At 36.5% G+C, this 144,179-nt stretch overlaps 2 protein-coding genes across 5 annotated transcripts; one reads left to right on the top strand and one right to left on the bottom strand.

Moving 5' to 3' along the window:
• The first annotated feature begins 38,583 nt into the window (after positions 1-38,583).
• Positions 38,584-40,880, top strand: LOC129741396 (uncharacterized). Its single transcript, XM_055733119.1, has 3 exons — positions 38,584-39,688; positions 39,747-40,070; positions 40,854-40,880. The coding sequence occupies exons 1-3, from the start codon at positions 38,864-38,866 to the stop codon at positions 40,878-40,880; spliced, it is 1,176 nt and encodes a 391-aa protein (XP_055589094.1). The 5' UTR covers positions 38,584-38,863.
• A 14,922-nt stretch (positions 40,881-55,802) lies between these two features.
• On the bottom strand, positions 55,803-137,912 carry LOC129740950 (uncharacterized). Of its 4 annotated transcripts, XM_055732609.1 has the most exons (9): positions 137,566-137,890; positions 130,821-131,428; positions 130,123-130,406; positions 66,970-67,217; positions 60,510-60,685; positions 59,519-59,768; positions 59,308-59,454; positions 56,843-58,148; positions 55,803-56,775 (listed from the first exon to the last, which is right to left on the bottom strand). In XM_055732609.1, exons 3-9 carry the CDS (start codon positions 130,185-130,187, stop codon positions 56,004-56,006), a joined length of 2,964 nt encoding a protein of 987 aa, XP_055588584.1. In that variant the 5' UTR covers positions 130,188-130,406; positions 130,821-131,428; positions 137,566-137,890; the 3' UTR covers positions 55,803-56,003. The 4 variants fall into 4 exon arrangements, with proteins under 4 accessions (XP_055588584.1, XP_055588583.1, XP_055588585.1 ...); XM_055732608.1 differs by lacking the exon at positions 130,821-131,428 and having other exon boundaries at positions 137,844-137,912; XM_055732610.1 differs by lacking the exon at positions 130,821-131,428.
• Between the last annotated feature and the right edge of the window lie 6,267 nt (positions 137,913-144,179).

Below are 144,179 nucleotides of genomic sequence, written 5' to 3'. Positions count from 1 at the left end.
GAAGTTGAAAATCCACAATTAAAGTTATTACTTCCGGTGATACATGGATTTTAAGATAATTAAAACAGAAAATTTTGAAGGTATATTTTCAGTTGAAATACATATATCTTAGCAATTCTTAATTACAAAATCGATTAAAACAGTTCAAAGTAAGAAAAAAATTTTGAAAATTTCGAATTTTGCAAAAGCTATCATTTTGTTTTGGGCTTAGGTATAGGACATTTGATAAAGCAGTTTTGTTTTGAGTCGATGTCCTTCATTTCGAGCCCATTTCGAGCCGCTAATGACACAAAGATGTTCAAACGAATTTAATCGAAATTTTAAACAAGATTTTATCTTTTTGCGTTTTTTCTTGCTAAATTTTAAGATATATGTCAATGAGCTTTATTGCCTTTAGATATTGAATCTCTAATCCTAACATATCGATGAAACATCAAAATTTTTCTTTACTTTCTTCGTTTTAGGTATAACTTAAAGCTCATTAACTTCAACATCCTTGTGTCTGCTCAAAATTGATCTGGAGAAAAAGTTTCCTGCTACTTCAACACTTGAGAAAATTTTCTAACCTGATAACATAAAATATCAAAATCGAATGGGTAAGCTAAAGTTGTAGCAAAGTTTGGAAGCAGGTAACACCAGGTGTGCGAAAAAGGAAAGAACTCATTCATTTAAGGTCGGAATTCCACCTTTCCTTTCGAATTGTACGCTACCGGTACCACCCACGTCAAATGGTTCGAAAACGCCAGTCCATGCGACAGCAGCTTTTACATTATTGACTTCAGAATCGAAAGACAGTTTGTTCTAGGTTTTCGCCGTTACAATCGACGGAACGATTGCGAAACGCGAAAGTAGAAAGGTAGAAGCATTCCGAGGGCTTTACCACATCAAGATTGCTGTCAGATAGAGCAGTCTTGTAGTAAAGGTGGTTTTGAAAAACCGAAAGAATAAGTATAAAAAAGTGGTTTCTTTAACAATGCGTGAATTTTTTAAATAAATAACATTGAAGACGAATTTAATTAAAAACTCCTGTTAGAATAAAGTTTTGCATTCACATTTAAAAGGGCGATGCTTGGTTCATCAAAGGGTTTTCTGATAAAACTGTTAAAACGAGCTTTCCAGTTCACTATCGAGGCAGTTCCAGCTATTGAATGAAAACTTTTCACCATCATCGATAGTTGCCAGCTGCCGAGCATAAGTGTTAAAAATTTAATCAACTTCCGTTTGGCCCCGAAAAAAACATCAGGTTTTACAAGGAAGGACTTCTCGCCGAAGGGCACTTCTTGCTTTTCATTCGACATCCTGCTGCCTTGAAACCAACTCCGGCAGACGAGGGTATGTTTTTCCTTTTTGATTCCGGACATTCCGAGTGACGACGTTTCCGTTGGAAATGTTCGGTGGCCGCCAGTTTGCTACTGGGGGAAAAAAATGAATCACGTAGGGGATACGTGACTTATTGGCTGTTGGCAATCTTGAAGGCAAATTTCCCGGTCCGGAAGATACTGAATCCGTTGGCTCAGCGATCCTTTTTTTCTCTCGATTCTCGTGGACTGATGATACCAATAATGATCTATTTATTTTGAATTCGATGAACGGAGTATGCATTTTAATTATTATTATTACCGGATTAAAATCCCTCTTATTGTTCGTTGACGTTATATAAATTCTTGAGATAAAATGATAACATGCAACAGAAGGCAGGAACAGAACAAAGTTTAACCTCACTAAAATCCACTATTTTGACAGAATTCTCCCCAAAACTGGAATTTTTCGTCTAATTTGAGTTTCTAGATTTTGACAGTTTGTATCTAGATTTACACGATTATCATGTGCAACAGTCTTTAAAAATTTATATTCAACTGTAACTTGAAACATCTCATGAAGTGAACATTTTGCTCTATTTTTAGCTATTTTCTTTGACCATAAGTGTATAAATTTTATTTTTATGGCCATTTCCAAACCTATTTCCAAAGATCTAGCTTTCGACCCTTAGTTTTCAACATTGAAAGGTTCAGTTTTGGACAAGCCTGTTAAAATTCAATATTCCGCTAACAAGAAACCTCACGCATGTTTAGTTTAGGTATGCTTTTATTTTTAAGAGCTGTTTCAAAAAATTAGACATATTTTTGATAAACTACACAAATAAAACATGATTTCGCTTGAATTTTATTTTGATTGATTCGATTGATAACTAACTTTCCCTCAATGTGATAAATAAGAGCTATGGCAAATTTTCAATGCTTCACTCTTTATTTTGCGTAGCCGATCATATATGTTCACCTGATCTTAGAAGTAGCGTTAGCATCTTTAAACATGATAACACACCCAAAAAACTTGTCATTAAATAAAGCTGTATCTACTTAAAGTCTTCGACCGAATACTTGGTTCCTCAAGGCTAAGAGTTACCGAACATCAGCTTCTTTTGAGCCCTAGAACGAAACCCTATTTTTTAGACTTTAATGTTTAAAATATTTCTGGTTTTCTTTCGAGATTTTGATCCACATTTCTGTATTTGCAAACTGTCCATCGTCCATCTGTCCATTGCAACTATCGTCGTGTATCAACTGTTAGCTGCTATTGCAAATTAGATTTCATGTGAACTTTCAGCGCTAATTTTCGACAGCTTTAAAAACAGTTGAAATTTGATTAAAGGTTGACAAATAACGAAAAACAAATTATGAAAATATTTAATTTTAAGCCATTACTACCCATCGATAACTAATTTTTTGCCCTTTTTGAATAACATGTTAGTTTTTCCATGTTTGAAAACCGTTCGTAGTTGAACGATAGTATTTATTGAATTTAAGAGGTTATTTGGACGGTTACTGATAAATCAATTATTTAGTCCTGTAAAACAACTTATTTCAAAAAAAAATTTCATGTTCTACAGGTGCTAGAACGGGAGACAAAAAATAGAAAAATATGCACATTTATAGCTTGCCCAAATTAGTAGAAAAATATTCCTTTCATTCAAAATCTACAGTGAGCGAAATAAGAATAGCACCACTATGTGTTTTGCTTGTTAAAATATGAATAATTGAAAATCACCAAAACTTTGTTCTATAAATTGTTTTGAATTGTTTAACGGATAAATCAAGCATAAGTTTACTTTTTTTGGACGTTGCAATTGGCGTTGAGGACCAAAACTATGGAAAAAGGGTGCGAAATAAGAATAGAACCACTTGTGTTTTTTCTACAAAAACAAGATTATTTCTAAAAAATTACTGTGTAAAAGTGAATAATAATGCTTCTACGAATTATCTGAATAGATAACTGTTTTTTAAGGAGTTTTCTAGAATATCAAAGATTTTCAATGGTTTTAAAAGGGTGTTTTAAGAGATGCTCCTCTAGCGTTTAGGAATTTGATACTTGAGCTATAATACTTTATCAAACTGTTTTATTTCTTCATTATCATTCATAAGTATGATGCAAATTGACGAAACATAGATTTGATGCTGAATTTGAATAAAAAAAAACAGGCTTCAAATTCAAAAATACTTATGTTTTTTTAATAGCCAAGCACTATTTCTCTAGTTTTAAGTCATAGATGGCAGCACTATCTTCCAATTAAACCGAATTGATGCCCATTTTCGAATATCTGGGATTAATTCAGGTGTGTTGGATGATTTTGGTCAAGAAATAAGTACTTCGTACCGTGTGACCGCCTTGGAAATTCTAAGATCACAATATCAAAAAATAAGAATTACATCAAAGACCCATAAAAGTGAATTTCTTGGACCGAAAATCAGAATAATTTTGAACTTTCCGATGGAGCTTGATGAACCAGATAACTAGCAGTATTATTGGTATGATTTGAAATTGAATCGGAAGTTGAGATGAGCAGGAATTTTGGCGGTGTTATACTCTTGTGCTGGTGTTTTTTTAGCAAATCCGGAAAAGATTTCTGCAGCGTGAACTCCAACAAAACTGTGTTGAAAAACTACCTCGAAATGATGAATATGGGCCTATTTAAACCTGAAAAAACAATATTGAGACTTAATTTGGTTTTAACGGCAAGATAGTGCTGCCATCTATGACTTGAAACTGGAAAAAGTGATGTTTATTGAAAAAAAAAATCTAAGTTTATGAATTCCAACCTGTTTTTTTTCTGATTTAAAATAAACCGAAAATGTTTGATTCATCATTTTACGTCATTTTAATGAAGAAAGTAACTAGTTTTGTAAAGAATTACAGCTCAAATATCAAATTCCTTAGTTTTAGAAGAGCATCTCTTAAAACACCCTTTTAAAAACTTTGAAAATCTTTGAATTCTAGAAAACTTCTTAAAATACAGTAAACTATTCAAATAATTCGTAGAAGCACTATTATTCACTTTTACACAGTAAATTTTTAGAAATAATCTTGTTTTTGTTGAAAAAACACAAGTGGTGCTATTCTTATTTCGCACCCTTTTTCCATAGTTTTGGTCCTCAACGCCAATTGCAACGTCCAAAAAAAGTAAACTTATGCTTGATTTATCCGTTAAACAATTCAAAACAATTTATAGAACAAAGTTTTGGTGATTTTCAATTATTCATATTTTAACAAGCAAAACACATAGTGGTGCTATTCTTATTTCGCTCACTGTAGTTCCTGTCGAAATCTAAAGTGTCAAGCCTACTGGCTTCATCTATTCTATATATATATATATATATATATATATATATATATATATATATATATATATATATATATATATATATATATATATATATATATATATATATATATATATATATATATATATATATATATATATATATATATAAAGCAATTTCTGTGGGTTTGTTTGTTTGTTTGTTTGTCCTCTATAAATTCAGCTGTCTTAAGAGCTAGAGAGCTGAAAATTGGCATGGATGCTCATTAGGACCAGGAATGATGAAAAATGTTTTCAGATTTTCGATGACCCCTTCTGAAGGGGGTCGTCCATACAAGACAAATATGGTTTTCACGATATTGACGTCATTTTTCGTCGGATTATGATGAAAATTTGCACATTTAGGTTTTGAGAGATGACCAATTGATTTCAGTTATTCAATTTTGGGTCAAGGGACGGCCAAAGGAGTCGTCCATATCAACTGTTTAATATTTTTGCGATATTGGCGTTATTATACATCGGATTGAGATAAAAATTCGCACATAGGAGTTTTGAGTGACAAACAATCAATTCCAGGTATTAAAAGCGTATTCAGGGGTCAGCCAAAGGGGTCGTCCATATAAATTATACGCTGTTTTCACGATATTGGCATTATTATGCAATGGATTCAGATGAAAATTTGTACACGAGAGTTTTGAGGGACGGGCAATCTATTTTAGGTAACGAATTTAGTAAAAGAGGCCGGATAAAGGGGTCGTCCATATTACTTTTCAATATGTTTATGATATTGACGTTATTATACATCGGATCGAGATAAAAATTTGCACATATGAGTTATTAAGGACAAAAAATTGATACCAATTATCCAAATCTTGGTCAGGGGTCGGCCAAAAGGGTCGTCCATAATAACTGTTAACTGATTTTGCGATATTGACGTTATTATACATTGGATTAAGATGAAAATTGGGACACGGAAGTTTTAAGGGAAGAGCAATAGATTTCAAACATCCAATAATGAGACAAGGGTCGGAAAAGGAGTCGTCCATATTACCTGTTCACTGTTCCAGCGATATTGAAGTTATTCTACACTGGATTGAGATGGAAATTGGCACAAGGGAGTTTTAAGGAACGAAAAATTGATCCCAATCATCCAATTCGGGTCTGGGGTCAGAAAAAGGGGTCGTCCATATTACCTGTTCACTGTTTTTGCGATACTGACGTTATTGTACATTGGGTTGCAACGAAAATTCTCGCATATGTGTTTTAAAAGACGGGCAGTTGATTTCAGGTTTCAAATTTTGAAAAAGGAGTCGGCCAAAGAGGTCTTTCATATTACCTGTCCACAGTTTTAGCGATAATAATGTTTTTATAAATTTGATTAAGATAATTTGCACAAGGAACTTTTCAGGGATGGATCATCGATTTCAAGTACCAAATTTGGTGGACAGGGTCTACCAAAGGGGTTGTCCATATTAATTTGGGGTTTTTAGATGCGGGCGATTATATGGATGTAAAAATTAGTGCACGAAGGTATTTGAGGTAAGACGAATCGATCCTTATCGTGAAATTATGAGTTAAAAGTTAATGCATAAGATCGATGAGGAAAATTTGTGCAAAGTTATTTATCGAGAATTTTGGGTATTCAATTTCGGATAATCATGAAACGAAAAACCGTCATTCTCTTGAACCAGCAACAGTTCTTGCGACATTTGTGGAAATTATACGGGTAAACGATGCTTGTTTGAAACGTTTTAAAAACATAATCTTATTATATCAAAGTTTTATAATTGCTTGCGAAACGAAGTTCGTACGGGATCAGCTAGTCTATACATATAAAAATGAATGTGTGTCTGTCTGTCTGTTCCCTATAGACTCGGAAACTACTGAACAGATCATCGTGAAACTTGGCATCTGAGGGCCGGAGATGGTTTGTATAATAGTTACAAACCGCTCCGACTTAAGGGAGAGGGGGCTCCCATACAACTTTTGTTTTTATTCCCACGAACCAAAACTCATGGCACCCATTTTTTCAAGCAATTTTCGTTTTCTTTAGCGGGGTTATTTTCACCATCCTCATGGGCCGGGCATTAGAAGCAACCATCCAGAGTTCACGTGTACTGGATAGCAAATCAAAGCTTGCTAAGCATTAAAAATTTGAAAGGGGAAATTTTGACGGATGTTGATTATTTTGAGTTTGTTTGCGGAGTAGTAGCGAAAAATTGTTCCGGAGTAAAGGGTGTAAGTAAACCCAATGTGATGGCAGTTCTAGTTTTAGAATGTTTATAGATCCTTTTCTCAAATTGAGTTTTTAATGTAACGGAATATTATTTTCTCAAAAGGGGTTTACCGTTAAGTAGTGCAAATGTTGGCCTATCATGAGGTACTGAAAATGGTTTTTGTTTACTTCTGGAGATAGATCCTTTTCACGTGTTTGTACAAATTTGTAAGAATCGTAAAATCACAACAATGCAATTACGTGGTTTGTAAAATAAGCACAAGTAGCGCATATTTTCAAGGCTGCTTCAACGATTGTTAGTTCATGATTCGGCCACCGGAGAAAAGACTGTTTAGCTGAGGAAGCAAGGATTTTTAAGACTGCTGCTACAAAAAAGGTTTCTGTTTCGACCACCGGTGAAAAGGCGGTTTGGCTCAGAGAGCGCAGATTTTTAAGGGTGCTGCTACTGTTTTGCTGTTGGCTGTTGCTAAGAATGCTTTTTTGGATTGTTCCGGCTGTGGTAAACAAAGACAGAGCGGCAGGCATAGCACAGATTGGAAGACTGTTGCTTAGACTGTTTTCGGATTGTTTCGGCTCTGGTTAACAAGGACAGAGTGCCAGGAAAACCACAGAATGGGAAGGCTGTTGCTAAGAATGTTAAATCAAGTTAGTACATAATTTTAAAATATAAAATGGATATTTCCATATTATTTGAATACCTAAAATGAATAATGTAAAATGAATATTTTATGAAATAGTGACACAAATTCTGTGATAAAATTTGCTCAAAGTTTTGTGAAATTTATTGTTTTTTTTTGTGATTTTGGCAACCTTGTTAATCAGCCGATCGTTTGAGTCATTATCATTATGCGTCATATACACGAAATGTGAGTTTGAAATGAATAAACGTTGACTGACAATGCCCGAAATGGCAATGCTTGGAGTGAGAGTTCAAAGTTGACCGTTTGTTGGTAAATCCCCAATCAAAGAATTCTTTAAATTTTTGCTATATAAATGGTATATTCAATGCCCCTGTAGTAAACAAAACCATTTTAAATCTGTGCCGTGTTTCTAGAAAAGTTTAGAGTTGTAAACATTAGATACCTATAACCTTTGTTTGAGCCATAGTCACCCCCATTTGACATATTTGGACAGTGTTTCACAAAATTTGAATAACTTTTGACATTTTCAACCTAATCTTAAATATAACACTGTACCTTGCTTAGCGAATCAAAGAGCTCTCTCGAAAAATTGGACGTCGGTATTCTGCATGGCAGCAATATAGGGCCTCTCCTTTTCGTACTGTACATAAATGATGTTAGTCGACTTCCCCTGCACGACATACCACGTCTTTTTGCTGATGACACAGCCCTTTTTTATCCCGGCGTATGTCCAAACAACGTGATTATGCATATGGAAGAAGATTAGAAAGTTTTGCATAAATACTTTTCCTCAAATCTTTTGACACCTAACCTTACTAAAAAAAAAGTACATGGATTTTCCGCTCTTTTCGTAAAAAAAATCGAACAACATGTTGATCCAAAACTCTCGGATAAGGCGGCATCCATAAATTACGTAACGCAAAAATGCACTTTTTTTACCTCCTCCCCCTTGTTTACTTTATTTAGTTCAAAGAGCATAACTTGTTACGCAAAATATACTCCACTTAGTAATATTCGTCGGAATAAACAAAGTTGCATTTTTTAAATCAATTTAGAAAAAATAGTAAAATTTCCATCTTAAGGTTGAATTGAGTTCTTGGGGATAAATGTACCGTAAACTGGGGGAACTTTGATCACTTTTTTCATTCATTTTAGAATATTTTGGTAGGGGTTGTTTATTCGTAATACCTGAAAGCTTTAAAACCCTTACTGAGGTGAGGAGTTTTAAACATGATCATGGATTGCAGTAAATTAAAACGACATTTGTGGTCATAATTAAATGTTTGTTACAAAACCAGATTTCGAGTTTCGGGGTAACTTTGATTACTATGGTATATCTTCAAATTTATTGTTTTGATGCCATTAAGCACAGAAGGCTCAAAACATCGATAACAGTAATTTTTTGTTTGGACTCAATTGAATTTTTCAGCGTTTTCTTTCAAAAACAAATATACTCGAATGATGGACAATGTTGCTGCATTCATTTAGGGGCAAAAATTATAAACATTTCTCAATATTTTTTGGCCTCGAAAACAAATAAAATTATACCCTCATGCAATTCCCTAAGTCCTTTTACTGTTCCCACGTTCTTTTTTTCTTCAAACTTTACCATTTGATAGGGTTTTTAGCCATTTTTCCTATACAGGCTTTTTCATGGAAAATTACCGTTTTTTTTCAATATCCAAAAATTATCATCAAATGACCATAAAAATAACACATAAACTTAACTTAAACCAAGAAAAATAGTTGAACTTTCACATTAAACAACACATTTGCCCCTAAATGCTAAAATTTGATCAGGAGAGATGATTGTTTGTTAGCCTTCAAAAAACCAGATATTTTAATATTTTAGAGTTATATTTTAAGTAATATAAAAAATATCCTAATAAAAACCAAATTTAGCTTATTTGTAACTCAATTCATAGGCTTTCAAACGTAGTAAACAGTTTTCAGATATTTTAACTTTATACATAGTTAATGATGATTATCTGCAAAAATTTCATGTTGATCCAAGTTACCCCGCTGATCAAAGTTCCCCCAGTTTACGGTACCCTATATTCGGTTTTCCAACGGTTATTTCACGGATATTCAATACATATTTCAAGGAATCTATCTCAGAATCTTTAAAAGGGAAAGGTTACAATCCAGTTTAATCATATTTAAGCTCACAAATTTTAAGCTGATTTTGGTTTGCATATCATTCGGCTAAAATTGCATGACATCAAAATAGCTGCAATGAAACTGAAATTTTTAAGACAAAAATCGTTACGTAACGATGAGCATAACGATTGCGCTTACTTCCTCCCCTATCCTAGGAGCGTTACGTAATTTATGGAAGCTCCCTAACTTTAAATATTTGGGAATAATTCTTGATGAAACTTTATCATGGAGCAATCACATACATCATTTGCAAAAAAAATCATCTTATAGCGGAATTTTATGGAGGGTCAAAGCATTTGTTCCACGTCATGTCTTGGTCAAGTTTTATTTTGCCTTCATACATTCTCATCTATATTACCTAATTGCTATATGGGGAAGGGCATCATTGTCCCTTTATGTTTGCTTTGAGCTTAATATATTTTCCATAAAGATTAAATATAAAAATTAACATTTTGTCATGGTGCTAAGAGTTTTTGAGCTGATTTTAAACCTCCTCGGAAATGTTGAAATATAATCCTAATAGTTTTTCTCTAGGAGGTCTCGTTTTGGAGATCCAAGTGTTTATTGTTAAAAAAGGGGGTTAAATCCATGAAATGGTTTTTGAAACCCCGAAGAAAACATCCAATAAACTGAATAATGTTATAAATCAATAATTAACTTACTCGAAGACCGCGAGTCATTTTGGTCTATTACGAATAGAAGTAGAACTTTATCAAAGATGCAAGTGAGCTGAACCTTTGTTTATTGTTTTACACGGTGTGTTTCGTAGAAGGACTTAAAGAAAAAAAATACAGTAACGCTAATTTTTGCATGGGTAGAAAGTAGAGCTTCTTCCGGTTCATTTTCACTGGAAATTAAAATATTTTGTCGGTGACCCCCCATACAAAATATTTTTTTGAAAATTTTCTATTTGAAATCTTAAAAAAATAAATGTATTTTTAGTGTTTTATAATTTCAGAGGAGCTAATTTTCTTAGTTTTAACTTTTAATACCTTTAAATTAAACTCAACTATGTCATTGAAAAGTTTGAAAAATTTTCAAATTTTTTTAAACTAGTTACAGAGCTGTTTAACATAAAAAATGCTTAAAAAGTATCTTCGTATCCTAAAAAAAAATTAAAAATTGGCTGGCAAATCCTGTCAGTAGTCTGAGAGGGTCAAATTATCTGAAATTATTAGAATGATCTGAAATAATATGAATCCATTTGAATCCATAATTTTTAGATTTTTTGATTGTGGCAACACTGAAGAAAATTTTATTGAAAAAAAAAGCTCAATGATTAAGAAAATTAGTAAACACTAGGAACCGCTATAACTTTTTTATGATAACTCTTATCGTAATGCGCTCAGGAGTAGAAACGTTTGTCTTAATTTAAGCTTTGAAAAAAATATTACGATAATGAATTTTGGAAAGTGAACGATACGTTAAATGACATCTTTGATGAGAAATCCGTTTTTATACTTCTCCTGAGTTAAATGTCTCAAAATTCCAATCACACTTCAGACTCAATGCAAATCGCTACAGCAGTTCAATCTAGCTTAAATTTTGCTTGTTTCTGTCTTTTGATACAATTATCATTATAATCCTGGAGTTTGCTTTAACCTTTTTATTTTTATTATTTTCTAGCCCAAGTTTTGTAACCCTGCTGCACTCTGTGATTCTTCCATTTTATTCGAATAGCTAGCATTACTGTTAAGATTAAATAATCTTAGCTCCCACGATTTCCAACCCACTATATTATTTAAATCATCTCTTAAATTCATTGTTTTAAATAAAATTTTACAGTTTTTTGGAAATAAATTTATTTAATGGATGAATCTAGTCTAAAACTGTGATAAATTTGGAATTTTTCTAAAAAAATTCATTTCAATGTTTTTGTCGATCTTACATGTACAAAAATTATCAGTATTGTTGGCAAAAGTGAATTGCAGATTATCGATAGCAAACTAGCCTGCAGCGCGTCGAATTCATCATATTTTGTTCATCCCTTACTTATTTTAATTATTCTACTATACACTGAAGGTCTCTTTATTATTAAATAGAACCATAATGAAGCATTTATGTTACAGTAAAACAATCATAACTTCTACAATTGTATACCAATTATGGCAAAAAGTAAAGAAATCATTGATTTGAATAAACCATAGAAATTCATAAAAACAAAAACAAAAATAAAACGCATAAATCAGGTCTAAAACCGTCGATAAAATAGAAGTTTCTCTAGAAAAAAAAATCGTTTATCATCGTTTTGTTGATCATGAATATGAAAACATCAGCAGTACTTCAATACTTAAGCAAAAGTGAAGTTCAAATGATTAATAGAAAATTTATTCACCATCAATATGAGAAAAAGAAATTTAAAATAGATGTTATGTAGCGGAAGATAAGCAGATTTCAGTGCAAGTACTTTAACTTTTAACAAAATTTTATTGAAAACTGGTCTTCTTAGATATGTTTAAATCTAATATTTATCATTAAATTTATTTTAAAAATGCCGTAAATGAGTGACATCATCAAAAATTAAATTTTTGTTTTAAAAAGTGCGTACCCATATGCATCAGAGCCTGCAAATATTGTGGAAATATTGCAAAGAACAATTTAAAAAAAAAATAAAATATTTTTAGTATTTTGTTGGAAACCAATCAAATGGTGTTGGACTGTTCTTATTCATGTATCATAACATTTTTTTAACCAGACTTAGTTCTCCAAGATACACACATATAAATATAAATTCATGTTACATTTGGATAACACCAATAATAACAAGGATATTCCAAATAATAATATTTAAAATAAAATGTTCATATAAAATTAAGTTTTTTAGGAAGTCCAAATCACTTATCTTTCCAGGCGTTGAAATTTTTTATTGTTTCAGAATGACAAAATATTTCAATAAAAATAAAAAAATAAGTTTTCCATGAAAAAGTTACTATTCCATTGCATTGGAATAAATTTACAGGTAATAATTTCTAAATATGGACTACAAATCTTCAAAAAAACAAAACGTATGAAGACTCACCGACCAAATATTTTAATTTTGCCTGAAAATGATTCAGAAAAGGCTAAATTTTCCATTTCTGAAAAAATTAGAGTTACTGTATTTTTTCTTTTAAACATCTTCCATAAAAGCACCGTGTTTAACTTCACTGCATAAACCAAGGAAGAAACAGCATCGTATTTGAGCTTTCATCATGTTCGGTTTAACGTTATTACACCAATTTTAGCAGCTCTACTCTTAAGCACGGGCTGCAGCCCAATTTTGAATTTTTATTAAGATGGAAAATTGGAAATTAACGTTTATGAGCTCTATCTGATTTGGGACTCTACACGATCAAAATATACATGTTTTCAAGCTCTCGGATGCAACAAAATGGCAATCAAGAACCTTTAAAAGTTTTTAAACTATGTACATACACATTTCACTACCCTCTCACCAAATGATCAGAATTTCAAGAATAGAAATAAATGTTGTACATCACCGGGCCTTATTGATTACGGAAGCTAGTTTCTATAAATTTGTTTGAGCATATCAATATTGCAACGTCTTCTGTAAAGTTTCTATCGAGATGAACAAACTTATACTCGATACCTACTCATAATGATAAATTTTATGTTGTTGCATGTTTTTCTTGGTGCTTCACTGTTTATTACAACCGATATTAATCTCAATTGTAAGCTGGTACCTACCTACACAAAATCGAGTTTCATCATCCGACAACAGGCAAAAACATTGCCACCGAGATTGGTTTGCCATTTGGAGAAGCCATGTCTGTACTGTACTCGAAAAAATTGCCATACTGCTTTGTGTGAAAAACATTTTGAATGCATTTATGAAAGCTTACAGTGAAAGTAAATGCGCTGAGTACTGATTTTGTAAAAAAAAATATCCTTAACTTGTTTTTAACGCCGCACATAAGAGAACTCTATGGAAAAAGATGGCCAAAACCTGTTTTTCTCTTTAAAATGATTAAAAATCTTTTTTTCGTTGTTTTCAAGTATACACAACTTATTTTTAACCAAAATTTCAAATTTCTTAATTTTGGTCTTTTTGGGTCACTTGCTACACCCTTATAAAATGTTTGTTTTCAAGTAAATTCGAAGCAAACCAGCCGATCAACTATCAGATATGATGAAAAATACCATTTTTGAACAAACAAATCAAACGCAATAAAAAACGTTTGTATAACACAAAGTAAATGCATGGCATGCTCGCTATCTGAAACAAAATTAGAGATAAAAATCGCTCAAATTTTTAGATTTCAAAATTGAAAATAGCTCGAGTTCACAAGTATGCGCACGATTTTTCTTTTGGAAATGTTTGAGGAAGTAAGAAGCATTCGTGTGTTATGTGAATTTTTTCTCGGCGGAGCCCGGAAGATAAACTTTTACACTAATTTGTAAAAAAAACAATATAGGTTTGTTAAAAAACATTGCACTATTTTGTTTAGCTTCTCTTCTACATGTGTTTATCAAGAAATGAACGCAATTTCAACCACAATTCATTGGTCATATTAAAACTGAAGATTTGTAGAAGAAATTTTGATAATAGTCATATTATCCTGCGTGTTACGCAGTCTGTAATTGTACGTGTTTACACCAAATTTTGGAAGACAAAATTTATAATTTTGATACATCAATGTTTCGAGTTATGCCATCAAGAACGTATAGTGAGTTCTTGGTTTGGTTTAAAATCGACAATACTAATATGCAACAACTATCTAACAACCAAAAAACCTAAAAAAAAATAATTTTTCTCAAATTTTAATTTCGAGGTTTTAGCCAGGATTTTGGGTAAATACTCCTGTGTGCGCCGTCAAAGATGGTTCTTAACACTCGTCGCTCGAATACTCCGAGTGATCGCAGGTCTTCCTCGAGAAATATCCACGTCTCGTGCCCGTAGAGGACAACCGGAAAGTTGTGTACAGGTTACACTTTGTTCTAAGTCTTCTCGACTGCAGTTGCTTGTGGAGTCCACAGTAGGCACTACTTCCACTCATCATTTGCCACCAGATCTCACGGCTGGTGTTATTGTCTGCGGTCACAAGTGAGCCGAGAAAGACAAAGTCTTCGACTATCTCCAGCTCACCGCCGTCGATCGTGACCTCGTTATTACTGGGCAAGCAGGTGTAACCAGAGCGTTAGTTTACCGTTGAGTGTAGTGAGTTTAAATTACGAAACACACCATCAAGATTTAAGTATGGGCTTTGGAGAGGAACGGAGAATGACCACTCCAAGATTCCGAACGCGCATAGAAGAAGGGTGATCAGGTCAACAGAGCGCTAGTCGACACCAGGTGCAGCTGAAGGATTCATTATGGTAACGGTAATGCTAACGCATTAAAGCGTAACAGGACATGATGAGAGGAATTCTTGGACGGACCATTCCACCCAAACCTGCGTGTACCATGAACCACCAGCCGATACCCAGCGTGCCTCGTCCGAGTTCGACATCAAATTCGTCGTCGTTTGGCCTTCGCAACCCGCCAAGAGATCCTTGGATCCCTGTCACCAACCATCGGAAAGCCACTAGAAGGTAGTCGAGCCAAACCCAACTCGCAACACCGTCAAGGCACCGTCGCTGCAACACAAGGTAGGAAAAACTTTTTTCCTTGGGAATAATTACCTGGGGAAAACTGAACCGCCAAAACAAACCCTATTTTCCAGTTTCACGTTTGTCAATACGTTTTTCGGGAAAATAAAGTGGGAGTTCTCTAGACCAATCTAAAGTGTTTCTTTGAGTCTGCGATTTCTTTTTACGAGTGCCAACCCTGAGCCTAAGGGGGGTTCTGCCCCATTGAGCAGCAAGATTAGCCGTTGGTTACCCGGGCTCGGTTAGTCTTGAATCCGCAGGCCAGCATAGACTTTGTCTTGGACATACTAATCATTATTTAACCCTTAACTTCCTGCCCCGCGTTTCAGTTTGAGGTAGATCTCCTCCCAGATAATCTGCCGACTATATCAATGTCATCGTCAAGGCAGATAAGTTGGCTAAATCTGTTGAAAATCGTGCCCATGCAGGAAAAATCATCGCCTTGTCGAAGCCTCGTGATATGGTCCACACATGATCATCAGGATCGGAATCCAGCTTGTTGCCGTCGGAGTGCAGTACCAATTTTCTCCTGGATCCAGTTCAGGATCACTTTGCAGAATACTTTGAGGGTTGTACAGATCAACGTTATCCCATGTCAGATTCTGCACTCTGCCAAGTCACCTTTCTTCAAAACCTTTTCGAGGAACCCTGCATTACGTCGGCCGGGAATGTTGCATTATCCCAAATATCAGTGAATAGCCGATGCAACTTTTGTGCTGACAACGCAGGGTCGGCTTTCCGCAGGGATTCCGTGATTCGGAGGTTTGGGCTGTGCACGTTGATGATGCTGATGTTGAAGAACCGGCCCTTTATTCTCAACCGGCACATTCGTGAATTGATCGGCCATCACCCGATCACGCGCTTTTGCATCTTTCCCATCACTATAAAAGCTGTTCCAGGCTAGTGTGTGTTGCCGCAGCTCTGGTAGATGGCACGACCATCTGGGTACGTTCGTACCGTGGAGCCCTTCCAGCATACCTCCTGCAGCGGTACGATGTCGAATTTGCGGCTCTTCAATTCGTTGGAGAGCACGTGGGTACTGCCCACAAAATTTAGAGATCGGCAGTTCCATGTTCCACCAGGATGCTGTTGCACTCCGCACGCCGCCCCTAACATGGAGAACAGACGCGTACGAAGCCCCCTAACTCAGTTTGCATGCGACCAAAGCATCCACCGGGGTTGGGTACCCGATCTCCGCTAAGGTTGCTCGCACCCCAGCTAGCACCACGGGGAGGTAGAGAATCGGAGTTGCAGACAAGAGATGATATGACCACTGCCCGAAGGTGGGGTGTATGGGGTCTCGAGTTGCACATTGTCTACCGTTCACTAGCCAACCCGAACACTTATTTCTCAACCTTCCCACCTCCATACACTATATGGAAAACACGTTTTTTTAATCAAAATCCTTAAAAAATAGAAATCTCAGCAGTGATTATTCAATTTCCGCAAGTCTACCGCATCGAACAAGCTTTGTCACCATTCAACTAAATTTAATGATAATCGAATTGAGCTTTTTTCACTTTCAGCAATGTTTGCTTGATACTGAAAATGAAGATTGGATAATTTCATGAACCTGCAACAAGCCTGAATGTATACTGAGAATCGATGTTGCCGATTCGTGAATGAGTATGCAGAGTGCTTTCGGGATTGAGATTTCTGTTTATTATCAGATGAATGCAGATGGAAATGAACTGAGCGTACACTGCAGTAAATTCAATTGAATATTGAAAGCTGACACTGATTATTTGCAGCACTGCTCATGGGTATCACTCGAGGAGGACCTGCGTACACTCGGAGTATTCCCAGTGATTTTTGAAGTTCATTTTCCGCTTCGCAGCGAAATAAATCCGGAGGACAACTGCAAAATTGCAATTGAAACAAAATTGTCGCGTTACACGCCGAAGTGAACGCGACCCTCGAGTGAGTGCTTTGTGATTCATTCGGAGCTTTAAAGCTACGAAAGCGGAAGAAATGCCCCTCGGACATCGTACCAAAGTACGATGCCCGAAGTGTGCGAAATCTTTCGTTTTTTCTTTCAAGCAGCGCTGTTACAGTTTTGCATCGGTTTTTTTCCATACTTTTCGATAGTACTGATTGAAAATTATTGTTATAAAGTGAAATTATACTTTAGAGCAAATCGAAAGATCTTAAAAGTTCAAAAATAAAATACTTAGAAATTTTTAAAAAAAGATGTCAAATCTTAAGAAAACTTTTCCCTTCTTGATGCGCAACCGTTACTTTCACTTTACCTACATATCATGTTTAAATAAGAACGATATCAATTCTTTATAGCTCACAGCAAATATTAAGTTAAGGAAGTTATAAAGTATGACCTTTGAACAATGGGAGTAGAAGCAATTTCGGATTCTAGAGAAAATTTAGTGATTCTTTAAATATAAGAAATTTATTCAATATAAATCAAGATAAATTATACTAAAAATGGGTATGATAAGGAGACACACTTTAAGTTCAACACTATACGATATTTTCGAATACACAGCACATACTCAATTTTGAAAGGAATTTCATTAATTTTAAATTCACAGTTCACATTCAAATTTCAGAGTCATTATTTAGATTTTAGAGTTTTTCAGACTACATATGATACATTCAGATTTCAAATTCCAGATTTAGATTTCAGAATCAGATTAACATTCCAGACTCCAGATTCCAGATTCAGATTTCAGATTCAGTTTCAGATTTCAGATTCAGATTTCAGATTTCTGATTGAGATTTCGTATTCAGATTTCAGATTAAGATTTCAGGATCAGATTTCAGATTAAAATTTAAGATTCAGATTCCAGATTCAGATTTCAGATTTCACTTTAAGAATCTGTAATCTGTTATCGAATATTTAGTAATGTATTCAGGTATTAAAATAGATGATAAAAAATACCAAATTCAAAATAGGGCTTTAAATTCAAAAATCATTTAAATTATGTTTGAGTTCCAAATTAAGATTGAATAATTTAGGATTTCGAATATAATTTTTTTTTTAAATAAAGAAAACAAATCTAGAGTACGGAATTCAAACCTTGTTATTTGAAGATCAGAATTTGTGCTTATGGTTGGTGTTTTCATTAGTGTTTTGCTAGAAATCAAATTGCTGATTTGAAACTATTGATAAAATTTTTCTGAAATATGTAATAGTTTTTGGTCATTTAGAGTATAAATTACAAAAATCAGAATTAACACTCCAGATTTAAAAATTAAATCTTAATTGAAACCTCAAAGTGCTTACGTGGGTATCGAAAAACAATTTTTCAGAACTCATAATCAGTGTTTTTAAGAAATTATGAAATCTTTTTTTGATCTTTTTTAAATTAAAATTTGTTATAAATTTTATTATATAATAATTAAGGCTTTGGTTTACTTACATTCAAAATCCACCAGGTGCTATCTATCGTTCTTTTTAAATTCTTAACACTACATTACTTAAGTTTAAGAACACTGTTAGATGATACAAAAGTTAAATTCGCATTCCGCATATGCACCACACTATATAAAATCCACCGCCACGACCGCACAGCATAGAGGCATGGGTGAAACTTAATGTCTTCCAAGCAATATCAACAACACCAGCCGCCACGTAATGCGCCAGCTGAACTAGGGACCATGAGCCAACACATTGAAAAGAAATTGCGTACATTCGAAAGAAACAAGACATTTTAAGCTGTGTGGGTGCGTGAAGTTAGTCCTCGACAGAAAAAAGACCGAAGATATTCTAAGTTCGGAATCTCAAAGCCGGTGCGCCTTCGAAAAATCACCTATTTATTCATTTGGAGGCGGAATGATGAACGGTAGGGGAGAATGAGGATACTTGATCCCTGGGGATACTTGATTCCTTAGCTATATCTCGAAACTGGAATGACTTACGAAGATCAAATGTTCTAGAAAAATGTGCCAAAATGAGCAAAATGACAATGCTTGTAGTTTAAAATTTTTTAACAAAATAATTGTTTGAGTAATTGAACTTTGTTTGAAAAATTTCACAAAATGTAACTTGAAGATCTTTTTTCATCACTTTAAAATGTTCCTTACAGCGGAAAATTATGAAAAAAATGTTTGTTCCAATGTATCAATCGTTCGAGCGTAAAATGAACTTCATAATGCCATATTTTCAAAGCAATGGAAAACTCTCAACTTTTTTCAGAAAAAGTTTTCTAAAATGTTGATTATGGGTACAATTGATCCCCTAGAGTTGGGTACAATTGATCCCCCTTCCAAACGGCATATTCTTCTTCTGAATTGATCGTTATGATTGCTGATTACGAAATTACTAATATTTATGCAAAAACTAATATTTATCAAACAATTATTTTAAGAAAAGAGCGGAAATAATTAAATTTCTCTAAGTTATAAAAAAAGCGCCTTTAAGTATGCAATGTTATTAGCGTTGAGACAAAGTTATAGAATTTTCTTCTTATGTCTGCTATAAATTGTGAAATGAGAACAAACATGACGAAAATAGTTAACTAACATTCTTTCTTGGGGTTTTGTTTGATTTCTATACAAGGATTAGGGCTTCCTGAATAAAAAATCAAGTCTCCTTCAATAGGGGATCAAGTCTCCCCTAACTTCAGAAAAATCGCAATTTTTTTACTCCCACGAAAATACTTCTAGTTCATCAACGGGTTCAAGTATCGTTCTAATTTTTGGAGCATAGAAACTTGAAGTTACAAGCTGTCAGAAAATGTCAAAGACAGCGATTTGCTAAATTTTTCCAAAAAGATATGGTGAAAATAAGAAAAGGGGATCAAGTATCCCCACTCTCCCCTAATGAATTTTTTTCTTGCTGGGAATTTGAGCAACAAGTGTTAAGGCCGATTACATAGTGAGTGCGATGCGATGCGAACCGGCGAATGCGATTCAATGCGGCGAATCACATTTGATGAAAATGTATGTGAATCGCTTAAACCTGACATACTCAACGCGGCGCAACAGATGTCAATTTGTTCCGCCGCTCGAGTTCGCATTGGCCGCGTTCGCCAATTCGCATCGCATCGCTTTTAATATGTCATCGGCCTAAGAACCATCATTTGCGGCGTGCAGGAGAACGAAGTGTGGAGGCGAAGGATGAACCACGAGCTCGGCGAACCCAGTACTCAGAAGGTAGCGAAGGCCGGTCGGATTCACTGGGTAGGACATGTTGCGAAAATGCCGGACGTACTTTCCTGCACAACAGATGTTTGCTGAGGCGCAACGAGCGAGGTGGTTAGACCAAATGGAGCGTGATCTGGCGAATGTGGGATGTCCAAGAAATTGGAGAACGGTTGTGATGGACCGAGTGAATTTTAGAAATTATGTTCGTCACGGAATGCTACGAAAATAAGAATGATTCTTTCGTTGGTCGATTCTTATTTTATAAGGGCCACATGGGCATGCGGGCTTAACAGAAAACCAACTCCTCGTTCCTGAGTAGCGTGTACTCCTCGTATGTCAGAGTAAAACAGTACTTGCTAGTACTGTTTCTTGTGTTCTCTAGTGTTAGGCCAACGGACTTAGTTCAGTCACAAAATTTCAAGCTTGAGGCGGCTAGCTTCTCTAGCATGTTGAACCAGCTTGCCTTGTTGGGCAAAGGTTGAAACGTTCCAATCCGTGTCAGTGTTTAATGCTGAAAGTCGTCGCCAAAGTTCCAGGTCGCTCATTTCTTTCGGATTCTTTTATTTACCATTCAATAAATCGGTAACAGTAGGTTGCTAGCCCATCCCGCGATGAAGCTGCCATCTTGGACTTGGTTTGATGTGACACTTAAAATAAAAGTCTAAAAAAGTTTACCCAACTCTGACAAGCCAAATCCTAAAAACCTTCTCTAGATTTTCTATTTAAACTCGATAAGTAAGCCCCATGACTAGAAATCTCAGAGAAGAAATTTTTATTAGGTTGTAAAAACAAAAAGGTTTACTATCTTGAAGTGATTAAAGAGTAATGCAGTTTACATTAAAAATTCATTAGGAAATATTTCTGAAATTTCATCGAAAATAAAAAAAAATATAATACCATTTTTCCGGTAACGGACTGAAATTTGGAATATACCATTAAATGATCTCGATGCACTTTTTTATTGGAAGGTATCTAAGAAATCACAGATTAACAGATTGTAATCAAACATGTACACATTACATGACTAGGTGGTTTCACTAAAACTATTCACAAAAAAACGGTGTTGAAATATTTTCGAGTACAGTTCTCAAATAAGAACGGCCATCAGCAATGGGACCAAAACTGTTCTCAGCCAACCAGAAAGCAATTCCCAACTGGAAAAGAAGAGTTGGAAAGTTAGTTAATAGTTTTCGCAACGGAAGTCATGCAGGTCAGTCCGTACAATGGATTGTCCGGTTGTTTATGTGCCCTGAAACCAGCAGCTGGTCGGCAGCTCCAGTGCTTCAGTGGATCAAACCTGAGCTGGACTTTATTTCGTAAGTGGTATTGTAAAATATAGTCCTACGGTGTGACTAGCCCATGCCGCCAGCCCAGCTCAACGAAAGCCGGCCGGCCAGGTTCGGAACATTTCTTGAACCTTAAATGGAATCACTGAACCGGACATTTTACTCGTTCCTGGCTCCGAACATTCTTGTATTTCATTCAATGCATCGCTCTCAGCGGGGCTCACTGTTTTCTGGTGACTTCCGGGTGGGGAATTTCAGTCGAAGGATTATTATTTTACTTGAAAGACCAATGTACTGCTCAATGTCAGCAAAATGATCTACTTAAAGGGGACATCCAAAAGCCATCGAACCTTCACATTTAGAATTTTTTTAAATTCTTAACCTTCCGATAAATTAAAAATCCAGTCGGAACCATTCGAAAATAAAACATGGATTTCATTGGGATGCAACAACTTTCCTATTACCCGCTTCGAGCACAATTGCGCGAAGCATTCCGGCAAAGGAAAGCTTTCAAATAGTTTGCGACCATAGTAATATTTCCCAAGTTCATTGCTGCTGCACCACCTCCAATCACAGAACAGCAAAGTGGCGAGAGTAGCAGTAGAAAAACCAACCGCACATTGAAAAACTTTTCCGGAACAAAGATAAGATTGCATCCATGTCCGTCCATCAGAAAGGCATCCGGCTGATGAGGGAAGGAAAATGTCTGGCGGCGGAAATTTCACCGCACTTTCAACAGATCTTGGGTGTGAAATTTTTCTACTGCTCTTTTGGGAACGGGTACCGCGGGGAAGTGAAGTTTAAAATTCTAGATAAGATTCACACAAACAAAATTGAATGAGAACACTTCTTGTGAAAATTCATTTAAAAAAAGTAGTTTTCAGAATTTCATGTTAAAATCGATAACTGAGAAATTAAAAACTAGAGATGTACCGAATATTCGGCGCCGAATACCGTCGAAAAACCGCTAAGCCGAATATTCGGCTCACCGAATAGTTGAGCCCAGTATTCGGCCGAATAGGCCGAATATCAACTACAGCCTTGTAAATTTTTCAAATAATTTTGGATAATTTATAAGATATCCAAAAGTAATGTTATAAAGACTACACAATCATTAAAAACTTATGGTATCAGCAAAACATCTAAGGTGTATCCGCGTATCATTCACTGGAGATCGTACAGGAGAATGCTGAACGATATTGCTTTATACTTTGAATAAAGTTTATTCCAGATTTCTGGATATATTCAGGCTTGCACATAAATCCAGGAAAGAATCCAGATAAGTTAAGTCTGATCGGGATGTCCAGATATTGTTTATAATTACCCGAGTTTACCTCGGGTATATTCAGATTATTTGCTAAATCAAATAGAAGTCTCAAATACCTCTATAAAAAATTTAAAATTTGTGTTCAATAAGAATTTTTCAAAAATTTCAAAATATTCATAAATTTTGACCTTTTTTAATTCCTTTTTCAAAAATCATCTTGAATTCCTGACTGTGTGAAGAAAAGCAATTTCAAACAGCTTGGCACCTGTTTCGACATGTTTTATCCCAGATTTCACAGGAACGCAATCTCTTTGGTGATAAACGCCCTAGAAGCGACTAGTCAGCTGATGTCTTTTCAATTATTGGTGACATTCAAGAATCAGAAAGGCCCCTACTTAAAAAAATATCCTGTTATAAATCATCCGATAATATCATCTGGTTGAAAATAATCGACTAAAAATCATGAGGGGCATCAATATGGAAGAAATAGAAAGGATTGAAATATTCGCTTAAGTTTTTTTTATTGAAAACTCAATAGAATATTCTACCGAATATTTGGCCGAATTACCACTATTCGGTACATCTCTATTAAAAACCTTTAGACCGAAAATTATAAATACTCTTTCTTTCTAAAATAAAAGATACAATATATTTTTAAATTTTATTCAGTCCCATTGAGAGACCCCAAAACAAACGGGAATCAACTATGCGACAAAATTCATGTGGTAAAGCGTTCTAGAAGTCCTATAAGATCAACAGTGGGCTAAAATTTGAATAAAAGTAAGAATGATAAATTCCATGAAGGTTTTGGAAGTGAGAGGTTTTACAAAGCGCCATTTAAATCTTTCAATTGGAAAAGTGGTAAAGCTGGTCAATTTTTCTGTCTGATTCGCCCAACAAACAAAAAAACATACTAAACATCATGTTAAATCGTGCGCAAAATTGTAGACTCATTAGCGTTGTTAAATTTCGAAAAAAAAATCGTGAATAAAATCGATACGAATCATGTAGCGAGAAACTGAGAGATCACTTGTCAGAAAAGGCTAGCCTGAATATTTCGGAGAAGAACAAGCAGGAAAATTAATAAAAAAATATACCTCGTACTAGTGAACCTTCATATAAGAGAAGCGACATCTGATCCCTCTTAAAATAAAATATGTGGCAACATCGCCGAAATCTTGGACAAAAAAATCCTCAGCACTGTTTTCTGGCTCAATGTTCAAGCTCTAAAGTGAACGCTCCTTCAATCCATCAAAACAACATTGAACTCGATACCCGAAGGATCGCGATAAACGGTATGAATGACTTGAATTTCGTTAATAATCAGTTAGTTTTTTAACTACGCTCCACTTGGTCTAACCACCTCGCTCGTTGCGCCCCCGCTCGTCTTGTTCCTACCGGATTCGTAGCGAACACCTGTTTTGCAGGACAGTCATCCGGCATTCTCGCAACATGTCCCGCCCAGCATATCCGGCCAGCCTTAACCACCTTCTGGTTACTGGGTTCGCCGTAAAGTCGCGCGAGCTCGTGGTTCATCCTTCGCCTCCACACTCCGTTCTCCTGTACGCCGCCAAAGATGGTTCTTAACACTCGTTGCTCGAATACTCCGAGTGTACGCAGGTCCTCTTCGAGCATATCCATGTCTCGTGCCCGTAGAGAACAACCGGTCTAATGAGCGTCATATACAGGTTACACTTCGTGCGAGGGCTAAGTCTTCTCGACCGCAGTTGCTTGTGGAGTCCATAGTAGGCACGACTTCCGCTGATAATTCGCCTCCGGATCTCACGGCTGGTGTCATTGTCTGCGGTCACCAGTGAGCCGAAATAGACAAAGTCTTCGACTATCTCCAGCTCGTCGCCGTCGATCGTGACCTTGTTATTACTGGACAAGCGGGTTCGGTCGGTCTCGGATCCGCAGGCCAGCATGTACTTCGTCTTGGACGTATTAATCATCAACCCAATCCTTCCTGCTTCGCGTTTCAGTTTGCCGTAGATCTCCTCCACCGCCGCAGATGATCTGCCGACTATGTCAATGTCATCGGCAAAGCAGATAAGTTGACTGGATCTGTTGAAAATCGTGCCCCGCATTTCGCCCACCGCTCGTCGAATAACACCTTCTAGCGCCACGTTGAACATCATGCAGGATAGACCATTACCTTGTCGAAGCCCCCTGCGCGATTCGAATGAACTCGACAATTCACCCGAGATCCGCACACAGCACTGCGTTCCATCCATCGTCGCCTTGATCAGTCTGATCAGCTTCCCGGAAAAGCCGTTCTCGTCCATGATTTTCCATAGCTCGTTACGGTCGATCGTGTCGTATGCGGCTTTGAAGTCGATGAATAGATGGTGCGTAGGGACTTGGTGTTCCCGGCATTTTTGGAGGATTTGCCGTAATGTGAATATCTGGTCCGTCGTTGACCGTCCCTCCATGAAGCCGGCCTGATGACTTCCCACGAATATGTTTGCTTGTGGCGTTAGGCGGCGGAGTAGGATTCGGGACAACACTTTGTAGGCGGCATTGAGGACAGTGATCGCTCGGTAGTTCTCACAGTCCAATTTGTCGCCCTTCTTGTAGATGGGGCATATTACCCCCTCCTTCCATTCCTCCGGTAGCTGTTCTATGTCCCAGATCCGGACTATCAACCGGTGTAGGCAATCGACCAATCTGTCCGGGCCCATTTTGATGAGTTCAGCTGCGATGCAATCCTTCCCAGCCGACTTGTTTCTATTCAGCTGGCGAATGGCTTCCTTAACTTCACTCATCGTTGGGAGTGGCTCCTCTTCGTCGTTGGCTACGCCGGCGATGTACCTTCCCCCACCGTCTTGATCTTCTGCATGTGCGCCGTTCAGGTGTTCATCGAAGTGCTGCTTCCACCTTTTGATCACCTCACGATTGTCCGTCAGGATACCCCCGTCCTTATCCCGGCACATTTTGGCTTGCGGCACGAAGCCTTTGCGGGATGCGTTGAGTTTCTGATAGAACATTCGTGTTTCTTGGGAACGATGCAGCTGCTCCAGCTCCTCGAGCTCCTCCTCCTCCAGGCGGCGCTTTTTCTCCTGGAAAAGTCGGACTCGCTGCCTCTTCCGCTGTCGGTGATTTTCCACATTTCGACGGGTGCCTTGTGCTTCCGATGGGTCTTAAGTCCAACTCTCTCTTTGGAACGCATAACGTTAGTCAATGAGGTACCTAGTTAGTTTATTAGCCATATCCCGTACTAATGCCGAAGGATGCCGTTTGTAGTAGGTAATCCTTGATTTTCTTATCCATTGTAGTGTCAGCAGGGCCAGGTTTCCTACCGCGTTTTGGGGAATTTGCGAAAGTATACTGTTCTCCATACTTTCTCAACGCGGTTTGAACATGCTCCGAAACTCACACCATCTTGATTGGAAAGTTTTCTGATTGAAGACCATTCACAGTGCCCCATTTGTGCACAGACCGTTTTCTTTGCTCGGGAGTAAGGCCACGCGATTTCAAATTTCTTCTCGAAAAATTACAAAATATGACAACGCTTACTTCACTTGAATGTAAACAACAGAACGCAGCCAAAATTTGCTGACCTAGCTGACCCGGCGTGCTTTGATACACCTTGCAAAATTGTAAAAGTTATTTAAATTTTCTATGTAGGATATTATTTTCATTAATTTCAGCATATGTGAATCATAAACATCCATTTAAAAATGAGAACTGCAGCTGGAGATGATTTCATCTTAGTTAGTGAAACTTGATCTTAAAATGTGTTTTTCAAGATCTAAAATTTCTACTGTGTTTTTAGAAGTCTCATGAGGTATGAATGGTATGGATTCTCCACCCTCTCCCTCTTCCAAGGTGGAGAGTGCTCACGAACTTTCGTTTAAACGTTATTATTATCTAAATAACGTCACCTGCCACCGAGGAAGAATGATCTTAACGGGTTAAACTCCTATCAAAAAGAAAAAAAAAGTCACCTGCCACATTTGACTCTATTTGTTTGATAAGTTTTTGGCCTTGAAAAAATGAGTACGCAAACAACCTTTCTTTTAAAAGATGGTCCCTTATGATTGATATGTGCTTAGTTTCTGCTAAAGAAAAGCTTTATGAAAGCCCCCCTCTCTCTTTATTTTCTTTCTACCCTATACTACTTGTGGGAGGTAGACGTTTCTAATAATCATACCGATTTTTTCGTACCGAAAAACCCTCCTTTTCATAGATAAGATTTCGAGTTGTGCAAAAATTGTATAGGAGCCTCCCTCCTCCCTTCCTATCTTTCTAAGGAAGAAGGGAGTGGTTTTAAAGAATCAAAGAAATATTCCTCGTATTCCATTTTCTTGAATAGTTTTCCAGTTAAGTAAAAAAATTTACAGGAGTCCCTCTCCCGCTCCCTTTCTCCCCACTGGATACCATCCCATGCAAAATTTGGTTCCATTTGCTCGATTTGTTCTTAAGGAATACAAAAATTTGTATGGAAGCCCCTTCCTCTTTTCTGATTTCTCCATTGCAAGGAAAGAGAAGTTCCAAATAATCATTAAAACATTTATCGTTCACAAAAATCCTCCCATGCCAAATTTCAATCTATTTACTCGATTAGTTCTCCAATTATACAAAAAATTGTAAGGGAGCCCCCCTCCCCTCATTCTATCTCCCCATTAGAAGCAGAGATGAGTGCCAAAATTTATTGAACCATTTCTCGTATCCTAATACCATCCCATACAAAATTTGGTTCCATTTGATTAGTTAGTTTTTGAGATTCGTAAAAAACTGCTCCTCCCTCCTTATACCCTACTGGAAAGCGGGAGGGCTCCCAAATAGTCATAGAAATATTTCTCGTACCCCAATACCCTCCCACGCCAAATTTGGTACCATTTTCATCAAGCAACTGATCAACAGTTCCTGATTAATGCAAACATTTGTCTTTTGTTTGGGTTTTACTCAAGATTAAATTCAATATTTGTTCAAAGTTCAATTGCTCTCATATGCAATGGATATTTTACAAAAAAAAAGTCTTCGTCAAGAAGAAAACTTGTCACAAAGTTGAACAGTAATTGAAACAACAAAACAGATCTCGATTCCGTTTTAAACTTCTCCCATTTTGCATCCGCACTATTGCTTTGAGAGTTTAAGACTCAAATTTTGCGGAAAACACGCTCCAATGTCTAATGGGTGCCGTTAGTTTCGCCGACCCAACTCAACCGACTGACACCGGGGCCCCAAATCTCATTAGTGTAAACTAGCCGGAAAGACGAAAACCTCCCCCTTCCCGAAACAAAAAACAGTTTTGGACATTCAAGATAGAAAAAAAATCAACCCCATTTGTGCATCGCCAAGTGATGCACAGCTTGATTGCCGGGACATTTGCATTTCTTCTCGCAGCAGCGATGTGGTATCTGTGGTTTCCATTTCAGAATTTGAGAATAAGTTCTTTGTAGGAAATTGGAAAATTGCAACTCACAGATGACATTGGGACTTGATTCCGTCGGAAGCACACTCTTGAGGCCCTCTTGTTTTGCATATTTTCGTCAGTCATGTTACTTCTCAGAGCTTCAAACAAATTGACAACGCGTTGTCCTCTGCCTAAACTTGTTAGAATTTCCTTTTCCCATAAAAGCCTAAATGTTGATAAATTATCCAATCAATACAACAGAAGGGCACGGTGTCTCTGAGAGAAAACTTTATTTTTCTAAAATTAGCATCGCTAATTTTTGCACCATTCGAAAGCTGGGACTTTCCCCTTTCATATGAGCCCAAATTTGAAATAATCCACCGGGGGGTCTAGAACATTTTATTTTTTTGAAGATTTTTTAACCTTTTTAATGGTTTTTTTCAAAGACAAAATCATACTAATCACTGTAAAAACGCTCATTTTTCCTTTAGCACAAATCCAACGTCATATGTCAATAATATGATTTAATAGGAAATTTCCCTGGCTAGAATTTTGTGGAAGGCATCAAAGTGATACAAATTGAGAGAAAAGAGTTGGAATGTCACGAACAGAGTTATTATTATTTCATTTGTAAAATCTAATAAAACTTCTCACCACTGATTGTACTAAGACCAGAAAAAGTATTCTACGAGCTTTGTTATTGATTGTAGAGTGTATAAATGTTCAAACCGGTTTATTTACATTAAAAAATAAATCTTTTACATGAAATTGAGCCGGATTACCTGAAGTTATGAGCATTTGAAGGGTTTTATTCTAGAAAAATTGTCTCCCGCCTTTCTTGAAAATTTAGTTATTTATATTTTGAGCTAATTTAGTTTGAATAATTTATGAACAAACATCTAGGGCTAAGAAAAAATAAGATAAGCCAAAATTCTAAATAATTCACCTGGATTTCATATTCCAACATCTTTGTTGAAAATCTTTCATCCTTTTTGATGATTTCTGAAGGTTTTCATACTTTTCACTTTAGATTGATTGTAAAACCTTAGACACGGGTATCACAAGCATGATAAAGTGTCATATATAAAATTAAAAAAAAATTTAACCTTTTGTTTATGTTTGACTGCATAAATTAGTGTTTTTGGAGGCACTCGTGTATGTAAAAATGTGGTCTAGATTAAAAAAAAATTCTAGATTGTTCATTTTTCTCAAAAGTACACGAACTGAACCTAATTTTTTTCATTGATTTATTTATAAAAAGAAAAAAAGGAGATTACAATATCTCAACATCAACTTTGTTTTCAACAATTTTAAGAGGTTGATTTGATGTAATACTATTATCCGAAAATATTTTCTCAATTCACTTTGAGTTGTCAGATCTGAAATAATCTTTTTTTATTTCGATTTCTGAAAATTTTTCATTTGTTCATATTGATGATTTTTTTTTCAAATTTCCTAAACAGAAAAAAACATGGGTTTTAAAATAAAAATTAATTCAAATCTCAATACATTGGAAAAAAAATTGAACCAAAGCTGACTTGCAACAAACTTGTATACAATCCACATTGCACGAAATCAAACAATCGAGAAAATTAAGATCAAACATTTGAAAAAAAAATTCTAAATGACAGATAATATTACTCCCATCTTCTACAGTTTGGCTTTCGTTCTTTCAACTGTTTGAATTTTCGAAAAATGTATCAAATCATTATTTAAAATATCTTAAACATTATTTATTCCCCACTTAGGGATTTTTAGAAAAATCGGAGTGACAAAAAAAAAAGAATTTGATATTTGTTCCGGAATAATAAAACCCCAAAAATGCTCATAACTTCAGATAATCTTGATCAATTTTATGTAAAAGATTGATTTTTTTATTTAAATAAATCGTTTGAACATTTATACACTCTACAATCAATAACAAAGCTCGTAGAATACTTTTTTTGGTCTCAGTACAATCAGTGGTGAGAAGTTTTATAATATTTTTCAAATGAAATAATAATAATAACTCTGTTTCTGACATTCCAACTCCTTTCTCTCAATTCGTATCACTTTGATGTCTTCTACAAAATTGTAGCCAGGGAAATTTCCTATTAAATCATATTATTGACATGTGATGTTGGATTTATGCTTAAGGGAAGACGAGCGTTTTCACAGTTAAAAGCATGATTTTGTCTTTGAAATGTACCATTGAAAAGGTTAAAAAATCTTCAAAAAAATAAAATGTTCTAGACCCCCCGGTGGATTATTTCAAATTTGGGCTCAAATGAAAGGGGAAAGTCCCAGCTTTCGAATGGTGCAAAAATTAGCGATGCTAATTTTCGATAAATAAAATCATTCCATCAGAGACACCGTGAAGGGAACTTGATTCAGAACTAAAGTTCGTATAAAACAAAAACTAAAACGAAATTCATAAGAGTTTATAATAAAAAAGATAGACAATAATGACCAAAATGACAAAAATGACAAAAATGACAAAAATGATAAAAGAGACAAGAATAACAAAAATGACAAAAATGACAAAAATGACAAAAATGACAAAAATGACAAAAATGACAAAAATGACAAAAATGACAAAAATGACAAAAATGAAAAAAATGAAAAAAATGAAAAAAATGAAAAAAATGACAAAAATGACAAAAATGACAAAAATGACAAAACTGACAAAAATGACAAAAATGACAAAAATAACAAAAATGACAAAAATTACAAAAATGACGAAAATGACAAAAATGACAAAAATGACAAAAATTACAAAAATTACAAAAATGACAAAAATGGCAAAAATGACAAAAATGACAAAACTGACAAAAATGACAAAACTGACAAAAATGACAAAAATGACAAAAATGACAAAAATGACAAAAATGACAAAAATGACAAAAATGACAAAAATGACAAAAATGACAAAAATGACAAAAATGACAAAAATGACAAAAATGACAAAAATGACAAAAATGACAAAAATGACAAAAATGACAAAAATGACAAAAATGACAAAAATGACAAAAATGACAAAAATGACAAAAATGACAAAAATGACAAAAATCACAAAAATGACAAAAATGACAAAAATGACAAAAATGACAAAAATGACAAAAATGACAAAAATGACAAAAATGACAAAAATGACAAAAATGACAAAAATGACAAAAATGACAAAAATGACAAAAATGACAAAAATGACAAAAATGACAAAAATGAAAAAAATGAAAAAAATGACAAAAATGACAAAAATGACAAAAATGACAAAAATGACAAAAATGACAAAAATGACAAAAATGACAAAAATGACAAAAATGACAAAAATGACAAAAATGACAAAAATGACAAAAATGACAAAAATGACAAAAATGACAAAAATGACAAAAATGACAAAAATGACAAAAATGACAAAAATGACAAAAATGACAAAAATGACAAAAATGACAAAAATGACAAAAATGACAAAAATGACAAAAATGACAAAAATGACAAAAATGACAAAAATGACAAAAATGACAAAAATGACAAAAATGACAAAAATGACAAAAATGACAAAAATGACAAAAATGACAAAAATGACAAAAATGACAAAAATGACAAAAATGACAAAAATGACAAAAATGACAAAAATGACAAAAATGACAAAAATGACAAAAATGACAAAAATGACAAAAATGACAAAAATGACAAAAATGACAAAAATGACAAAAATGACAAAAATGACAAAAATGACAAAAATGACAAAAATGACAAAAATGACAAAAATGACAAAAATGACAAAAATGACAAAAATGACAAAAATGACAAAAATGACAAAAATGACAAAAATGACAAAAATGACAAAAATGACAAAAATGACAAAAATGACAAAAATGACAAAAATGACAAAAATGACAAAAATGACAAAAATGACAAAAATGACAAAAATGACAAAAATGACAAAAATGACAAAAATGACAAAAATGACAAAAATGACAAAAATGACAAAAATTACAAAAATGACAAAAATTACAAAAATGACAAAAATGACAAAAATGACAAAAATGACAAAAATGACAAAAATGACAAAAATGACAAAAATGACAAAAATGACAAAAATGACAAAAATGACAAAAATGACAAAAATGACAAAAATGACAAAAATGACAAAAATGACAAAAATGACAAAAATGACAAAAATGACAAAAATGACAAAAATGACAAAAATGACAAAAATGACAAAAATGACAAAAATGACAAAAATGACAAAAATGACAAAAATGACAAAAATGACAAAAATGACAAAAATGACAAAAATGACAAAAATGACAAAAATGACAAAAATGACAAAAATGACAAAAATGACAAAAATGACAAAAATGACAAAAATGACAAAAATGACAAAAATGACAAAAATGACAAAAATGACAAAAATGACAAAAATGACAAAAATGACAAAAATGACAAAAATGACAAAAATGACAAAAATGACAAAAATGACAAAAATGACAAAAATGACAAAAATGACAAAAATGACAAAAATGACAAAAATGACAAAAATGACAAAAATGACAAAAATGACAAAAATGACAAAAATGACAAAAATGACAAAAATGACAAAAATGACAAAAATGACAAAAATGACAAAAATGACAAAAATGACAAAAATGACAAAAATGACAAAAATGACAAATAAAACAAAAATGACAAATATAACAAAAATGACAAAAATGACAAAAATGACAAAAATGACAAAAATGACAAAAATGACAAAAATGACAAAAATTACAAAAATGACAAAAATGACAAAAATTGCAAATATTACAAAAATTACAAAAATTACAAAAATGACAAAAATTACAAAAATTACCAAAATTACAAAAATAACAAAAATTACAAAAATGACAAAAATAACAAAAATTACAAAAATTACAAAAATTACAAAAATGATAAAAATTACAAAAATTACAAAAATTACAAAAATTACATAAATTACAAAAATTACAAAAATTACAAAAATGACAAAAATTACAAAAATTACAAAAATTACAAAAATTACAAAAATTACAAAAATTACAAAAATGACAAAAATGACAAAAATTACAAAAATTACAAAAATTACAAAAATGACAAAAATTACAAAAATTACAGAAATTACAAAAATTACAAAAATTACAAAACATACAAAAATTATAAAAATTACAAAAATTACAAAAATTACAAAAATTACAAAAATTACAAAAATTACAAAAATTACAAAAATTAAAAAAATAACAAAAATTACAAAAATTACAAAAATTACAAAAATTACAAAAATTACAAAAATTACAAAAATTACAAAAATTACAAAAATTACAAAAATTACAAAAATTACAAAAATTACAAAAATTACAAAAATTACAAAAATTACAAAAATTACAAAAATTACAAAAATTACAAAAATTACAAAAATTACAAAAATTACAAAAATTACAAAAATTACAAAAATTACAAAAAATACAAAAATGACAAAAATGACAAAAATGACAAAAATGACAGAAAAGACAAAAATGACAAAAAAGACAAAAATGACAAAAATGACAAAAATGAAAAAATGACAAAAATGACAAAAATGACAAAAATGATAAAAATGACAAAAATGACAAAAATGACAAAAATGACAAAAATGACAAAAATGACAAAAATGACAAAAATGACAAAAATGACAAAAATGACAAAAATGACAAAAATGACAAAAATGACAAAAATGACAAAAATGACAAAAATGACAAAAATGAAAAAAATGATAAAAATGGCCCAAATGACAAAAATGACACAAATGACAAAAATGACAAAAATGAAATGACAAAAATGACAAAAATGACAAAAATGACTTTTCTTCTCTTCAAGTGATTTTTAAAGGTCACAAAATGAAAAATTGTTTCCGATTGAGCTTAGATGTTCCCATGTTTTTTTTCTGGGAGGCTCTGTAAAACATACGTACTTAGAAAGGTGAAAACTTAATTTTGATTTTTTTTAAATTGATTTTTAAATACTTGTCTTTTCCTTTTGTTATCATTTAAGTTGAAAAACAGAATCTATTTGTATAACGTTCCACATGCGTACTTGGAAATCGTACGCCAGAATGATAACAACTCAGGATGTATAAAAACAAGCAACTTCATAAGTTTTCCTTCCATCTGCAGTCATCAGAGAAAAATGGATTCTAGATAAATATTCGCAATGCATAGCTATTTCTGTCTGTTATGTCAGCTGGACAGATTCGCACTGACTCTGGGCCATGTGAAAGGCAACCAGAAAAAGGTTCCATTCCATTTCCTAAATCTCTTCTTCCAAGAGTACTCCTTCTCCAAAGGAAAACTCGGAGGAAATCTCACATTTTCCTCTCTCACGAAAACGAGTGCCTCAACTGGAAAAGCAAACTTCCAGTGGCACGAGCAACAGCTGAAACCAAGATGTTGGCCACGTGCTTGGCTAAGATAACAACACGACTGAAGACAGACATCTCTTTGGTGATCACAACAGGAGCTTCGAAACTGAATTCAATCAACTTTAACAATCAGCAGCAGCTTTGGGGTATAGGATTTATTGGGAATTTTTAAAGTTTAAAATAATTTTCATTAAATTGTCTTAATGGTTCTCTTTTAATCGGGTGTTTTTATAAAAACTATTCAATACAATGCAATCTATTGAAGTTGCCTTGGGAAAAATACTGAGAAGTAATGAATCATACTATTCAAAACCCAATGGATTTGGTAAATTTTCATACGACCAGAAATACTCAGAAAAGCACTGATGATATTTTTATTGCTCCAAGCATTGAAATAACACTTAAATTACACCCCAATTAACTACAAAATAATAAAGCTTGTTTCAAGGAGGCAAAAATCAACCCCACAATAGAGCAGCAATAATTGATATATGTAAAGTTAGATTTCTGACGTAGATTCCATAAAAGGCTTTTTAAAAACAACCTCCTTGAAGTTCAACTTTCAGAGCGCAACTTGTTTTTTGAAGAAAAAAAAACAACTACCTTTTGTTGGAATTCACTTTTACTCCACTATTTGTGTCTCAATGTTCCCAGTAGGTACATTCATTGTTTTCCGGTCTCGATAAATGACTAGATCACTTTTTTTCTCTGTGCTAAAAAAAATTTAAGTTTACATTGGCCTGACTTTGTCGTTTCCTGTCTATCTCTCTCGGCCTCGGATCTCAGTGTATACATTTTGTAAAATTGATTTTAATTAAAAGTTTTTCAATACGACGAACCAACAATACAATAAATGGGCCGGAGCCTTCTGATTACATTTAGGCCACATAGAGCAGAAGAGCAGCATCACCATCATCAACCCACTCACAACAGGAAACTGCGCGAAGCATCCTATGGGTGGACTTTGCCTGAAGCTGTGTGAAACGGAAGTGAATGGACAGATACAGAGTAGAAAAATTAGAAAACATTCAACCTTCGTGTTTTCAGAGATCCTCCATTAATTGGAAGCCAATGTTGGCCACTCGGTACTGCACTACAAGTGAACAATGAAAATGTTCTTAGTAATTAAAAAACGCAAAACCAGTTTAGTAATTTTTAAAGCCCTTTAGAGATTGTGCTTAGACAAGAATGAGCACTGATATCTAATTGCTAAACCATTTGGGGAATGTCGATAAAGCCAGAAAAAATATCAATTTCGAAATTTTGAAAAATTTATCAAATATCCGAAAGATTAAAAGAGAAAAATACAAATTGTGGAACATGGAATAGGAGCTTTATGATAAGCTGCACATGAGTCTACAATATGAGCTGTATACTGCTCCTCCTTCCCCCATTAATTTCAATATGTATTTAAAAAAGTATGAAACAAGAGATGAATAATGAAAACTTACACATCCTTTTATAAAACAGCCAGCGAATCTATTATATCCACTGCGAAAAAATGTTGATTTTTTTTTCATTTGTAGGTATATCTGGTATTTTAAAATTGTCACTTTAAGAGCTCTTTACAGAATTTCTCGTTATAAATTGTAATTTTTTCAATGAAAATAATACACGGTGTTGAGAGATGTAAATATAAAAAAAAAATTAAGCTATCTTCATTTTTTTCTGAGCTTCTCAATATTAGCGCTCTGATATTTTATAATTTTTTCGGAAGTATTTTTTACTTTTCACCGATAAGGCAAATAAACTAATTAACAGACATAACTAACGGGCATTAAATGCTTCATTGGGGTATTTTACTGAATCGTGATTTGGAAATTTAGTATGTATTATTATTTCCAAATTTAAATACACAATATATAAAATCAACACTTTAAATATAAATTAAGTAGAAAATACGATTATCAAAATCAGTTTCTGAATATGAACCTAATTTTATTTGATTTGCTCTTGAATTCAAAGTTATCATTCAAAATTTTCAATTTTAATTGTACTATGTTATATAAATTATTTTAAAAAAAGTGATTAATCTTTTTTATTGTTCATGTAAGTACCTACACATAATTTCTATTTTTATTAAATAATTTTAAATTATAATTAAAAAATAATTAAATGAAGGGTTAATTCTGATAGTTAATACTTTTCTTTAGTGAAGAGTCTCGATCATTTGCAATTGACATCGCCAAGCTTCCAGATTCAGAATACCAAACTTTAAGCTAAATTTTAACTTATTTTCAATATTATTGTGTAGATGAGCTGAAAGCAGTATCGGTGTCTGTGACATAATTGCTGTAGATCTTGAAATCCAGGAGTGTTAGTTAAAATCACTAAGAGATCTTCTGACTGTTTAGATAGATTGCTTGTTGCCGAAAAAATAGTAGAATGATAAGGGGATCACGGTGCGCCTCTGGACCGTTATTATAAAAAAAATTGTCCATCAAATCCAAGTACGGGGCTCGATTCCTTAGGTCATTCTGCACCTCTGGGTAAATTTTAAAAAAAAATCCCTAGCAGAAAATCCGAGAAATCTTGATTTTAAGGTTTTTGTTGAGAAATTTCAAAATAATTCATATTCAAATTATTCAATATCATCAAAAAACCTCCAAAAACGTCAAAAAAGTGGTCCAAGTCATTTCCAACCAGTATGTATTTGTTGCCGTTGATAAAATTATGATTATTTACAACTGACTTAACTCTCCAAACATGGCTTAAGTGTATTATAAGTATGGTTTATTAGTGGTTTAAGGTTAAATAAATCTTGTAATCATCATTGGCTTGAAACTACCTACAAGCGAATGACCAGCGAAACAGTCGACCGGCACAAAAGCGGGGACACAAGTGGGCTTTGAAAAATCAAAAGGATTCAACTTCAAATTCTCAACGTCAATTTTTGTCCTCAAAATGGATGTTCACGAAAAGAACAGAAATTTGGTTTGCGTACTCTGCCTTTCTAAGACATCGTCGCTTCGACCGATAAGTGCAGGTATAAGAGTTGTTATTCGAAAATTTCTCCAAGATTTTGAATCCAGAGAAAATTTGTATCCGTCGGTCATTTGCGGAACATGTCGCGCGTCGTGTGGAGAGTTCAGCAAGGGAGGTACAAGGGTCCCCAGGATTCGAAGTTACAAGCTCGAAAATTCAATCCTCACGCGATCTCAAGGAATGTGCAAATGTGAGATTTGTGTTGCTGCCGGTATACATGAGGGCAGAAGCAACCTGCCTGGTTTTGAACCCAAGAAACTCAAGCGCGGAAGACCCAGGTCCAGTCCAGACACAGAAGACATTGATGGGTGTAAAGCGGTGGTAATTTGTAAAACTTGCTACAGTGAATACGGAAGAGGAAAAAGGCACCATTGCACTCAATCCACCCGAGCGTCGAATTTGAAAATCATTTTAATTTTGAATAATGGAGAGCCCTCGTCAAGCTCAGCGGATGCGGCAGTAGCTGACTATATGCGTTCAAAGCCAGATTCACCAGGTAAAACTATATTTTAAAATAATCACCTGCAGTGATGGTTTGAATCATTTGACTTATTTTTGAATCATTTGGTTATAACTTCTTTTGAAAACATTTTTCCATGAAATGATGTTCTAAACCTTAGTAGATACAGATCTAAGCTACAACTTTCTTGTATGTCATAAATATGTATCTTCAATGTGGTATGAATTGTAGGATTTAATCCAACCCGCTAATCCAAATGATTGTGATTACGATCATTGCTCAAAAATTTAAACTTTTCGATTTCTCATTCATAAGGCATAAGAGATACAGGTTTGTGTTGGTCACAAAAGTTGCAGCTAAGATCTAGTTCTACTAAAGTTTAGAACATCATTTCTGGGAAAAATGTTTTCAAAAGAAGTTATAAGCAAATGATTCAAAATTAAGTCAAATGATTCAAACCATCACTAATCACCTGATTTAAAAAATCCAAAAAAAAAAAAATATTTTATCCATCAAGATGGAAAATGTGTTCTGCGAAATCTTCGTGGAAGACCGTCTGTATTCGAGAAAGTTTCAACTTGTCCAGAACCTCCCAAAAAACTACGTGCAGATGATTTGTTTAAGGTCAAAGGCGAAAACAATCTAAGCATGAGGAAAACAATGGGTAATTAGTATTTTATTCATAACAATGGTTGTTTTATATAATCTATCTATTATCTAGGTGTGATTAAAAGTATTCGAGCTTCTGGAGTCGATATAGAATCTGGAGTGCGGTTGAAATTGATTGAAATGAACCGGCAGCTTAAAGACTTGTTTGATGTAGTTCAGTTGTCCAGCATCACAGGAAATGTAGCACCTTCGTCAGATCATGTTGTTGCATATTGCACTGATGTACCGGAACTCATTAACCGTATCAAACGTTCAAGACCACCTGTTGATGATTTTGTGGTGAAAATAGGAATTGATGGGGGTAGGAGCTTCTTCAAGATAACGTTATCTGTGATCTCTCCGCAAATGGAACATCTGGCTGGCTTCAAGGATGGCGGCGTGAAGAAGCTTTTCATCATTGCACTTTCACCAAATCTCGCTGAAAAGTATGACAATATTTCCCCCGTTTGGACGAAACTTCTCAAATTACACGAGCTCGAATACTTGGTTGCTGGGGACCTCAAGATTATAAATATTATAATTGGCATAATGGCCCACTCTTCGAAGAATCCATGTCCATACTGTGAGGCTTTAAAGAGCGAGCTCGGTGTAGCAAACGGAACCGCGAGAACCAAAGGAAGTATAAACGAAAATTGCACAAGAAAAAAGAAATTGAATGGAAAGAACTTCGCAAGCTGCGTGAATGCCCCGTTGGTCTCGGGTAGTGATGAAGACAAAATCGTGAACCTTTGCCCGCCTCCACCGTTACATATAACGCTTGGAATTATTAATACAATTTTTAAGTCACTTGAGAAGAAAGCACCAGACTGGGTAGACTTATGGGTGGAACAAGCACAGGTGAGACACCAACAGATGACGTACGGTTTCACCGGAAGAGCTTGCCACGCGCTATTGGATGCTACCAATTGTTTGGCAGACAACCCTGAACTTTCAGATTACGTTACGGTTGGTTGTTCTACTAAATAAACTTTACCAAGTTTTTAATAAATATTACGATTTTCAGGTTCTGAATAACTTCAAAAACGTGTATGCAAAATGCTTTTCCTTTAAACTCGAGCATGGGTTTGAGGAGGCTATTGCAGATTTTGCCAGCAGCTGGGAGAAGCTGAATCTTCCATTCACATCTAAATATCACATTACAAAGTACCATGTGGCGGATTTCTGTCGAGAAGCCGGAAGAGGACTTGGGCTTCACAATGAGCAAGCCTCCGAATCCGTACATGCTGATTTTGATGTGATTTGGCAGCGATATAAAGCTCCCAAATCATCAAAGGTTTATAACGACCGTTTGTTAAACTCTTTGATTGATTACACAGCAACCATATGTGTTAGTTTTGAGTTTTTAATATGTTCCATTCATTATTTTTAGTTGTATTGCTGTTTTATAGTTTACTTTTACTTTTTACTATTTCACTGTTTCCTTTTCCTACTAACCAATAAAAGCACCACTGATTTGAAATTCATTTTCCCCCATAACTTCACGGAAACAATAATTTAAACTAAACTTAAACCCCTAATAAACCATACTTATAATACACTTAAGCCATGTTTGGAGAGTTAAGTCAGTTGTAAATAATCATAATTTTATCAACGGCAACAAATACATACTGGTTGGAAATGACTTGGACCACTTTTTTGACGTTTTTGGAGGTTTTTTGATGATATTGAATAATTTGAATATGAATTATTTTGAAATTTCTCAACAAAAACCTTAAAATCAAGATTTCTCGGATTTTCTGCTAGGGATTTTTTTTAAAATTTACCCAGAGGTGCAGAATGACCTAAGGAATCGAGCCCCGTACTTGGATTTGATGGACAATTTTTTTTTATAATAACGGTCCAGAGGCGCACCGTGGGGATACTTTTAATTCACAAGGGAAAAATTAAAACCAAGGCAAACTGATTTTGGAAGATTTTTGCGTCCCAAAATCGATTTATTTGTCAGATTTTGTCTCTCCGTTCTTACTTTCTGGCATTTAATAATTTTGAAACTAAGCAATTTAGAGTGAAATCGATCAATGATAATTGATGAAGTAACTTAATTACCTACATGAAAAGCAAAAAAATATGTAAAATCTTTTCATTATCCTTTATTCATTCAACGAAACAGAATCAAGGGAAGAATGCCAAAAAGTAACAAGTGACCGGAAATAAGAGCTGATCAAAAAAACACAAATTTGCATTTAGTGCTCCTAAATAAGTCGAAACCAGTTTTCAAATTCTTTGCACCTCGGAAAATTTGAATTTTTTTTCCTCGTATCATAATTTCAAATGCAGATTTTGGGTTCTGGAGATGAATTTGAATCTCTATCGCCAATAGCAATTCCTTCATATTGAAACAGCTTTTATAAATACTTTTTTTTGTTCCTTTTTGGTTCTAAAAACTCATAGGGAACGCAAAGTCATAATACGTAATCTCTTTTTTCGATTTATTGTTGCTGAAATCTCTTGAGAAGATTTTTTTAAATTTAAACTCTTATTATGAATATTTTATATTCGATTTAAGTTTGGCAGTATTTTTATTTTTTTCATGGTCATCCATAAATAATATGAATGTTTGATGTGATACATTTCATATAGAATTAAATTAAATCCGACCTGAAATTTAAATTTTTGTTTTTGTATTGCATTATATAGGTTATTAATTTTAAGTTTATAATTCATATTTGAATAGTGGAAAAGTGAGAGTGAAAAAAACTCACAAAAGAGAATCTTTACTGTGATAAAGAACCTGAATTCTTATTTTGCAATAAGTCATGAAATCCTTGTAAACGCAAGTGAAAATAGCGCCGCTTCAGATTTTAAAATGAGGTTAGCATTAAACATCTGATATGACCTTATAAAGTTCAAAAATTCTCAATAAACCAGCTGTAAACAAAAGAAAAAAAACAGAATTTTAAATTCAAATTTATATTTTAATTTCAAATATATGTATTAGCTTTTTATTCTTAAAGTAAAGTTTTATTAGAATGATTTTTCCTGATTCTGAATTGATAATTTTCCTTCGATTTAATAAATATTTTGAAACACAAAACAAATCATAATGGGAAGCATTTCGCTGCTCAACACTTCTCAAAAATGAATTAAATGCGGCATGAACGCTTATTGTTTATAACGGTTAAATCTATTTAGTGAAATATTGATGACTAAAAGACAAAAAGAAAAATTAGAAAATTAGACGGTCAATTAAAGTCATACGTTTCTTAAATGCCTACTGGAAAAATTGATCACTCGGATGGATTATTTGGCTAAAATTTAAATTTAAAATGTTTTTTTTTACTTCTTAGAACGACCAAGATCTGTTAATCCATTAAACATGGTAGAAATTTATAAAAATAAAGAAATTCGAAAAACACATGGTTCCGTACGTTTATAGTTTAATTATTTTTTTTTTATTGTTTCCTTCTAAATCTGTATTGTAAATCAATGCAATTTGTAAAATCTATAAAAATTAATTTCAATAAAATTCAAAACAGAATCAAGAATTTAGAAGCTTTGAATTTGAAGCAAATATAAAATTTATTACGATTTGCTCGTGTTAATTAGGGCATATGAGGGAAATTGTTAGTGACAATTTAAAAAAAAAAAAGCTGTCCTACATTTCATCAATAGCAAATTCAAAATCAACGCTTTTTGTTGAGTTACTTATCAACAGAAGTTATTTGGTATAATTCAGTCCAAGGAATCGCGAGTTACAGCTGCTTGAGTTTGGTGGATCGACTTTTTTCAATATTGAGCCATTCTGCTAAGAAAAGATCCAACTTTTTATAGAAATTCGAGCTTTTGTGGGTTTTTTATAACGTTTTTTTTGCCGCTTGGGGGGTTTATCGGGGTGATAGAACCGCGCCTGTCCTTTACCAACACTGTTGGTGTAAAAATATTTTTCGAACAGTTACCAAATTTTTACAAATAAATGTTTCTATAATTCGGTTACAAGTCTAGGCTAAAATGCCTCAAAATGTAAAACTACCTTTTTAATCTCGTTTCCATATGCTGAAATATAATTGTTTTGCATCACATGTTTCTTAATTTCAAAATTTCATCCGTCTAAACATTTATTTCTATGGTAGTAGAATTTTATGAGGTTTTTTACCCCTGAATGTATGCAACATCCTTATGCTTTTTCTTTAAAAACATTTTTGACAGCAACAAATTAAAATGCAAACAAAACCAAAAATTACTACAATTGGTGGTTTATGACATGACAAATGATATTTTATGACATCACAAATATATCAAAAACTAAAAAATTTCAACCGTTTTAATTAAAATTTTCAATGAAAAAAATTTTTTTTGGAACTTACCCCATTTTATTAGGGGAAAATCGCATGTTTTTGTAAATTTAAAAATAACTGATGAAACCAATCATTTTTCTGACTACTTCAATATGATTTTCTATCAGCCTTTAAATTTTTGATGCATAAGCGGTTTGATTATCTATGGACATTAAGTTTTTAAAAGCCAATAAGGTTGAAAAGTGATGCATGATGCCCCAGTTGACGGTACCGTAATCCGGGGTAAGATTGAACACTTTTTTTTTCAATATTTTTCGATTATTTTTTCTGTTAAGGGGAATGTGGCATGTTTCATATTTTTAAAACCAGTACTAAACTCCTATGAACGAAAACATTGTTGACTACTTTCAATTTAATTTAAAAATCGATTTCATCTTTGTTTAGAATTTGATGCTTTGGGGTAACATTGATCAGTTTCTATTTTGACGGTTTTATCGAGTTTTCTCGATCATAAAGGATACAAAACACCTTTATAATATTTGCAAATGCTAGTTTATTAATTGCTAAGGCAATGCGGAACCAACTCAAATGATATAAAATTAATCATGAAACTCTACAAAATTGAAGACAACACTTTCGGTAGCTCAAAGATAAGGCTATGATCATTTAGTATCCGGGCACTTTATTTCGGTGATAGCTACGTTAATAGAGCTCGAATATGCAAAACTTTTGTAGCGTTTTGTTGGTTATGAAAAGGACTATTTTTCCTGATTTTTGATTTTTAAGTTAACATGTGTTTAAGATATTTACAATGCAAAAAGACATGATAAAAATAATATTGCACAAATTTCCTCCTTTTACGCATTTTGCGCCTCAAAAATTCTTCATTTTTTGACTTGAAAGCTCATGAACTGTTGATTTTTTCTGATTTTTTTTTCGGACCAAATGGTTAAGAAGTATAAGGAGCACTCTAGAATCCACACGAAGTTCAAACCAACCATCGGAGTGCAACCCTTGATCTTAAATATGGTAAAAAGCCTATGGTTATTGGGGATAACTGAATGCAGACTCCTTAAATAATGCAAAAAATCCATTTCCGGAAGGCAAAAAGTGTTGCCTGACTAGTAGACACCAAGTAAATAACTAATAACGATCAGTTCCAAAGATCGCAATCTGTGCATCCGGTTTTAACGCAATATGACAGATGTGTTCTGATGGACTAAAAAATTTATGTTAAAACCGGATTTAAGAGATCAAATTCTTCGAGATGCCTACTCATGAACAGGTTCCAACCAGATTCCAATTGCTTTTTCCAGGTGAGTTTGTGTAAAATATCATGATTTTGCAAAGGTTTTGCTTCTGTGGTAAAAAAAATAAATCAATGCATGACTGAAAAAAGTGTGCAAAGATAAAAAAGAGATTTTATGAAAAAGTTAGAGCATTTCTTGAAATCATTGATGATTTTTTTTATATTTTTAAATTAAATGTCATATTCACACCTTCATTTCCTCCATAGAAAGATTTTCGATCAAATGAATAGTTTTTAAAATACACACTAGACTGCCCCAAATTTGTATGGGAAATTCAAAACCTGTGAAATGCTATACGCTGCAGGCTAAAATTGATCCTGGGCTTAGTACAAGATATCATGCCAAATTTGGGCCAGATCGGACCACGAGAAGGGGTCGCTCAACGAGCCTGAAGTTTGTATCGGATTTTGAGACATTTTGTTCGAGAGGAACATGAAAACCCAGTTTCCGTCAATAACTTTTGTCTCCTTCGACCGATTTCTTTCAAAAACGGGTTTTCTTAAAGCCTGAACTATGACAAATATTTCATCTGAAAGTTGCATGTCATTTAGAGTTAAGATAAAAAAGTTATTAAGCTTCAAAAATTGGCTAACTTTTTTAAGGATGATATTCATCACTGTTTTAATGAGGCGACTAAATGTCCGACCAGAACACTCAATGTGCACTCAATACCACCGTTAAAAAGTAAGCCCATTTTTGAAGCTTTATTTTTTTTTTTTATCTTAACTCTTATCGAAATGCAGTCTTCGGATGAAATATTTTTCATAGTTTAGGCTTTAAGAAAACCCGTCTTTGAAAGAAATCGGCCGACGGAAACCAAAACTATTGATGAAAAACTGTTTTTTGATAAGCATCACAATTCGTCCAGTCATGTTTTTAAGCCCCTGTGGTTATGCAATTTTTTTAAATTGTCACGCATTTCTCTGCCCAGCTTCTTTCCGAACGAACAAGTGAATATCATCCAAACTCAAATATTAGAAAAACATTAAAAATTGCAATCGAACGCAACAACAATGGTTAAAGTCGGTCATTATTTGACGAAACGGCATGCATTTCACACCGAGTGTTCTGGTCAGACATTTAGTCGCCTCATTAAAACAGTGATGAATATCACCCTTAAAAAAGTTAGCCAATTTTTGAAGCTGAATAACTTTTTTATCTTAACTCTAAATGACATGCAATCTTCAGATGAAATATTTGTCATGACTTAGGCTTTAAGAATACCCATTTTTGAAAGAAATCGGTCGAAGGAGACAAAAGTTATTGACGGAAAACTGGTTATTCATGTTCCTCTCGAACAAAATGTCTCAAAATCCCATACAAACTTCAAACTCGTTGAGCGACCCCTTCCCGTGGTCCGATCTGGCCCAAATTTGGCATGAGATCTTGTACTGAGCCAAGGATCAATTGTAGCCTGCAACGTTTAACTTTTTCAAAAGTCGGGTCATTTGGGGCAGTCTAATACACACGTTTGTAATTTTTTTACCGAAATCCTAACATGTGTAAGTTGTTAAACTGTTCGGTAATTTTTTCGGTAAAAAATAAACGAACATCGGTAAATGAAGAATCGATTTACCGATGTTCGTTTATTTTTTACCGAAAAAATTACCGAACAGTTTAACGATTTACACATGTTAGGATTTCGGCAAAAAAAATTACCGAACTCGGTAATTTTCGTTTACTGTGTAGCCTTATCCAAATTTGTAGCTTTTGTTCCAGTGAATTCTGAGATCTACAATGCTGAATTTCGGTGATTCTGTGTCAGATTTTTTCGCAGTTAAAAAAACCACATCTCGGTCTTTAATGTCGAATAACTATTAAAATTAAAAGATGGGCTATAGTGCTAATTTTAATATTACTTATAAAATTTTAAGTACCGTAAAACGGGGTAACATTGATCACCGGGGTAGCTTTGATCAACATGGAATTGTGCCAAATAATCATCAATAACTAAGTCTATAGTTTGAATTTTTGAAAACTGTCTTCTACGTTTGTAAGCCTATTAATTGAGTATTAAATAAGAAAAATTTGGTTTGTATTTGAAATTTGTTTTCTGTTAGTAAAATTGTTATTTCAAAATTATAAAATATCTATTTTTCCAAGGCTCGCAAATAAACAGCTCTCCTGATGATACCAAAAAGCATTTAGAAGCAAACGGGTTGTTTAATGTGAAAGAACAACTTTTTTTCTTTGTATAGGTATAGTTATAGGGCAAGTTTTATAGTCATTTAATGATAAATTTTTTATGTTTAAAAATAAAGTACGTTTTCCTAGAGTAAGCCCGTATTGGAAAAATGAATAGGAACCCTATCAAATGGTTAACTTTGAAGAAAAAAAGGAAATGGTAATAGTGGGTGGGCCTAGGAGAACGTGTGAAGGTAAAATTTCATTTGTATTTTGTAGCTCAAACTATTTAGCAATTGATTTAACTTTTGCCCCTAAATGTATGCAGCATGATTGATTTTTTTTTTTCGATTATAAATGTTTTGAAAAGAAAACGTTAAAAACAAGGTAAAATTGATGAACAAGCATTTGTAACTATTATGATGATGTTTTGTATCCTTTTTGATCAAGAAAACTCGATAAAACGGTCAAAATAGAGACTGATCAATGTCACCCCCAAAGCATCAAATTCTGAACAGAGGGTAAATCGATTTTTAAATCAAATTTAAAGTAGTCTTATAAATTTCTGCAACCATGTTTTACGTTCATAGGAGCCCAGTACTGGTTTTAAAAATATAAAACATGCCACATTCCCCTTAACAGAAAGAATAATCGAAAAATATTGAAAAAAGTGATCAATATTACCCCGGATTACGGTACACAAATAAATTAAATTTATCTTTTATTCAATTCCCTAGATCTTCGCACAGTTCCCCTTTAATTTTTTCCTTCAATCTTTACCGGGTTTGATGGGGTTTCTAGCCTTTTGTCCAAGACTGGATTTCTCTTGGAAAATGTCTCAATTTTTTAAATATAAAAAAATTACCTCAAAATACAACAAAAACTACACCATAACTTTTAAGGGAGAATGGAGATACTTGATCCCCTTTTCTTATTTTCATCATATCTTTTTGGAAAAAATTTGCATCTCGCTGTCGTTTGCGTTTTCTGACAGCGTGCAATTTCAAGTTTATATACTTCAAAAGTTAGAACGATACATGAATCCGTAAATGAATAAGAAGCATTTCGCGAGACGAAAAAAAAGTGATATTTTTTTAAGTTAAAGGAGACTTGATCCGTAGACTATTTTTTGCCATATTAGTTCTCATTTCACAGTTTATAAATATCATACAAAGATAATTCTAAAATTTTATCTACTACGCTACAGTCATTGTATACTTTAAGGCGCAGTTTATTGTCTTCGAACCACATATTGTAAAAAATTTCAAACAAAGTTCATAACTTGAAAATTTTTTTTTTAATTTATTAACATAATAGCATTGTTCTTTTGTTCTATTTAACACATTTGCCTAGAACATTTGAAATTTTTACGCATGAATTTTGACAAAATGCCAAAAATGACAAAAATGACAAAAATGACAAAAATGCCAAAAATGACAAAAATGACAAAAATGACAAAAATGACAAAAATGACAAAAATGACAAAAATGACAAAAATGACAAAAATGACAAAAATGACAAAAATGACAAAAATGACAAAAATGACAAAAATGACAAAAATGACAAAAATGACAAAAATGACAAAAATGACAAAAATGACAAAAATGACAAAAATGACAAAAATGACAAAAATGACAAAAATGACAAAAATGACAAAAATGACAAAAATGACAAAAATGACAAAAATGACAAAAATGACAAAAATGACAAAAATGACAAAAATGACAAAAATGACAAAAATGACAAAAACGACAAAAATGACAAAAATCACAAAAATGACAAAAATGACAAAAATGACAAAAATGACAAAAATGACAAAAATGACAAAAATGACAAAAATGACAAAAATGACAAAAATGACAAAAATGACAAAAATGACAAAAATGACAAAAATGACAAAAATGACAAAAATGACAAAAATGACAAAAATTACAAAAATTACAAAAATTACAAAAATTACAAAAATTACAAAAATTACAAAAATTACAAAAATGACAAAAATGACAAAAGTGACAAAAATGATAAAAATGATAAAAATGACAAAAGTGACAAAAGTGACAAAAATGACCAAAATGACAAAAATGACAAAAAAAAACATAAATAAATTAAATTTTTTTTTAAAGTTTGACAATTTTGCCTTTTTTAAAGTATTTTTATATCAGAAACGACAAAACTGGAAAATGAGATAAAAAAGGTAAAATAGAGCGAAATTCCAGATCCGTTTAAATTATTGTTTCAAGACAATTCGACTATATTTTTTGCGGTATTGTTTTTTCATTGAAGTTCTACAGGCTTAAGAATATTGTCTTGAAAATGACATATTTACTGTTTGCCGAATGTTTTGGATTTTTCAATCTCAATGATTTCATTCCACTTAACAACTTTGTTGAAGTCCTGAAAATAATTTGATTTATGTTTAAAAGAACTTTTTGTTTACCTTATCGAGCAAGAAAAATATATAAATTCACAGTCATTTTACAATTCTTGTTTTTTATTGAAATTTTGTTATTAATTTGAAAACTTTAAATAATCTATTTTTAAATTTTTAACATGAATCTTAAAAAAGCAGCGCTTTCAAATCAATAAGTGGTAAAGCAATGAATGAGCAAATAGATATAGGTACCATAACTGGGGTATACTGGGGGAACTTTGATCACCGGAGAAACATGAAATACTGTTTTCTACAGGCTGACAACGTGAAAATGATACACTTTTTTATTACATCAAACTCAATCCATTTTTTTTTGTTCTGTTTGGAATCAATTTCAATATCATCTATTAGTAAAATTACAAACTTATACTTGAGTTCAAATTTTTCACCTTGGTGTTTGATAACGCCTTGTTGACACCAGGCTTCGGATTCATTTGAGAGCAAACACCCACGGAGCTAAAATCTGCTCTCACTCTTTAAGCGGCGTGAAGGAATGAGAAGGAGTGACCATTTGCCTCGAAGATGTCATGCTCCTAGGGAGTTCTTTTTACCTCTCGCTCCGCTCTTAAAAGATAAATGAGCGCTCTTCGGGAGCGCTCCCTAGGAGGACGCTTCAAGACAAACGTTATGAGCTGGGAATCTGGCTGGTTCGTGTTCGTTTATTTTGGTTTGCGCCGGCGGTGTCATTTGGAAATGATTTAATATGAATAACGAAAGGTAGGACGTGTCCCCGCTGATTATTTTGTTGAGTAGCGTGGCTCAAATAAGCAGATTGTTGTGTGAAGTTTACATGCAAAATTTAAGTCGAATAGCACAAGAAGGGCCTCTAGTTTGTAAAGAAATTTGAAATATTATCTTCGGGTAGCTTTTATTTCATCAATAACCGTCAAACGGGGCATTATGCAACAGCCGGGTTAGATGCTACATTTGTATACCACATCAAGAGATGTTATTTTTTATTTGAATATAATGTAGTGAAGTTATCGTTTAATGATAACAAAATAATGATGACTTATTTCCTAACATCGTGAGATAGATTTTTAAATATTTTGACTCTCATAGAAAATTTAAAAAAATGTTCCAAAGATATACCTACATTTTTTTATATTTTTCCAATTCCCTTATAACATACCTTGCCTATTTCAACACTGTTGGTGTGATTATTTTTTTTGGAAAATCAGCATTTTTTTAAATAAATATTTAAATAATTCAGTTACCAATCTGGGCTAAAAATTCATCAAAATGCAAATCAAAGATTCACCTTTTAAATCTTGATTCCATTTGCTGTTATGATTGGTTCACTTCACGCGTTTGTTGAATTTAAAATATCATCTATCATAACATGAACTTTTATGATTTAAGCTAGATGATTTTTCACCCCTAAATGTATGCAGCACCTTTATGGTTTTAATGTCATTTTTGACAGAAAAATATAACATGAACTTTTATGATTTAAACAAGATAATTGTTTACCCCTAAATGTATGCAGCACCTTTATGGTTTTAAAATCATTTTTGACAGAAAAACATAGCATAAACTTTTATGATTTAAGCTAGATGATTTTTAACCCCTAAATGTATGCAGCACCTTTAAAGTTTTGAAATCATTTTTGACAGAAAATTGTAAAATTTTATTCGAACGAAACAAAAACATACTGCATTTGGTGCTTTATGCGTTATGACATCAGAAATATATCTTAAACTATAAATTTTCAAACGTTTTCATTTGATTTTCCCATTCATTCTTGCCACTTATCTAGACCTTTTTTAGAAAGGTGAAAATCGTATGTTTTTGCAGATTTGAAAATAGCTGGGGAAGCAATGATTTTTCCGACTACGTAATTTTGATGTCCCATCAACCTTAAGCCTTTTGATTTAAAGGCAGAGTGATTATCTGTGGATGTTAAGTTTTTAAAAGCCATTTAGGTTGATAAGGGTGCAGGATGTTCTTGTTTACAATACTTCTTTCAACACCGGCCGATTTCTTTGTAAAACATATTATCTGAAAGCCTTAACTTCGACAATCGTTTTATATGAACATTGAATGTAAATTAGAGTAATAATGTTAACGTTGTTTAGGTACAAAAATAGTCTAAAATTCGTTTTGCTTACATCGTCGCACAGCCACCCCCAGCAGCCAGCCAGCAGCTGTGAGCTACTTGAAGCAATCAAATACATATGTGCCTAACTCGAAGCAATTCTGAATCGTCACACGCAAAGTTATTTCTCCCAGGGAGGCCTCTTTGGGAGGAGCTCAGAGCCTCCGAGGGAGCAAAGAGTGACTGGCGCTCCTAGCGATTCTGGCAGTAAGAGAAGCGAGAAAGAGTGGTTTTCGACTGCCAGGAGTTTGGGAGTTCCTTCTCAATGAGTGGTACTGCTCTGCCTCTTATGAGTCGCGCCTCAGGATGCGTCCGAAGCCTGGTTGACACCTTTCGGCGTTTTTTTCTAACCGCACGCATAGCTTAGTTCGGGGTTTCGTCTCAAATCTTCGCGAAACGTTTTCAATGTGTTCAACCTCGAATACAATAAACGAAGTGTACCTATAAAGATTCAATTTTTCACAACACCACGTTCTCATCGATTATTGGCAAACTGACTTTGCAGAGGTTCGTTTTCATTACCGATTTAATGTGGAAATTGGCAGTTATGGCTACAATATACTAAAACGCAATCTAATGCTGCACATTTAGATTTTCAATACTGATGGTCACATCCCCAAGGCAAAGCAATTATGATGTTAATATTTCCAGTTATTGCTACTTAGTTTAAAGCGATAAAAATGAATTGTCCAATTGTCCACAATACTTTCGGTAATTAAAGCCATTTTAAATGCCGCTACAAACAAAGCTCCTTCAATTATGCTTACACTAGTGCTTGCAGAGGCAGAATGCTTTCTAACTTCGCCATTAATATAACTAACGAGTAAGGGGTTGAAACGGGGGAGAGAGAAAAAAATATCACAATACCGCCAACACAGCGAGGATATTGCTCCCGGTCGGGGATGTCGACGTCACCAGACGACACGACCCCAAATGGTCATAAATAACGAATTAACGATACTTTGAGAAAGACAAATTGAAGAGTCTCGATGCTCCGAACATAAATGGTTTCCATTACCGAATACTTTCGTCGGCAGGCAGAAAGGATTCAATTCTCAGGGACAGGGGGGAAAGAATCAAAACCCATTGACCTGTGACGATAATGGGTGCAATCATTCTTCCATGGATGCTGATGGAGCCATTTCTTAGAGGCATGGAAATCTTTAAATCAACATGTGACGGCAGCAAAAAGTGAGGAAGAACCCCACTTGATCAGCAAATGCCCAGTTGTTGGCATGGGTATTATTTGCTTGCCTAAGTTAAGTTTGTGTCTATCGAACTATCGAGTTGATAACGATTCTATTTGTCTAATCCTTATTGCACACGAGAAAACGTTAAAAATAAATAACTTATTCAACGACAAGAGGTTTGAAGAAAAAATACATTTTTTCGGACTCACCCTGTAAGTGCGATGAAATTCTTTGCATAATCTAAGGCGATTTACTCAGTGGGTATTCTTAGTATACATGCAGGCGCTTTCTTTTTAGGGCAGTTGGTGTATCGCGTAAACACGTGGAGTTCAGTTTTAGGAAAGTGCTCCTCATTGAATAAAAGTGGAGATGAAAGCGCCGAAAAATTCTTAAATATTATTAAAAGATTAACCAGTTGATACAATCGACACAATCACCTTAACTAAGGACTCACCTTGCCGTGTAGCTTCTGATCAACAGGTTAAGCAGATTAAAATTTTCAATCAAAGCATAACATGATTCGCTCAGCTCGAAGCGGCCTAATTGGATCGTGTTGGGTTGGGACGTTTCGGAAGAAGACTAGCACACAATGCAATAAAACACGTATGACATATTTTTGATTACTTTTTAATTTTATTTGATATAAACGTTTTTTTTTTGAATGCCTTATCTGGCTGATTTCATATTTGCACAGCTTTGCAGATTATATTTTTGCCCATTCGTCAATCGTTGTTTTTTTGTTTTGTTCTCATTTAACGGAAATTGGTATAAAATGAAATTAAATGCGCTCAACTGAACATGCTGATAACAATCACAAATGTAGACGAGTAATTGCTGCCGGTTCTGTTATTTATTTGTTGACATTTCAATCGCGATGTCGATCGCAATCTTCCGCTTCAGCTTCCATATACTGAAACATCTGGTGTGTCATAATTTGAATTGAGTGTTTTATGGTTTTTAGCAACTTTTCGGGCACCCGAATTGGAAAGTCGTGGGCGTGCTGTATGTTCAAGCATAAGGTGCATATGTCGGCTAGTTTGTATTACATGTGTCACAATATGTATAATGATATGAGGGTTTTTTATGAAATGTGTGAATAACGATATTCATGAGTTTGGAAGAGAAAATCAATGTTCATTCATTACTTGTCACTGGTTGCGAATTGATTGGAACTTTACTGCTTTTTTCTCTACTAGACCGCGTGTCTGTGATAAATCGGTTACGTGCGACTGGGCACACAAAATGTAATTTAATAAAATTTGTGTACGCGATGTAAACTCAAATGGCCAAACGCCCTTCCGTTGCTGAAACAACAAATAATTTGGTTGAATGGATTTCAGCCCTTCATAATTATGATAATTTTGAGTAATTTAGCTGCTGATACGAAGTGAACCGGTGGTCATTAATTCAATTTATGGTTGAGGCCAAAAAATGTTGCAAATAAATGTAATAAACACACATTCTCAACAGAAGAAGTTGTTCTAAACTTAAAATGTTTGAGAGCTCAATGCAATCCAGCATACATTTTGAATACGCCTATTGATATGCTGTAAAATCTTTTAGTCGGAATTTTTGTACTAAAATGTCAACGTTGAACTCAAGTTAAGATGGCGCTCCAGGCGCTTGAGAGATTTATGAATTCTCATTACACCCAAAATTTAAAAAAAGGCAAATTTAGCAAAACAGAAAGGTGAAGTCCAAAGGGCAACATTTACCTCTGCGGCCAAGTTTATCTGTACAGAATTGACAGAAAAGATACAACTCACCTAAAAAAAGATAAAAGTTAAACATTAGTGGTATCGATGAAATTTTTTAACTTTAATCTTTAATTTCCAATTCTCCTTCGTTACCTTTTAATTTTCAACTCCACCACCATGGTCCTTGTTTTTCGACCTTCAATGCTTAAATTTCCTACTTTCAATGGTCTCTCTCCCCTCTTCGATTAAAAAGTTGGTGTCCAACAAACTTTTTACAACACAAAGCTCCATAGAAATTGTTTTAATGAATATATTTGAAAAACAACTAACTACCATCTCAGTCATTGGCGATGTTTAATTGACAGAGAAAAAAAACCCAGTAGAACGTACCTATCCCGAAACCAATTCAATTAAAATGCAGTTAAAGAGAAGGTCCTTCTTCCGGTTGCTCCCCATCGAAGGAAAGTCGGCGTGCTCTTCCTGTTGCTTTGAGTAGTATCTAACTGTCGCCCAATCGAGCGAGCGAACGATGGAATAGACCGGCAAAAATAAACTAAATCGAACCACTTCACTATCGTACCATTTGATACTGGCCTTTAGCTTCTTCAATAATACAATTTAATTAAAAGCTAACTAGCTTCCGTCACACAGCAGCGCAGTGTACGACATCGATCCTGTAGAATTCCGTTTTTTAGTTAAAAACGGCCAATACTGACATATAGTATAAGCTAAGTAATCAATTGCCACGGATGGGAAATTGTGTAAGTAACAGGAAGGTAGCATACGACAAAGTAAAACATTTCGCCAAACCGATTGCATTGAACCTTCTTCGCTGATAAACAACTCCCATAAAAATCATTCCGGGTTAATTACATTGTTGGTAGGAAAAATAGATCTTAAATAGATTCTACTAGGTACCTATATATTCTTTAATACCGAGAATGCTAAGTGATTCTTCACAATTTGATACTGCAAGAATTCTCAGCAAAAAATTCACTGAAAAAACAGAAAATTTTCACTTCCGGAATTTTGTTAACCTTTTTTAGGGAATTAGTAAGCCAAAACTTTGCCAAATTCTATATTACGCTATCAGATAATCAACATGATCATCCATGAGTTCTTTTAATACTCAACTTATACTAGATTAACTAATGCAGAGGATGGTTTGAGCGGCAATGTTGAAATGCCACCAATCAAATCAAAGCCCGAAACAAGGTTTTGAACATACAAGAATTTGTGTTTAATGCTTTTCAATGTTAACATCGTAAGATGCTAGGTATAATAAAATTGTTGTTGTTTCGTTTTAAAGATGATATTGTTCAACGGAACCTATTCCTTAAATGTTTTAGATTGTAGTTAAGTTATCGTAACGTGTAAAATTATTCTTAACGATAGCAAATTTTTCTAGCTTATCATATACCTACAACAATTATTATATTTCGATAGGAAATATATTTAAATTTCGTGTAATATCAAAAAACAAAACCCAACAAGCTTCAGAATAAAATAAAAAAGTGATACAATATACAACACCAGTACACAAAATTTAACAAGCTTAATTATTAAGTTTTTGATTTACGGTTTTCGGTTAAGAGTAGCTTTACTTGCAATTGAAGCTTTTTACATTCCGGCTCTTATAATGTGCTTTCAATCGAGGCATGTTTGTACAATTCAAGCAGTTATGAAACTGTTTTTTTAAATATATTAGAATGACGTTTGTTCAATGCAAATTTAATTACCAGGATTTTTAAATACTGACAACAGTAACAGAAAAGCATAAGAAAATCAACTTATTGATACTTACCCGATCGTGGATAAATTATGTTTCGATCAATTTTCAAAAGTGCACCGCAAGCCAACAAGTGTAGAATAAAAGCGTCACCAGCAACAGAACCATGTGCAGACAAAAATAAACTTTCGAAAAGCATTTCACCGCAAGAATTGTCAGCCGAAAGCAAATCAAACGAACCAAAGTATATGGGTAATAGGCTAAAACGCAGGTTTATTTGGAAATGCTTTACATAAATATAAATTGCTTTCTACAAAGTAACGATAATATATTCAATTGTTAAGCAACCGTGCTTGTCTTCTGTTTGTTGCGCTGCCCCGGGTAAGTCCCATAGGTGGGATCTATGGCCGGCCGCAGGCAGAGGATTAAATTAACATCTCGCACTGTTATAAATCCGTCGAGTCGGACGATTTAGGTCGTCCCACCGGCGGAGGCGGTGCTGGGACCTGCGGTCGCTTGATTTTACTCTGATCGGCGCCCCGGGGCGACTGCGGCACCTGTTGGAGACTAGTAGTGCTGTTGCTGACATTGTTGTGATTGGTTGTAGCGTTATCTGATTCGGCTGTCCCAGTTGTTGGTGACTGGAGATCGCTGCCCAGCGAGCCGGTGGATTCCATCATGGCCAGCGGTGGAACACCTTCCGGTACTGTAATCACCGGCAAAGAGCTGGTGCTGTTTGAATTTTTGTCTTTCTTTGCTTTTTCATCGCCTTGTACGTCCACTATTGCAACTTGCTGTTTATCAATGTTATACATTTGGGTTCGCTCGAGAACCGTTAGCCCTTTGCTTTCCTTGTTACTGCTTGTTTCCCCTCGAAAGCTTTGAGCTTTTTTCAGCGAAGTTGCCGAGCTGATCACAGTATTCGTACCTTCACTGACCTTGGATATTTCCGGTATGGATCCCTTAAAGCTCTGAGGCCTCAACAGTATCGCAGGTCTTTCAGGGATTACCGGTTTCTCCCGGATGTTAACCGATGCACCTCCCGTGGGAGTGGCCGGGCTGTGACCACTTTCTTCATCAGCACTGCTACATCCCGTAGGGTAACCAGCTGAAGGGGTAGTCGTTTTAGCCACTACCACTGTTGTTCTTGGTAAAGCTACCGGTTTTACCGGGAGTGGGCAGGAAGGCCGATTGTGGTTTTCCTTATTTTCTTTATTTCTGGAAAACAATAAAGATTATCAGAATTGTATTTTTATCATCAACATAAAAATAAACACAAACATACCCTAAACTGCTACTAGTATCACAATGGGAAGCATTTGGTAGTTTGCTATTGTTGTTTTGGTGATGCTGCTTGTGACTACGGTTTAACGTGTGACTATCGCCAATCTGCACTGCGGCCGGTCGCGGGGGAGGGATTTTGTCCCCAGCGGATTTGGACATTTTCAGCAGGTTGTCATGACTTTCGGCCCGCACCATCATCATCGGTTGCCGATCGTTGCTGTACTCCTGTTGGGCCTGCATGAGGGCCGTGTGCTGTAGCGACTGAAAACTGTCGTCCCCTCGGTCGATGCTGTGGTTCTGATTGTTGTTGAGCTGCTTGAAGAAAGCCGTCGTGTTTGACGATAGCTTTCCTTCACCGCGCGATTCCCTCACATGGTGTCCAGAGGAATTCGTTGAAGCACCCTTGCTGTGACTGTCGGGTGGCGTTGGGGCTGCTTGTTTGTTGTGTTTTCGCCTTACCGTTGGTTTCGGACTGCTCTCGTGCGGGGGACTGGAATGATCAGAAAGAGAACTATTTGACTGACTCCGATGTTTGTTGAGCTGATCATTGCTGTTGATTAGAATTAGACTAGTATCGTGGCTGCTGCTGCGGGAATGTGACATCGAGGCCTTGTGGGAGTTGTTGGAGCTCGTCCCTCCTCCTCCTCCACCGCCGCTTCCCCCACCACTGTTGTAGTATCGAACATCATCCTGGCTAACCGCGGTGGCTGTCACTATCATTGATTTGGACATGTAATCACTACCGGGAGGCATTGCCCTAACCGGCATATCCTTATCTACCGGAAAACCACCATTATCCGGAAACAACGAATCTCTGCTCATACTTTGATAAAAGTTCACTTCGCCTTCGAAAAAGAAGCCCCAATCAGCGATCAGCGCTTCCACTATTGTGTTGACCGTCGCGGTGCTGTTGACCTGGTCAATATAATTCTCGTTCTCATTCGGAGACCAGAGCAAGTTCGGAGACATCACTATAGCAATGTTCTGGGGGGACATTTTGTTTTCCTGATTCTTCTCCGACAGGTAGGACAGGAACTTGGTGAGGTATCGTAGATTGTCGTAGTTCTCTCGGGGCAGCTGGTTCACGATGTTCAGGATGGCCGCCTTCCGTTGCGTTTCGTTTTGTTTCTGCGCTGCCGACACAAAGTCCGGATAGAACTCGAATGTCAGCAGCGGTTCCGGTAAGCTTCGGAGATACTTTTTCAGTACCCCGGCGATTACATGGGGATCGGCATACTTGTCCGCCAGCGGAGGTGCCACATAGTTTGCATTTATCGCCGATATCATGCGCCGCAGCTTCGAAGATGCTGAAAGAGTGGTGAAATGGGTTATTAAAGATCACGACGCTTCATTGTATATTTATAGATTCCCAGAAAAAACTGGAGCGTATCATGTATTATGTACCCTATCTCAGATCTTAAATCCCAGATCTTAGGCTTTAAGAATAAGGACTGAGGTGTAAGGTCTTATGATTAAGATTTCAGATCTCAGGTCTCACTTCATAGCTCCCAGATCTTGGTCAGGGTTTAAATCTCAGGTTTATGTCAATTTTTTTGAAGTTAAAGAGCTGGTGTCAGTTCCAATTTCAATATTTTAAACAGATTTTGTTAATAGCACGATTTATTACACGGTTTGCAATGAGCACGGAATTAACGCTGTTTTTAGCAGTAAGCACGATTTTAACAGGGTTTTTTTAGAATAAATTTTTTCACACGGTAGTATGTACATACGTATTAAAAAAAAACTATAGTCACTATTAATCGCTCTGGAATCTAAGAAGGAAAAAAGGCAAATAGCAAAAAAAAGTAGAATTCTCCAGATTCATAACAAATGTACAGCTGCTATCAGCAAATAAAAGATAACGTTGTGTTATTTCATGAAGATAATAAAATCGCAAAAGAAATTCAAAGAAATGGTATCGCATAAAGGTGATGTTTCATTAAGAAAGGCTTAAGAAGAAGGGAATCACATTTGAAAAAGAAACATTTGTTTTAGATTCAGAGAAATCAAGAAATATAATGTTAACCCTAGTCCGTCCAAGATTTGATTACTCGTTGGGAGATTTTGGAGTGTCAATTTAATACTCCTGACTAACGGCGCAATATTTCTCTTGTTTCTCAATCGATTTGTACAAAATTTAAAGTTTAAAGAACCGATAATGCGCCTGAATGATATGCAATACCAGAGCAAAAGGATAGGGTTTGTCATTGTATTTCGTTCGATCCGAGGTTTCACTTATCCGAGGTGGTCGCGGGAGCTCAGAAGGAGCGCGGATAAGTGGGGTTCTACTGTTTAACGTTTCTCCTGACTTTTTGGATAAATGATCTCGATGTACTCTTTTTGGTGCCGCGGTATATGGTAACCCTATACTAACACTCAAGAGCGAATGAGGGTTAAATAAAAATCTGGCCATAGAAGAAAGCGACAAGAACTTTCAAGTTCTCAAAACTCTTTTTAGATACTCACCACATCCTACCCGTAGTAGCCCTTCTTCGTAGAGACCTTTCTCTAGAAGACAGCACACGCACAGTTCGATCACGTAAGCAATCTTTCGATCAGTCGCCTTCAGATGTTCTCGCAGCGGTGTGTTGAAAGTCTGTTTATTATTCCTTCCTAAAATTTAAAGTAAAAATGTGAGCATTAAAACATTTAGCCGAAGATTTTAAGTGAAACTTACGAAACAGCCCATCCATACCGTTGATGGTACTTTGGATTTCCCGCAGGGCCGAGGTATAGTACAGTTCCTGATGCTTCACGTACTCCTTGACGTAGTTCGCAATGTTCTCCTCCTCGGCGAGCAATTCGTACATGTAGGACTCGTATAGATCCCGCTCCTTCTCCAGTTTGCTGTGCAGCTCTTCCTGGTCATCCTTAAGCTGTACCAGCTTCGCCTGGTTCCCCAGCTGGTCGCTGTTGCGTTGCGCGGACTGCGAATAAAATGTAGGGAAATTTAAAAATAAATATATTTTTTAAATGATCACAATCTTGATGGACGATTAGAACCTCAACCTGTCTGTTTAGAAATCTGACAATCCGACATATGAAAAAATGTATTTGTACTACAATTTGCTTAAGACCTTGTGATTTTGGACGAACTTTTTTAAAAGAATCATAAATTTTCTGTGAACCTTTAAAATATACAAAGTTAAGGGAAGGCATACATGCTAAAAATACAGTAAAAATAAGCATCCTTGGCTACTGCGCAAAACTCGTACATGTTGAATACTAGATAAACCTGCCTAGTATATGAACATTCAATGAATCAAAACCAGTCAAATTCTCTTGCGAAATGATTACCAATAAAACGACGACGCCGATAAATGACAACTTCAGCTGGGAATCATCAGCTCATCGGAAACCCGCAACTATTCAAATTTGCAAAACGAAAAGTGAAGGTTAGCTACTCCTCCAGCTCTAGAATCGCCCATAGCTTGTTCCAGCAGTGAGTACATGCAGCAAAGTTAAACAAATGATTCATCACTTTCAACCCCTCATCATCACAATGCATATACACAAACCAGCCCTGGCAGTTCTATAAAACTGCTTGGAACAGAGCAAAAAAAATCAACAACAAATCAGATAATACCTCCTTCCAAGGGTGAAGTCATCGACCGTCCGTCGTTGAGTTGCGCGAAAAAAAAACAAAAACAAAACAAACCAACACTTACATCATACTTCTGCCGGGTCGCATCGTACTCCTGTTGGCACTTGCTCACGGTACGCTTCTGCTTCTGGATGGTGGCCAGATGGCGCTCGATGATGTCGTTCAGGTTCTTGCTGACCGAGTTCTCCACGTTGACCTCGTTGTTGACCACCTCGGAGGCGATGGTTTTCTCCAGACGGGCTGTGGAGATAAGAGATGTGATTAGTCTCGAGTGTTTGTCGTATAACAATATAGAAAATCCACACGAAAAAATTGGAACTGTAACATTTTGAAATATTTTTAAAGATTCCGCTTAACTTTTCAGATTCCAGTGGATTGGCTGGTAAAAATTTTAAACTGTAGCTGAATGTAAGAATCCTTTCGGGATTGACACAAGTTGTCACACAACCCTATTTTTTCAAATGGCAAATGACCACGCATACTGGAATACATAATCTTAGACGACTTATATAGGCACGTGATATCTCCTTCGCCCTAAACTTCACCTGAAGCCTTTGATCTTGATCCTACCCGTAGACTGCCATAAAACTTTACTTCGAATGAGAGGCACTTAAACTTTATACGGCAGTACTCATACACGGACTAAAAAATCGTTTCACACTTCATAAAATGCATACTACACAGATGAATCCTACCAAACAGTTTATTCTACGCTGACTCAAATGATTTTACTGACGACGAATGACCATCCTATCCCGAGAGAAACCACCTTGAACACTTCTTTTTTCTTCGATATCCATTGCAGGGAAATTAAAGAGTAATCGTCAGCTCTACTTGGACTGTCCAAGTTGGACATTCTCTGAAGTTCGAGTTAAACTACCTCGCATGAGGGCGTATTGACGAGGTCTACTACTACAAATCCCGTATTCGTTTACACCACTCGATAGTGTTGCACCGTCCCGGCCAAAAACTGTTCTTACTTATAGTTAGTGTGCGTGATATCGAGAGTGCCAAATGTAAACATCAAGCTGTGCATCGAGAAGCACGACCTTCCAAAATTCACGATAGTATTGGTGAAGGCACAAGCAACATTGAATATTTTCAGAGTGTGCCACCGTCCACATTACACTACCAGTGGACCACTCATCGTGAAAACGAGCTCGAAAACTTCCGGTAGTGAACCGGTGCAAAACTAAACAAAAACGAATACGATATAAGAAGCGGGCCATAGACTACACCACATTTGGGCAAATGCGATGAAATTCTGTCGCTGTGAAAACGATTCGCATCGTGTATGAAACTGTTTGAATGTTAGCTGTCGAACTACCATTTGTTACATCTGCGATGGATTTACGGCTGCTTCGTTCGTGGTACTGAGTTGGCCAACGTTGGCAAGGTTCACTTTCAACATTGCAAGAGCTTCAAGGAGACTTAATCTTCTGGCATCCATCAGGGAACTAACTAATCCCTGGGTCTACGCGTTGAAACTATAACCACCGGGATTCGACCTGTAGGGTCCTCGAATATATTATCCACCATAGCGCCAACGATTATCTAGGTCCACCTCGACGTAGCGTATCCGTTACAAAGGAAGATCCCGTCGACTTTGGGTATCATGCAACATCTAATGAGCGTCATGCACAGGTTACACTTCGTGCGATGGCTAAGTCTTTTCGACCGCAGTTTCTTGTGAAGTCCATAGTAGGCACAACACAAGACAACAGCAGGCAGTGGATCAGTCTGGTCAGCTTCCCGGAAGAGCCAGTCTCGTCCATGATTTTCAGTAGCTCGTCACGGTCGATCGTGTCGTATGCGGCTTTGAAGTCGCTGAATAGATGATGCGTATTGGCTCTGTGTTCACGGCATTTTCGGAGGATTTGCCGTAATGTGAAGATCTGGTCCGTCATAGACTGTCCCTCCATGAAGCCGGCCTGATGACTTCCCATGAATCTGTTTGCTTGTGGCGTTAGGCAGCGGAGTAGGATTCGGGACAGCACTCAGTAGGCGGCATTTAGGACAATGATCGCTCGGTAGTTCTCACAGTCCAATTTGTCCAATTTCTTGTAAATGGGGTATATTGCCCTCTCTTTCCATCGGCCAACTTGTCCGGGCCCATTTTGATGAGTTTTGGACGCATTTTTACCATCCCCAGATAGTGGTCTGACTCGATGTTGGCCCCTCGACAGGATCTGACGTCGATGATGTCCGAGAAGTGCCGACTGTCTATCAAAACGTGGTCGTTCTATGATTCCGTTTGGTACGGTGATCTTCAGGTGTACTTGTGTTGGAGGCGGTGCTGGAAAAAGGTAATACGTACGGCAATTCGTTTGGAGGCGGCGAAATCTATTAGTCTGAGGCCGTTTCCGTTGGTCAGTTGGTGCGCACTGAACCTTCTTATTGGCGGTTTGAATGCTGCCTCCAGGCCGACCTGAGCGTTAAAATTTCCGATGACGACCTAGATATCATGGTTTGGTCGGCGGTCGTATTCACCTTCAAGCTGCGCGTATAATTCTTCTTTGTCGTCACCGGTACTACCGAGGTGAGAGCTGTGCACGTTGATGATGCTGATGTTGAAGAACCGATCCTTGATTCTCGACCGGCACATTCGTGGGTCGATCAGCCACCACTCGATCATGCGCTTTTTCATCTTCTCCATCTCTATAAAAGCTGTCCCAAGCTCGTGTGTGTGATCACGCAGCTCTGGTAGAACGCATGACCATCTTGGTACGTTCGTAACGTGGAGCCCTTCCAGCATACCTCCTGCAGCGGTACGACGTCGAATTTGCGGCTCTTCAATTCGTTGGAGAGCACATGGGTACTGCCCATGAAATTAAGAGATCGGCAGTTCCATGTTCCAAGTTTCCAATCGCTAGTCCCTTTTGGTCGCGTGGGTCTTTGCCGATTTCCATCCGAAACTTGTTGTTCGTTGTTCGTTGCTTGTGTTTTTTTGTAGTCACGAGCTCGAAAGGTCCGCAGCTAACCCCACTATCTCGCAGGACGACCCTCGTGATGTTGCTGTTTTGGATCCCGAACACCACCAGGACGTTGTTGTACTCCGCACGCCGCCCCTGACATGGAGAACAGCCCCCTAACTCAATTAGCATACGACTAAAGCATCCAACGGGGTTGGATATCCGATCTCCGCTAAGATTGATCGCACCCCAACTAGCACCACGGACAGGTAGAGAATCGGTTTCTATATATCTTGCCATATGAAACTGCTTATATATCTGCTACTTACTCCCCGTTCAGCATTTTCTTCACTGCCATATGTCACAAGAGCTGTTGAGCCTCCGTGAAGAGGTTGATATTTATTCGGATTATGCTCATGCCTTACGAAGCCAGACTGAAGAAGAGGAGAGGAGACCGGTTCTGCGCAGTGGTCACCCTTGACGTGAAGAACGCCTTCAAAAGCGTCAGTTGGGCAGCAATTACGTCGTAGCTCATTCGTATGAGGATTCCGGCATATATCTGTAGGATGGTGGAGAGTTACATCCGTAATCACCAACTACAGTACATGACCAGTAAGAGATTGAAAACAGTGAGCGTCTAGGCAGAGGTTTCACAAGGATCGATACTCGGTTTGGTATTATGAAACATCGTTTAAGACGAGCTGCCGAGACTGCGTCTCCCCACGGGAGTGAGACTTGTGGGTTTCGCCGACGACGTGGTTCTCCTGGCATCAGCCTCATCAACCGTAGAGGTCCAGCTACTCGCCACAGTAGCGATTGAGAAGGTGGAAAGTTAGATGCGCTCCAAAAGCTTGCATCTGGCTCACTAGAAGACCTAGATGGTGCTGATCACCAACCTGATTTCAGCACAATCAGGGACGATTGCAGCTGGACAGTGCGCAATCGAATCCAAGCGTGCGATCAAGTACCTGGGGGTCACGATCGACGACCGGCTGAGCTTTACGGCCCACGTCGACTACGCCTGTAAGAGTGGCCCTCTAAAGGGCCATGTCGAACAACTCGGCGATCCGCTGCAACCAAAGGAGGGTCCTGGCGAGTGTGGCCTCGTCCGTTTTTCGGTACAGAGCGGCAGCCTTGAGCAGGCAGTGTAAAGCTCCGCAGCCTGCAGCGACTGATGAACCAGCGAGTTATCAGCGCATACCGAACGGTGTCCTCGGCAGCTGGTGATGTGGCGGGGGTCATGCCCATCTCGGTCTTGCTGAGGAAAATACCTTCTGCTACGAGCACAGGCACATGCCTGATGTGCGGAAACATGCCAGAGAGCCCTCGATGTCCAGCTGGCAGCACCAGTGGGACAGCTCGGAACGCGGCCGGTGGACCCATCGCTTGATCCCTAACGTCGGACTTTGGATGGATCGGAAACATGGAGAGGTAGATTTCTGCATGACACAGTTTTTGACTGGTCACGAATGCTTCATGCAGTACCACCATCGGTTTGGGAACGGGGCCTCGCCATTCGGCTCAACCTTCGGTGAGACAGTTGAAAACCAGAGCACGTAGTGTTCAACTGTCCGAGGGTCGAAGGGGTACGCACTAACATGTTTGCCACCTGCGGACCAAACACGACAGCCGAAAACATCGTGCGGAGGATACCAATACTTGACGCATGGTCAGCGATGGGTTCACCCGGATCATGACTGCCCTGCAGAGGAGTTGGTATCAGAACCAGTCCGCGACTGGTGTAGGGTGACTCCTTCGTGAGGGAGCATCTCAGTAGTGTGCGTCCTAACCTGGCAGTAAAGAATACAAAGATAAGACTTTATCTTCTGCGTATGCCGAGCTGTTAGGTACGTCGCGCGTGTGTGTTTGAGTACTTCCACCGTTACCGTCACGGAGTATCCGAGTCGAACGCGCCCTCTGCGATGGAGGCTGAGGGGATAAGACACGACCTTCTCCGCCGTCGAACTCGTAGGGGGAAGAGTATTCACGTCGCGTAATACCCTCGGGTGATGTGGTCTCACGTCACCGTCGGATGAGTCACTAGAGTCGGGTAGGATGACTTCACCGTCGGAATTCATCTGAGTCGTAAGCGTAAAAGACCCGTACGTGTGCTGTGACAGGTGCGAGTCCAGGATAAGCTGCTCTCGATTCGGCACACGGCGGTCAAAATGCCTAGGGTTGCCAGCCCCAGGGTTGCTAGCCAAAGGAAGGAGGAAGACCGGACCAAGGTCGGAGTAGAATACCTATCCTAGCAGTAAAGCATACAAAGATAAGACTCTACTTCCTACCTCTACTCGTGGAATATCTGAGTAGAACGCGCTCCCTACGACGGAAGCTGCGGGGATAAGACTATACATTATTCGCAGTCGAACTCGTAGGGGGAAGAGTATTTACGCCGCGGAATACTCTTGGGTAGAGTGACTTCACGTTGTCGGCGGGTGAGTCTCTCGAGTCGGTGTAGGATGACGTCTTCGTCGGGAATCATCCGAGTACTTTCATAAAACCCCGGACGTGTGCTGTGACTTACGCGTGTCCAGGATAAGATGCTCTCGATTTGGCACACGGCCGGCAAAGAGGAGAGGGCCTCGTCGTTAGAGGAGAGGTCATTGGTGTCTTGCAGTAGTTTCGAACAGAGGCGGAGCGCACGATAGTCGTGGAAACCAAGCGATCCTCGAGTTACGAGTAGAGGCCGGACCACGAGTCGTCAGAGGAGAGGTCCTTAGTCTTGAATCGTAACAAGAGGCACGGTATATATGCTGGAGTTTGGACTTGAAACTGAGTTAGCCGATGAGCGCTTAAACGCGGACTTGGTCTCCCATCTCGGGTACAGCCTTCGATGCAGGTCCGGATGGGAATTATGACCAGAGGCCCCAGGTGGACTGGGGTCACTGGTCACCCAACAACTTGACCATGTAAGATTCTCTGTAATGTAAGTTTAAGCTCAGTGTACCCAATCTAGAGTTTAGACTAAGTACCTTTATATTTTTCTCTAATACGTGTCTCTCCTTATGAATATTTTACTTAACTCAGACCAAGCTGGTCAAAGTCTGCATTTTCTTTGTTGTGTCTTCCGTTACCTTCGTCATTAGAATTATCGCTATTTTGAAGAGCTCATGAGCTAACCCATATCCTTGTTTTTAATAGATTTAGTTAGAGCTAGGACCGATCTAGTACATCTTGCCTCAAAACTTTTTATCAGACGACATATCTATTTATCCTCGGATGCTTAGATACAACAAAGGAAAAGGAACGATCGGAAAAGGCCTATTTTCCAACAAAAAAAAATGGCATCCAAGAGTGATTTGTGCTTCAAAAAAGTAAGAACATATACACTTTGGAAGAGAAAAAAAAGGATTCCAAGATTTTTGGATAGCCGCCAAAATGACTAGGGACACTAATTGGTACCGAATTGGTACGGAGCAAAAAAAAACTAAAAATAAAAACGGATCGATTCTTTTGAAAAGACTTTTTAATAATAAAAAAACAGTTCTACATTTCCTTCAAAGGGGTAAGAGGAGGGTGAGTGGTTCTGTTACATTGCAATGCATTGTTTCAAAAAATTACATGGGAACATGCGATTAATAAATCATCACACCAAAAAAACAAACCTACCGCACTTGTCCAGCACGTCCCGCAACAGTCCAACCGGCAAATCCTTCACCGATTCCTCCATCAGCTGACCCAGCTGGAATTCGGCCACCTTCCGGATCCGTTTCTCCTTGGCTGCCGGATCCTGCGGTTGCCCGGCCGAAACTGTGGTCGCGATCCGTTTGTTAAGGTTCTGCAGGATGTCCTTGTACCGGTCGACTTCCCGTTCCACTTCCTGTAGCCCGTCTGCATTTTTCTCGGCTTTGCTGGATCTGGACCAAACATTCACCGGGGGAGGGCAACACAGAAGGATTCAACAATCAATCGGGGGCAGGTGACATGGAATGAAACAGAGACAGAGAGAAAAAAACACCGTTCAGGTTAATCACCGTTTGATTGAGACACATCGATAAATAACGGGTGGGAAATTACTGCTAGTTTTATTTTTGCTCTTCTATGGGAAATTGCGGCTGCCTGGTCAGGTGAGCTGAGTTCATAACAGGAATGTCTCGTCCACGTCTATTTCTGGACGAACTGTGCGCTTTAATATGCAAAGTTATGGTGATCGAACACATGCTGTCGTCAGCACAAGTTGCAACAAAAAAGAAGGTCGGCTTGCTCATCATCGACCGGAATTGGCACACTTTATTGAATCATCTCGGGCGTTTGCTCTGAAACACACATTTTGGATGGAAAATTTTATCGAGCTGTTAAAATTTTATTATCTGGTAATGAACACATATGGGGATCCGGAATCACAAGTTTTGGATTACATCTAGGAGAGAGTTCAGGACACTATTTAGTTAGAGGATTTCGGCTACAAACTAATAGATAATATCGATTCTTTGATAATTTTTCTTAAATCTTCGATCCCAAATAACAATTTTCAATTCTCTAAGGATGTGCAAGGCTTTGAAACTTCATTTTAAATCAACGCCGACTCCGCAAGCACGACCACCTAGTAATGATTTGGCCGGATTTGGCATCAGTTCACTACTAAAAGGACACGACGGCTCGGCCAATCCAACAAAGTCCTCAATCGAAACCGTTTGAAACTTTTTGGGCCCTATCAAGACCGGCAAGTACATACATTGTTATTCCCTGGGTGAAAGGGCTTGAATTGCAGTTGACAAAAAAAGTTAAAAGTGTGTAAGTATCAGCTAATACTGCTAGTAACGTTGTAAAAATGTCAATTTCTCACTATATCTTGAGACCACTTGAGCTTGACTTATGTATGACGAAAATGGATGTGAAAAGTGTGCCAGTATAAGCGAATTGTACTTGTGCAAGTTTAAAAAAAAGTTTTTGATTGTATTTTGCGACCTCTTGGACAAAGGGGTTTGGTTTGGAGATGCCTTTTTTTTTAGTTGGTAACCACAGGTGGTAAATCCCGGTTTACGGATTGTATTCCAAGGCACGGCGCGCCACCGCGTCCCCCCAGTTTGCTACTCTGGGTCCATGGGTACAATGGGAAGACTCATGATATACTCCGTGTATACTCCCTACTCCCTAAACTCCTCCTGGGGTCGCAGACCTGGTTCCCACCTCGAACTGTTTAGGTCGCTAATGTGCTCCAAGGCAATACTCATTAACGAGACCACTTTCAGCAAAACCTCTCGTCTTTACGACTCGACGCCTGAACTCTCCTCTAACGACTTGAGAATCGACGTCTCCTCGCAATGACTCGAGATTCTCACACAAACCTCTCCTCTTCGCGACTTGAGGCCTGATCTCTCCTCTAACGACTTGAGATCCGACCCCTCCTCGCATCGACTCGAGGTTTACCTCTCCTCTGCACGATTCAAGGCCCGATCTCTCCTCTAACGACTTGAAATCTGACCTCTCCTCGTAATGACTCGAGGTGACCACTTGTACCCCTCCTCTTGTTGATAAGGGGCCTGATCCCTCCTCTTACGACTCGAGACCGACCCCTCATCATAAAGACTCGGGGTTAACCACACAAATCTCTCCGCCTGAAGGTTTGAGGCCTGACCTTTCCTCTAACGACTCGAGGCCCGATCTCTTATCTTCAGGGTTGGAGGTTTGCCACCTTGCCCGTCGTGTGCCTGATCGAGAGCAGCTCATCCTAGACTCGCTCCTGTTACGGCACACGCGCGGGACTTAACGCAACGACTCGGATGATTCCCGACGAAGACGTCATCCTACTCCGACTCGAATGGATCACCCGGCGTCGAGAGCCACTCTACCCGTGGGTATTCCCCGAACGTGGAATAACCCTTTCCCAACGATTTCCACTGCGAAGAAGGTCAAGTCTTATCCCCGCAGCTTCTGTCGTTGAGAACCGCCCTACTCGGATACTCCCCGAAGGTGGAGCATCCTACGCACGAACGTGCAGAAGGTATTGTCTTATCTTTGTAGCTTCAAACCGTGGGGTCGGACGCACTCTACTCGACAGTCTCCCGTCGATGGGGTCAGTCTACTCCGACCGTTGTCCGGTCTTCTTTATCCCCCTTGGCTGGCAACCCTAGGATTTTTGGTACACGTTCGGGACTTGAAACGCTACGACTCGGATGTTTCCCGACGGTGACGACATCCTACACCGACTCGAGAGGCTCGCCCGGCATCGAGAGCCTCTCTACCCGTGGGTATCCTCTGACAGTGGTTAACCCTCTTCCCTCGAGATTCGCTACGAGGAAAGTAAAGTCTTATCCCTGCAGTTTCCCCCTTAGGAAGCATCACTACTCGGATACCCCCCGACGTTGGGGTATCCTACACACGTTCGCGGCGCACCCCTGACCTCCTGGAGCTGCCGAATTCGATGTCAAAAGTGTGCTAGTATAAGCTATTACTATTGGTACAGAAATTTGAAAAATTGTTCATTTCTATCTACATTGTACAATCCCTTGTGTGGAAGAGCTTGGGATGTATCGAAAGGCTAGGTTACACAAAGAGTTCAAGTTGCCTAGTGTGGACTAGGCATAACTGGTGAAAATTGATTTTGAAGTGGGTTAGTTCTGTTTCTCATTATATATCTTTCGACGTTTTGGGTGAAAGGGTTTGAAGATGACAAAAATCGGTGTGGAAACATGCTAGTTGATCGTTGTTAGCAGGGTGCTAGTAGAAGCTACTAATGTTAATGCGCCGGTAGAAAAATAATTGTGTGGAGTGGATTCGTTTGAAGATGCCGAAAATAAATGCCAGAAGTGTACTAGCATGAGCTATATTTAAATACTCGTTCTTGGATATGAAAAAAAATCGTCGTTAGAAGTGTGCTAGTAGCAGCTACTTATGCTAGTAACGGTAGAGAAATTATTTATTCCAGACTACAGAACTTGGCTTGAAATGTTTAAAAAATCAATGTTAGAGGTGTACCAGTACCTAGCACTTGGATCATGGGAAATTGAATTCCCCTATCAGCCAAAATAAAGAAGATTTTGCGTAAAATTCTTGGGATTTTTTAATTTAAGACCTATTCTTCTAACCCACTTTAAAGCAACACACCAAAAAACCCTAATTTTCAGAGGTCGAATAACAGTTTCCAATACCCAATGTCACAATTATTCAATAGACCAGTTAAGGTGCAAATACACCTCCTTCGGTTGCATAAAAAGTGTGCAACTTCTCACTTCATCATAACTGTAATTTAAGCTCAAATTATCATCTTCAAGAGTCTAATGTGCCCTGTAATTTTGGCCAGTTGATAATCATAAACGTATATATAATTATTTCTCGACTGGGCCAGGCAGGCCCCGGTACCCAAATTTTCTGACGAACGCGCCGCGTAGCACCTTCTCAAGATAGGTAAAATTAGAAAGATAATTCGATGGTGATCCAACGAACTCGTCATCTCATTTTGGCGAACCAATCGATCTCAATCATTCTCAGGTTTTCGGCTAGTAATCAAATTAGCCACATTCGAAACTGCACCGAAACTTAAGCTCCAATGAACCAAGCGATCCATTGTATCTGATTCTGCTGCTACTTATATGAAAATAATGGCACCAGGTCGTATGGTTACTCGTGTATGTAGATCTGCAGGTTTCCCTCTTAGTAGATGAATCACACCCCGATTACCGGGCGGAGGAGGTTTCATCACTTTTCGCGAATCTGGGTGGCGGCGGATGAACAGAGCGCGCAGCCGGTGATGAAGTTGTTGGTTGAGATTCAGACAGCCGTTGAAACGAATGAGGTGGATTAGCATTCAAGAGCAAGCGGAAAAGGTGAATTAAGTACCAGCACTGATTTGTTGAGGGAACTGCTGGGTCTGCCGCGCGCCGCTTGCCGGTAAGTTGTGATTAATTACACTACTTTGCCTAGCTTTGTTTCAGATTCGCGAGCACATCTACTGGCTGGCTGGGTAATTATTGCGCAGAGAATGAACATAATTTCAGTGGTAGCACGGTAGCTCGATACTATGATTATGCTCTGAGCTCGTAACTTGTTATTTTTTCGTTTTTTTTTTTCAGAAGCGCACAAGGGGCATATAGTCTATGATACTGGACCTCATCAAACGTCGTTTCATCCAGAGAGGAACATGAGTTTAGGGAAAGAGTTCTAGATAGTTCAATAAGATTTTTGGTTTCATTAGGCAACAATAGACGAAGAGTGCACTATTCTTACGTTCATGAAGAATAACTGCCAAGAAGTCCATTTTCTACACCCATAGGAGAGATTTTGATTACTACAGATAATATGATTGGAAAAGCACTACTGACATAAAGATTCGAGCTCCTAAGCAAAACGATAACCACTACATTGAGGCGAAGCAAAAAACATTTTTTGGGATTTTTATCCTGTTGGATAATTCATCCGAAAAAAAATATAGTGAGAATCGAACTCACTACAACATCTCATTTCGGCTTGCCAGTTCGATATCTTACGCAGTTCACCATCTGAGTCGGTTAGAAAACGAAAGTTTTTGTCATAGATCTCTTGCCACCGACGATTATCAAAAAAAAAGCACTGCATTGGCCGTCTGCCGTTTGGCCGGTGTATTTTTTTCATCCTCCTTTGTCTTTAATGGGAGAGAGATTAGAATGCGAGGGGAATGGAACTAGAAACGGTTTTCTATTGCCGGCCGGTTTAGATACAATGCCATTTATTAGAAAGGTTGTTAATGCCGGTATGGCATAGAATCTTATACCGATAATTCCGCATCCAAGGAAGTTCATTATTGGAGTAGAATCTGGTTTGTCGGTGTAGTTGCTCACACATTTGGTAAATTTTGTTTATGAATTGCACTCCACGGCTTAGCGCCTCCATTCGATTTGTAACTCTGAAACCATGGGTTAACTCACGGTATACCTTTTCGTGTTTATAACCGGGCCACTAATCCTACCGAGAAACCCAATGAAACTTTCCTTTGATGACAGGAGATCAAACTCCCACTATTGCGTTGAACGGCATTAATCACGATCGAAGCCACCTCCAGCACTTATTCATACCTCTTCTCTTGACGACTCTACTCTGCGACCTGTTCCTAACTCTACCCTAGAGACTCCAAGTCCGACTTCTTCTAGTGATAACTCGATGTCCGCTATTCTACCCGCCATTTACCGATCGTGTTTTACTAATCCATCTGGTTCAGAGATGCACCTGCTCTTCAATTTCCAAGACGAATTCCTCCGAAACTTAATCGTTTACCCGGTTATCACCTACTTGTGTAAACGCTTTGCTTCTACCATTCCCTTCCGTCAGACCATCATTCTTGAGGTTTGAGCTTCTTCAACATCTCCGCTTTTTTTAGTTATCTTAAGCATAATCATGAATCCCAAAACAAAGTGATCGCCTCACGGTGATATAACTGCCTTTAGCTGTCACCATGATATTCCATTCATGAGCATGGAAAAGGATAGGAGCCTTAGAAGACCCAGGCCAGCTACTTTATACAGAGTTTCCCCAAAGGACTCAGAGGAGTTGCCGCCAGCACTTGTGCTGTATCCAGTATCCCCACTCCAAGATTTTTCAGAAGATTCCCTACCCTCGACGACCATCGGAAGGGTTTCTCTCGACGAATTCCCGTTTGGCTTAACGACCTTCCTTCAGATTTCCGAGTCAGCGGCTTTCTAATGAATTATCGGTTCCAACGATTTGATGTCCCAGTCGGATGACCTCTCAATGGTATCCGGCTGACAGTCTTCCAACAGATTTTTGGCTAGACTACTTTCCAGTGGATGATTAATCCTCCAACCTCTCCTCTTAATTGGCATTCCCTTGACAATTCCCAGTTTGACGATCTTCCAAACGTGAAAATCCCAGATAAAAAAGCTTTTAAATGAATCTCCAGATCTCTCAACTCAATGATCATGCACGGATACGCAGGCCTACGACTCCAAATGATTTTCTGATTCAAAAACCATACCGTATGGAGTCTCTTGAAGTGAAACCTATTCGTAAGGGTCCCATACAAAATAAGCAAAAATTTGACCAATTCGAACAATTTTCGGCAACTCCTGAACCGATCAATGTGAAATTTGGTGTGCAGCCGTTTTCAAGGCCGGGAATGGTTTCTATAATACTTTCAAACCACTTCTAAATCCAAGAAAAAGGGGGGCCCCATACAAAAGCCCCATACAATCGAGCAATTTTTGGAAACTATTGGAGCGATCAACGTGAAGTTTGGTGTGTAGCCGTTTTCAAGACCGCGAATAATTTCTAAAACCTTTCAAACTCCTTCGAATCCAATAAGAGGGGGCTCCCATACAAAATTAATAAAAATAATATTGGAAACTATTAAACCGATCAACGTGAAATTTGGTGCGGCCGTTTTCAAGACTCTATAATACTTTCAAACCCCTCCGAATCCAAAAAGAGGGGGCTCCCATACAAAACTAACAAAAATTCGACACAATTCGAACAATTTTCGGAAACTACTAAACCGATCAACGTGAAATATGGTGTGTAGCTGTTTTCGAGACCGGGAATGGTTTTCATAATAGTTTTAAACCCCTTCGAATCTAAAAAGAGGGGAACTTCCATAAAAAATTTACAAAAATTTTACATTTTCCGAAAAATTTTCGGAAAGTACTGAAGCGATCAACGTGAAATTTGGTGCATAACCGTTATAAAGACCGGGAATGGTTTCGATAATACTTTCAAACCTCACCGAATTCAAAAAGAGGGAGGCTCCCATAGAAAATCACAAAATTTCACATAATTTTAACAATTTTCGGAAAGTACTGAACCGATCAACGTGAAATTTGGGATGTAGCTGTTTTCGAGACCGGGAATGGTTTCTATAATACTTTCAAATCCTTTCGAATCTAATAAGAGGGGAGCTCCAATACAAAATTTACAAACATTTTACATAATTCGAACAATTTTTGGAAAGTACTGAAGCGATCAACGTGAAATTTGGTGTGTAGCTGTTTTCGAAATCGGAAATGATTTCTATAATACTTTCAAACCCCTCCGAATCCAAAAAGAGAGGGTTCCCATACAAAATTAATAAAAATAATTTCAGAAATTACGAAACCGATCAACGTGAAATTTAGTGTGTAGCCACTTTCAAGACCAGCAATGGTTTTTATAATGCTTTCAAACCCCTCCAAATCCAAAATATGAGGCTCCCATACAAAATTTTCAAAAATTTGAGATAAAAAGAACAATTTTTGGAAAGTACTGAAGCCATCAACGTGAAATTTGGTCTATAGTTGTCAAGACCGGGAATGGTCTCTTAAAACTCTTTCGAGGCCTAAAACAGGGGGTTCCCATACAAAACTAATAAAACTTGACATAATTCGAACAATTTTCGGAAACTCCTGAACCGATCAATGTGAAATTTGGTGTGTAGCAGTTTCCAAGACCGGAAATGGTTTCTATAACAGTTTCAAACATCTCCAAATCCAAAGAGAGGGGGCCCCCATACAAAATAGGCAAAAATTTGACACAATTCGATCAATTTTCGGAAACTACTGAACCGATCAACGTGAAATTTAGGGTGCAGCCGTTTCCAAGACCTGGAATGGTTTCTATAATACTTCAATCCCCTCCGAACCCAAAAAGAGGGGGGTTCTCATACAAAATAAACAAAAATATGACAAAATTCGAACATTTTTCGGAAAGTACTGAACCAATCAATGTGAAATTTGGTGTGTAGCCGTTTTGAAGACCGAGAATGGTTTCTTTAAACTTTCGAACTTAAAATTCAAACGGGGGGGGGGGGGGGGTGGTTGTCTCCATCTTTTCTATGGCTGTATAACAGGTTTTACACTGTAACATGATTCATTCATGGAAAATCATTAAAAGACTCATCCAAACATCGAAAAAAATAAATTAACAGCTTTTCGCACGCCTAACCCATTCATGCGGCGATAATTTTCATTGATCATTTGTTTTTCCCTCTCTCGACACCACGGGTGTAAATATCAAACCATTTACGCTTTACGCGTTTTTTCCTCAGTTTTCGCATTTGATTTGTTCATACTTTACGTACAAACATATACGTACGTACGTACGTACGCATTCCTCTTGATCCGACACATTTTTCGCTGTTTTGTTTTCGTTTAATATTTTCTTTATAGACTGTTCTTGTACCAACAACAACACCAAAAGGTGTTTGTGCATCAGTGCGTGCTAGCCCGAAAAAAAATCAACCCATTCATGGAATACTTTTCCGAACAAACCGGCATCACCGCTAACAGCATCAAACTAGTATTTTTTTTGTCTTTTTTTTTTTGGTTCTTCTCTTTCCAATGGACACGATATCGTTCAATCTGGTTTCAATTACCTCACTTTTTCTTCCACATTAATTGTTGCCCCAGTGACTGACTGACTGACTGACTGACTGACTGACAGATTGTAATTGTTGCAAATGTCAGATATGCAAAGATGGTGGTGAAGCAACAACAACACATTAACAATGTTGGGAGATGTGGAAAACAGCAACGAGAGACCAAAAAAAAACCGTGAGAATTGCGGTCGCACCTTCAATGTTCAGTTGATATGTGTGGTGCCAGACGGTTGTTTTAATTGTTTATTTTGCTGCACCATTAGCAAGAAAGGCATTGAACACGGGCGATGCCATCTGAGTGGCTAGAACCTCTCCGCTTTAGGCGCTTAAAAGACTCAAAAATTCAAGAAAAATTGTAAGAAAATAAAAATGAAAACAACGTGAAAATATTTGTTTTGAACAAAAATAATATAACGGCATGAACTATACCGGATCAAAACATCCGAATCGTTTATAATTTGTTGATACTAAGCACAGTTCCAGGAATTCGTTCCGACTGCTGTCAGAGTTTTCCCTGCAAAACTCGTAGTGATTTTTTTCGCTACCGGCGCTCTGTGCCTATATTTTTCCAACTACAACGCCTGCAATTGGTAAGAAACAATAACAAATCCTAACCTTGAAAACGGATCAAGCAACAACAAGTTGGAGCAACTTACGTGGGCTTGACGGTAGCTGTGAGTTCATCGGGTGCAAAATACAAATGCATTGAAGTCACGTACGTACGGTTTTGGACTTTTCTTGAGTCTTTATTTCAACCAATTTTCATTTTTCAACTGTTGACCAGTAGTGTTTAATTATTTCTGTAATGTATGCGTAATTCTTCTGAAGTTTCTAACGAGTTGTAACTTACTAATGAGGAGCGCAATGAGCACCTCTAGATGGGGTTACACGGGCACTCTTTGCCGTATAATAGACCTTTAATTCATCTTTATTGAATTTTAATTTGAAGTTGCTCACCAAGAAAGTACATTAGGGATCGTGTGTGTAAGTTCAACCTTCTTCTATAATCCTATTTGCCGCTAGTAGTATTCGTGTCATAGTTCATGGCGTTTCACTAATACTTTTAAATTTTGAGGACATTAACCTCAAAAACGACCATGTTTGTCTACCGAATCCCCTTTTTTGTACCGAGAGTTTTTGAGGTTAATTGTCCCGTCTCATCTGTACACGCTCAGCAAGTGTGTTTAAGAAATGTCAAAAACAACTCTATATCCCTTATAGCTTGCTTTGTGAGTTTCAGGGTGCCCATTGAGCCCCGGAGGGGGTGTTCATTTGTAGTTTTTGCCCATATGCATAGTGTTCGTTTTTTCAAAAAACAACTGGAAAAATTAACTCGTAAAACTAAATTGTCATCGAACTTCATCCTAGTTGAAATTAATGCAATTGCAAATTGTTGGTACATTAACACTGAGAACCCCCAAGAACATTAAAGACCGTAGTGTTGACCGAGCTCGTGGTTCATCCTTCGCCTCCACACTCCGTTCTCCTGCTCGCCGCCAAAGATGGTTCTTAACACTCGTCGATCGTTAACTCCGAGTGTACGAAGGTCCTCCTCGAGCAATATGCACGTCTCGTGCCCGTAGAGAACAACCGGTAGAATGAGCGTCATGTACAGATTACACTTCGTGCGAGGGCTAATTCTCCTCGACCGCTATTGCTTGGGGAGTCCACAGTAGGCACTTTTTTCGCTGATCATTCGCCGCCGGATCTCACGGCTGTCATTGTCTGCGGTCACCAGTGAGCCGAGATAGACAAAGTCTTCAACTATCTCCAACATGTCGCCATCGATTGTGACCTTGTTATCACTGGACAAGCGGGTTTGATCGATCTCGGATCCGCGGGTCAGCATATACTTCGTCTAGGACGTATTAATCATCGACTCAATCCTTCCAGCTTCGCGTTTCAGTTTGCGGAAAGTAGCCAGGTCGTTTATGAAGAGCACGAAGATTAGAGGTCCTAGGTGACTGCCTTGTGGACCATCAGACGGTATTTCGAACACGACGTTTCACGAATATTTATATAGCTCGCCACGGTACACTCTTCTTTGACTCAACGATGTGATACACAGCAGGCCACACCTTTGGGGGTAAGGCGGTAGCCTTACGGGATCTTGCCAAGCGAAGAAATCTTTTCTGAACTTTTTCAACTCTTGACTTCTACATGAACGGAGTTGTAAGGCGCCCAAACTGGTGTCGCATACTCCAAGACACTGCGGACTGATGAGTAGAATTTTGAGAGTGTACGGGTCCTCAAAGCTCAAAGTGTTTCGTCGGAGAAATCCAAGCAAAGCAAAAGTTTTTGCTGTTGTAGTGGCGATATGCTGAGTAAATGAGAGCTTTTGGTGGAAGGTTACTCCCAGGTCTTTTATGTTAGTCACTCTTTCAAGTGGAGTACTATCTAGAACGTAGTTAAAGACAACTGTGGTTCTGGTTTTGAATAAGCTGACACATTTGCGTTTTTCAGCGTTAACTACCATTCCGTGTTTCTCACACCATGCGATTACTCTATTCTTGTCTTCTTGAAGTCGATGGTCAGATAGATTTTTAAGTCGTCTGCAAACATAAGTTTAGACGATTGAAAGAAAGTAGCCAGGTCGTTTATGAAGAGCACGAAGATTAGAGGTCCTAGGTGACTGCCTTGTGGAACACAGGACGGTATTTCGAACACGGTGGAGTGTGTTCCACGAATATTTATATAGCCTTGACGATTTAATAGATACGAATATATGCCGACTCTGGAAACCCGCCTCAATTTTTCTTGCACGAGAATGTGTGGAACTTTGTCGAAGGCTTTGGCAAAGTCGATGTATATAGAATCCACTTGTATTTTTTTACTATTTAATCACATCAAGTTAAAGGGTGAAAGTGCGAAGGTGGTAGTCTAACGGAATCATTCCATGGCTGTCGTCGAAGTGCATATCTTAAGAACTTATTTTGAACCCTCTCAATCCTTTCGATTTTTACTTCCAGATAAGCTACCAGACTATCACGGCATATTCCAATACACTACGAACCAAGACACAGAAAATCGCTTTGAGGCAATAGATAAATATCTTCAAAGTCAGCGGTGTTTCTCTGGATGAAACCTACATATGTGTTCAGTAAAAGTCAGTCTGTGATCAAACATAACGCCCAAATCTTTTATAGAAGTCAATATCTCCATTACTTCTGTGTCCATGATGTAAACAAAGCGGATGTGTTCTCTTGAATTATGGAAAGTAAAACATTTTCACTTATTCGAGTTAGCTATCATCCTATGTGACCTGCACCAGTCCACCAGTATCAAGATGTTAGCTTGAAGTGCTGCACAGTCCACTAATGATCCAATCATTCGGTACATTTTAGGATCGTCTGTGTCCATCAACTTCGAAGATATGAGTATCCAAGCAAGATCGTTCACAAAAAGTATAAAAAGGAGTGGGCCTAAGTGGCTTCTCTGAGGGACGCCGGACGGAACGTTGAACGGCTGAGATCTGGATCCTCGTAAGTTCACAAATGCTTGACGTTTTGTTGGGTAAGAGTACAGTCACGATGTGGACGACGACGTAAAGCCAAAGCCAGCGATTTTTTTTTTTAATTACCAGTGTTCGTGCGGTACTTTGTCAAATGCTTCAGAAAAGTCCACGTAAATAGCATCAACTTGTTGTTTTTTGATCATAGCCGAACGCAGTGTTTTAGAATAGCACAACAAGTTGGAAACAGTTGATCTGGTAAATATAATTTTATAGCGAAATTCTTTAGTTTATTACTTGGTCTTTGGATGAGGAATTACCATACAGACAAATTTCTTAAGAACTAGCTTATTCTACTTATGTCTAGTTTAAATTTACGTTTACATACATTAAAATCAAACAGATGGTACACTACATTGAAACGTTCACAGCATTTGTCGGGTTTTGATTGGGTGGTTTCGACCATACGCAGTACGGTGGTAAGGTATCCAGAGAAACTGGCGTTGTCGGAGCGTCCTCGTGGATAAATTGACACGCTGGAGTATGTAAGAGCAGTCCACACGATGAGTCAGGGTGTCAAAAATAAAAGTTTGCTGAAGTTCGGTACGACGTTTTTTCAAGCGTGGCCAGATTTACAAGGGCGCATCTTTGTTCGTAAGACGGAAGACGAAGCGGTTCAGTCCAGGGAAGGCGCCGTAAAGCATACCTTATAAAACTACATTGAACTCGTTCAAGGAGGTAACTCTGTGTGCTCTGAAAAGGAGCCCATATCTGTGCAACGTATTCCATAATGCTTCGTACTGAAGCGCAGTAAACAGCTTTCAAAGTATAGATGTCGTCGAAATCCTCGGTATTTCGACGCAGAAATCCTAATGCAGAAAAACCTTTTGCGGAAGTAATTGCAATTTGTTCAGCAAATGTGAGCCTGTTATCAATCTTCACTCCGAGATCTAAAATTGACTTCACGTTTTCAAGATAACTTTCAGATAGGCGGTAGTCAAAATTGACGATGTTTCGTGAGCGAGTAAAATTTACTACCTTGCATTTTTTTGCATTAGCCTGCATCCCGTTCAAGCGGCACCAGCTTTCAAGCCTAGCGATATCAGCTTGCAGAGCCATACAATCTTTATTACTATGAATCCTCCTAAAAAGCTTCAAATCGTCAGCATACAGGAGCTTGTCGGAGTGGAGTTTTGCACATAGATCATTTACAAATGTAATGAAAAGTAGCGGTCCGAGGTGGCTTCCTTGAGGTACTCCTGACGGGGTTTCGAATATACTAGATCGTGACCCATTTATTTTCGTGAAAGCGCAGCGATTTGTGAGATACGACTTGATCCACTCGAGAGACCAAGTTGGAAAACCAAGTCGGCCCAACTTTCTGATAAGTAAATCGTGCGGGAATCGATCGAAAGCTTTAGCAAAATCGATATAAATCGAGTTTACTTGACAACCTTTTTCCAGGCTATTACTGATTGAGCTTACGTAGCACATTAAGTTGCTAACAGTCGACCTCTTCTTCACAAAGCCATGCTGTGATTCGGATATGAACGGTTTAACGGCGGCGTACAGTCTTTCTTGCATCAAAGCTTCGTATACTTTGGAAATAGAATTCAGAATTGAGATGGGACGGTAATTTTCGACTTTGTGCGCATTTCCCGATCTTGCGTTTAAATACTGAAAATCTAATGCAAAGTTAAATTAAAGTGTTAAAAAATCTGAGAAATTGCAAATTGACAAAAAAATTTAAAAACAGCTACTTTTGAAAATTCGTCCAAAATCCTGTTTTTCGAATTTTGAAAATCTAAAGATGTGAAAATGTACCAAATAACGTCCTCTTTTCAAAATTTATCTGGTGTGACTTTAACAATGTTGACGGTTCAACGATTGAAAATTACGGTTTTTACACCACTTTTAAAGATTTTTGTGTTCATGATCTCAAAAAAATTCAAAAAAATATATCCTTGGAAACTGATTGAAATTTTTTTTCGCTGATTTACAGTCTTCTTTCCGAAGCATGTTTTTCGGACTTTCAGAGTCCGTCCATGAAAAAAGTGATGATGCAAAATTAAAGATTCCAAGAATTCATTGAGGGTTTCCGAAGATTTTTTATTTATTTGGATGCACCCGAATAAATTTACAAGCCGCTTCACTTCCAATAGGGTCATATTGACACTTAAGAGCGGATTAGGGCTAAAAATGATAAAATTCATACCAAGTCAAAAACAACAGTTTCGATACATTCCAACCGTAAAGTTTGTACCGTGCAGTCGCATTGTTTTATCGCTCTTCTAAAACGAAACAATAGTGTGTGATTTTCGGTACGCGCATCGTGTTTCCAGCCTGATACAACTGGCCTTGAATGTGCCGTAAGGGAGTTCGAGGGATCCAATAGGTAACCCGCCATCCGGAGTAGGTGTGCCGTCGCCGGGGACCAGAAGGAGCCTCAACACGATAGCCAGTCGACCACCAAAGAAGAAAGCGCTTTTTTCGACCAAGCCACGTGGTCATCAAGGTCATCAAATCAGCTGCCATATCGCAATCGAGCTGAGCGGAGGGTGGCTACAAAACAAAGCCGCACTGGACTCATTTGATGCAACAACAACAAAAAATTAAGATTTGTATTTGCTTTATTCATTTTCCCTTTTTTTTAACCTAAACTAGTACTATCCCTAGCTACCTTTTCTCTTTGTTTTTTTTTCGGATTTTGTGAGTGTACTTCGTTCATATTTTAATTACGGAAGACATATTTGTCCCCGTAATAAAATATGAGCGAAGGCGGGGGGGAGGAACCCACAGTTCCTATGGATGATGGGAGCATCCTCTATGAAAATGTTGAGCACCTGGAGGACCCTAGCTTTTCCACTGAGAATAACATCTCAGTTGATGAAGCGGGTCCTTCAGGTGCTCATACATTTACAAAAGAAGATCTCTCGCCATCACCCACAGAAACTGCGACCCCCCGAATCAAGGTTTATTCGGCTAATTCGACTTTTGCTGGTCCGTGGGTGGTTTTTTTCCGGCCTAAACCTAACGGAAAACCACTCAACGTTATTCAAATTACGAAGACTCTGGCTAAGTGGTCCTCTGTAACCAGCGTTACAAAGGTAAGACCTAACAAATTGCGGGTTGTCGTGGCTAGCCTGAAAGCAGCCAACGAAATTGTTGCCAGCAATCATTTCAACTTGGAATATCGAGTGTTTGTTCCATCTCGAGAGGTGGAAATTGAGGGAGTGATATCCGAAATGAGTCTGACAGCAGAATATGTTAAAGCCCACGGTGTGGGCAGATTCAGGAGCCTCGACTCGACTGAGGTCAAAATCTTGGACTGCCGCCAACTCGTGACTGCCTCCGTCGTTGCTGGCGTTAAAAAATATTCGCCGTCAGCCTCATTTCGGGTAACATTTGAGGGTACAGCACTCCCTCATTATGTCCTCATTGATGACATGCTAAGGCTTCCAGTTAGGCTGTTCGTGCCTCGTCCCATGAATTGCGACAAATGCATCAAAATAGGACATACTGCCTCCCACTGTTGTAGTAAACCTCGTTGTTCTCGTTGTGGTGAAAATCATGGGGATGGAGCGTGCTCCGCAACAGTTCACAAATGTGTATATTGCGGAGGTTCTCCCCATGATTTATCTTCTTGTGACGCATTTAAAAACAGTTGGGTAAAACAGAGGCGTTCGTTAATAGAAAGATCTAAACGCTCCTATGCCGCAGTTCTGAAAAGCACATCTCCTCCGGTAGAATCTCTCTCAAATAATGTTTTTTCTGTACTGCCGGTTGACGACGGTGCCACAGATACAACTGATGAAGAACAGCCATCATTCTTGTTAGGGAGCTCCCGGAAGCGTTCAAAGGTAACTTCTCCTAAAATTCCTAAAAAGGTCCCTCTAATCAGCTCATCAATCAGCAGTGGTAAGAAATCTTCAGTGGATAAGGAGAACCAAATCCCGCCTGGTTTTCGCGGGAAAACTACATCTTCCAATGATCCTGCAGTCGCAGGAACATCAAAACACCCAACACCTAACACTAGCTCTTCTGCGGTGACTGTCCAAATGGGACTTTTCAAGCTGTCCGATATTGTGAATGGACTGCTTTCGTTTTTTGATGCATCGGACTCCATTAGAAGCATTATTACAGCAATGCTTCCTATTGTGAAGACATTTTTTGAGCATTTGATGCAAACTTGGCCCCTTCTTTCAGTGTTTATCTCTCTCGATGGCTAATTCACGCCGAGAGGTCGGAGATATCACTGTTATACAGTGGAACTGTCGTAGTCTCATTCCTAAACTGGATGTGGTCAACCATTTACTTCATAAAACGAACTGTGATATTTTTGCATTGTCCGAAACTTGGTTATCTTCTCAATCTAACATCTCATTCCACAATTTTAATATTATCCGCCTGGATCGTGACGATTCTTATGGAGGGGTACTTTTGGGGATCAATAAGTGCCACTCTTTTTATAGAATTCACCTTCCTTTATCGGGCGGAATTGAAGCTGTTGCTTGTCATACAACTATAAGAAGTAAGGACTTATGTGTTGTTAGTTTGTACTGGCCTCATAGAGTTGCAGTGGATCGAAGTCACCTGGAGGACCTGTGCTCAGTGCTCCCCGAGCCAAGGTTGATCCTGGGGGACTTCAATTCGCATGGAACTGTCTGGGGAGAACAAATTGACGATAGTCGTTCAACTCTTATCTATGACATTTGTGACAGTTTCAATTTAACAATTTTGAACACGGGTGAAAAAACACGGGTACCTAAACCTCCTGCAAGACAAAGCGCAATTGACCTCTCACTCTGCTCAAATTCCCTATCATTTGATTGCCAGTGGAAGGTGGTCCATGATCCTAATGGTAGTGATCACTTGCCTATCGAAATTACAATCACTAATGGGGTCAGTTCTTCAAACACAATAAATATGACATATGACCTTACAAGACACATCGACTGGAAAAAGTACTCGGACGAAATAATAACAGCCATCGATTCTATGCATGTTCTATCTCCGTTGGAGGAGTACCACTTTCTTTCACGTTTGATATATGAAAGTGCACTTTGTGCTCAAACGAAACCCATCCCAGATTCATCTGTTCCTAGAAGGCCCCCTAATCCTTGGTGGGACCAGCAGTGTTCCAAGCTTTATAAAGACAAATCGAAAGCATTCAAAGATTTTCGAAAACATGGAACTCTCGTCCTTTTTGAAACATATGTTTCCCTTGAAAATCAGTTCAAAAACTTGATCAAGGGGAAGAAAAAGGCGTATTGGAGGAATTTTGTGGGTGGTTTATCACGGGAAACATCCTTGAGTACCTTGTGGAGAGTGGCACGAAGCATGCGTAACCGATCATCTACAAATGAAAGTGAAGAATATTCACATAGATGGATATTTAACTTCGCACGGAAAGTCTGTCCAGATTCTACACCTGTGCAAAAAATAATCCGGAATGTGCCTCCAGATAGGTGTGATCTAGATTCCAGCTTTTCAATGGTCGAATTCTCACTTGCTCTCCTATCTTGCAACAATTCAGCTCCGGGAATTGATAAAATAAAATTTAACTTGTTGAAAAACCTTCCGGATGCCGCCAAATTTCGCTTGTTAAATTTATTTAATCAATTCTTGGAGCACAACATTGTTCCCCAAGATTGGAGACAAGTAAGAGTCATTGCTATCCAAAAGCCCGGAAAACCAGCTTCTGATCCCAATTCGTACCGTCCAATAGCGATGTTGTCTTGTATACGGAAATTGATGGAGAAAATGATTTTGTTCCGATTGGATAAGTGGATGGAAACAAATGGCCTCCTTTCAGATACTCAATTTGGGTTTCGAAGGGGCAAAGGGACAAACGATTGTCTTGCTTTGCTGTCTTCAGAGATACAAATGGCGTATGCGAAACGTGAGCAAATGGCTTCAGTGTTTCTAGACATAAAGGGAGCTTTTGATGCTGTCTCAATAGAGGTTTTGTCAGACAAATTGCACTCCCGAGGTCTGCCTCCACTATTGAACAACATCTTATACAGCTTGCTTTGTGAGAAACATCTGAACTTTGCTCACGGAGATATTGCAATTAGAAGAACCTCTTACATGGGCCTCCCACAGGGTTCATGTTTGAGTCCACTTTTGTACAACTTTTACGTGAGCGACATCGACAGTTGTCTCTCTGAAGGCTGCACTCTAAGACAACTTGCAGATGATGGCGTGGTGTCTGTCACAGGATCTACTGAGTCTCATCTGCACAGACCTTTACAAGATACTTTAGACAGATTGTCAACCTGGGCTTTGGGACTTGGGATTGAGTTTTCTCCACAGAAAACGGAGATGGTTGTTTTCTCTAAGAAGCGTAGACCTGCTCAACCTAAGCTTCATCTCCTAGGCAGAACGATCACCCAATCGAGGTGTTTTAAGTATCTTGGGGTTTGGTTTGATTCCAAGTGTACCTGGAGAGCCCATATTGAGTATCTGAAAGGAAAATGCCAACAAAGAATCAATTTTCTCCGATCAATCACTGGCACCTGGTGGGGAGCCCATCCAGAAGATCTTATAAAACTGTACCGTACAACGATTCTCTCAGTGATGGAATATGGCAGTTTCTGTTTCCAATCAACTGCTAAAACGCACCTCATCAAACTCGAGCGTATTCAATATCGATGTCTACGAATAGCATTGGGTTGTATGCCCTCAACGCATACCATGAGTCTCGAAGTTTTGGCAGGTATACTTCCACTGAAAGATCGATTTTATTCACTATCTCTCCGGTTCCTCATCAGGTGTGAGGTCATGAACCCATTGGTGATTGCAAATTTCGAGAAGCTCCTTGAGCAAAATTTTCAAACAAGATATAGGGCTGTATATCATGAATTCATGTCTATGCAGGTTAATCCTTCATCGTATTCTTCCATCCGTGTTTTTCTCCCTGATTACGACATTTCCTCTGTCCAGTTTGATTTGTCCATGCAGCAGGAAATCCGCGGGATCCCTGAACAACACCGTCCCTTCGTTGTTCCAAGGATTTTTTATGCAAAGTATGGACACGTCAATGCTGAACAAATGTACTTTACTGATGGATCTCTTATAAACGAGTGTACCGGGTTTGGAGTGTACAATCAAATATCCTGTGCATCTTATAGTCTGCAATCTCCATGCTCCGTGTATATCGCTGAATTAGCAGCCATTCATTGGGCACTGGATAACATAGCTACGCGAACCGTTGAACACTATTTCATTGTAACGGACAGTCTCAGCTCAGTTGAGGCTATTCGATCAATAAAGCCCGGAAAGCACTCACCGTACTTCCTTGAGAAGATACGGATAACGTTGAGTGCTTTATCAAGACGCTGCTTTAGCATCACCTTCGTCTGGGTTCCTTCACATTGCTCGATAGTGGGCAATGAGAAGGCAGACTCACTAGCGAAGGTGGGTGCAACTGAAGGCGATATTTATCAGCGTCAAATTGCCTTCAATGAGTTCTATTTTTTGATTCGTCGAAACGCTCTCGTCAACTGGCAGCGCAAATGGTACGAAGATGAGAAGGGCCGCTGGCTCCACTCGATTATTCCAAAGGTAAGCCTCAAACCCTGGTTTAATAGGTTGGACCTGAGTCGGGATTTTATTCGTATATTCTCCCGTCTCATGTCCAATCATTATTCCATGGATGCGGTACTCTATCGTTTAAATATTGCTGGCAGCAATTTGTGTGGCTGTGGCCAAGGTTACCACGACATCGAGCATATCGTTTGGTCATGTGAGGTCCATCTAGCCGCCAGAGCGGATTTATTGGACTCCCTTCGGGCCCGAGGGAAACCACCCTACACCCCAGTAAGAGATGTATTAGCTGCGATAGACCTTGATTACATGTTCGAAATCTACCTCTTCTTGAAAGCTATCAACCTCTGTCTTTAAACAATCCTTTACTATTTTCCCTATATCTATTCTAGTTCTTAACAATGAATTGTAAATACAAAAAAAAACAGACTTTGGCTCCTTAAAACCTTCGGTATGAGCCGTTTCAAATAAACGATTTATAAAAAAAAAAAAAACAGTTTCGATAAAAAATTACTACAACTAAAATTATCAAATTTTCAAGTTATTGACCCTGCTGTTATAGTGTCATTCGAACGATTTCCACTCGATTGGCGATGGGATTAAGCCATGCTTAAGCATGATTTCGCACTTGAAAAAACAGAGAAAAAAATCCCAAACGCTTAAACATTGAACAAAGCATTTCAACGACACAATTAATAAAGTAAACAGCAAGAAACACGTCTGGTGTTCAAAAATAACCGGCGTCGTTCTCATCGCGGATGATGAAAATGGAAAAAAAAGAACAGTCGCTGCTGACTTCCTGTCTCCCCGGCTCGAAAGGTATAGGATTAACTCTATACCTCTACTAAGTATTTCTCTAGTACCTAGTCACATATATTCATCCATATGATGGGCACGAAAATAAACACACCAAGGCGGTCCCTCGACTCATCACGAGAGACGTGTCTCCACAGTCATCAGAAAGGAGGAATGACTGCAATTTCCATAAAGCACACAACAACACATTCCATCAGTTTAGGCATCGTCGTTTTTTTCCTGCTTCAAGCGCAATGGGAAAACTTTGACACTGCAGTTGCCATTTTTAGCGAACGGGAAAAAAAGGTTGGCATTTTGGAGTATGAGGACGAAATGAAACAGAATTTCAAATGAAATTAGAACTGAGATTGGACCATTTTTTTTGAATAATGTTTCATTTGAGTATCTCATCTCATATTTGAGAATCAGAAAAAAATTGTTTCAAGAAAAAAGAAACCTTTTTTCAACTTTTACTTACCATCAATAAACATAAATTTCTGTCCTGCTGTGTACATAAATGTGTAGTCACACTAGGTCTGCCCTAAGCTTCCAAGAAGTTTATGATGTTTAGCCAAGAGTTGACGGGTGTTGTGTTTACGACAAACGCCGTAGGCAAATGTCAAACCATATACATATGTGATGATAGTGACATGGTAACGATGAAAGTATGCCCAGCTTGTAGCGAAACTATAAGTCTCCTCTTAGAATGTAATTAGCTTAGCTTAGCTTGATTGACTACTCACATCCACCTTAAGTCATTGAACCCGAAATGCCGTTAAAAATTCTGAATTATATTTTTAAAATGATATAAAGTTCTTGTTTTCCATAGTTTATTCCATCATAATAGTAATAAAGCATTTCGAATTCCATAACCGCAGGTGTGGCTCAGTAGAATAAATTCTACATCACCAATGGTTGCTACTCCGTGATTGACCGAGGCCATCAATTTTGCCCAGAGGTCAAAAGAATGGTGTCTGGGATTGACAGTACATTCACAATGAACAAAACTGATGCTCTCTCTTTATACGTCAATAACGGCGCCGGCCACGTCCTAGTAGTCAATGGATAGAGAGGAATATAAGAGAAAGGGATGATAGACTGTAAATTTATGCTTTAGGACCGAGGTCACCTCTGCATCCTAGCAAAAGAATTTTTGTGGGGATGGGGGAAAAGGGATATGATCAGGAGACACTTTTGACAAGTGTATAGATCTTAGTAAACCAATTCTCCGGTGCTTTCATTGTTCCTAACAAAATGTTTTTTTTAACTCTACAAAACAAAACGAAAAATGAAGAGTATACGTGTACATCAGTTAAAAGAAAAATCATTACACTTATTGTGAATAACATATATTGGCCCACTAGCGTAACAATCTCTAAAAAAAACAGTGTAAAAAATAAAAAAAAAAAATTATTTAACAAGGTTTTCATTGACTGATATTTGTAAACTATAAAAAACCCAACCTTTTTCTAAGAGACCGTCTATTGATATCAACAAATTCAACAAGATAATTTCAGAAAGTTGCAAATGATGTATAGTCAACTAAAATGAAAATTCTTTAACTCCTGTTTCTTTAAAAAAAAAAATTGAATCTTTGTTATATGTAGAATGTAAAACAAACAATACAATTCATCATTGATCAATTTCAAAATATTATTGTAAATTATTATTATGTATTGTGTTATGCTTTTCAAAATATTCAAAAATGTTCTTTAAATGTTAACTGAAAGCAGTGTTTAGCAGCCTACCAAATCCAAGTTCGTATCTGAAAAGCTGGAATACCTAGACAATTTCAGAGACAATAAAAAAAAATAATAAAAAAAAACTGCTCCCTACTCGACCTACTAGCTACAGTCTTTAGTCCATATGCCGCCCTCATGAATGTTTTCATGAAGTTCCTGCTCTTTTTCTGTCTTTGGGTTGCTAGATTCAATACGATAAAGGAGTTTCAAATTTAAAAATAAAAGTAGTTTTACATTATTTTAAGAGCTTCAGCCACATACTTATTTACTGCCGAAAAACTGATTCCATCAATTAAATATAATCACTTTTCAGTTTCTATTATATTTTGTATGTACCAACACAAAGTCACGACCATCAAGAAGACAGCCAGTTTTCCTGATAAATGTGATTCAAACCGAAAAATATGCTATCAATATCGTTAACTTTATGAAACAAAATTAATTTTGATACCGAATCTTCGAATAAACGGATGAAATAACAAGTTTCAGTTTGACTCACAACCTCCTTACTCTTTAAAACCTGTACATTGAATCACCAATTGCTTTCATAAGCTATTCGAAAATTCAAACTGATCTTTACAAACGCCTTCATGCGATTCAATAGCTAAGTAAAAATTGGTTGAAGTTGCACAAAAGGCGTTCCTTAAAGGACACTTACGTTCAAGCTTTAAAGACAATTAATTTTCCATGCCCCCTTCCCTTACCCAGGAAATTTCTGTTCTCAATGTTTTTCTAACTCCCATTTAAATCTATAATTTGTACAAAATGAGAATAGGAATCAAACTACTTATCTTGAAGTTAAATCTGCATCAGTTTTCCTTATTCTGTACAGCTCTCCTGGGTCGGTCCGGAAGGCGTAGCACTAGCACCAGCGTCTGGATTGTTCGACAAAAAATACCCAAACTCACAAATTGTCAACTATCGCGACGTAATTTCACTTTTGCTTGGTTGAGAATTCAAAGGCACTGGACTCAAGTTGAAAATTATCAATTCTTTCACAAACCACAAACATCGAAATAAATTCCGGGAGCTAAAATTTGCCTATAAGTCTCCTCTTAGAATGTAATTGTGGAGAAAGTTGTGATAAAACAATGTCTATATAGAATAAGAAAACATTAAAGCTTTAAAGAGGACATGTTAGAAAATCTTAAGCCTCTTTCGGAAAGAGGACCCCAATAAATCATAAAAAATAATAACAAAAGTGTTTTGCCTGTTAAACCGAATGTACGTTAGGTCGAATATATGTTGAGCTTTATGGACACTAGGCCGAAAAATATCGCGTAGTTCGACCGAAGGACCGCAAGGCTGGAGAGGTCGAATGGGTCATTAGGCCAAATGTAATAAGTTCTAAATTCGTAAGATCAAATAGAACTAGACTGAATCAAAATTAGGCGGAATGTACATTTGACCGAAAGCATGAGCCTAATATATGTTAAACCGTATGGAGGAAATTCGGTTCGAAAAGTCATTATTTGGTTCGTCTATAAAACCAAAATTTGCCATTAACTGAACTCAATTCGGCTTAGTTCTATGCTTCGTAATAAGATTCCCGACGCCAAAAAAAAACCTCGACTACATTAACCAGTTTCGCCAAGCAAAGTTTACCGATACGGCACTGCGGAAGAACCTCTTTCCATCAGTCACTGAGACTGGCTGCAGGAAGTCTACCCGTGGGAGTTGGCCACCAGTTTACGCCATAGATCGTAAAACTATTTGCCTGCTGGCTGGACTAGGTCCAACTCGTCGCCGAAAGGCTTGTGTCTCAATTTGATTAGAATATTAATGGGAATCGGGTGCGAGAACGTTGGGTCTATGGAAGAAGAATCGGCGAGCGACCAAATGGGCACTCAGAAGTGTGTCATGATGTCACCCTGGGCTCCGGAATATTTTTTTTGTGTTTGGATGCTTTCGATTTTTTGCGGAGCCACTTTGTCACTTAGTGGACAAAAATAGAAAAGGTTTTTTTTTAACTTTTAACCTTTGGAAGCCAAAATACTCTTAACATGAACAAATCCTTATTAAAAACGTAAAACCTGATTAGTTGTAAACGTTTATTGATAGATATAAATAGCAACAAAAAAAAGGAACATTAACAAAATCAAAATGCAAAAATTAACAAGTTCAAATGCATCGCTGGATGTTCAAGCTTTGTTTACCAGTTTTCTGAGAAGTTGTTCTCTTTTTTTTTCAATGCGAACAACTCTTTGGACGCATTCGATTGGGGGCCTTGAAAATTGGCAAATTTGCTGCTGCTGCCGTCGATTTGGATCTTGTCCAAGAAGATAATTTCAGCCAGCCACTGTTTTGTTTCTTCTGTCCACTACTGGCAGCATTTGGGTGTGTGTAGCAATTTGAGACAAAAAAAAAACAGTGAGATGGATCGATAATCAAAAATATGAGAGGTGTACATTACATAGTTTGGTTTCAATGATCTATGCATGGTTGCCCACCCTGGGATGAAGCTACAATTAAGGCATCCCCACACGGTCCATTAGAGAGCGGCCATACAGACGGCAATTGTGCGAAACGGCGCACAGAGGGAACGTTAGGGTGGGCCTTTTATTTAGTTAATTTTATTACATGGTAAATGTTCAAATATTCAAATGCAATCCGAACATGGGTTTTGACTCAAACATCCAGTCAGCGAAACTTTATTGTTGGAGAAATGAGTCCAAAAGTGTAATTAGAAATTTCAAGGAATGGTTTAATTGAAAATTAATGTTCAAAAACACGCCAGTAAAACTCGCCTTGTCTACCGGTAAGATTTGTGCCTTTTCTGGGTTCATGTATTACAATTCTACGATAAGAGATAACCTGGTTTATAAAAGTTATAATGATCAAGTGTCAAGTGTCAAAAAATTCGAAATCTTAGTGTTTTTTACGTATAATTATTTCTACTATGGACTTGATAAAGGGAAAATAGTGGCGAATCCAACCCAATACAAAAAAAAATTGAACTCTGACTCTGATCGAAACCCAGGGTGGCCACTCAATTTCAATTTTAGATTTCCCGCGTGGTCTCACGAAATTCCCAATTCTCAAAAACAAAAACTAGCTTTGATCTTTCCACCTATAATACTTTCATGTTCATTCTAAATATTCTACCTTGAATTTTCACAACTCGCCGAAATGCCAAAAATTAAATAAGAATTCTCAAAAACAAAACAAAAATCAGTCACAAAAGCTCTATATCTTAAATAAGCGATTTAATTGTAATTTTTTTTAACTAAACTCAAAAATCAAAGCATATTTAAGAAGATTCAACTTTAAAAAACTTCCCTGGTACCGGGCCTTATTTCATACCTCGCTTACGAGAAAACCTATTTTAAAATCAATAATAACATTTTGAAAATAAAGAAAATGGGCAAAGTTTTGAACTAAACAGAAATGGTACCGGTTTGATTTTTTTTTTTTAAAGCAGTGATAACATTAGAAAAAATAAGTGATTTTACCATCTGAAAATTTTCTTTAAAAAAAAAGGTTTTGGAAAGATTTTGTTTTATCGGAAACTAGCTGACCCGGTGTGCTTTGCTACACCTTTCAAAATCCAATGATATTTTCAAAAATTATTCAAATTTTTATTGTTTTATTGGCATTGTTTTAAATCAAATTATAACATAATTCATAAGCAACCGCTATAAAACGAATTGCGACACAAAGAAAACTTAAACTAATATTCTGAATCTTGCTCTTTAAATTTGTGTTAAAGATTTGATAATTATAATCTGTCTGGAGGGTTTCAAATCAATCGCACGCAAACAATCTAACTTTTAAAATATGGTTGGTTTTGCTTGATATGCTCTGGATTTATGCTAAACTGATAAAAGAGCCCCCCCCCCCCCCCCCATCTTTCCCTTCACCCCCTGCTGAATGGAGGTCGTGATCTTGAAGAATATATTCCTGTACTCCTTTGTGTAGATCGCACGAACTATTTTTTTTATATTTTATCAATCAAAACTTATTAACAGATGACTTTCTTTTTAACTAAAGATTTGTTTAAACGGAACTTTAAAATATTAGAACTCATTGCTATTATTTCCAATATTTTGAAAAATGATTTTTTTAACCTTCTTTAAAACAAAAATATTGTTATTTTTGTAGTTAACAGAAGATACTGTCCATAATCCCTGGATATAACCATGATTTGCTCAATACTCTTCTTTTTTTCATATAGCCTCCGATGTTATGCATGAAAAACAGAAATAATTACTTCTTTATAGATTCAATTTGAAATCTATTATATAAAATTCTCTTGTAACGGTGTTTGTAGTACTACTCCTCCGAAATGGCCCAAACGATTCAAATGAAATTATTTTTAGAATATTCTATAGACATGCGAATCGGTTTATATCGAATAAAAATAACCAAAAGTCGCATCAATTGTCTGTTTTAAATAAATTTGTAGTTTTTTCCATCAAATTAAAGTCATGGCTTCCATTTTTTCGAGATTTTTTTTTCCTTTGGGCGCCGGCCGGGCGGTTTGTTTTTCGTCTCCATGGTCGAGGCGTCGCGAGCAAACGTCGAGAGAGGGTAGTAACCATGGCATAGCATACTGATTAGTGGGAACATTTGGGCGCGTATTCCTCAACCAGGCATACTGTCATTGCACGTGATGGCGCTATGAAGCCTAGATGTGATATTTTTCTTTATGATTCCCAGCACATTTGTACAACACATATTAATGAATGCGGTCTAGATGTAACCCAGATTGATATTTTGCCGACCGAATCAAAACCATTTAAACGATTTTAAAAATTTTAAGAATTTAACTATTTTGATTCCGTGTTAATTAAAGCAGCATTTTTTGTCTAAAAAATATCAATATAATACTGATAAAGGTACCTTTGCGGACGTTTGAAAAAAAGAAAGTGAGAAGATTTACAAACAATTGTATAATCCAATACGCCTAGGTTCCTATCGATAGCAGACAAAATAATAATATGTATTAATTTTTCAGAATCACAAAAAAATGTATAAATTATTTCTTCATCTTTTATAATTGTTGGGCCCATACCAACCATCTGACGAAATGAACTCAACTTTTTTTTAAACCATTCACCGAAAAACACTGTACTGTTTGTTCACAAACAATTCAAGTACGTACTTAACATGAAAACTGTTTTGTTGTTTTACGTATTTTGGCTACATAGAAGAGACTTTTTTTGAGATTGATGTGCCAGTAGGAGCAGAATTTTTTTTTAAATTTGAATATGATTTGAAAGTGTTGAAAATACTATTAACTCCTGTCATTTCAATGTGTGAAACAAGTTCAAACGCGCCTTTCAGCCATGAAACATCTACCTTTAAGAAATTTCCTCTCCAAAATGATTCAGCATTATATGAGAAAGGTCTGAAAGAGATATCCCGCGTGTTGAATCTGGAGTGGATATTCAAATAAAAAGTGTCTTTGTAAATGAAGGTCTTTTGCTTAAAACTGCATTCAGTAAAAGTGGAGTGTCAAACGTTTACTTTAACTGCAAAAAAACTGCAGATATATCAAGGAAATTTGACAAAACATACAGGAAAACGTATTAAATTCATTTCAAAGACTTTACACTATATTTCGCATCTATGAATAAGTTCCGAAAAAGCATTGTGTTTTCACTTGCTTCAATAATTGGGAAATGTTAACTCAGAAATATCTTTTTGTCAACATCTTTGCATATTTTACGTTCAACAAGAGTTTGTTGGGAACTGATTTAGTTATGCAACAAACGAAAATTTATTTATTTTTAGGATTTTTATCTGAATATGTATCTGAATTGAAACGAAGATTGAAACTAAAAAATAGAAGCTAAAGAAACTTTGATAACTGTTAGCCTTCTCGGCGCAAAAATCTACATTTTGAGGTTTTTTGTGATCTTTGCATGAATTTCTAGAAAATATTCATACCACCATCGAAGCATAAACAGATTTTTTCTCGATCCATTCATTTTTTTTTTTGATAAAATATATACAAGCGTTTCTTATTGAAAAGATAAGGTCAGTTAAATGAAATTTTCTATAGGACCCTTATCACAAAAGAGAGAAAATTGCTTTGATTCAGTTGCATGACAAAATTTAAATATATTTTTTTAAATATATAGTAATTTGCAGTATAAAAAGTCACCAGATACTGTTTGGCATCACTTCAAGTTGTAATGTGTCATGTCTACAAATTAAATATATGGCGAAAACATGGTTTTAAAATGGGAAGGTATTTGGGTACGAAATATGTTTCTATGAGTGTAACAAACCAATCTGCATTGCAGTGTTAAGATGAGAGGATAAAGAGAGTTCCATATAAATTGCGTTCAATAGCTTGAAAACTTTTCAAACCAATCAGGGCTTCCATACAAGTATGTTAGCAAGAATCGAGAATTTATCGAGCAAAAGGAAGAGAGGTTGTTTGCATACGAAAAATTTGAGACCCTTCCTTATTTCTGGGTACAGTTGGAAAGAAGATCATTATTCATATCATATTTGGCATAATTTTTAAACTTATCAGACAAATAAAGCGAAATTTTGCGTCATTTAGATACAAAAAATGATTTAATAGTAGTTCGTGATCACTTCTTACATTGCAAGAGAGAAAAGACTGGAAGTCCATATAATTAAAACATACATTTTGGCATCATTATGAATTCTTTGAAGCTTATTAAAACAGAGTTAAAATTTTCAGATCTTGAAAAACAAATCTAGAGATCTATCTCAAGAAAATATTTTTAAAACATCTTTGAACTGAAGTTAGAAACTTCATGTGCTGCTTTTTTTAAGTATTCGCTTCTAAATTATGTTGAAATTTGGTTTGAAACGCTGTCTAGGCAATAAAACTGAATTTCAGTTCTTTTAATAAATTAAATTACATTTTGGAAGGTGGAGCAAAGCACACCGGGTCAGCTAGTATTTAATAAAATAATGCCAAGTGACAAAAACGTGATTGGAATAAAACAGCTTTTGAACACGAAAAAAAAAACTATTCTACATTCAATAACAAATCAGTTATCAAAGCATACCTGACAGCTCAACTAAAATTACTCAAGAAAATAAAGATAAAATGGATACATCCATTACTCAAATTTCAAAACAGAAGTTGTAATATAAAATGTTTAAAACGTTGAAAATCTTTTGAAATCAGTTAAAAATTTTTAAGTTTAGCCTTAAAAATTCACTAAATCAGCTTCCAAAGCATTAAACTACATATAAAAAACTCATTAGTTTATTTTCTGCCAAGTTTATGGGAAGTCGATCATTGCATTTTTAATCTAAAAGACTAATTTTGATACATTTTTAACGATTTTGAAAATTGTTTAAAAAAGGAAACCAAAATCATGTTTACGAGGAAACCATTTTTAGATAAACGAAACAAATATATGTAAGAAGAAAGCTCACATGGAGTAAAAATTTAGAACGGGCTCACCAAAGCAAAGGGGAATTTTGACCTCGAAGGATCCAGGGCACAGGAATGGCTTCCACTGCCGTTGAAACCATAGCTAACGATACTTGCAACTTGGGCCCGATGTTCGATACTTGACCATTTCTTCCAGGTGTCGACCATTCTTGGCTCAGATGGATCAGGTGATGTTGAGGAGACTACCGGGTGCGCTTCTTCAGAAGATTCAAATCTTAACGCTGAATTTGTCTTCGGGTTGGCCAGTTCCATAAATTCTTAAATACTCGATCATTTCTTTTAAAAAACTTCACAAATTTTCAATTTTTGGAATTTCAATTCTCACTGTCAGAAAAAAAAGCGTCCGCTTTGTTATTCCACAGCCTACCAAGTCTTAGGAGAAAGCGATTTCAGTTTTGTCCATTTCTCGGATATTGTAAAAAAAAAAAGTTAAATGTAAGCCTCCTTTTCCTTTCCTATACATACAATTCTATCATCCTTCTGCAAGACAGGAACTGTTTCACATAGAAAAAGTATTTTCGTACTCAAATAATTTTTGATGCCAAATTTCTTTTCATTTGCTCGAGAAATGCAAAAAAAAAAATGTATGGAAGCCCCCTTTCCCCTTTATGTCTTTCCGCTGAAAAAAAGGTGGGGCTACGATTAATAATAGAAACATTTTTCGTATCCAAATACCCTCACATGCCAAATATGGATCAATTTGCTTGATCAGCTCTATAGATATACTGAAAATTGTAAGGGAAACCTCTCTTCCCCCTTTTCATCCACCTCTTTGAAAGAGTGAGGGATACCAACTATTCATAGAAGCATTTCACGTGCCCAAATATCGTTCCATGCCAAATTTGGTTCCATTTGCTGTTGTAGTTCTCAAATTATGCAGTAAAATTTATATGAAACTCCCCTCCTTCTTTCCTTTCTCCCCGCTGGAAAAAGTATTGGGTCTCAAACAATCATTAAAACATGTGACGTTCCCAAATACCCGTCCATGCCAAATTAGGTTCCATTTGCTTAAATAATTTTTGAATTTTATAAAAAAAATATAAAAAAGCCCCCTCCCCCCTTTATATCTCTCTACTGGAAAGAGGGAGGGGTCCCAGATAATCATAGAAATATTTTTCGTATCCAAATACCCTCCCATGTCAAATTTGGTTCCATTTGCTTTATTCAGGGTTGCTAGCAATTTTTCGTTTTGAAATTCCAAAGTTTTTCCCGGTTTTTCCCAGGATTTTTCCCGGTTCTAAATGATGATTTTCCCGATATTTATTACACTCTTTTTTGATATAAAATCATGTTGAATAAAAAAAATTAATATAAAAGGCTTCAAATTTCTAATAATTGTACCCCAAAACTTGTTAACTGGTTAGAAATCATGGCAAACACTTTGGCGTCTTTTAACACGTAGTCTTTTCGTAACAAATTGACAGGTTTTCATGATTTTTTTAAACAAATATAACGAATTGGGCATCTATTCGTTGTTTTGCTTCACAATTTCAACAATTGTGCAAAAATAAGTGCGGTTAAATCGATCTTGAAATTATAATGTAATACTTTTCAACCAATATAAATTTTTAAGAATGTGTATAGAGTTCTAGAAAAAAAGTATAATTTGTATAAAAATATGCAAACAATACATCGAAACATACAGAAAAATCAACTTGAAAGGGTATTTGTCTTACAAAACTTAAAATCATCAGATTGCAGGAAAATATTTAGTTATTTTCTAAATACAGTTATATTTTTTGTACAAATCAAAAGACATTTTTTTGAAAAAAAAAATATATTTTTTGAATACAAAACAATGAATAACTTAAGTAAATTGAACTAAAGATTCATGAAAATATAAATATCGTAAACAGGACAGGGCTGAGCTTTAATTGTTTGAGTGTAAGATATTATTTTTTATCAGGGTTAAGGCCCTAGATTTCGGAAACTTTAAGCAACAGCTTAACGTAGAATGAATAAAAAACTTTACACTTGCGATGTAATGCTTCGTTTCTCAGGCCAATTCAAACGAAATACACAACAACAACAACATTGGAGAACCAATATCAATTTCTGATGAAGAAGAGGCGTAATTCTGCTTAACGTCTCACGCTGCCAAATTATTTGCTTTTTTTGGATGTGCGAGAAACCTCTATTGTGAGAGAAAACATCAAGTCTCAAGCTTTGCAAAACACAAAACCTCTTCAAGTGAGAGTGTAATACCTCTATAAGCTAGAGTCGTTTTCCTGACTAGACCAAGTAAATTAGAAAAAATAACACTTTTGTACCATATTGAAACTAACTCAGAAAACTTCGAACTGATGTCAGGTGGATTTTTATTAAATACATATTGAATAGTTGCATTTCTAGACCACTTTAATGCATTTGTTTGTTGCTGACCCTCTATAAAAGAGAACCTGGTTAATTTAGAAACCTCTTTAAGCGAGAAAAAAAAGGTTCAGTACTTTGGACTCTTACTAAAGCAGGTTCGACTGTAGTTAGTTTTGTGTTTAGTTTTGTCGATAATAGTTTCATTATTAAATTTATATCATTTAAGTTATGCTTGTAAGTGTAGCACACTTGCGGAGAGTGAAAAAAAGAGATAAATCATATTTCTCCGCAATTAGTTAAAACAACAATTCAAACTTCGTTTGCTTACTAATGAACGAAAATAAGCATTTATGAGATAAATATAGGTACATCGAGACTCTCAAAAATACTCTTAAATATTGAAATAATTATAACAATATTTTTCAAATTCCGTGAAAAAAATTCAATTATGTCAATTTTCCCGGTGAGATGCCGAAATTCCCGGTTTTTTCCCGGTTTCCCGGTGGCGTGATGAAATTCCAAAGTTTTTCCCGGTTTTCCCGGTTTTCCCGGTTCGCTAGCAACCCTGTTTATTAGTTTTTAAGTTATGTGTAAAAATATGAAAAAGACCCCCTCCCTCTTTCTACTGGAAAGAGGGAGGGGTCTCAAGCAATCATTGCAATATTTTTCGTATCAAAATCCCCCCTTCCTATCACTCCACTGAGAGGAGGGAGGGGTACTTTATATTCATAGAAATATTCTCCGTCCCCCCCTTCCTTCCTGTTAGGGGGAGGGGTCTCAAACCATAATACGAACCTTCCCCGGCCTCCAATACCCCCACTTGCCAAGTTTCACGCAAATCGGTTCAGTAGTTTCTGAGTCTATAGGGAACAGACAGACAGACAGACAGACAGACAGAAATTCAGTTTTATATATATAGATTTTGTACTTGGAGTATGAATACGATAAAAAGGTGTATTGTAGTAAAAATCATTTTATTAAATGGCACATTTCGTATAAATTTCTCAAAACAGCCACTGATAAGTAAATTCAAGTTATAAAGAAGGTATTTTTTTAATCTTATGTGCAATCAAGTGTAGGGGAGGAGCGGGCTCACGGTGCCCCCCTGGACCGTTATTATAAAAAAAAAAAGTGACCATCAAAACCAAGTATAGGGCTCGATTCCTTAGGTAATTCTACACCTCTGGGCAAATTTTTAAAAAAATCCCTAGTCGAATTTTCGAGAAATCTTGGTTTGAAGTTTTAAGGTAAAAAAAACGAATATAAAGCATGGATCATCAAAAATCTGGACGCATTAAAAAGGGTCTATCTCGGAGCTATGTAAACGAAATAAAAATGTTTTGTACTCAAAATGTAGGGTTTTTTTTGCACTTTAAAGGAAAATAATAAAAAAAAATATTTCGATGTTTTTTTGATGAATTTTCGAACTTTTCATCGAGTACCGCAGTTGGGTGGGTTGATGTCCTTTCCGACAAAATCCACCCGTTGGCCCGATACCACTGTACATTAGTGTGTCCCAAAATTGCATAACTTCTGGGAATCTGGGGGCTCACCCTCCAAATGGTAGATTAGAATGGGCAGAACAAACATTTGTATGGGACCGACTAAAAAAAATCATGTTTAGAGATACCGCAAGCGCGATCTTTGAAAAAAGTCCACTTTCAAAAGATTGGATTTTAAATAAATTCTGGGTCCAAAAATTTTCATAAAATTTATATATTTTATATTTTTGTAATTTTTTTTTTTTTTTTGAGTTAAATACTACACATAAAAAAAGAAAAATAAACCAAATTTGTATCAAAATGTAAAACAAGCAAGCTATTTCCAAGAAAAAAAAATTTTTTTTGGTAAAAAATTTTGTATTCAACTGATCAAAATGTGTACCAGGCGTAAAATATTCTTGATACCAATGCCATCAAAAGAAGGCCATATGCCAAATTTGAGCGAAATCGGACATAAGGAAGGGGATGCACTGAATCTCAAGTGTGAAAGGGATTCTGAGATATGGTGTTCTAAAGAAGCATAAAAAACTGGTTTTTCATCATACATTTTTTTTCTTTACCAATAGATTGCTTGATTATGTAGATTTTATTAAAATTTCAATTAAGACTAACATTTCACCTGAAGACTACAACTCGATTGGACTTGAAACAAAAAAGTTATGGCTGTTCAAAGACTGTATTTTTGTGGCAAATTGTCGTTTAACACACAATGAGTACATTTTACTCATTGCGTTTTACAGGACCTGAGGATCGGAAACTGCATTTGAAGGTGTTGAGAACGATCAAGGTAAACCCAGGGCAGTCAGACTATGACATTGCCAAGAAATTCAAGACAAGACGGTGCACCGTTAGAAGGAATAGTCTGCGCGAAGGAATACGATCTTATCGGGCTAGTAAGCAACCAATACGAACATTGAAGCAGAATGTAGTAGCCAACGAACGGGCCCGGAAGTTATAAAACAAGTTTCTAACGAAGTACGACGGATGCATCCTCATGGATGACGAAACGTACGTGAAGATGGATTTTGGGCGGCTTCCTGGCCAAAAAATTTATAAGCCAGTGGTCGGGGTGATGTCCTCGCCAAGTTCAAATTCGTTTTTGCTGATAAGTTTGCAAGAAAGTGTTTGATCTGGCAATGTATTTGCAGCTGCGGACGAAAAACCCCGGTTTTTGTGAAAAACAAGACCATGGACTCCGGAATGTACAAGGAAGAGTGCCTGAAAAACGTTTTTTCCGTACATTAAATCTCACAAAGGACCAGTAAAGTTTTCGCCAGATTTGGCAAGCTGCCACTACAGCAAAGAGGTACTACAGTGGTATCGAGACAACGGGGTGGATTTTGTAAAAAAGGACATCCCAACTAAACTCCCGAGCAGACTTTGATGCCCAAATCGATAGCAAACCGAAACCAAAATAAGGTGTCAACAGCAAAATGAAAGCATCTTTTGGTGTTGATTATTTCACGATAGCAAAATAAGGCATAACTAAGGTTTCAAAAATGTTTTTTTCTATAGCAGACCAAATTCAGACATCAACAGCAAAATCGAAGCAAAATTTGGTGTAGAATGATGAAACACAAACCTGACACCAAATTAATAGCACAATTTGCTGTTGAATTAAACCAATAGCAAAACTAGGCATCATTTGGGTATCCTTAAATTTGAAAAATAAACTAATTTTGAAAACAAAACTGTAACATAATTTGTTTATTTGAAAAATATCATCAAGGGGTAAACAAAAATGATTAGGTACATGATCGCAGTCACCGATCTATCCTGTTAAGCCTAGTCCACACTAGGCAACATGAACTGCGATTTTTGTTATGAGACGAACTTTGTTGTCTGTTGTTGTTGTTGGAAACCTGAGACGGTCTCAGTGTCTCCCGAAGAAAATGGGAGATGCTGAGACCGTCTCGAGACGAACCCTCTCCTAGTGTGGACTAGGCTTTAGAACATAAATCAGTCACACGCTCCGGATTATAAACTTAAAATTGAGTGCTGTGGGCGCTGTACTGGTCCTTTAGATTGAGTTCGAAATTGAAATAAAAAAATATAAATCAGTACGAGTTCAATTTTTGTTTCACGTAAAATCTAAAGTAGGCATCTCTAACCCTTCGTATCATATAGTAAAATCATTGCCACAGGCATTGTATAGAAGAAAGTGAAAATCGATTTTTTTTCTTCAATATTAACGTATGTATATTTCCAACTGTTAAAAATGATTTTAAAAAATCATTAAATGAAGAGTCAAAGCTTGATTAATATTTTCAAAACAGATTTATTCGATAACAACCTGTTACTAAATGCCCTTTAAAAATAACTTAAAACTAAATGTCACTTATAGATCAGGCCAAATTTAAAATAAAATTTTCTATAACTTGTAGTTGTGATGATTGTGGGATCATGATTGAGGGTCAATTAAATACAACATAGTTTAAATGTATTTATGAAGAGGCGCTAAATTCGCTTAAAAAAAAACAAAAAGTTTGGTTCTTATATATATTTTTTAAATTGTCAGTTGATTAAATTCCAAAATAGCGGTAATCATTTTTTGTTTGTTTTTTTTTTAATGAAATTCAGCGGTTAGTGTTGTTTGAAAAAAAATGGTATGTAAGGGGCAGGCAATCGTGTGTCCAGTAAATATTCTCCACTATTTCATTGCTTGATGATTCGAAATCGCAATTCAAACTGTTGAGTGTGGACAAGGCTTTTAAATTGGTACATCCACGTACATCTAATCGATAAAAATATAAACTCCAAAACAAAAACATTGAAGTGTAAATAGTAAAGCATAACGGATACCGATATGAATGATTGGGCCGTCAATTAAATCCCGTGAAAAAAAATCAAAAAATGCCAAAATCAAATAACAAACTACTGCTAGCCGAAAATCTTGTTTTCATTTTAAATGCCTGCCTTCCAAAATAATTTCCGAACTTTATCATTTACAGCCAACACCCTATTCTGAATTGCAATCAAAAGTTGCAATTATACGATTAAAAAGAATTTAATATAACATTTTCATGTGTAGGTACCAATTATGTTTTATTGCAATTAAAAGTTACGTGTAGTGAATTTACTATTAAAAAAAAAAGAAATTTCATCAAGTGATCAAGAACAGCGAAGTATTTTGTTGCAGTGTTTTAAGGTCTTTCATTTGTTTATGTTTTGTTTTTGCTTTTCGGTCGTTAATTTTTCGGATTGCAAGTGAAGTTGAAACGATTAAACTGGTGAAAGCTCGGTCACGTACGATTGTGGGAGGTTGGTGCAGCGATTATGGAGAAGTAATGATAACAGGCAGGATTGCTGTTTCACTTCCCACTTCCCCAGTATCGACTTCCGAAGATACAATTCAACAGTGAGACTCCAGTATCATGGGCAAAGTGACCGTGCAGATTGTTGTCCAAATGAATCGTCTTCTTCCAACAATGAGTGGACTCCACGGAGGACAGAGCAAGAATAAGCTTGTGAAAGAGGTACGAAGTGTTCCTCATTCTGAGGTCCGAGTCATCCGCGGGAACTTGCCTAAAAAGCTACCGCAGAAGTAATCAATATGCTATGCAGTTCGACTAGGATTGAAAAGTTTGAAATTTAATTTAATTTTGTATAAAAAAAACTAAATAATTTGTTTTTAGGAACACACAAATGATCCGGACCCGCTGAGGAAACAGATGTTTAACATGCCAAACGGAGAAATAAAAAAATGCTGCTGATTGCCGGTGTTTCAACATTGCCCTGTCGTTAGAATCCGTCGCAACGGTGTTCCTCGAAGGCGAAAACCAGATCGAACCGTGCATCCTGCTTCCGTCAATGTTGCAAGGTAAGTGGACTGTAACCGGTTCATGTGTCCATAGATGGAAAGAAGTAAAAATCTTCCGGCGGACATAAGACAGCAATGCGCAGTGATAGTATCACAATAAGCTGCAATTTTAGTTTTATGTAACCAAAAAATCTTTTGTTTACGCGTTTATTAGATAATTTTTCAATTCTCTAACGTTAGCGGTCGCGTTTATTTCTAGATCTTTTAAGCTACAAATTTTCTAAGCGGGAACGAATGATAAGTTTAGGAGCAGTTTGAACTTTCAATTCTATGAAATTTTAGTCTTTCAGATAAACTATTCACTCATTAAGTATTAACTTTTCATATTTAAAATATACAAAATGCACTGTACATGACAATTTATGATGCCTTGTTAGTATGTATCTTTTTGGTGGTATAACAGTTTTGCATATAAGATAATTCGAAATTTTAAACGGCTTTTGATAGACTACAAAAATATTAAAGATGAAAATAATCTGTTTTCTTTTATATCATCATAACTGTGTCTACATTTAGGCGTTTTTATTAACAAATTTTGTGCTTTCTACGCAATTTTTGTCATTATAAGATCCATAACAGTTACGGCTTCGAGCCTAATGAATCAGATGTATTTTCAAATTGAAATTGCTTTTTCTGCTAAAAAATAAATTCGAAATTATTTTCAACTCATAATTTAATCACTTCAAAAATTAACGAATAATTAAAGTATCAATGTTAATGAAAGAAAACTCAATGTGTCAATTTTTGTTTTGCAATTCTGGATTTTTTTGTGTATCCAAAATTATTTTTGCTGGTTGAAAATTTTAAAATAAGAAACAGATATTTATATAAACAGCAAACACGTTGCGTAACTAAAATCACGTTGCGACTTTAATATCACGCCTTGACAGCCAAATTTTATCTTATTCTGGTTGACTGAAGGTGATACACAACGAAAATAAAAGCCAAGCTTTCATACCCGCAGAATTACTCGATTCTGCTAGTGTTGAGATCTCAACTACACATCATTTTGCTGACATTTTCTAAAAATTTTGAAAGTATAATCAAGCCAAATCTTGCTGTCATTAAAAATCAATTGATACTCAACATTCGCATCTTTATGCTCTCTGAGCTCTCGGAAAACGAGGTGTGTCAAATTTTTATTTCAGTAACAGTAGTGGATTTCAGTTTATATCAGGAAATATTATCCGTATTTCAGATTTAGAAATAAAAACAAATATTGAAGCTTAAAGTTCGGATTCAAATGTATATGTGTTTATCATTCAACATTTACAATCAAGATCAGTAGTATTTTCTAAATTGTATTTTAGTGCCAAATAAATTAAATTACATCATGCCCATCGCTTTTCAGAATAAGCGAAAATTCGAAAATCCAATACGGAAACTGAACTGAAATATCATATTTCACAACTGATTTCAAATTTATAACGCAAGAATTCAATATTAGACAAAAATATACATATATTGAGAAGGGTGTTATACTTTGAGTAAAATTAATGAAAAAACTACTGAATATTCAATATAACAAAATGTTTTCTTCCTTGTAGGTTAAGCAGATTCGCTGCTTTTGATTAACATATTATGTTCTTGGATTGCAACATTTTTGATTGATTTTTAGTATAACTCCAGGCGTTTAATTCAATGAAAGCAAAATTCTAATTCGAATCTTTGCATTCCTCATACATTGTAAAATGAAACCCAATATTGCTATCACGCTTCGCAAGCAAAATTTGCTTTCATTTCGGTTGACTTAAGGAAATAAACAACAAGATTAAAAGCATAATTTTCATATGCGGACAGCAAAAGAATGCCATATTTTACTTGTAATGCAACCACAGAAATACCTCGTTTTGCTGTCATTTTTTTCAAAATTTTGAAAGCATAATGATGCCATAGTTTGCTATTAGATGAAATTATTTGATGCCTTACATTGGCATCATTGTGCTCTCCAAGCTCTCGGAAAACGAGGTGTAGTTGGGGTCTCAGTTTTAGCAAAATAAGGTATCACTTTGCTAACCAAGTATGAAAATTTGTGCTCTCATTTTTGCTGTGTACCACCTTATGTCAAGCAAAATGAGAGCAAGTTCGGCTCTCAGGGCGTGATAGCAAAATTTGCTATAATTTTGCCATAAAAGTCTGCTCGGGCTGCCCTCAATTCCACTCTATCTAAAAATTTTTGGGCAATTGTCAAGCAGAAGATGAAGAAGAATGGTAGGACGACTCGGGATGCAACAGAGATGAAGAGATTGTGGAACAAATGGCCGCTGAGGGCAGTGAATAGGGTGTCCAAACTATGATGAGCGGTACTCGATGAAAAGTTCGAAATTTCACCACAAAAACATCTGAATATTTTTTTTTATTTTTTTCCTTTAAAGTGCAAAAAAAACCCTACATTTTGAGTACAAAACATTTTGATTTCGTTTACATAGCTCCGAGATAGACCCTTTTTAATGCGTCTAGATTTTTGGTGATTCATGCTTTATATTCGTTATTTGACCTAAAAACTTCAAATCAAGATTTCTCGAAAATTCGACTAGGGATTTTTTTAAAAATTTGCCCAGAGGTGTAGAATTACCTAAGGAATCGAGCCCTATACTTGGTTTTGATGGTCACTTTTTTTTATAATAACGGTTCAGGGGGGCACCGTGGGGCTATATGCGCCTATTAAGCAGAATACCGATGTACATCAAATATGTGTACAAAAACTATATGCACATGAGCAGGCATCTGTTTTCTATACATTGTAGTATTTTTTTTTGCTGAAATCTCCTTCCGTTTTTGAGAAATTGATTTTATTATAACTGTTGTCAAAATAGCCGAACCTCAAACCGTGCGGTCTAAACGCGCCTATTTATGTTTTAGGTAAAATTTCTGTTTTTTGTCAATACTTCCTTGAAATTTCATTGGAAATGCTAAAAACTGATAACTTTCATACGACAAAGCTGAAGTTTTATAAAAATCTATGTCTTTTATAACTTTATGGAATAAACAAAATTTAGGGTTGCCATCATATGGAGGAATTTCATTCCTTAGATAAATTTTATCAAATTTGTTTTGAGGTCTTCGATTTGCTCTTAAGATGTTAATTAGAGCTTAGATTTGAAGTTTTAATGATAAAAATCATATATTTATTCTATTTAACCTGTTATTTAAGGGTTGCGGCATTTTACAAACATTATGGGGGCATACAAAAACACTCTCTTATTCCACTTTCCCATCATTATGAAACCATCATAAAAGCTTAAATTTGTTTTACTTTTAAGGTTCATTTGAATAAGAAACAAGAATTACCCAACTTTTCGGTTGGAGCTACTTTACGTATAATTTTAAAAGTCAAAATATTACATCAAAAGGTATCAAAACCTTGTATAAATTTTGTAATTTTTTTGAGTTGGTTTATTCATAAAATTCTTTCTTGCCTTATGTTCAAAGCGTATCACCCTCAAAATGCATTGATTAGATATGTTGTCTTGTAAGCCATTTCGTCAAACGGCCGTAGGCGCATTTAACCCGATAGGCCCATTTAGGAAACCTTTCCCCTATTATTTTTTTCAAACACGTTGTTTGAATCTATTTTAAAAACTTTGTAACACCCAATTAAGTTCAAAAACTGTTGTTGGAATTTTAGTCAGAAATTCGGTGATGTGTTTTTGTTAATTTTATCCATACAATCATAATGATAACACAAATTTTATTTCTTTCTTTTTTTCTTGAGTTTTTATTTTATACCGAAGGACAAATGATCGGAATTCGACCAGACCGAACTAAACGCCATCAACATTTTTCAAGAAACTTCAGTTGCATAGTTGCATGTACAAATCATTCCAACAAGAGACAAAATTTATAAATTGTAAGGACCAGAATCAGTTGTTTTTAATCGAAGAAACTTATTACCGTTTATCATATTCGTCTTTTCAGGTCTTACTAATGAGATTCAAATTACGTTTTTTTTTCAAAATTTTCTCCCGGCGATGTCGTTCAGTTTGGCCTGGTTAAACTCAACTAAATATTCCTTTAAAAGCTCACTGAAGGTTCAAACTGTTCAATTCTAACATAAAATTGAAGAATAGCCGTAAAACTCGTAACTTTGCTACAATTTTATTAAAAGTTCATTTCTGAACCGTTTCATTATTTAAAGATTCAGCGATTCAAGAAATCTCTCTAAAGTAAACAACGAATCTCTTACTTCAATTCATAAGCAGGGGTCGACCTGTAATCGAAATTGAATAAAAAAGAAGATGCAAGTTGAACGGGGGAACGAGAGGGGAAAGAATATAAATTTCTTGAGGATTGAATTTATGACAATTAATAATCATAAAAAATGACATATTTGGTAAAACTATGACGAAAATCTGGCAAATAAGACAGAATTATGACAAAAAATTGACAAATGTGGTCGAAATAAGACAGAATTGTGACAAAAATATTTTAAATGTGGTGAAAACATGACAACATTATGACAATAATACGACCAAAATCTGACAAATATGACTAAAATTTGACAATAAAATGACAACAATCTAAAAAATATGACAAAATTATGGCATAAGTATGACAAAAAATTGACATACAATGACAAAACATTACAAAAAAAAATACAAAACTATGTCATAAATCTGACAAATATGACATAAATATGACAATAAAATGACAAAAATTCGATATACCTTTGTCAAAAACATGACAAATATGATGAAAAAGAGACAAAACTGTGACATAAATCCGACAAATATGACAAATTAATTTAAAAAAAATTGACATGGCAAACTTATGAAAAAGGTGGTAAAAAATGACAAAAATCTGAAGGGCACAACACTTATCATATTTTGATCATTTTGTCATATTTTTAAATAGTTTGAGATAGTCGGATTTTTTTCCTTATAATTTCATATTTTTATCATAATTTTGTCATATTTTTGTTATAAAATTGCCATATTTTTATCACAATTCTACGTCATTTTTTTGTCATTTTTTTTCATTTAATTGTTATATTTTCGTCATATTTTTACCACACTTGCCAATTTTTTTGTAATTTTGCAATTATTTATTTTATTTATTTACTGATTTGTCTTTGGTGAATGAACCTTACAGACTTTGTATCTTAAGATTAAGGAACACTACTTATAGCTATTTTAAAACTACGTTTACACATGTTAAAATCAAACAGATGGTATACAGAATTGAAACGTTCACAACATTTATCCAACGGGTGATTTCGGCCATATGCAGTACGGTGATAGGGGATCCAGAGAAACTGGCGTTGTCGAAGTGTTCGGGTCGAGACGTACATGTTGACACGTTGGAGAATATATGATGAATCAATTCGGCAGGTTAGGGTATCGAAAATTAAAGTTTGCTGCAACTCGGCTCGACGCTTTTCGAGTGTCGCTAAATTCATCAGGCTGCATCTTTGTTCGTACGGTGGTAGTCGATGTGGATCATTCCAAGGAAGCTGTCGTAAAGCGTATCTAACGAAACTTCGCTGAACTCGTTCGAGGCGGTAAGATTGGGTGTTCTGAGAAGGAGCCCAAACCTGCACAGCGTACTCCATGATGCTACGCACTGAAGAGCAGTAGATGGCTTTAAGGGCATAGATATCGTCGAAATCAGAAGTGTTTCGGCGCAAAAATCCAAGAGCTGCGAAACCTTTTGCAGCAGTAAGCGCAATGTGCTCAGAAAATGTGAGTCGGCTATCCACTTTAACACCTAAATCAACAATAGACTTCACGTTCTCCAAGCTCACTCCAGAAAGTTGATAGTTGTAATGAACAACATTACGCGATCGTGAGAAATTAACCACTTTACATTTTTTTGCGTTCGCCGCCATTCCATTTGAGTGGCACCAGTCCTCTAGTTTGGCGATGTCAGTTTGTAGGGCGAGGCAATCAAATTCGCTTATCACTTTCCTATAGAGTTTCAGATCGTCGGCATACATAAGCGTGTCAGATTGAAGCGTTGCACACAAGTCATTTACAAAAATAATAAATAATAAAGGTCCAAGGTGACTACCTTGCGGTACTCCAGACGGCATGTCAAATTTCCTCGAGCGTGAATTTTTTATTTTTGTGTACGCCTGACGGTTAGCAAGGTACGACGCAGTCCATTCAAGCGACCAGGATGGAAAGCCAATTCTATCCATCTTTGCAATCAGTATTTTGTGCGGGACCCGGTCAAAAGCCTTCGCAAAGTCGATGTAAACCGAATCTACTTGACATCCTTTTTCCAAATTGTTGTTCAGCGAGCTCACGTAGCACATTAAGTTGGTGACAGTTGACCTTTTTTTTAACGAAACCATGTTGCGAATCAGCGATGAAGGGTTTGATGGCAGCATACATACGTTCATGCATCAAAACTTCGAAGATTTTGGAAATTGCACAGAGTATCGAAATCGGCCTGTAGTTTTCTACACAATGTGCGTTTCCTGATTTGTAAATCGGAGTGATAGCCGCAATACGCCAGGCGTTAGGAAATGTCCTTTCTCTGAGTGAGCGATTAAACAGGTGACAAATCGGTGCAGCTAGAGATGCAGCGCAATTTTTTAGTACTGATGGAGGTATATCGTCTGGTCCAGTACCTTTAGATGGGTCGACTGTCGATAATCTTTCGAAAACTTCCTGTTCAGTGAGGGATGGAATAGGTAAGTTGACGTCGTGAGATTGCATAGAGGCTAGATAGTTGCTATCTGTTTCATAGTCGGCGGAACTAAAAACGCTTTGAAAAAAGTCAGCAAACATATTCGTAGATTCCGTCAAGTTACTTGCAGCTACGCCATTAAAACTGATGTCCACAGGAATAGTTGCATGTCTTCGCTTGCTTTTGAAGTGTTTCCAAAACGACGAAGGATCGCGTTTCAGGTTCTGTTGAAGGCGACTGATGTGTTGACGATAAAGATTGTCGTTCAGTTCTTTAAAATCTCGTTCCAAAGACCTCAAACGGCGTCTTTGATCTTCGGTACGATTCTTAGTATAACACTTGCGGGCCTTACGAAGCTGGTTCCGTAATCGTCTGAGATCAGAGTTCCACCATGCGTGTTTAAATGACTGGGGTCTCGGAGAGCTCTTCACAGGAACATATTGTTTCAAAACGGAGTTTTGATAATTAAATATTTTTTGGCTTTTTCGGTCTTTTTAGTATATCAAACAACTTTGTATTTCAAACAAAGTTGTTTGATATACTAAAAAGACCGAAAAAGCCAAAAAATATTTAATGAAAAACATCCGGTCGTAACATAAAAACAAATTTGCAATTAATATTTTGTCATATTTTTGTAATTTTTTAACCATATTTATCATATTTTGGTAAAATTTTTGACATATTTTACCCCCTTTTGTCATATTTCGACAGAGTTGTGTTGGTTTTTTTTTCCATTGTGTTGTAAATTTTTTGTCATGTTTGTCAGTTTTTTTAGTTGTTCTGTCACAATTTTGTCATACTTTAACCACATTTGTCATATTCGTGTCATAATTTTGTCATATTTTTGTTGTAATTTTGTCATAGTTTTGTGCCCAATTTATGCCCCAAACGCTTCCTCGTCAGCGTTCTTCTCGGCAACCCGAACACTCATTTTTTCAATCTTTCCACCCTTTCACACCATTTGTAAAAGACATATATTTTTATCTAAATCCTTAAAAAAAAACCGAATTTAACACTTTAGCAGCTGTAAAATCTTTCAACGTTCACGTACGAACCCATTCCTCTGAGTTTATCTGAGCGAGAGAATAACACTCTCTCTCTGTTTGTTTACAGAGTTACTCACACTCAGATACGATCGATAAAGTTGTCAGTCTTGGACTGGTGGCTTATCTAATCAGAAGTGATTTTTAGTTTAGTTTCTTAAATCACGAACATTTCAAAATGGTTTGATTTATGAAAATATGTTCAGTTGTTTTGAAAATACAGCCAAAATAGAAATTCGGGTCAACCGGCTAATTATCCTTTTTTAACCGTACAGGAAGGTTAATTCAACCACGGTATAAGACAAGTTCAGATACGGGTATTTCGATATAGCAAATCTAAAACGCTTAATGAAAAAGATAGTAAGTTGCTATCTGAACTTTTCTCATATCGTGGTTGAATTAAAGGGAATCTTTCGATTGATTTGATCCAATAATTTTGATGCCGATTCTGAATCCAATTGCGAACCATATCACAATCTAATCCTGTGCGTGTCCTCAATTCCGATCAGAATTCTAGTTCTGATCCTGATACCAATATTGATAACGATACTAATCCTAAATTTGCATCATGCTTTGAATATGGATTCTGATTCTGAATTCTAATGCTGGGTCCTGATTTTGATTATCGTCCTGATGATTTTTATCCTGATACAATATTCTGATCTTGATTTTAATACTGATCATAGATGCTGATACTGATTAGAAACATCATTGCCATACCCGTGCAAGTTAGCTTAGCTTAGCTTGTTTGACTACTCATATCCACCTTCAACCATTTAACCCGAAATGCTTCACTAACATTGTTTTGCAAACATTTTAATTCTTTCATTTATTGGAAAAACATATTGTGTACATTTCGAGCTCCATGATCGCTGGCGTGGCTAAGTAGAACGAGTTCCACATCGCCAATGGTTGCTACTCCGTGATTGATCGAGGCCATCAATTTTGTGCAAGGGCCAAAAGAATGCAGCTTGGGATTAGCAATTCATTCTCAATGCAAAAAACTCATGCTCTCCCTTTAGAAAAGATCAATAACAGCGCCGGCCACGTCCTAGTAGTCAATGAGGGATGAAGGAAGGATTGTTAGTAAGATACTTTTTAGGATCAACCATAAATCTGTTATTCCAGTTTTTCTTCAAAAGCTTGTTTTGAAAAAAAATGAAACAATGATAAGTCAGTATCATCAGATATAGAAACCGTCTATACGTCTGCGAATCTATATTTAAGTATCTCAGGAAGGGTTGTTTTAGTAAGGGAGAGGTCATAGATCAGGAGCCATTTTTGGTAAATGGTGCGATCTTCATTTTACCTACACCTCCTATGCTCCTAGACGTTTCCTTAGGGAACTCCTATTAACATGCGCAAAGCGATTTTAATTTGAAAATTCAAAAAAAATATAAACACTCAAATAATTAGAAAAGCACCCATTCGCAGCACAACCTAGCTGTTTCCCTACAGTAATCTCTAACACATCAAACCGAAATGGTGTGAAGACTTCAAAAGTTGCAGACGATGCAATTTGAAAACATGTGAGAAAGGTTTTTAGAAAGTTTGTCATTTGAAAAACTGTGTTAGTCGTTGCCTTATTATTCCAGCTTTCATTTTAGCCTTTTTATAAAGATTAATTACAAATGACAATTACAAATGTACAAATTACAATGACAGATTACAAAAACAAAAGGTAGATTTGGTTGTAATGGATTAAAAACGTTTATTTTTAATAAATCATTTGAAAAAACATATCTCTGTGCACAATCATTGTCACTGAGTATATGAATTTTGTACGTGGAAACAAAGTCGATTTTCTTCAAACATTTTGTTTAATCTTTAAAAAAAATCACTCATAAATAAAAAAAATCAATGCAAATTAAAATATCGCTAAAATCGAAGTTTTAATAATGTTGCTGAATGATATTATAATTTTTTATGCACTTCGATATAAAGTGATTCTTGCAGACTTCAAATGAAGATCTATCAATAAAAGATTTTAAACCAATTTAGAAAGAGTAACCAAGTTCAAACATTGTGGAACACATTTTTTCATAATAACCTTAAATTTTCAAGAAAGGAATGCGATACTAATCGGCAAAAACATTCTAAATAAATTTATGGAAAACAGAAGTACTTATCTTTAAAATGAATCTTCCCAGTCCCGGCGAAATATTGTTCAGGATCGGTCCGTAGGGCGCAATACCAGCCCCTCCTTTTCAGGCACAATCAGTCGAGCAAAAATCATTGAAACACTAAAAACTTTACTGAATCGGGAATCCATTGCCATACCCGTGCAAGTTAATAGGGAAAACTGCTAGAGCTTTACAGCTAGGTTGAATTTATACTCTTTCTTTTTCATTTCCTTTACACTACTTTTTCTTTTACTATAAAGGCAACAATGAAATCAACTGCTTCATTCCCAGATTTCAATTATTTTGTTTTCGTCACCATAATCATCGTTTAAGCGTGCACAAACAAATCCCTTAAAAGAAATGTCCTTGCTAGGGAAAACCTTTTCGTTGTTCCTGCTAACACTTCCATTTTGGTGTTAAATTAAGGAAGTTCGAATGAATAGAGGTGAGTTTTGAAAATTTATTTATTTTGATTTACATTTAAATCTATTTTGTCTCTACCCCACAAGGATCAGGATAATGTTAAAAAAGCACCCGTAAGCATGAGTACCATGAAGAAAAAAGAGCATGGCATACTTGGTTGCTCAATGAGGCTAAACCAGGAATATGACATAAGACTGAGTCGATTTGGAGTAATTTTTGAATTTCTCAAACCCTGAGGTCTAAAAAGCTTCGTTTTGGTCAAAAACTCATCAATGATTTTTTTTACAGATTTTTTAAGTAACGTTCACATGATTAAATTTGAACTTTTAGGTTTGTATGGGAAAATTGAATATTTTGTACTGAAAAATCAACATAATTTTTGTTTCTTCATTGGAACCGAGCCTGCTAAGAGCAAGTTCACTGGTGTTGGGAAAAAGTGGTAAAAATTTCGACACTTACGGCGCATTTTGAAAATTTTGCCATGCAAAAACATTTTCAAGATCTGTGGCCTTCTAGTTTTTTTTACAACACGTGTTCTATTTTCGCATGCTGTGATGCAAAAATAGTAATATTCCCAAGGGATTGCAGTGGAGAGAGAATTCTTTGCATTTGGAATGGTAATGATCAAAATTCGACAACTGCTTAACAAATTGTAACAATTAGCAACATTTTCAACAATTAGCACATTTTCACTCTCTCTGAGCACCGGTTTCTCTCATTTTAACTGAAAGCTTCTAATTCTCTCTAACAAATTGCAACAAATTATAACAAATTCAATCATTGGCTGCAAAATTTGTTTGATCATTGACGATGATTCTCCCTTTATCTCAGTCCCCTGAATATTCCTATCACGTAAAATTTTCAAAACGTCAAAATTTCTACCACTTTTTCCCAACACCAGTGAACTTGCTCTAATAGTTTAATGCCAGTTTATAAATTCTCCAAAGGAAATTTTCCGCTGAAAAACTTTGTTCTAGACCGTAACTTCGTATCTTATTAGACAAAAAAGCTGTTTAACAGGTGTATGTCTTTTGGCATTGATTAACATTAAATTCTTTCGCCCCGCGAATTATTGCATGAGAAGTGGTCATGTAATATCTCGCAGGCACCCAGTAGTGGTGTCAATTGAATTTATTGTTTATCAATACCAAAAGACATAGCTTTGATAAACAGCTTATAACTTTTTTAGGCTAATAATATACAAAGTTAAGGTCTAGGACAAAGTTGTTCAAATTGGCATATAAACCATTAGCAGGCTTGGTTTCAATGAATAAACAAAAATGATGTTGATTTTTCAGTACAAAATATTCAATTTTCCCATACAAACCTAAAAGTTCAAATTTACTCATGTAAACGTTACATAAAAATTCTGCAGAAAATTATGGATGAGTTTTGTATTAAAACGAAGGTTTTGGGTTTGAGAAATTCAAAAATTATCCCAAATCGACTTATTTGAATATGACATGTCTCTCGAATAGGATGTCTTTTACAGTGACACCGCGAAATTCGCTCTAAAATTTCTGTTTGTGCTTCGTATAATGTTGCCTGAATAAGGTAATTCTACGGCACAAAAATTCAATGCTGAATTCTAGTGATTCAATCCATTTTTCATCGTAAAGCTTGCTTAATTCAGGGTTGCTAGCGATTTCTCGTTTTGAAATTCCAAAGTTTTTCCCGGTTTTTCCCAGGTTTTCTCCCGGTTATAAATGATGACTTTCCCGAGATTTATTATACTCGTTTTTTATATAAAATCATGATGAATAAAAAAAATGAATATAAAGGGCTTCAAATTTCTAATAATTGTATCCCAAAACTTGTTAAACGGTTAGAAATCATGGCAAACACTTCGGCGTCTTCTAACACGTAGTCTTTTCGTATCAAATTTACAGGTTTTCATGATTTTTTTAACAAATCTAACGAAATTCACAATATTAACAATTTTGCATAAATAAGTCCGGTTAAATTGATCTTCAAACTATAATGTAGTTTTTTTCAGCCGATATAAATTTTCTAGAATTTTTAAAGAGTCCTAGAAAAAAGGTATAATTTTTATAGAAATATTTTATCAATCAATACATCGAAACATATTATAAAATCAACTTGAATGGGGACTTTTCGTACAGAACTTAAATTGCAGGAAGATATTGAGTTATTTTCTAAATGCAGTTATATTTTTTTTGTAGAAATCCGAAGACATTTTTTTAAACACATGTTTTTTTTAACACAAAACAATGAATCACTTTAGTAATAGTTATTTGAACTAAAGATTCGTGAAAATTTAGATATCGTGTAGAAGACAGGGCTGAATATTATTTTTTATCAGGGTTAAGACCTTAGATTTTGGAAACTTCAAGCAACAGCTTAACGTAGAATAGATTAAAAACTTAACATTTGTTATATGATTTTGAAGTTTTCGTAAAAACACGCTCTCAAACCACTGGGCTAGCCATACATAGGAATTCTGCTTCTCAATTTCTCATGCATAGTTCGCTAGTGTAGAGCAAAAGCGGGACAATTCATGGGAGCATTTCATCAACATGCCATCTAATCTAGCCTAAAATTTCAACACCTATCAAGCTTTCTACTATTTGCGCACTAATACCTGTCTATCCACCTTTCTTTCTAATTTCTATAAAAAAAAATTCTCTCTAGCTTTCATTCTGCCGAACATGCCATTAAAATTATAATGAAACTTAAAATTTGCAATGTAATGCTTCGTTCCTCAGGCCAATTCAAACGAAATACAAAACAACAGTGGAAAACCAATATCTTTTTCTGGTGAAAAAGAGGTGTAACTCTGCTTAAAAACGTCTCAAGCTACCAAATTATATGATTGCGGAGAGCGGAAAAATGAGATAACTCATTTTTCTCCGCAATTAGTTAAAAAAGCGATTCAAACTTCGTTTGTTTACTAATGAACGAAAATAAGTGTTTATGATGAGTAAATATCGAATAAGTCAATTTTCCCGGTGAGGTGCCGAAATTCCCGGTTTTTTCCCGGTTTCCCGGTGACGTGATGAAATTCCAAAGTTTTTCCCGGTTTTCCCGGTTTTCCCGGTTCGCTAGCAACCCTGTTAATTTAGAATTGGAACAAACTTTTGCTCATATTGTGGCGCTTCTGGTAGACGGATTTAGAAGTTCTTGGCGCCCAAGTGTCGAGAATTTCGTCAGCTTACCGTATGTATTTTGACATTCCGCAAATCGACTGTACTTTGTAAACAATCAACATGGAAGCCGAAAGAAGAAAAAAAATTGTGCCCAGTTATTTGGAAAATCCATTGTGGGCTGCATATAGACTAGCTAAATAACTGCAATTGGCCAGAAATACCGTATCGCGTGTTATCAAACAGTATAAGGAAACATCAACGACGAATCGGAAGCCTCAAGCCAATCGTCGGAGTGGAACTGTCGATCGGAAACTGCGTGGTAAGATTTTGAAGACTATTAAGAGGAATTCCAATCTGTCGGACCGTGATTCAGTCAGAAAATTCCGGGCTGCTCATAGTACCCCGTGAGGAGAATTCGACTCCGGGAAGGAATCGAGTCGTATCGAGCTAGCAAACAGCCAAATCGGACATAAAACAGAATGAAGTCCGTTTCACATAGAATCTGGTCGCATCTCTTCATTTACTACAGCGCCCCTAGTTGTCACATCGCAAATTTATTGACAGTGTTTTGATTCGGATGGTTTGTTTACTTAGTGGTGAAAATTTCTTCAAGATTGAAGCAGTCAGTCAAAAGTTATCGACGATGGAACGCGAAAGGCGAGAGAAAATTCTGCACACTCACGTAAAGAAACCGACGTGATCAGGGGTAAAGATCGCGAAATTCCTGAAATATCCTAAATCGACTGTAAACTCAGTGCTGCAACGTTACCGTGAGACCCTTACGGTGGATCGAGCAAAACAAACCAGGCGTAAAATTGGAACATATGACCGGAAGCTGCGAGCAAAGGTAATTCGATCAGTTCACAATAATCCTGGAATCTCCTTGCGTGATTTGGCGAAAAAGTTCAAGACGAACCACAGTATAGCTCGACGAATTTGTTTGCGAGAAGGCTTGCGGTCGTATCATGCAAGCAAACACCCCAACTGGACGCTGGAACAAAACCAAGGCAAGGAAGTTATATCAGAAAGTGTTGACCAAGTACAACGGATGCATTTTGATGGACGACGAAACTTACGTCAAAATGGATTTTAGACAAATACCCGGTAACAAATTTTACCTTGCGAAGCGTAAAGGGAATGTTGCGGGTAGATTCAAGTTTGTTTTCGCAGATAAATTTGCTCGTAAGTTGATAATTTGTCAAGGTATCTGTAGTTGTGGGAAGAAGACTAAGATTTCATCACTGGGACACAATGAATGGAAATGTTTACAAAGAATAATGTCTCCAGAAGAGGGTTTTGCCATTCATTCGGTCACCCAAAGGTCCGGCGAAGTTCTGGCCGGACCTGGCAAGCTGCCACTACAGCCGGGATGTCGTTAAGTGGTATAAGGAGAACAAGATTGATTTTGTTGAACTGTGTTTTGTGTAACCACCAAACTGTCCGGATTTTCGTCCCATCGAGAAATATTGGGCAATAGTTAAGAGCAAACAGAAGAAATGTAGCAGATCCATGAATAAACCCGCTCAAATGGAAAAGTGGTAGAACAAGATGGCGAATGAGGTTACCAGCAGTACTGTGCAGAAAATGATGGGTGGTTTTACAAAAAAAGTTCGAAAATTCATCCGAAAAGCTGACGAATGATTTTTATGTTTTTTTTTTCCTTAAAGTGCAATAAATACTCTACAAAATGACATTTTTACTTTTGTTGTACGTTATTTCTTTGCGGAGAAATGATCTATTTTATCCGACCAAATTCTATGTGAAACAGACTTTAGTTTGCGGTTGTTTTAAGGAATCTGGTCGGGGTCAGTAAATGCCAACGTTCGCCAACGTTGGAATTCTTGAAAATTTTTGACGGTCGCCATTGACCGTAATCCGGGCCAAATTCAAGTCAATCCAGCGTTGAGTTCGGAATAAGTTTGGCCCACCCTAGAGGAAAGATGATTCGATTTACTCCGGCCCCTGAAGTGCGTGGCTGGTAAGTAGGCATCGAAAATCGATTGATTCGGCTTGTTTGATGGAGTATGGAGGCGCCCGACAGGTGTGTTTCATGTGATGCACACGCATGCGGTGTTTCGGTGTTACGGAGAAATGATTACGAACGACGGAGTCGGAGGAGCAAATGATTAAATCGATAAAGTGTAATGTTTACATGGTGCTGATTTTGTTGGATGCTTCAATGGTAAGATAGGGGAAAAATCAGTCAACTGTGCTGCCTGCCGGTTTAGAAATGAAAACATCCAAGTTAAAATCTAGGAATAAATTTTGAAACCTCCTAGTAAATGACGCCATCAAGCAGCGACAGAATGAAGTGCGGATGCTTGAGTTTTATTCTGTGACTAAAACTAAATGAGCTGTCTTTAATGCACATTCAAAAAGGGGGTGCCTAAGAGTTCTGCATCGAGACGACGACGACGGTCTAAGTTGACTGCCGTCAATCCGTCTCGCCATACTCCGGCACAGACTTGGATTCCCATCAAACAAAAGCCGGCCGGAGTACGAAACTCCTATGGTTTGTTCAACATCCAGTTCAGAAGACAACGCAGTAATTACTGCCGTTCTGCCTTTGGGTAGATGAATATATTTTTTTCCTATGGTTCTGCTCATTCAAACCATCGATGATGTGATTCAAAGTGAGCAATATGACCCAACACAAAGTGGCCTATCGTCGGAAGATCTCGAGAGAACGGAACAAATTTTGCCTTGACTATCTAGGTAGTATAAGAATAGCAAACAAAGTGCTGCTGGATCGTTCCCGGACCGGTTTCGTGGAGTCAGGCGAGAAAAAAAAATCCATAAGCAATCGAGCCGTCGGTTCATTATTCACATTTGCTGTTCGCTTGACTCATACAACAGAGTCAAAAAATGGTAAATTCCCATAGGCAACAGTCGTAAACAACGTAAGCTAGTTTGGTATCTTGAAACATTTAAAGGAACGAAAATCTCAAGACGTTTATAAGTTGGATTGATTTATCTAGGTCCTAGGTTCATCATCTATGGACGATCCTTGGTTCGATCGACAATGGTGAAACATCTTTATCGAACCCACTTAGGCCACTACAAATCGTTCTGTCAATAAAACGATTCGATCGAATCTTGAATCCTGAAAAGTTTTTCAATCCAAGGCCTTGTTGAGTAGATTTGACGTACTTAAGCTGGATGTTCTGTATTAATTTCAAACCAATTGATTCCCCGAGAATGACCTGCCAGAACTTGAGATTAAGAGATTGTTAGTTAAACTGCGTTATTTTGAAAATGTCAAACAAAATATAAACTCATAAGTTCTATGGAGAAAATTTCTTTACTCACAAGCTTTTTGCAAAAACCAGTGAAAAAATGTGAACCTGAGTCCCCCTGTTAATGAACCAACAGTGAACTCTCCAAAGGTGGATTTTTTCGGGTGAAGAAATTCCACACGAATCCGATCGGCAGTGACCCTGAAACACTGATGTCATAGCAAAGATCCGCAGGTTTTGTAAAACTAGCCGTCGGGCAGGCCGGCAATCAAAGTGCCATAAACATCGTCCAGCAGCCGGTCTATCGAATGAGTAAAAAAAACTAAACGAGTCGTCAGACATCAAGGTAAACCGGCTTCGTAGTATTAGTGGATTTTGTTTTTAGCAAAGTTGGTTTGTTCGTTTGTTTGTTAGCTTCCTTCGGGGTTTACCGTTCAGCTGATTTGTCGATCAGATTTCCTTCGCATAATTGCAATGTTCAAGTCAATAACCTGATGGGAGTAACTTCTAACTTTAATGTTTGTAATGTTTAGGCCTCTGATAAGACTTGACTTTTTTAAAGATTGTTAATCGGTAATGTCTCATACTTTCAGGTACAATTTTAACGGGCTAGCACTCGCAATAGTGCGTACTTTCTCGAAGGATTGACATATCTACACCCACAAATCAGACTCTCATCCAGTAATGAGATATCTTGGAGGTGGAATTAGGCCGGAACAAATTGAAAATCCTTCTTTTGTCACTCGGAGTTGGAACATCTCGGGGGGGGGGGTGTCGGGGAAGAAGAAATTGATATTTGTGCCAGCCTTATTGATATTAGATTCAATGCCGAAACGGCACTAATAAGGTTCCTAATAGTTGGCATTGTCCTCCCAGCACAACCGCATTGCATATGTCTGAAATAAACCAAATGAAACATATACCACGTCCTATCACAAGATAAAGCAGGATGGAAACAATCAGCCAGCAAGAATATTTACCCCCCCCCCCCCCATCCTCCCCCCTCCCCCAACCCCACATTCCCTTCCCACCCCATAGGCCAATGCAGTGCGTTTTTTTTAAATCGGCGGTGGCAGAAGGATTATGACAATGAACTATCATTTTCTAACCGACTCGGATGGTGCACTAGGTAAGATATCGGACTGGCAAGCCGAGATGAGATGTTGCAGTGAGTTCGATTCTCATTATTTTTTTTTTTTTTTGAATGTAGTGTTAATGCATCATTTAGCTTGGGAGCTCGATTCTTTATGTCAGCAGCGCTTTTCCAATCATATCATCTTTGGTACAGTACACTTTTCAGCGCATTTTTGGCACAGAGATTTGCCAAATAGACATTGGATTTCTGCAGATGGGCAGGCATCTATGGGTAAAGAAGGTGGCGAAAGCTGGTCGGATACGCTGGGCAGGACATGTTTCGAGAATACCGGACGGCTGACTTGCAAACCATGTATTCGCTGCCAATCCGGAAGAACAAGACAATCCCGATGAGCCTGAAAAGTTGGAGGACGGTTGCCATGGGCCGTGTGGATTGGAGGAATATTTTTCATGAGTTTATGCCGTAGGACAGAAAAATATCCACATATTATAACTGGGAAACCGGCAAAGCCGGGAATTCTGAATTTCATTTTCGCGCTTCAAGAAGGCATGTGAATTGGTAATATCGTTGGGAATCAAGGTCGTCTCTTGGAAAATTCATAAAAGCGCTCAATTCCAGAGACTTAAAGGATGTTCAAAAAGAAAAATGACTTTCCGACGTATTGCCAATTAAAGGCTGTCCACGATGAAATTGTCACACTATGAAATTGCTCTAACTTTTTAATCGTTGGGTAAAATTTAATGCAAATTTGGGATGGATTTAGTTCATAGTGCGTTGTTTAGATCCTGCAAGTTTTAAAGTCCTGTGATCAAAACTCGCGGAAATTGAGTCGAAAGAACAGCTCGTGCGTGATAAAATCTTGCGCATTCAGCACGAGAACAAGGATCTCTCGCATCGTGCCATTGCTAAAACGTTGGGAATCGCGAATTACACGGTGTCGCGAGTGATTACGCGGTTCGATTGACCACCGATCGGAAGCCCAGAAGTGAAGGAAAAAGTATTCCGTACAACACCAAAAATCACAACCGCGTAGTTGGGGCCTTCAACCGAAACCCGAACGCCTCCGATCGGGATGCGGCTAAGAAGCTGCACCTAAGCCGAAGTTTTGTCCAGAAGTCCAAAACTAAGGCTGGGCTTCGAACGTTCAAGGTACAAAAGGCCCCCAATCGCGACGAGAAGCAGAACAAGTCCTGCTAAACCCGTGACAGGATGTTGTACCTCAACATGCTGACCAAAGTTGAATACTGTATCATGGGCGACGAAACATATGTGAAGGCCGGCTTCAAACAGATTCGGGAATCCGAGCCGAACTGAACCTTTATGAAATTTTGTTTCAGCTTATTATAGAGTCATCCACTCTTGCTTATTTTATTATTAATCGAAACATGTAAAACTTTGAAATCGCGACCGGGAAAACCGGGAACTTCAAAATGAAAAAGTTGTAGACACCCTGGACTAAGAAGAAGATCCTGTTACAGTAGACTGAGTTGATTTGGTGTCATTTTTGAATTTATTAAGCCCTGGGGTCTAAAAAGCTCCGATTTGTATGATGTATGATGTAATCTTCCATCCTATGTAGCGTGGCACAGCCCGTTTGCAGCGAACTATCACACATCAAAACTTGATCCGAATTTCCTAATTATTAGCTCTGAACAGCCTTTGAGTGGACTATTTCAAGGGAGTGAAGGTACAAATAGAGTAACCTGTACGATTCGTTTGGGAAGAGGATAATTCGTCTCCACCGAAAGAACAATTTATTACTAATAAATAAGAAGATCAGTCATTGTGATGTGGAATGTTCCATAGGAGGGGTCTAAAAAGCTCCGATTTGGCTCAAAACTCATCCATGATTTTTAGCAGAATTTTTAAGTAACGTTGACATATTTTAACTTTCAAGTTTGTTTGGAAAAATTAAATATTTCGTACTAAAAAATCAACATCACTTTTGTTTCTTCTTTGGAGTTTAGCCTGCGGATGTTTTTTTTTGCTAATTTATAAATTCTTTGAAGGAAATTTTCCGATGAACAATTTTGTCGAAAACGTTTGAACATGTTCTAATGTTCCTTGAATGAAAAGTCGAATGCTACCTACATTAACACGAACTAAATATGGAAGTATTTTTGCAAATCTTTCAGTTGGTTTTGATTCGATTGATAAAATACCAATCCGTGTCACATCTAGGCGTCATTTATTACCACGTGCTGTGTACAAATCAAATAAGCAAGAAAAAAACACGTCTAAAAAGCTCCGATTTGGCTCAAAACTCATCCATGATTTTTAGCAGAATTTTTAAGTAACGTTTACATATTTTAACTTTTAAGTTTGTTTGGAAAAATTAAATATTTCGTACTAAAAAATCAACATCACTTTTGTTTCTTCTTTGGAGTTTAGCCTGCGGATGTTTTTTTTTGCTAATTTATAAATTCTTTGAAGGAAATTTTCCGATGAACAATTTTGTCGAAGCCCATAACTTTGTATCTTATTACGCAAAAAAGTTATAAGCTGTTCAACAGGGGTATGTCTTCTGGCATTGAAAAACAATAAATTCAATTGACACCACTGCTGGGTGCCTAACGAGGTATTGCAAAACTATTTTTGATAAATCATAAAATAATTCATAAATTAAGTGATGTGTTAAAAAATCCATTTTTTTTTTATCTTCGCGATGTCGGGATTTTTGACAAATCCACCTGGAACTTCTGACTACCTTGGACAGTTATTTCATCAAGGGAAAAAATCCAAAACAGCAATGAGCATGGTTGCCACAAGTACATATTTATCTGAGTAAGTACAGATTTTTGCATTATTTTTTGTACATTTTCTGTCCGCACAGAAGGCAAGGCAGATATTTAGGATTTTGTTCAGATAAGTAGTGAGCTTCCGGATTTTAAAACACCTTTTAGGTAATTAATAAATTTTGATTAGAAATATGCGTTTTGAAATTTGGAGAGCACAGAAATGGTACCAACAGTCAAACGAAATAAAAAAAAACAGTTTTTTTTACATTTTGCACTGATGATCGTTTTGGTTGTTGGTTCATATTTTCGTGCATATTTTGAACAAATTTTGTTCCAATGAGAATAAAAATTTTAATGTGCCAACGCTGATAGTAAGGAAGAAATTGTTATTTTTTTACGTTGTGTGATGGGAGACTAAATGACATTTTCTCCGTTTACACTGAGGTGTATGACCAGGATTGCCAACTTTTTTTTTCAAAAATCAGGGACTGGTGAAATAAAAAACGTAACGAAAATTTCGCTCAATCAAAATCCGGAGAAATCCGTAGATCTTGTAACGCTGGGAGCATGATCAGCGAAAGAGGATTGCACTCGGAAGCCAGACTGAAAACAGTGCAGTTTTCTCCCTTCTCTTTGTTGTTTGAGGAGAACCGACCAACCATGGTTGTTACTTTTTATGTGCTATTGTGAGACTGAGCTTTATTGCTGCGATGTGTGATGTGTAAAATAACCTGACGGTCATTTCTTTTCAAAAGAGTGTTGTGAACAGACTAAAAATTTGACAAAAAATGGCTCAGAACTTGACTCGTGCACACACATATAGGATCTCAGTAAAACTTCATGTTTCTTTGAAGGGATCCGGATTACTTAATACTAAGGAGTACATCTTTCGAGGATATGATGGCTAGCATCTTACAAATGCTAAAACCACCAGTCCAATGAAAGCGAACTATGTATGTCATGATCGAGATTCGATCTCATGACCGCTGGCTTAGAAGAATTAAACGCTATCCTGTAGGCCAAGGTCGGCGGCAATTTTGAAAAACCCTTACTTTTCCCGACAATTTCTTTGTCTATACACTTAAAAATGATTATTGTTTGAATATGTTTGAAGCAGTTCTCGGTTCAGTCCAAGGCAACGCAAAATTCACGGGTTTTGCTGGGTATCATACTTGGGTGGTCTAAGAAAATCAATCAATCTTCGACGAAACGCGTGGAACCGGATTTCTAAATATCTGCCAATTCCAATTTTTGCTGCTTATCAAAGGGGGCTGCCATTTTTTGATAAGATTGTGCTCAATTGATAAGGTGAACTTTGGCAAACGTTCCGTTCCAGAATGGGATGCCTTTGAAGGTTTCCGTACCGTTTCTGGACTCAAAAAAAAAGGCCACCTCCCGATCCGATGTGACAGTCGTCTACATTTCCAACAATCTCGAAACTCAAGTGCACCTAGAGCGCGATAACGATTCTTGCTTGAGTCACTTCGCTTTACCGGTCGGTCGACAGGAATGATAACGGTGTCCATCAATTTGGGTTTACCTCATTTCTTCTCTACTTGTTTGCAACAACTTCATACACTCCGGCAAACTCAGTCAAGACGTACTTCAAAAGGCGAGGTTGCTGTGGGGTTCTGGGAGGGGCTCGCTGAGCAAGAGCAGAGATTATTCAATCACTCGCAGTAACATCAACAATAACATCAACGGGTAATGTCAGTCTCTTCAATCGGACTGGTTCTCTATCACTATATCCATGTATGATGGAGGTACGTGCGTATCTTCTTCAAAGCAGTTCGGAGGCAAATGAGGCCTCTGGGTGTTGGTTGGATTAGCATTCCGCAACACTTGAATGATGAAGTGTGATGATTCGCTCAAAAATTACAATGTAGGTTTCCAACTTATACAAGGACAATGCATGGCAATAATGCATTGATTTGAAATTTTTAAGGATACATTTTGAACGAAACGAAACAACATTTGGTACAACATAAATTTGGGTTGTGAATTCACCAAATTTTTGGAAAAGAGCTACATTAGGGCATCCGCAGCAATCGCGAGTATAGTGAAAATGCTCACGCGTTTGATCACTCTCATACCGCACCGGGGGTTAGTATGAGGGTGAGCAAAATAGGGCCGTTGCCGTCGGGACCGACAAAATCACCAAATTTGCTCACTAGAAAGGGGCGAGAGCAAACATGCACTGAAAAAAATCTACCAATTAAGGCAAGTTCAACAAACGATGTTTATTAAAATTTTGTAATTTTGGTAAACAATTTGTTAATTAATTAAGCCATTGTGGCTCTTCTTTTGATTCGGTCGAATGTGCGGACGGAATTTTGTTCGCGGGGGGATCGGAAATGTGTCAAAGATTATATAGAGCCATTTTGGAAGTATTCTGTGCTGGCTCGAAAGAGGTGAAAATTTAGGCCCTCGGAATCGGTGGCCCAGAGTTTGATCTTTGCAGCCGAGTGGTCGTCGGAATTAGCATATCTTTGAACAGTGCAGAACTTGCAATTGACCAGCATCGAGTAACATCAACGTAAGCGAAAGGTTAGTGAAAAAACTGTTTATTTAGCGATTTTTTTTTTTGTTTTTAATTTTTTTCTACCCTCCGTACAGCTTGGGAAAGTACGCAGCAGATAGAAGAAAAAACTTCACCGTCTGACCGGGGCCATGAGCAGTATCTTTAGCAGATAGGTTTGAACCGGGGCAATGACGCATACAATCCTCCTTCTCGCTGCGCTGCACCAGGGAAAATGGTTCCGACTCACTGAAGCCAAAGTCTTGGAACAGCGGCGAAAAACCTCCTGTTTGATAGTGGAACTCCACAGCAGCTGGCATATTTCGCACAAGTTCCGCTGAATTTCGGATGATTCCGGCTGCAACTGCACAAAAGTTCGTGCTGCATCCACAACCTGACCCGGTTGCTGGTCGCTCGAAACTGCGTGGCCCTGTTGCTGCTGTATGGTATCTTCAACCAGCATGTCGACTTTGGCATCACATAACGGATAGTTAACAGTTAACTCGTCGAATAACCTCCAACAATCGCTATGCATAATAATAATTAATTATTAATAAAAATGATAATAACCGAAATTGAAGCGAAAAAACTATCGACTCCGAAAATTTATTCGATCAGTAAATTTAATTTAATATTTTCTGTTAAAGTTTTCTCAGTGCAATGCACAATTTAAAAATAATATGCACGCTCATTTTTATCTAACCATTTATGTTTATAGAATAACCATTTTATTGTTTTTGATGACAAACTTTCAATATGGTTATTTTTTAAGAATTTTTCTGGGAAGAAATTTAACCATTTTGATAGTTCTCAAGCATTAACCACAAAATGGTTGAAAAAATGGTATTTCTTTATCGCCATTTTGGAAATTATTGCTTTTGCAGCCGGGTGCGTTTTTCGGAAGAAAAAAATAAACGAATTTAGGAATTAATCCATTTTGTATTGCTAGAAGTGAAAATTATACGGCAAATGTTTCTTGCTGAAGGTAAGTCCTTAATGAATAATATGCGAGATACTCGAAATTAATGCGAATTATTTGATCCCCAATAGGATGCTGAAATTGCGGGTCTTCCGGGTCATTTTCCTTACCCTCCGGAAAGCAGAATCCGATCGAACTGTCCATAAAACACCGGCCGTGCAGGAGCTTCTTTGCTGTCGGTAGCTCGAAATGTCTGGGCGAGGCCCTCATCAACAACACAATCAATTTCCAAATCAACAGCAGGAGCAGCTACAGATTTCCGGATGATACAACGGCAGCTTGCAGCTGAATCAGAAGAGAGGTCAATTGTTGTCACAGGGCCATCAGCATTCCGGGGGAATCGTAACGCAGGTGACGAAGGATTCTTGAGGGATCGATGACGAAATGACCCGAATCGGGCAGGAAGAGGAGGAGGTGGTGCAGTTAATCATCGGAAGAATGACTATCGTGACCGGAGAAGTATAAGGCTTTGCAAAAATGCCATTATAGGGGAGAGTGGGGATACTTGATCCCCTTTTTTTATTTTCACCATATCTTTTTGGAAAAATTTAGCAACCCACCGTTTTTGACATTTTCTGACAGCTTGTAACTTCAAGTTTCTATGCTCCAAAAATTAGAACGATACTTGAACCCGTTGATGAACTAGAAGCATTTTCGTGGGAGTAAAAAAATTGCGATTTTTCTAAAGTTAGGGGAGACTTTATCCCCTATTGAAGGAGACTTGATCTTTTGTTTAGGAAGCCCTGATCCTTGTATGAAAATCAAACAAAACCCCAAGATAGAATGTTAATTGACTATTTTGGTCATGTTTGTTTTCATTTCACAATTTATAGCTGAAATAAGAAGAAAATTCTATAACTTTGTCTTAACGCTAATAACATTGCATACTTAAAGGCGCTATTATCTATAGTTAAGAGAAAATGAATTATTTTTGTTCTTTTCTTCAGTCAATTGTTTGAAAAATATTAGTTTTTGGATAAATATTAGTAATTTCGTAATCAGCAATCATAACGATCAATTCAGAAGAAGAATATGCCGTTTGGAAGGGGGATCAATTGTACCCAACTCTAGGGGATCAATTGTACCCATAATCAACATTTTAGAAAACTTTTTCTGAAAAAAGTTGAGAGTTTTCCATTGCTTTGAAAATATGGCATTATGAAGTTCATTTTACGCTCGAACGATTGATACATTGGAACAAATATTTTTTTCATAATTTTCCCAAGTAAGGAACATTTTAAAGTGATGAAAAAAGATCTTCAAGTTACATTTTGTGAAATTTTTCAAACAAAGGTCAATTACTCAAACAATTATTTTGTTAAATTTTTTTTAACTACAAGCATTGATATTTTGCTCATTTTAGCACATTTTTCTAGAACATTTGATCTTTGTAAGACATTCCAGTTTCGAGATATAGCTAAGGAATCAAGTATCCCCAGGGATCAAGTATCCTCATTCTCCCCTACTTATTTTTATTTGTGAATCATGTAATAAATAAGAATATTTAATTGAAAAACTCTGATTTTTATTAAAAATTTGATGAGAAATCCTCATGGATCTAAAAAAGTAGCTCATTTCAATTTCGGTTGTAAAATAACCATTTTTCAACTTCACCTCCAGAATCCCATTCGGTTGAAAAATAACCATATTCGAACTTCTCCCCTAGAAGTCATTTTATGACTTCTCATGCAGAACTCATAAAATGACATTTCCCGGGAAAAGGTCAAAAATGGTTATTTTTGAAACCTAAATGGTTTAATAATTTCTAGCGTGTGCTTCCACCCGGTGCGCGAAAGAGTGTGTATACCAAAATCGGTCCGCTGAAATGAGCAAAATCGGGCCGCGTATACTCCCGTATTGGTGCGTTTGCTCTTACAACGACTTTTTGTAAGCTTAGAGTTTTGACAGTTTATAACACAAACCCACTCAAACCATGACCAGGTACATTGTTTTCTTATTTCAAAGTTAGTAACCCATTTAAAAACCCCTGAACCCCATGATTTTCTACCGATGATTCATTTTACTCACCTCGTCAGGTTCGACTTGAGCTCCTCCTTGAACTTCTCCAACTGACGTTTCATGTTTCGGTTCATTTAGCCACCCACCTACTAGATCACAACACGTACACTTTTTCCTTCGCTGGAGCACGTCTTCTGGTGATACATTTACCCCTGCGGTGTTCCTCCTTCCCACTTTGTTATCACTTTTCGGCGAACAGATTGATTTATACTAGTAATATTTAGCACAACTATTTATACTCAAGAATTATTCTATCTAAGCTGTTCAAAAATTTAACGCATGGCCTCAGATTGCTGAAATTTCAATACAAAAAAAGTTACAATTGAAGGAGGAATTGGATCGATATCTTCAACACGAGTGGTTATATGGCAAAACTGATAACACCACGGTATCGTCCAGCACGAACATTTACTAGGTGTAAATCATCCCGCGATTCCACAATATCTTCACGGAGTCAAGATAAACAAACCCGAAGACGGGCCAGTCCGGACGCGAGGAACGTGTTGACTCGACTGGTTCCGCACACTTTTCTTCTTCGTTCTCGCAGTTCGCCTTGTTTCGTTTTTTTCATACATTCATAATCGCCTTGGAAGAGCACCATTCGTGTCTCGTTTGATATAACTTCTGGCTGGCTTTCAACCTAACGTTCTTCTAAACATCACGACGACACTTCTCGCTACTGATAACAAATCAATAAAGCCACTTACAAGTTTCGCCAAAGGAAAAACACAATTCCCATTGGAATTCGGTGACACAGTCTTCAAAAGTTTTTGCCAGAACAAATGCTTGCTTTTGTATGCGTGTGTCACTGTTCGGTTCGCGAATCGATCATCTGGGACGACGCCTATACTGTTCGAAGTCCACCAACGAAAGGACCCTCCGCTTGCCGAGTCCGTGTTGTGGGAAGGTATTCACGAAAACCAAAACCGAAACTTTTGTAAACAACAGTCGACCACGATTGTCACTTGCGTCTCTGGGGGAAAGCCGACCGACCATTCACGTCTTCTGCATACCGATACAATGCCAGCCAAGCAAGAAGCGACTTCTTGTCGAAAGATTGCAGTGCAGTTCTTTCGTTGCTAGTCAGTCTGCTGACTGGAAGTTGGTTGATTTCGGTCGTGTTGCATATGAATGGGGGAGGATTATCAATGCCTGCGTAGTGGTGACGACCAGCCAGCCAGCCCAACGTTTCCAGTTTCCAGTCAGAATCTGATGATGGTGCAAGTGAGGCGGCGCTATCGCCGTAGTATTGTATTTGGTGAGTCAGTGGGCTACAAATGAATAAGTCCGGTTTGGCACAGCGGTCTTGAAAGCACTGCTTAAACCACGGAAAAAACAAAAAAAAAAAATTAAAAAAAACTTGCCTTGAAAAAAAAAACGAAATGTCCTTAGCATAGTTGACTAGTTAAATTCCAATACAGGAAACAAGCTTGAAATTTTGTTTTCTGGATCTACACTTGATTTCACACATTTTCTTCAAAGATCATAAAATGATACGACATTAAAGTTATCAAGGGTACAAGAGAGGTAAGTCCTTCAAGGGTATGCTGAACCAACACCGAATAGCTTTATTTTCCCGTTCAATTTGGAACAAGGAGTTTCATCCGCTCACCCTTAAGATTGACAAAACCTCCTTTCTACACTTCATATATTATAACCTTGTAGTCTTTGGAAGTAAAAGTGTGAAATTACATCTTAGTTCAGAAAACAATGTGTATTCGATGCATGTTGGCAAAAGTGAGAGATTCTCGTATAGTTTGGGCCACCCTAGCGTAGTAAGTATCGTTTATAAAAGAAAAGAATCAGATGGAGCAGTGAACCGAAGACCCTTCCAAATTTTGAAATGATTTTTATATCTTTTTGTTCATGAAATTTCCTCTCCATATGGTTTAGTTTATGAATCACTTTGAACGCATTCGACAAATTTTTACCATTTTGCGTGCACTAGATTGGACAGAGATACAGCTACTATTCCTTCAAAATAGAAATATGTCAGATGTTCAGCATGGATTTTAAAAAAGCGATGAACTGTAACTAATTTAGCAGAATTTGATTCCTGAACTTCGCAATGGATGACACAGGGCTCGCAAGTAGGTGTCATATATACAGACATGTCTGAAGCTTTTAACGTTATCAGCTCTTCTATCAGTGCTGCGCAAAAATGGGATCACCGGTGTAAGTCTTAAATGGATACGTTCGTATACCTGAAAGAAAGAGTTCTGTGTGGAATTCAAGATCCAGCATATTCCTGGTCAACAGCGGCGTACCACAAGGGAGTCACTTGGGACCCCTACTTTTTATAACTGTAATGAACGAGTTCCCCGAAGTGACGCGTGACGTGTTTGTGCTGATCTACGCAGATGATTTGAAAATGTTCCTTTCTGTTTGGTATCCCAACACGCAGAAAAAAGATTTTTTATTTCAAAGGAAAGTGCCGCAAAAACAAAGGATTTTTTCCTTTGATTTTGGGATAAATAAAAATTCCATTGGTTCAAGGACATTTTCCTTTGTTTCAAAGAATTTTTCTTTTGAAAAATCTTTGAGTCAAAATCTTAATGCTTTGAAACAAAAAACAGTTTCATTTGATGCAAAGTTGTTTTCGTTTGCTACAATGAAATTTAGATTTAGATTTAAAAGCATTGGTTCATTGAAATATTTTCCTTTTATTCCAATTGGAAAAAATATTTTCTGTTGTTCAGAAGTTCCAATTAGGAATTTTGAACAATAAAAAGAAACAATTTACATCTTAAATTCATTTTTATTACAAGCTTAACACAAACACTGGTTCACTATAATGGAATTAACCGGTCCTAAATATTGGCCTGAGGGCATTCTTCTTGGACCGCTCAATAAACTTCCGGAAGCAACTCCGGTCATCCAACTGGTGATTGCCGCTGAAGATCGGCCCGAAGATAATCAGACCGCTGGATTTTGGGCGGAATCAGCCGTGGTCCTGTAACAATGTAAAAGTTTATATAAAATCTTAAATATTCACTTTTTGACTAATGGATTAACACGCACTTACCATGGTATGCATTCCTCATCCTGAATCCTCCTAAATAGCTATCTCTGATTCACTAGTTTTGATTTTTAACACGACCGGCGAAACTTAATTCGAAATTCGGTACTTGCTCAATCCAAATTATCTTCTAAGTTTGAAGTTTTAACTTAAAGAAATTATTCCTTTCTGTTGAAAACATTTTTCTTTGGTTGAAAGAAAATTTACTTTGTTTTAAAAGACATATGCAATTGAAAAAAATGTCTTTTGAATCAAAGAATTTGTTTAAAATCAAATTCCAAAATTATTCGGTTCAAAAAATTAATTCTTTCTTTCAAAAATTATTCATTTGAATCAGAACGAGAATTCATTGATTCAAAGAAAACAGGAGTTTGATTAAAAAAACTGAGTGTTTTGAATCAAAGTCAGTTTTGTTTTGTTTCAAAATCCAAGTTTTCTCTGCGTGAAGGATTGTATGGTTCTACAGAATGCGCTTAACAAATTTTCTGAGTGTTGCAGCAATTTTTGTTTGAAAATCAATGCCTCAAAATGCAGCGTGATCACCTTTTCAAGAAAAATGAGCAACATATTGCACGATTATTATCTTGAAAACAACTGTTCCGTAACAAGAAAATCCACAGTTAAAGATCTAGGCGTAGAGTTGGATGCAGAATTTAGTTTTCCGAAACATATCGAACAAGTCGTTGCCAAAGCCAATTCCATGTACGGTATGGTTAGTAGGATTTGTCACGAGTTGGACAATGCTTATACAGAATGAATTAAAATTGCTCCTAAACTTACCTTCTACAAATTTCATTCGATGTGTGCGACAAAATAAACATTCATTGAAATTACGAAATGTAGACTAGATAAAATAATATAGTAAAGTCAAAAATAAAAAGTTTCGTTATTTTTACAAGCAAAGTTTAGCCTTATGGGTAAATTCCTCCAATCTGTTTTTTTCTAATTTCGTATTTATAACATGGAGCATGGAAAATAGTCAGCTACAAGCCATATTTCTAAGTTTTTGTCATGCTGTTACTTGCTGCTTTCATAGAATCTATTAACTAAACCTGTGCCTGGTAGCACACGCTTAAGTCATATTGAATTGATTTCTAGCGTAACATTTCAAAAGGGCGAAACTGCCAAATGTAAACAAATCGAGTTAACAGTCATTCCGAATGCACGCGGTTGCACTTTACCTATCAAACGCGGTTTCATCTTAAAATTTCTTAAAACTTTCAAAAAATTGATAAAATTCAATTAGGCGAAACTTCCTGTTGATGCATTTTCGTTGGAACATGAAGTTACGCCTATTCAAAATGGAGTGAATTTTTCTATTCGTGTAAAGCCAAAAGGCGTAACCGAGTTGACCGTGTGTGACAAAACGGCCTAATTACACGGAAAATAATAAAAAGGTAAAATTTACCGAGACAGCAAAGGTGAACGCTCGCAAAAGCCAAAAAGGTAACTTCTACCTATTCGAGGTGAAACTCACCTCACAGCGAGGTAAAATATACCTGAAACGAAGAATGAAAAAAGGTACAATACAGAAAAAAGGTGAATCCAAAAAAGGTAAATTTTACCTCGTAGCGAGGTGAAGTTCACCTGAATTGAGCTGAATCAAAAAGTATAATCCACCTTGAAAGAAAGGTAAATCCAAATAAGGTAAAACTTACCTCGTAGCGAGGTGAAGTTGACCTGGATTGAGCTAAACAAAACGGTACAAATCATCTCGAAAAAAAGTAACTATTTGACGAATCCGTTTATTGAGGTTAAGCTGTTTTGCCGTTTAGGAACAAGTTTTGCTTCGTGCACAATATGTGAAAATCGGAACAAAATGGTAAGTGTTTTCTAAGATTTTATTTAGTTGTGCTGGTTCTCTTCATAATACTTTGCTTTTGTTTCAGATCGGCCCACAGAGCTTCGTGTTGTATTCCCGTCAGCCTTCAGATATTATTCCGGAAAAGCCGGACCTGACAAGCTTGGCGAACAAAGGACTTGACTCAACAATTTTTAAAGAACACGGTGATATATTTCAAAAATAAATATTAGGTAACAGTCTCTATTTGTTTCAAATAAATACCAATTTTTTCATGAACTGTGTTTTTTTAAATTATTTTTTATTGAAGAAACCAATCAAACAAACTAGCATTTACCTTTTAAATCAGTGAATCGGAAAACGGTATTATTTACTATTTTGCTAGGTGAATGAGAAAATGGTAAAATCTACCTTTTTGCTAGGTGAATTGAAAAAAGGTAAAATTTACCTTTTTGCTAGGTGAATGAAAAAAAGGTAAAATTTACCTCTAAAGAGGGTTGGAAAAAATTCACCTCGCAAAAAGGTAAATTTTACCTTTTTTTATTTTCCGTGTGTTTTACTAAATTTGCCTTTTTTTTAATTTTGGGTGTAGTGCACGGAAAATAATAAAAAGGTAAAATTTACCGAGATAGCCAAGGTAAACGATCGTGAAAGCCAAAAAGGTAGCTTCTACCTCTTCGAGGTGAAACTCACCTCACAGCGAGGTAAAATTTACCTGAATCGAGGTTGGAAAAAAGGTACAATTCACCGAGGAAAAAGGTAAATCTTACCTCGTAGCGAGGTGAAGTTCACCTGAATTGAGCTGAATAAAAAAGTATAATTCACCTAGAAAAAAAGGTAAAACCAAATAAGGTAAAACTTACCTCGTCGCGAGGTGAAGTTGACCTGCTTTGCTTTGTGCATAATATGAGGCCCTCAGAGCCAAAGGGGTATAAGTGACAAAATGGTCGATTTTGAGTTAATGATGCCAAACGATTCTTCACATTACAAAGTATTTTTGATATTTTTTTCAGATTTTTAAAAATATTTTTACATACTTCTTCATTTGATAGAAAAACACAAATTCTTGAAAAGTATATGGAAAATGGCCTAACACATCAATTTAAAAGGCTGTTTTCTCGATATCAGCTTTTATGCACTTATACCCCTTTGGCTCCAAGGGCCTCATATGTGAAAATCGGAATAGAATGGTATAAGTGTTTTCTTAGATATCATTTTGTTGTGCTGGTTCTCGTCATAATACATTGCTTTGTTTCAGATCGACCCATAGAGCTTATAGGTGTATTCCACGTCATCCTCCAGCCGGAAAAGCCGAACCTGACCGGATTAGCCGAACAGAGGAGGTCATGAATGTACGCAACGCAGGAGTATTCAGCGGCCATGGCGGCTAGGAAGAATGCGAAGCCGAATTACCAGTCCTTATTTATCTCCAATAAATATAATTTTTGATAGAATTTTGTATTTTTTTAATTCTTATTGAAGAAACCAATCAAACCAACCAGCATTTACCTTTTAAATCAGTAAATGGGAAAACGGTATTATTTTTTATTTTGCTAGGTGAATGCGAAAAAGGTAAAATATACCTTTTTGCTAGGTGAATTGAAAAAAGGTATAATTTACCTTTTTGCTAGGTGAATGAAAAAAAGGTAAAATTTACCTCGAAAGAGGGGTGGAAAAAATTCACCTCGCAAAAAGGTAAATTTTACCCTTTTTTTATTTTCCGTGTAGTTTATGCGTGTAGGATGAATGGGCGTAACTTCAAAACCAAAACAAAAACGGCCGATCAATTGGGCTAAACTTGCAGGCGTAACTGAAATCAAAAACAATAATAGGGCGAAACTCGAAAATCTCTGAAATTACGTGAAAAAAGTTAAAGTTCTTGATAACCATCGAACAATAAGTGCTTTTTAAATGTTACGCTAGATTTGTCTCATTATATATTTGCAGCCAAGATGCTTTGCTGTTACTTATTCAGCTTTAGTTGAATTTATAGTCTTTCTAAAAAGATCATCGACTGAAAAACATTCGAAAAGATGCAAGTACATGTTGTTAAATTCATGGAAGTTGTTATTTATTTTATTTTAGACCTACTCAATTATTATGATAAACTTACGTTATCTTTATCGAGATAAGTCATAAACATCATTTCAAACTTACATACCTTCATAAGTGAACAACAAAGAGAAAAATTGTTATCACCAATTGAAAAATAAAACTTAATTCGGACCCACTGTGCATTAAATATACTACGCACACACACAAATGCAATGATTCCGGGGGCGAATGAATGAGATCATCCCGCAGTGGCCCCAGGCCCAGGAAGGAAGTCGGGAACATGAAAAAATGAAGAAGAGTCAGAACATTTTCATACCATTCAACACAGCTACACCTCTTATTTCACCAACACATTCTTCAAATATGAAAAATAGGAAAATAAATTGCCTTGCATAAAAAGATAATAGCAATGCGATGGAATCTGAAAGTAACATTGGATCTATTCACTCGAGGCACCAAAATGATAATCGGAAAATTATGCCATGAATCTGCTTCCGAATTTGGGATATAAATTCATATCATTCGAATGGCTTTTCCTCATAATCCAATTATCAAATTTGCAAATCTGAAATACAACCACAGATGTATCGATGTCTTCCATTTTCGCCATAAACAGATTTGCTCCATCTAATGGGCATTGCTGAATACATGTTTTGCACTTCCATCCATTTTTTGTTTCGATTTGTAAATCATGACACTTCCCAATTATATGTTCATCACTACACAGTTTAAGGCGTTCACTGTCTGCGTCCACCGTTTTCACATCAAATCTGATTTCTTTCGTTTGATATTCGAACAACGAATAAGTCAAGTTCTAGGAAAGAAAAACACTACTTATAATTTATCAAAACTGACCGAAGAACTCGAATTCGCAAATTGCGTATATCAATCACGGCGGCGGAGATGAAACTGACACCACCACCGTGGAAGAAAGAAAAAATAGTGTTCGGGTTTTCAAGGGAGCGAATGAACGCAAATGAACAACTGGGTAATCCAGTGAAGCGAGGTAGGCTAATTCCGTCAATGCATGTGTGCGTTAAGTTTTTAATCCCGCTCAGTGGTGCCAGGTTTTGTTTAGGTTCTCCTTTTTTTCATTTACATTCTGTGTTACCATGATGCTCTGATTTGTTTGTAAAGCACAGACTTCTGACCAATTGTTCAGACATTGCTCTAAGTCAAAGTTCTCCGAAATAATGTATTCTGGCTCTGAGTAATATATTGGCTGTGGTCCTGTAACAATGCAAGGGCTTATAGAAAATTTTACAAACATACACCATACTTCAAGCTGATTGATTGATTGAAGTGCGTTTATTTGGAAGGGTGCCGTGCGCCAAGCGATAAAGCACCTTAAATTCTTCTTCCTAAATCCTCCTAAGGCATAGTTCTTCATTGGTTTAGATTTTTGAACGACCATCAGCTAAACTAATTGATTCAATTTTCGGTTTTTTATTCTTCGTGCATGCCATGAGGCAGGGATGGAAAACAGAAAAAATAAAAAAAAACAATCACTCGAATGTCAAATTGGTCTGATTAAATCGCACTGACCATGTTAGTGCGTAACATATTTTGGGTCTTGAAAATGATCATTGTTGATCATTGTAAAAACTTTTTTTTAAACTTTAAGAAAGTTTTCATTGAACAGGATTGAAAATTTCATCAAAATGAGCATAGATAAAAAAAATTGTTTTGTTTATTTTGGTTGATTCCGTCAGAAAATTTTATCTTGAACGATTACCTCTTTTAAAAAACGGCTCAGTTTTTTGTATAAAAAGTAAAAAAATGCCGCAGCGAGTTTCTATTTGCTTCACCCACTTCATGCAGCCTTGCAAATCTGCAAATTTTCTGATACAAAATATTTTCTGAATCTAATCCAACGCCTGATTTTCAGCGGCAAACCAACTATCGGATGGCAAATATTTAACTCGGTTTGCCCATACATGGGAACGTATTCATCAACATTTGATTTTGAACTTATAAATAAAATTTAATCTGTATTTGTTTAAAAATCGGTATCTGTATCTTATCTGTATTGACGTTAAAAAATCTGGATAATATAGAAAAATCTGTTTTTGGCTTTATGGAACACCCATGGTCCGTGCCAAAAACTCAAAACGAAAAAAAAAAAAATTTGTTTATATAACACCGCTGACCACCATAATTAATCGCCAACCAGAGATGAAAAAGTGGTTTTGTTAAAAAGTAGACTCAACGATGACAAAATCAGGATTTTTCAGGACACCAGTATATTGATATGGTTATAACATATATGCAGCTATGCATATATGCTGAGAATGCATAAATAAAGTCGAAATACCAAATACTGTAAACGCCTTAACTTATGCAGTTGAAACATAATCGTCATTCAATTGTAAATTCATTTTTTTTTGAAAATCAGGACAATCAGTAGGTACTTTTCAAAGACAATTTTGATTTTTTTTTTCAAATGTCATTACAATTCAAGAGTTTTTGAAAAATCAGGACGGACAAATCCTCAAAAAATCAGGACACCTGGCACCTCTATACACTCAGAAAAATCCTATTAAGTATGCCATAAGATTCTCTTATGAAGTGGCGCCATAAGAAAAAATAATGAAATTCATAAGATTCTCTTATGATGGAAATGAACTCAAAGCATGAACACCGGTTTCAATGAGGGATTGTTGTTTTTCATAAGATATTCTTATGGGAAAATAAAATTTCGCGTATAATAAAAATAATTCAAGATTGTTTTTCAAATAATTTTATTTTTGATAACATTGGTTTGAAATAACATCATGGCGACAATCAGCAGCACTTCAACACCCAGTTTTATTGCCGCCTCGGCCCTTTGACTTCGCGCTTCTGATCGGTAGCCAATCTGAAAAGTAAATAAGAATTAAAATATATCTTCTGAGCTTACAAGTATTCTCAACCTTCATTAAAATTAAATGTCAACGAAAACTTACCATTTAGATTATCAAAATCAATTGACATTAAAGAAACTTTACAATTGGTTAGTGCTTCTGACGACGATGAAATAGATGACTGGTGGAATGAATGTGTTCATTGTTTTTTCACAATGCCGTTTCTTCTATTTTTCATAAGAACATCGTATAAAAATTGAAAGAATTTCATAAGACTCTTATGAAAAACTATTTTACACTCTAAAAAGCGGTTCATAAGATGCATCTTATGAAAATTATAATAAGAATTTGCCTGAGTGTACATCCAACTCCATAGAGTTGTTTTTGACATTTCTTACGCACACTTGCTAAGCGTGTGCAGATGAGACGGGACAATTAACCTCAAAAACTCTCGGTATAAAAAACGGGCAGCCGGTCGACACACATGGTCGTTTTTGTGGTTAATTGTCCCAAAACTGAAAAGTGTTGGTGAAACAACCAGCAAAAAATCACGAACACTACCAGCGGCAAATAGGACTATGGAATTCCGCGAAGTGTTTCCGTTTAAGTTTCAGCAGCTTATTAATTTTTTTAAATATTTTTCTGAACCGCGGACAAGTGTTTTTTCGAGTTGATTGATCGTGGAGCTATTTCCGGTTTGAGTGATTTTTAGTGATGTATAGGAAGTGTGGTTTTGAGAAGGTTGGCGAAAATTGTCGACGAAAGCTTTTATACTGATTTATTTCCGCACTGTTTTGTGCTGAGAGCGATATCCTGTTAATGTAAAAACGGACTCTACTGTAAACCGAGATTGTGGGTGGTGCTTTTGTAATTTTTTTTTGTATAAAAGTGGAAATTCTGTCATGGAATGAATGAAGTTACATATGAGAAAATGTGTGGAATTCAGAAGCATATTCGAAGAAGTGCTGGGGAACTGCTGGGAAAGTATAATAAGTGTTTGATAAGATTGATAGCCACAGAATTGTGAGTTTGAATGGAATTGCTGTAAGAAGGGCAGGAAGAAAGGGTCAGCTGCAAAAGGTGAGCTCAACGCAAGTTGGGCCAGCACTGGCCCTAGCGGTCCGTCCCACAACAGGGACAACTTCAAAGAATAAAAAAAGAAAAGGTGAGCTCATTTAAATTTGTTTGGATAAACTGAAATAATTTTATAAATGATTGTATATTGTAAGCCGTGAATATTTGAGCGCTGATGTGGTCTTGTGAATAGGCTGGCGCGAGTCTGGTAACCCAGGCGTACTGGGTTCGATTCCCGGTATCGGCAAGAAAAACTTTTGGGTTCGAATCCCATAAGTTGCCGACAAGTGAGATGCTTGGGGAAGTAAGTAGAGGCCAGTCTCGAACCCACCCTTGTCCCCTCAAACTGGTATCAGAGGAGGGGTTGGTTTATTATAGCGCCAGCACTAAATTTTACTTCGGAAGTCCGGACTTCCGATCCCGAACTTACTTCCGAACTTTTGACAGTTGTGTTTAAAAAAATAACAGTGCATATATGCAACGTTGCCACGGTTGCCACACATAAATTTGTATCCACCAGAGTATCTCTACATACATTAAGCGGGCCACAGACTACACAACATTGGTACAAATGCGATAAAATTAGATGAAATTTTGTCGCTGTGAACACGATTTGCATCGTGTATGGCACTGCTTGTATGAGCCCCTAAACGGTTTGAGTAACATCGGTTGGGATCGAAATATTTTGTACAAACCACCACCCTCTGCCGGGGTGGAAATTGTTTTTGTTGGGCTGATGTCATGCTGAAGCAACTAGCAACGCGACCTACAACGCAACGTTCACACTACTAACCAGCTTGTCGTGACTGGAGGTTCTCAACCATTTCACTGGCCCTATTTCTATCCATCGAATACTTATAATTTTTTTTATTCCGATACCGCAATTCTCGCAAAACGTTCCGTTCTTCACAACAACACTTTTCTAACTGCCTTTTACCAGTCCGGTTGGACTTCAGGTTCTCTCAGAGAACTAAATATTCGAACTCATTCTACCGATGCTTTCTCTCCATCTCGATGCACAATCAACTCTCTTGTTCGAAATTGATTCGAACATATAGCAGATGGCTTCAGAACTCTCGTGCACACTAAATAATTATTTGTAAATTCCGACTACATTTGGCATTTATATATTTTATTGTTTTATTTAATTTTCTTTATTTCTTACTAATCAACTATATTTCCTACATTCGCCTCCACCCCTACTCAAAAAAGCAATTCGCATATTTTAGTTACTTCATGTATTAAATCAATAAGAAATTGTTTCTTCGATTTTAACATTGACTTTTTCCTTCAACAATATTTAACTGAATGAATAATTTCAATCTTAAACGTGCTCGAGATATTTAATCACACGAGAGAAGTATAAGAAATTCATGATTACATGTCGTTTCGGCATTTTAAGTGGTAAGATGGTTTTTTTACCAATTTTATTTCCTATCTTATCTTTTTTTAACGCAAACTAAAGAAAAAACTAACGTTCATTTTTATACTATACAATTTACATTACTCTGTACTTTTCCGTGGATGTATCAACTTCAAATCTTTACTTTTCACTGTTTACTTTCACTCTTCACAATTTTCTGTTACTCTTTACTTTTGACCCTTAACCTTAATTATATCATTTTTTTTTTATTCTTATCTACACTGTTTACATTTCATTCTATACTCTATTTCATTCTTAAACTCTTCGAAGTTTACTTCTTACTTTATACCTTCGACATTTTACTTTTTTTTTTGTACTTTAACACTTTGCTTTTGATCTTCGTCTCTTTACCTTTCAATTTTTGTTCATTTTTAAACCTTTAATCATTACCTTTACTTTTCACTGTTTACTCCTCATTCTTAACATTTTTCATTTTAATTTCTCATTAGGTTTTACTTTGACTCTCTTCTTTTTACTTCTTAGTCTCAATATATTTCATTTTTTATTTACTATCCATTCTTTTCTCTTACTTGTTTTTTTTAACTGTTTTTAATTTTTCTACTTCACATTTTACTCGTAACGCTTTTCTGTTTTCTGTTTGCTCTGTACTTTCCACTCTTTATTAACAACTCTTAACTCTCCAAGGTTTACTTCTCACATTTTGCTAATTACTTTTAACATTGTTTTTTTTTTTTATTTTTATTTTAAACTTTTTTTTTTACCTTATTATCTCTTGCTATTTTATACCTCGGACCTTTTCCTGTTTTCTCTTTTTTTTTTTTCGTCTACATTTTTTTTACTCTTGACCTCTATTTCTTTTCTTTTCTGATAACTCTTAACTTCACACTTTTTTATCGTACTCATTTGTTTTTATTCTTTAAATAGAATTTTTGCTTTGTACTTTACATTCTTTTCTCTTTTCTTTTTACTGTCTTGAAACTCCATTCTTTACTTTTCACTTTCTACTTTTCAAATTTGGCTCTCCAATGTTAATTTACTGTTAACACTTCTCTCTCTCTCTTTATTTTTTTTATTTTTCTTACATTAAACCTCTACTCATGAATATTTCGTTTTTCTCTTTATTCTTTATTGTGTACACTTAAGTCATTTCTCTTTACTATTTCGTTTTTCTTTTTTTTTAATCCCTAATTTCGACTCTTTTAACGTACCCTTCACATATCATTCTTGTTTATTTACCTTTTTTGTTTTCTGTGTATAAATCAATTTGTTTATTTTACTCTTCACTTTTCTGTATACTCTATTCATTTTTTTTTACTTTTCAGTCTTTAAAATGGCTCTCCACTCTATTTGTTCCTCAACGTTTTTTTTTACTCTTGACCTGTAATTCTGTTCATTTCTAATTTCTCTTAACCTCATACTCTTTAAACTTACTCATTTCTTTTTATTCCTGAAATAGAATTTTTGCTTTGTTCTTTTAATTCTTTTCTCTTTTCTTTTTACAGTCTTGACACTTCATTCTTTACTTTTCACTTTCTACTTTTCAAATTCTGCTCTCCAATATTTATTTACTTTTTACTCTTCTCTCTCTCTTTATTATTTTGTTTTTATTTACAATAAAACTCTACTCTTTACTATTTTTTTTCTGTCTTCTGTATTGTTTACACTTAAGTCATTTCTTTTTATTCATTAATTGTATCTATACTCCTTGTTCATAACTTGTTACTCATAACTTATTAAACTTAGCTCTGTGAGTTTACTTTTTTCCTTTTAACACTTCTCCCTAAACTCTTCATTTTTCACATTTTACTTGTTACTCTAAACCTTTCAAAATTTACTTCTAACTCTTCACTTTTCACTTTAAACATTTGTATCTATTTTTCCTACTACTTC

This window comes from Uranotaenia lowii, chromosome 2 (assembly GCF_029784155.1).
Source record: "Uranotaenia lowii strain MFRU-FL chromosome 2, ASM2978415v1, whole genome shotgun sequence".
In the NCBI taxonomy this organism is placed as follows: Eukaryota; Metazoa; Arthropoda; class Insecta; order Diptera; family Culicidae; genus Uranotaenia; species Uranotaenia lowii.
This window is presented reverse-complemented; position numbering and strand designations above follow the sequence as displayed.

Excerpts from the sequence above, each read along its gene's own strand:
- LOC129741396 (XM_055733119.1), top strand. The coding sequence starts at position 38,864 with ATGAACCGGCAGCTTAAAGACTTGTTTGATGTAGTTCAGTTGTCCAGC. Across the intron at positions 39,689-39,746 it reads AACTTTCAGATTACGTTACG|GTTCTGAATAACTTCAAAAA; the intron begins GTTGGTTGTTCT and ends TACGATTTTCAG. Across the intron at positions 40,071-40,853 it reads ATTACACAGCAACCATATGT|AATCAAGGGAAGAATGCCAA; the intron begins GTTAGTTTTGAG and ends TCAACGAAACAG.
- LOC129740950 (XM_055732608.1), bottom strand. The coding sequence starts at position 130,187 with ATGAACCGAAACATGAAACGTCAGTTGGAGAAGTTCAAGGAGGAGCTC. Across the intron at positions 67,218-130,122 it reads CTCAAGTCGAACCTGACGAG|ATCCAGCAAAGCCGAGAAAA; the intron begins GTGAGTAAAATG and ends TGTTTGGTCCAG. Across the intron at positions 56,776-56,842 it reads GATACTAGTAGCAGTTTAGG|AAATAAAGAAAATAAGGAAA; the intron begins GTATGTTTGTGT and ends ATTGTTTTCCAG.